Below are 119,468 nucleotides of genomic sequence, written 5' to 3'. Positions count from 1 at the left end.
AGATGTCAGCTGCTGTTTCAGATCTTCATGAGTACAAGATGATGGTATGCAAAATGAGAAGTAGATTTCGTTTCTGGATGCTTTAGATTTTTCATCTTTGTATGCCTAGAAATACAAAAGTATGAAAAAGTCATTAACGGTAGATGAGAAAAACAACTATTTAGAGATAGCAAAGTAAATTTTCATAAGAATAAAAATTAGTGACATAATAACTATCTGCATCTTTTTACTTACCAGCATTTTGCTCCACGCCGAAACATTGAAAAAGGTCTCATATTTTCCAAACTCGTAGTCTATTTTTTCGGATATTTTATATTTAGCATTTGGTGTGACGGTAATTTTGGCCATGCAGTATTGTCCAACGAAAGGATCGTCAGAATAAGGTACTTTTATGTCAACACATTGGTCGAAGTTGCCAAGAGCATATGGAGAACCGTAAAGGACACCGCTGGGAAATTTAGCCGAGGCGTCAAACACTAGAAAACATTTGTACAATTAGGTATAATGATTTTTGAAGAAATTAAACACATGCATTTGTAAGAAGAATAAAAAATAACAAAGTAAAAGGGGAAAATCCGAGTAGTTGGCTGTATGCCATAGTTTAAAAAAACTTACAGAGAAGTAAAAACTTCTAGTTCTTTTATTAAAAAATAATTAACATTTATCCAAGAGGATTAGAATTATTCCAAAACGTTTTCGATCCAGTTGGACCATCATCAGTGAAACATTTTAAAAAGTAGTTAGAACTAGCTACTGATATAGGTTTAAAAACCTTTAAATTCGATGACAATCATGGTTATATTTATTAAAGTGATGACACAAGGTCGATGTTATAAGATTTCACCTAAAGGGAACATACTTTTTCCCTGATCGAAAAAGGGGGCTACTTTGCCCACCAGATAAAACAAGTCAACCCGGTGGACAAACTAGCTCCCTTTTTCGAGTAGGGTCCACTATTCCCTACAGAATGGGAAACAAAGAAGTAAAAAATACTCTGTTACGCAGAAGATGAAATATTGGTGTCCCAAGCATTATGCTATTAAAACAATAACTAAACCAAAAAGAGTACTTGCTACTGTATACCATTATTAAATGAGTGGCTCAGAGGCAAAGGTGCCTAACCTTAAAAATTTCTTTTACTAGATTACTCTTAATAAGTGCCTATAATTTCATAATTTTGTGGGTAGGGCCTCTCATCTATCTATCATAGGAAACTTGCAGCAAAACTGACTAACCAACAATTACATGGCGGATATAAACATGAGCAGTGACGCATCGGAGCATTTTGGATCCGATTTCAGCGATTTAGATAGCGATTATAATCCAGGTTGTTCAAATGTCGAGTCTTTAGGTAAGACAGTTACAATATTATTAATATTTAAATATGAAACAAGCAAGATATTCCTTAATATACCCATTTATAAACAAATGAGCTTTAGGCTGTTTCCCGCAAACTTATTTGTAATATATTTTTTTATTGTTCTAACCGAAAATAATGGTGATTCTAGCGAAAAAAAAAACTCAAAAAATGAGTTGCCGAACACTAAGAATAAAGACAATCATGAACCAGAAGGCAAATCGCACCAAAATTCCAGAAAGAAAGTAAGAAATCTTGAGAATCATGCAAGATATAAAAGGAAGATGGCCAGGAAGAAAGGAGAAGAATATGTCACGAAAGAAAGAAAGCATAAAAATGCTAAAGAACTAGTAGTTGGACCCTGTTCGTGCAAAATAAAGTGTCATATGAAAATTTCTAATGAACGAAAGCAAAGTATCTTTAAAAATTATTATTCACTTAACTGGTCAATGAAAAATGCTTTTATTCAAGGACAATTAAAAGTAGAAAACAAAAAGAAAACTTATACCAAAATCAAAATTCACGTAGGTCTAAAATGGTTGTGACCAAGTGGTATATAAGACACAGTTTCCATTACAGATGGAAACACAAAATTTTTAACGCCAAGTTTAATTTGCATTTTCATGCACCACATAAAGATACAGAGGCTACTACAGAGGCATCAGTGTGATAGCATGTATGGCAAGTTATATGGAAAAATACTGAAAGAAAAACTGGAAAAATCTATCTCAAATAAAATCGGAGAAGATCAGGCGGGGTTCACGGCAGGAAGATCTTGCATAGACCACATATATACACTCCAACAATTAATTGAAAAAAAAATGGCAAAAAATAGACCAGTACACATAGCATTCGTAGATTTAAAAAAGGCACATGACACGGTCCCCAGAAAACAACCATGGAACACGATGAAGGAAATTGGAATAACTCAGAGGTTAATAGAAGCCGTGAAAAACCTTTACAACAACAACAAGGTAAGAGTTAAAACCGGCAATAAATACTCCAACGAATTTAAGACACCAAAGGCTTATTGCAGGGATGCTCTACATCTCCGACACTGCTCAAGATATTCCTCGAACAAATATTAAAACCATGGAAAAGGAAATGTGAAGGGATAGGAATACCAATCCGGGACAACTTCTTGTACACATTAAGCTTTGCAGATGACCAAGTGGTAACGACTCAGGATGAAGAAGATCTGTGCTATATGCTCCGAAAATTAGAAAAGAAATACACAAAAAATGGACTGGAAATAAATCTAGAAAAGGCCGAATTTTTAACAACAGAGCAAGAACCAGTGAGAAACTTGGAAATGGACGATAATAGGGAAATTAATGGCACTGACAAATTCAAATATTTAGGATTCATACTCTCAAAAAATGGAACCACCGAGCACAAGATAACTAGCAGATTAGCACAGACAAGAACATGTATTAAACAAATGAACGGGGTACTGTGGGATAGACAGATTTCCAGAAAAGAAGAGAATTTATAACACCTTGGTACGCAGTATAATGACCTATGAAGCAGAGAATATGGTAATAAATAAACGAAACAGGTCCAAAATCACAGCAACTGAAATAGAGTTCATGAGAAGAAGCTGCAGAGTGACAAAAATGGATTGCATCAGAAATGAGGAGATAAAACGAAGAATGGCAGTAGAACAAGACATACTCAGCTACATCGAAGAAAACCGTTTAATTTGGTATGGAAATGTGAGAAGAACAGATCATACAAGGTGGATAGCAAAGATTCCGGATTGGAGCCCAATAGGAAGGAGGAAAAGAGGTAGACCACGAAGATCATGGAGGGATGAAGTGGACGAGGTCATGGAAAGACGAGACCTTAGAGATGGAGAATGGCAGAACGGAAAGGACTGGAGACGTTGGCTGAAAGAAGGAAGGCGGCGACAGCTGTAAAAATCCTTATATAGATAGATAGATAGACATAAAGATACTTGTCAAAAGTGAGACAGTCTTAATACTGAAATATAATCACCTGATACTTCAGAAGAGCGTAAACATGATGCAAAAGTTGCAATTGGAATTACACCAAAGAAAAGCAGAAGCAGTTAAAGAAAACAAAAAGCAAAATACATTTAAAGCCAAAGAATCACAGTAAAAAATATAAGTTTTCTTTGTTAATCTTCAGAAATCGCTTCCTGCTCCTGAGTTAAGTACAGGTGTAGTTTATTATAAGAGACAATTTTGGACGTATAATTTGGGCATCTATCTATGAGATCCTAATTAAACACATTATTAATATAAAATTAAAATTGTGAAATTTTATTGTGAAAGTTAAAATATGAAAATAAAAAAAAACAAAAAAGAAATAAAAAAAATAAATAATTAAAAAAAAGGATAAATAAAAAAAATAAAATTAAATTAAAAAAAAAAATAAAAAAAAAATAAAAAAAAAATTAAAAAAAAATTAAAAAAAACACACACAAAGAGGGCCTAAACCTCCGAGGTGTTGAACCGGGTTTATGCCCTAGCGCTGTGTTAAAAAAAAATTATATAATTTAATAGTTAATAGTAGGTAGTATTAATATTTAGTATAGCATGTAGTATTTTTTGTCTAATTCTTCAACAAAAACAAAACAACGCTCACTTAAATATATATGTAGCTACCTGTATAATATATGTGCGAATTACTATTGTAAATCATTATTATCAAATAGGTTATAAATATTCATAAATATAATGAGTATAAGAGATATATTATAAGAGTAATTTTAGTTCGGCTAATGGATTAAGTCCACAGTCAAAAGAAACCAACAGCACACATATGATGAAGTCACAGAAACAGGCCACATGTAGGTCTGTGTCCTGAAAATGTGGCATCCCGAGGAGTTCAAGAGAGCTTCATGTTTAATAAACCATCTTGAGACGCACTTACATGACCCAATCTAATATCTGATTTTGTATAGCGATGAATGCAGGGGCCAGAATCGAAATATAAAGGTGCCTTTAATGTTAAGCAATTACCTTCAAAAGTGTAAATCGTCACACAAAGTTATAGAACAAAATTTTTTTGTATCTGGACATAGTTTTAATACATGCGATCAAGATTTTGGGTTGATTGAAAAGGAGAGAAAACACCATGATCGAATTTTTGATCCCGATGATTGGGTTTCCATAATTCAATCGCCCAAAAAAAGAAATCCAATATTCCAGGTCAAAAGAATGAACTCACTAAAGTTTTTTAGTAGCAAGTCCCTTTAAAATAAGATGACAAATAGAAACGTTATATACTGTAACTGGCGAAAAAGTTTAATGGCTTAAAATCCTGATAAGGTATCTTAAAAATGAACCAAAAAAAATTATGTAAAATATACAGCACAGGATATGGGTTTGTTTCATAAGGTTGATTTAAGCAAGAAAACCAAAGGTTGTATATCATCATCTACTATAATTCACAACTTAGATATTCTGTATCCAAATGGGAGAGCAATAACAAAAGAAAAGAAAAAAGATTTAATGGACTTACTTAAGTTTATTCCGCCTGAGTTCCACAGCTTTTATTCTGGATTGAAAGATAGTTCCCAAGCATTAGATAAATACGTAGAAGAAGCAATTATACATGAAAATTAAAAATACGCACTAAAATATGTTTTTAGCTAATAAACTGGAGATTTGTTTTCTGTTTATCTATAATTTTTTTTGGGCAATTTACTTGTTTTAGTTTTTTGTATGGCAAATGTGCCTAACAATAGCTTAACACACGTTACTCTAGAAATATATTTTTTTGTAACGGCAAATATGTCTATACTTTTTTAACACAGAAATTAGAATATTAAAACTTAGGTGATATTTTTCCTTAAATTTTGTTTTAAGACATTAGCTTTTCCTTAAAAAAAAATAAAATGTATTTTTATCATAAAAATTGTATTTTATATTTAAAGTTAACTTTGATATGATTTATCACAAAAACTCCACTTTGTGACTTAGTCACCTTTGCTTCAAAGCTTCAAAGCCATTCAAATATACTTACTTTCAGCAGCCCATAGCTTCATCTCTTGCAGATCATTCCAATAAAACTGACTATGATTATAACACAAACTGTTTTTTTCACCCATTCTAGGAACCAACCACCGATAAATAACATCAGGATTCAACAAATTATTCGTACTAACACAAAAAATGTTAATAGGAAATATGCAAATTAAGATCAGAATCGAATAATACACCATTTTCCGTTTTTCTTCATAAAAATAATTAAAAACACTTTTTGTACTTCAGGTACGCTTTTTCGTTTAGTTGTTTATGAGCGAAATCAACAATTTTATTTGTTAATATATATAGAATGAAGGAACTCTTCTTTAATTGGTCTATCTAAATAGAAACAGTGGTGGCGTATTGAAATATTATTTAATCCTAGAAGTTTATGAGAAATTTAAACTAATTATTTGTTGATGTATTTTGTCTTTTTGTTATGTTATATGCTTTTTTTCTTTCCTTTAACAGTCTTATTTGCTTCTAAAAGGGAAACTCTCTTGTTACGTGGTGCTGCTTATTTGTATTGGTATTCGATTTGAATTGAATACATACTTTTGCCAATCTTATTCATATTCAACGCCTACAGCGAAGTGTTATTTCGAGAAGTTCTATCGAAAGCTGTAAAGATGTGTTGGATACGCTTTATGTCGTCCTACTATCTTGTTGGAGGATGTCCTTGATTACGATAAGCACCGTGTCTAGGTCTCCATTCTAAAATCTACTTGATCCATCTTCCCTCTCTGACTCTGGCAACATGGCTTGCTCGGTTCCATTTAAGCTTTGTAATTCTTTTAACTGCGTCCGTAACTCCAGTTTTTCTCCCAACTATTTGTTTTTAACCCTTCACTGCATAATTTTTTATTTTTCGTTACAAAAAATTTGCAGACTGGGTTTTTGGTTATTTTTATGGGAAAAAAATAACAAAAAATTCTGAGCAACTATTTTTTTTTTTATTAAATATAAGTGTTGTTTATGAACAATATTATACAAATAAGAATGCATTTAAAACGATGTTTAGGAACAATGAAAATTTTTGAAACAGTTCTTTGTTTTAGTGAAGCAAAGTGCTACACCACACTTTTTCAGAACACATGTGTATGGTAATTGCATTGTGGAAATCCTTTACTAGCATGCCCTGTGCTGAGCCCTTTCTCTTCTTTAGTTGTAGCGCCTCCTCAGTTTCACTTGCTGAATGTCTCCCCTCTTTTCAATCATGAATCAATCTCCTGTCCTGCATCAATGCTTCTGCCAGTTGTGCTCTAAACTGAGACTGTGTAACTTTAGGCTTCGCACCAGTTCTATGTTCAGCTGATTTCTTATAAAGAATCCAACTGTTAGCAACGGTTAGATCTAGTAGATGATAAAATATTCTAAAATAGCATTTTTTACTCCTTATAATAATTCTATTCCGTCTCATATTACTGTCCAACAAATCCATATGACAGTTGTATTCTTGTACAAGATATGGACAATTTACTTCTTTTATTCTCTTTTCTTTCTTGTCAAATCGCTTAGCAGTGGTTTTACGAACTTCCAGCGAAAGTCATTACACACATGACTAATTTGTCATCTTCACAGACAAAGCTAATTATTTCCACAACATCGCAAGTACCAACAAACTCTACACTAGTTTCTCTTTATTCATTTTTCATAGCCTTTTTATCCGGAAGCTTACAATTTGGAATCCTATTCCTTCTTACGGTTCCTTAACTTGGTGAATACCTTGTTTGTAAAGATATACAAGGATAGCTACAGAAGAGTAATAATTATCAAAATAAAGCCTGTGATTCATATTCCTGGAAATAATTCTAGCTAATCTCACCACAACATTTGCAGTTACTCCAAGATCAGGTTCAAAAGCAGGTCTCCTTTTTTTGATCATTCTCTTGTCCTGTATAATTCTATACGGTACGCATATCCACAGCTACTGCATAAGATAAAAAACTTAAAATCAAATTTATGTGGCTTTTTTGGTATGTACTGCTTAATGTAGTGTCTAGCTGTGGTAGAACAAATTTGCTCATCGACCAACAGATATTGTTCCAAAGGAATTCCGTCCGAAAATGCTTCATTGAAGTGGTCAATTATTGGTTTAATTTTATAAACTCTATCGTAGTTTGGATTGTCACGGGATTGGCATTCTCATTATTATTGAAATATAAAAATTGTCTGATTTTTTCGTACCTGTTGACCGAATAAGCATTTTTTATTTTCTCAAAGCCAATTTCTTCTGACCAATATACCCTTGTATTGGGCAAACGAACAAGGAACATATATATATTGTAATTTCAATAAACTGCTTTATATCACTTCGTGTGATATTAAATGGTTTGTTAGGATTCTGTTTCCTCCATAATTTTAACTAAAAGGCTATCTGTGAAAGATAAATTAAAATATTCATTGGAATTTTGGGATTTTCTAGTTGTAGGATATGATTTGGAAGACTCTGATTTCCTCTAAACTCCAGTTGCTGTTCGGATAAATTCAAAAAAATTTTCTCCATATAATATCTAAAAGTAGAAAAACATCTAGTATTATTGATTGATTGTAAAATAATATACCTTTGCTCTTGGAGTAAACTAGAGTTTTTGGAGGCTCCTCCTCCACAGTGCTATTAACTGTTAGTCTCTATAGCATTCTCATCGATTTCGTTCACTGGTTTAGAATCCTCATTTTCAGACTCATCATATGTACCAACTTGTTCGTCAGGTAACAAATCTAAGTCGACAATATCATCATCATCATCAATCGCATCGTCGTTATCCCAAAGCCTATCTATTATATCGGCAAGTTCCTTGTCATTCAGTGGCCTTTTATATTTCCAACTTATAACGTTTTATCTAAAAGATAAAATTTACTAGATATGAATAAATTTTGACATTGACTTCTGCATTCCTCTCTGTTTCACTTGTATATTATTTATTACTTTTCTCGTAGGGGTCAATGTTTCTGGTTAAAACCAAAAGCACATACTGATCAAAGACCTTCCCTTTCAAGCACATGGGAATATCTGATCTAAAGACCTAGATACTTATAGGTATACGCTTGTTCAATTTGCGTGCCATTCTTTGAAATGTTTCTGTACGGTACAAGGTTGGTCATGCATTGTTTTTTAAAAGTTAATTTTAAGACCAACTCGTACACGAGAGCTCTGAAGGTCTTAAAGAAATTAGCAGGCATGATTTACCCAGTCTGCAATAAGGACTAAGTCGTCTGCAAACCTCAAGTTGTTCAGAAATTCTGTATTTATATTTAATCTAAAATATTTTCCCAATTATTGTTTCTTATGGCACTCTGTAATAAAGCGGTGAATAGTTTAGGAGACATGGTGTCTCCTTGTCTAATACCCTTTTTAAGGGAAATGTGTTTGTGTCACCATAGTACATTTTGACTGCATATAGATAGACCATGTTTTTACCTTATTTAGGCTTTTACCTCTTCAAGGAAGGGTGCTCCATTTTTTTCGTGGAGCCAGAGGGTGTGGTAAATGTCAGGGTGATATGCATCTGGTGATTTTGATGGTAAAGTGCTAGAATATTGGGGTTCAGAAGGGGGCGTTTGTGTTGAGGAGCGCACAAGAGTAATTGTTGGTAAGCCAGACAAGCCAAAGGGAGGTACGTCAAGGTGTTACCAGTCATACTAGGAACGGCTTTTAATCAGCGTTTTTGGCTTGCAGTTATTATTGCTGCGATATTTTAGGGGTAATGATCCTAATACGTAATAATTCTTAATGCAGCTGTTCCACTATTATATATATTCAGAGGAAGAGTAGTATTACTATGATCAAAATTACACCCTGTAAGCATGAAGCTATGCTAGGTTGAGTCAAATGCTTTCTTAAAGTCTACAGATATTAATATCAATAAGTTTATTTTAGAACTTTCTCTATCAAGGATTTTATTACTTTGAGATGGTCATTCGTTCTAAATGCACTCCCAAATCTGCCTTGCTCTAGTTGGTGAAAATCTAGTTTAGGTTCCAGTCTGTTCGTAATTATTCTCATAAATAGCTAATATAAATCAGATAACAAGCTGATAGATCTGTAGCTTTCAATTTATGTTACGTTTCCTTTTTTATGTAATATCATACTATTTTTCTGGCATAATTCCTTCAAAGAGGCAGGCAATAAAAAAGAGTTTTTAAGGCTTTTATGACGCATTTGCCTCCTAGTTTTACCATTTCACTTACAATGCCATCTTCTTCGAGTGTTCTGTTATCCTTCATATCTTTTAAGGCCGATTCAATTTTCTCTTCGGTTATATCCAAAAGAGTTCTGATCCTTGATTTTATATTGCTGAGATGTCTACCACTGGAATGTAATCATCTCGACTTCTATACGATGAGTTTTAGGATCTCTTGTAGGTCATGCATGACATGTCATTATTTACTTTTTAACTTATAAATATTCTTCGTTCCTGTCTTCAACTTTCGGTTTAGAACTTTTAGGCTTTTGTTTCGTTCTATGGTATTAGTTATTTATTTATTGTTAAAGCTCCTTATGTCTGTCCTACAGGCTTTTGAAATGGTTTTATTTAAATCCCTTAGCTCCGCTCCCACTTTTTCTTCATCTGCCTCAGAGATTGCTACCATAGCGTGGTTTCAAAGGACTGCCGGAGACTGAGGGCCTTGTATTTGCTTTGTTTCTCATTTTACGGGGATACCTAGCTGTTTTCCCTACCACGCTATCCTGTGCTGGTTGGTAGAAGGTTGTTAGGATGGATTAGGAAATTTGGTGTCTTCAGCAAGGATGATAGATTGGGTCGATATTGGTATTCTCTTGGTTAAAGAGAGTAAGAGTAAACCACGGCTCGCATTGGCATGGTCGCGACCCTGAAGTAGACTTGGATTTACCGGGATCGTAAAGTGTATCTACTGAGCAGCTTTTATTAGATAATCTAAGGTTTTTTAGATTATGTAATCATTATACTCCCCTTTACTACATTTAGAAATGCATGTTCAATTTAGATATACATAACTAAAGAAAAAATGTTTGGGAAATTAGAAATGAAAACTATACAAAGTGAATAATAAAAAGCTGGAAGTTAAAATAAAATGTAAATCATATTTAAGTAAAGATAAAAAGAAGCTATCCAAATTAGCTAATAAAACTAGCAATACAACGATAAGATAAGACTAAAATCGAGAAAAAGCTGTTGAAAAAGTTTTGATCTGATATTTTGACGAAATTGTACAATATAACTCTTTATATATTGTACATTGTATTGTTGTAATATTTTATAACATCAATTATTCTGTTTCAATTCTGCGTCATACCTATTTTACTTAGATTTACAAAATACAACCTTAAAAATGCTATAAGGGAGTAAAAACCACATTTAAACTAAAAAGCGCTAGTGAACCTCATTTTTGCATTCGAATTTTCTAGATTATTGATGCCTCTGAATTATTTTATAGCCATTCATTCGGATTTTGGATTTTTAGATTTGCTTATGATAGGTTGTGTGAGGTTATGTTGGATAATGTAAGATTTGTAGGTTATGTAAGCTTATAATCCCTTCGTTAAGTTGTTATGCCTCGTTTCAAACAAATTTTCAATTGTATTTTTTTTTTGTTTGATTTCATTTTAATTTTTGAACTGTGAAAACACCAAAAAAATTTAAATGATATTAAATAACTAACAAAATGTTTCACAATAATAAACTTTGGAATTTTCCTTGAATTGTTTTTTTTTTAACTAAGTTTTCTATTTGTAAAATCTCTGGAATAAAAAAATATTATTTTTGTTTAACAAATATACTGTTTTTGGTTAATGTTTTAATTTCTTCACCATCGAAAAAAAACCTAAATAGTTCGCTAATGACAATAATGGAATCTCTAAATTTAAGGCAGCAAAAACTTTCCATTAAAAAAAAATTCCTCGATGGAACCACAGAAGTGTTTCTTAGAAGTTAGACTTAATTAATATAAGCTAAAACTTGTTTTGTGATAAGGTTTAATTTAATTTTAACCATAGGCGTACCAACAAATTAAAGGCTGATACGTATTGTATTGCACTTCCATTAAATCAATAAACCATAACAAATATGAGTAATAGTCATACGACAAAGATAAGAAGAAAGAAGAAATCAGAATTAGAAAATCATTTAATTGATAAATAAACAAACTATAGCCTAAATGTAATCACACTTTAAATCCTTCCAGGTGTTTTATTTCTGCAATTTTTTAGGATTTTCGCAGAGGTGTATTAAAAATATACTAGTAAGAGTACAAATAACGTTTAAGTTAACTTTTTTACTTGTTTGGTCAACTTCCTTTTATTTCTGCCCTCGATTTGATTTAGTTCTCTGCATCATACTGTGTCTGTTATTTTCTTTTATATCTCATTTAAGTTTGGACTTTCGTCTTGATCTTTTGATGCCTCGTGGATTCTGCTTTTTTTAGTATCGTATCCATTTAATGAAGGTTGGTAACAATTATTATCTTCATGATTGCCAAACATTCAAAATGACACAAAGAAATAACTTTAATTATGAATATATATCTCGTAGTTTTGGATATTTTTGTTATTTTTTGTTAGTGGTTTGTTACTTTGTTATTTTTCGTTATTTTTTAAAATTCTTGTTATTTTTTGTTAGATTTTGTTAGCCTTTAGTAGTTTTGTTAGTTTTTGTTAGTCAATTGTTTGTTTGTTTTCCTCACCACAGTTCTTACGCAGCTAATTCCAAGAGATTCCATAATTGCTTTGGACAATGCTCTTGGCATTCAAGTAGAATTTTAAAAAATCCTACAATTGCTTGGAAACATTGTTTAAAGAAGATATAATGAAAAAAAGACAGTTGGCAATTGCAATTAAACGAAAACATTGATTTCTAAATTACTTTTTAAAGGAAATATCAAAAGAAAATACAATATTCTAATACTTCAACTTCATCAACTAGCCTCTAACGTCCACTGCTGAACATAGGCCTCTCGCATGCTTTTCCACTTAGTCTGATACTTCAACTTGTAGCACTGTAAATTAAACCATATTAAACTTGCATGTGTTCAAGTCAAAGGTTATGTGACAGGAAAATATATCACATAAAATGGGAGATTTTTGAAAATGTTTTGAACAAGAATTTAGAGAAATTAATGCAGAAAGTGGTTAAAATATATAAAGCTTACTTATGTTATTCATACTTCAGAGAAAAATCAGTAGTCAATCATTTGATTCGAAGACACGCCTTTTTTAACAATAGCAATAGATGCAGAAACATTGCCAATTACCAACCTTTAAACATCAAAAGAAATAAATACAACGGTGTTTTTGATTTTTTGATTTTTTTATTTTTTGTTATTTTTTGAGATTTTTTTGTTATTTTTTTGTTGTTTTTTGATGTTTTTGTTAATTTTTGTTATTTCTTTGTCATTTTTTGTTGTTTTTTGTTATTTTTTGTTATTTTTTGTTATTTTTTGTTATTTTTTGTTATTTTTGTTATTTTTTGTTATTTTTGTTATTGTTTGTTATTTTTTGATATTTTTTCTTATTTTTTGATATTTTTTGCATTTTTCGTATATTTTGTTCTTTTTCTTCTTCTTCAGACTTAAGTAATCCAACTTTGGACATAGGCCTCCCCCAAATCAATCCAGTGTCTTCTATTTTGCGCCACTTGCTTCCAGTTGTGTCCTCCGATCTTCTTAATGTCATCAGCTCATCTCATTTGTGGTCTTCCTCTGCTTCTCTTTCCTAACCATGGCCTTCACTGTTGTATTTCGTGGTTCCATCTCTTATCTGTCACTCGGAAATTGTGTCCTGCGAAGCTCCATTTTAATTTGGCAGCATGTTCTCCTGCGTGTTTTACTTTGGTTTTGCTTCTAATCCATTTGTTTGTTTTTTTGTCTATAAGTCTCACCCCGAGCATTGATCTTTCCATCGCTGTTTGTGCTTTTACTATTTTATCCATATTGGACTTGGTGAGTGTCCACGTCTGTGAACCATACGTGAGTATAGGGAGGATACATTGATCGTAAATTCTGGTTTGGATTTTCTTTGTTAATTTTCATTATCTGTCCCAGGTAGATGTATTCGCTTACTGTTTCTAAATTTATGTCGTTCAATGTTATTTCTGGAATGTTTGGTGTATTTGTCATTATTTTTGTTTTTTCCAAGTTCATCTTAAGACCTACTTTTCCGAAGCTTGAAATAGTTGCGTCATCATGGTCTGTAGTTCTTCGAAACTTGTAGCGAATATTACAATGTCATCAGCGTATCTTAAATGACTCAGTTTTCTTCCATTAACATTTACTCCCTTATCTGCCCAGTTAATGTCTTTGAACACGTCTTTCAGTCCAAGTGTGAATAGCTTTGGTGAGATAACATCTCCCTGGCGAACTCCTCTGTTGATTGGTATAGCTTTGGTTTTCGTTATGCTTTTCGTATATTTTGTTATTTATTGTTAATTTCGGTTAGGTTTTGTTAGTTTGTCTTTTATTTTTGTTAGTTTTCCGTAGAAAATATAAAAGAAGAAATGATAAGGTAAAAATAATAAAACTCTTCATTTAGTTTTATTAAGATATGCTCCGAATACCAATGCATCTTATGTATAATAATATCTTATACGACCTGTATTGTGTGAATAAAAGTGTGTTGACATATGGTGTAATGAGAAAATGTGGTACTTTTACTGCAAGCCGAACAAACTAGTTTTATAAATTGTTTAAAATTGATTAAACGATGTTTCTATAATTAAAATAGTGTTCAAGTATATAAGTTTGCGTAATCGTTGAAAAAAATCAACTATGTCAAGTACGACCTCCTAAAAGTTACCGCTATTAATAAAGAAACGAATGAAATCCTCGATATGCATAATGAAATGGAAAAAATGTTTTCCGCTGTAGAAAATTGACCGATCCAAGATCACATCGAGTGTGATGTGGATTCAAATATTTTTCACCCTTAACCTTGGTAATTATTAGTTGCAAGATTTCATTTGAGCATCCTTTTTGCGTTCTTCCTGTTTATTTTCAGTTTATTATTCATTTTAGATTTCGGTTTTCTTCTTCTTCTTTTATGGATTTAGGCAAGGATTAGTTATTTCGCCCTTAAAGTTCGCTCCAAATCTTCAAGTGGTGTCCTAAAACTGGCACAAATAAAGAAAACATCTTTCAAAATGTGTTTCAATACAGAAATTGTCGAAGAAAGTGACAGTTACAAAATTATGAGGTTATGTTTACCATTACTTATTTAAATAAATTATTATGAGCGAAATCTTAATTAGTAATTAATTGAAAACCGATTAAATGCGAAAACGCAGATAGATTTAATTGATATTTTATAATTGGAGAAGCAGATTAAAAAATTAAAATTATGAAAGATTGAAATATTTAAATTTTGAAAAAATCCTAGTCGACATTGAATAACGTTTGTAACATAAACTGTGACTCAAATAAAATAAATTATTACTTAACCCCAACCAATATACAAGTTTTCGTTCTCGTCTTATGTTGGAGGAAAGAACATCCCCAACAGTTGGTTTGACTAGGATGAAATAAGACAAAGTTTTAAATAATCAATATCATAAAGTCTACATTTCTTTTTCTTTTCAGATATGTTAAGTTCTCTGTTAATATATTATATTTTAAATTAAATATGTGGTGTGTACGAAAGATGCGGCTTGCAGAACTGTTAGTAAAACAATTACATAAACTGTTAGAAGAATGAGATGAAGACTGCAGCGGGTCCAAGAAGATCCTTCAAGAACGATTGAAGGATGTTCTTAACAAAAATTCAGATGACTCAAATACATTCCATTTTTAATCAGCAGAAGAAGCAGTTTTAACGAAGATCGAAGAAACTTCTAGAAAAAATGATGATAAATTCGAGAATTTTCCAAAAGATTCGATGAAACGTCTCAAATTATTAAAGAAGTAACTAGACAAAACGACGAGAAATTCGAAAATGTTTCTAGAAGATTCGTCGAGACTTCTCAAATAATTAAAGAAGTATGGAGTTAGAACAATGAAAAATTTTAAGAAGTTTCTAAAACACTCGACGAGGTAGAAGAGAAGATCAAACCGTTAGAGATTATGATAACCAATACGAAAGTGCTACCACCAGTCAATGCAGTAGTTTTAGATCCTGTAGTTAAAGAAGAATCACCGAGAGACGAAACGACACATCATATGAGATTCAAATTGTCACCATTTGATGGAAAGTCTTCTTGGTCCATCTACTTTAGACAATTTGGTGGTATTGTGACAGCCAATCATTGGACAGAACAAGAAGATGCTGTTTCCTTGACTTGACTTCTCGACTAAGATCGATTTCTAAGAGTCAAGAAAATGTTACCAGATCTTGTTCACTCGACTAGACAAATGTTACGGAGATGCCATCTACAACAAGTCTACAAAGCATAACTAGGAAGTAGAATTCAACGAGCAAGTGAAAATTTGCAAGAGTTTGAAGCAAATGTTGCTCGTATAGTGCGGTTGGCTTATCCCGAGGTACCAGCAAGATTTTGGAAGACGCGCTGGTTTTAGATGAAGCGCTCGACATTGCCTTTGAACACGAAACAGCTAGTCAAGCTTCACGAAGCTATTGAGTTTGAACGTCTTAAGAAGGCAACTAACAAAACGATAAACTTTTAGAGGAAATGGTACGGAAAATAGTTCGACACGATGCTGAAGAGATATGTTGGAATAGTGGCGACGTAGGTCTCATTCGCCGTAAATTGTGAGAACATAATACAACACTCAGAAAGCTAGAACAGATCGAACACTAGGCTGGAAAAAGTCATTCAAATGCTAATGCTTTGTTAAGACGGCGATGCAGTAAAAATTGTAATCACTGTCTTATATTAAAGGAACTTTGCCCCATGAAACGAACCACCGTCATTAATAATCAATGGCAGCCTCAACAGCTACAAGTAGCCCAAACATATGATCCATATATAAACGATGATGGTACAGAATCAGTTCAGTTGATTGTACCTAAAAGTAAAGTGTCAGAAGTTCTTATTAAAGAATTGTTCAGCCGATTTGGTGTTCCCTTGAAAATCCACTTCGACCAAGGGCGAAACTTTGAGTCAACCCTCTTCCAAAACGTTTGTAAATTGATTGGAGTCAATAAGACCAGAACGACACCCCTGCATCCTCAATTAGATGGAACGGTCAAGAGGATGAATTAAACGATGGGTAAATACCTGTCCAAAGTTGTATCAGAACATCAAAGAGATTGGGACCAGCGCATTCATTTATTCCTAATCGTCCAGCGCTCGGCCGTGAATGAAACTACAGGTCAGAGTTCAATCTGCCAGATGTTAGATTTGCGTGACCACAGAAATTCAACAGGATCTTTTTTGTGTTCCGAAAAATGTCTCACTAGCCCACTGTGTTGCCCAAGACCTCGAGATGACTAAAGGAATCTCGTCCGTATTCTATAAGAAGTTCGGTGGTTTGGACGAGTTAAAAAATCAGCAGCCTAAAGTTAAAAGACTACTGAGATTAGAAAATGGTCCTCGATCTTTACTGTATATGGTTACCAGGAAATCGTATACAGATAAGGCAAGCTACGAGGATATATGGCGTGCTCTAACTAATTTGAATAAAATCGTGTGCAATTATGTTATAAATAAATATATTTACATAAATTAGAACCGCTTGTTTTATTAAATGATATTAATGTATGTTTATATAAATTTGGAATATGCTGGAATAAAGTCGAAAAAAAAAAGAACTTCGGTATAAAATCTAATATTTTCTTTTGTAATTATTTAGAAATTTACCAAAACCCATTACAATGTTATTGAATTTATTCATAAGAGTATATCAAATGAACGACTAATTAGATTATTCTAATTATGTTTAATTAATAAGGAATTAGGAACTTTTATGGTAGGAATGTTTTATTTCCTTTGAACGATAAACAGGAAAAATGGGAAAGGAAAATTTTGAAATTTATACAATAAATACTCTAAAGTCAGACAAATGATTATTTTTAATAATGTAGAAACAATGCTTGCATTTATAATTAGAAAAACAGATAAAAACCACTACTACTACTACTATCGGTTCACAGCGTTCTCCGACGCCTTCCGACTCCTAACCGCCATTCTGCTCTATTTAACCATAGGCCTGGAGGGATTTCTCTTTCTCTCTCCAGCTTCTTCTCGGTCTTCCTCTTTTTCTTCTTCCTTGTGGTGTCCACGTCTGGCATTCTCTGTACATGGCTGTACCATATTAACTGTTTTGTTTTTATGTCATCAACGATTGTATGCTTGACTCCCATCATTTCTCGTATTCTCTCATTTGGTATCCGATCTCTCCTTGATTTGTCTGCCGCTCTTCTCCAGAAGTCCATTTCTGTTGCTAGTAGTAGATAAAAACCAGAATTAACAAAAACATAGTTCACTTTTTGCCTATTCCTGGTCTGTGATGATAGGATACAGTTTCACTACACAGCGTGTGTCGCGACAAGTTTTGATTAAAAATAATGGCGAGTTATGTTAAAAATCTAAAATTACGAAGCTGTAGGTTTTGGATAACGCTGAGTTGAAATATAATGTTATCCTAAATGTGGCACTTCCTGTTATATTGAAAGTAGACGATGAAAATCTTCTAGCAATCTTTCACTAGCTGAGTCTATTTTCAATTAAAATAACAATTTGCCATTTTCCTCGCTATGTATGCATTTCATACAATGAATATACGATATACAAGTGAAGAGGGAGTTCGAAAGACTTCAAAGAGGTGCAAAACCTCTAAACAAAACCAGGCAGGTTGTATAAACTCTGGAATTAATAAAAAGAAAAAAAATATTTCAGTAGTTCTCTTAAAAAGTCCTTAGTCTGCTACTATTATAGAATATAGGGTCAGTCGGAGGAACTAGAAACGATTTTTGCAGACATTACTTTAAAATTATCCACGAATTATCGCTGTATTTGGACCAACCCAATGCAGCGATAGTTCGTGGAGAATTAAAATGAACCACGAGCTGGATGAACTAATGCAGAGCGCAGATATTATCAGATTTGTAAAATCACAAAGACTAAACTGGCTTGGTCACCTAGAAAGAATGCCAGATAATCGAGCTGTAAAAGTAGTCCAGAGATGGAAGCCCCAAGGAAACAGAACAAGAGGAAGGCCCCGTAAAAGATGGATAGACGACGTAGAAGGAAAGTATCCGACAGGGCAGAATGGAAGAACATTGTTAAGCAGGCCAAGACTCACAAAGGGTTGTAGCACCATTAGAAGAAGAAGAAGACTTTAAAATTATCTAGAAAAAGTATACATGAAAATTTTAAGTTCTCCTGTATATAGCTCTTATTTCTGAGTTGAGCAGACTTGGGATTTTTTTAGAGTGTTTCCATTTACCCGTAATATTGAGGTTTACGAAAACAATCTGTTATTTACAACGAATATCATCTAAACTCACTGAGAGGTAACTGGAAATATTCTTAATACATTCGTGAGTAATGATGATACAAAAATTTCCAATCATAACAATTTATTTATGGAAAATTAAAACAATAACAGAGAAGAGAGTTATTAAATTTAAGAAATAAATGTGAATAAAACCTAAGTAGCCAACGACTTTTAGTGATAAACATATGAAAATAAGTCCCAGCAAGGGGCAAGGATTCGGGCACGCATGTTATCCAAGACACTTATTTAAAATACAGGTTTTGGATGATGACAAATGTGAGCATTGTGTAGAGGAAAGTGATTTAGATCATATATTTTTTGGTTGTTCTAAAAATACAGTCTACTCATCCAAACTTAGAAATGATTTCTTCTTCTTAGAGTGCCATATCCCTACGGAACGTCGGCGACTACCATGCTTATAATATTTTTATACTGATCTCGGTCTTGCGCTACGTGTAGCAATTGGTCCGCTGTCAAACCTGTCCACTGCCGCAAATTCCTCAACCAAGAGAGTTTCTTCCGTCCTATCCATTTCTTTCCTTCGATTTTACCGTTGAGAATTAGCCGAAGGAACTCATATCTTGGTCCTCTAATTATATGTCCAAGATATTCTAGTTTACGAAAAATGTTTACGAGAAATGATTTATTAAAATATAAAATAGAAGCTCATTGGAAAATACTATATTTATTATCACTTGGCTCTGTAAATCAATCAATATTCTTTATTTCATCTGACTTTTACAAGTATTGAAATGCGTCAAATAATCAGTAAAAACTATAAAAAATATAATAAAATAAGTATAAAAACAGTTAACATAAAAACATATAAAATATACACAAAAACATATAAATTGTTTGAACATCCTCAACTGTTCTCTCAAATACATAAATATTTGACTCTTTAACATAATTAGGTAATTTATTATACAAACGAACGCATGTTGGGTAAGGGCCCTTGCCTACAACGGTCAAGTGACGAACAGGGGTCACCAAATCATTTCTGTAACGAAAATTGTAACCACTCATTAAGGAAACATCATTTCTGTAAATAAAATTGCATCTATGCGACTTTACATAAACAACACAACTGAAAATATACAGCGAAATTACAGTTAAAATATTTAATTGTTTAAAAACTGGTCTACAGGAATCCAAGCGCCTTCTAAAGGTCATGGTACGAATAATTTTTTTCTTTTGAAGAGCAAACACCTCATTTTCCCAACCATTTCCCCAACAAACTAAGCAATATTGCAAAATTGACTGTACATGAGCAAAATAGTAAAGTTTTAAGATATCTAGTGAGACAAAATTCCTAAGTTGCCATAGAACATAACAGTGCACAGACAATCTTCCCACTACATAATCAACGTGAGAGCTCCAAGACAAATTAGAATCCAGGTAAACACCTAACAACTTAGTGGAGTGGCTATTTACCACTGACCCGTTGTCAAGTTTTACTAATGGACTCATCTGCATAGTAGAAGGTGAAAAGGTTACCATATTGGTCTTTGATCCATTTAAGATTAGGGCATTATTTAAACAGTAATGAGTCATACTTTTTACAAGACAATTTGCTTTTTGTACTACATAAAAAATTATTGGAATTTAGTGCAACTGTGGTATCGTCAGCAAAGTGACATAACAGCCTGATTGCTATTCCACGTTTTCTACTGGAACACTTGCATCAGAAAAATTATCTAATGGATTCCGAACCAAACATGTTGAGCTATCGTTTATCAGTTGATTTAAATCATTGATGAAACGTGATTACTTCCCTGTGGAACTCCGGAGAGGATACTTTCTTCTGAAGAAAATATTATATTCCCATTTACAGTGACCTTAATTTTTTGAAACCTTTTCGATAAAAAAGTGTGGATCCACTTTAACTCAGTTTCTCTAACACCACTATGATAAAGTTTTTTCAGCAGTATTGAATGATTTACAGTTTCAAAAGCTCGTGCTAAGTCAAAAAACAAACAGATAACTTTATTACCCTTATCAAAGTTCGATAAAATATGATTGCACAGCGCTAGTAGTGCATCTTGCACACTTATACCTTTACGGAAACCAAATTGAGACTTTTCTATGTTGTTCTTGTTAATATACGAGAGGAGACGTGTATGAAATGCCTTCTCATATATTTTTGAAAACACAGATAAAAGTGATAGGCCTCGATAGTTATCAAATTTTGATTTGTCGTCTTTTTTATGTATTGGCACAACTAAAGCAGTATTTAGAATTTGAGGAAAAATCCCTTCCTGAAATGAAAGGTTTACTAGAAATGTTAATTGTTTATATATTATGTTATGAGATACATGTGTTAACAAAGAATATGGGATCTCGTCCAGTCCAGCCGAGGATTTTTTTGAGATATCTTTAATTATACTTTTTATTTCTTCATCACTAACAGGATAAAGGACAAGGAAGTGTATAGGCGAAGAAAGATTCTTAGGATTATAGTCAGGTGAAGTTTGACTAATCAAATTTTTTACGGAATTCTAAAAATGTTGACTGAAAGATTCTGCTATGTCATGAGGGTCATCCACAGAAATTCCCAAATTATTTTTAAATTTACTTGGGTATTTAGAAGAGTTTCGATTTTTACCTCCGACAGTGTGTCGATTTATAATGCGCCAAGCCTCAGCCGTACCATTCTGCTAAATGTTTACAACTCTTTAATTAAATTTTTAAAAGACAGCAAATTATCATTATAATCCTCTAAAAATTATTTAGTTAATCTTGTTACCTTTTTTTTAAACCATTTGTATAACTTCCTCCTCTCCGTGACCTAGTGTTGTTGTGTCTTATATAAATCAATGCCTTGATAGGTTCCTAGGCGAGAAGAGTGTGTCCCTGTTCTCCTAATATCGATGTAATCTTTTATTTTGATTATAATAAATTTAAAGAATATTTGGTCAAAATTAATCAATTGATTATCTTCTACCCACGGAAATATATGTAGGTATCAGTAATTTTACTGGATTTTCTAAAAAACTTTGCCGATATGTTAATATCCAAGTCCACTACTTCGGCAACAAAATTTTTCTGGATTTGTTTTTCAGTGTCGAGATTGTAAATAGAGTTCACAATTATAAGGTCTCCAACTTTGACTTGTATTTTTTCACGCAGTTTTGCAAGTGTCATGTTCATCTCTGTTTCGTCCGACAAACTTATTATCATCGGATTCATCATGAAGAGACATTGTGTCACTGGAATTATCATCGGAAGAACTTCTAAATTTTTTCTTTAACTTATTTTCTGCAGTGTTAGTTTTTGATTTCTGAACTGTTTTGGGTCATTTTATTTTTCTATTCTCAGCTTCCTGAACCTAGCAGCCACCTCTTCCGTCGTTACTACCTCTCCGTACCGCAGCTGCTTTAAACGGGGATTGGTTTTTTACAACTTGGATTTTACTTGTCAAAGATCTTTTTTTAGGAATTGCTTCATCAAAGATTTGAACAATTGCAGAGGGTGAACATGGAATAAAAGAATCAATTACAGTAGCTAGTAATGATAGGAACTCAGAAGGTCCAGCCTTTTCCAATTCTGACGCTGATAAACCTGAAGGGCCAGGTTCTTCCGTTTCCGGAACAAAACCAACAGATGAATTTTAATTTCCAGCTTCTTGCATTTCTGGAGCAGGTTCGATTACAGAGCTGACATCAATTCTCCGTTTTATTTTCTGGTAAGCTAGAAGCGCTATTGGATCAAACTAACTTTCTGGAAAACGCAATCGATTTACTGGGAAAATTCCTGTAGCGATGAATGTGGTGAACTTTCGGTCCCATGCTTTTTCAAATACACATTTTTCACTGGACCAAATACACATTTGTCAAGGGGTTGAATTTTGTCTGCGGAATCGTTAGTAAATTTGATAATTTGAATATTAACCTCCATAGCAAGTTCTATTATACGTAGACTCATGTGGCTGCTATGATCATCATATAAAAGTAGAGCGGTTGCATCCAGTAGTCCCAGTTCAGAACGTTTTTTGCGGACATGGGGTATAAAACAAGTTTGCAACCAATAAAATAACTGTAGTTCTTCCATCCATCCATTTCGCGATGTTGCCTACACTGTACCAGGTTAAGCAGGGGGTGATTTCCAACAAACCTAGAGCGCAGATGCTTTGAATATAATCAGAGGTAGAAATATTGTGCCATCTGCTGCCATATATTCCAACACTGTGGTGCTTTCTCGACCTGAACCCCCGCTAACGCGACTTAGGAGATTTCCTTTGATGCCTATGCCACGGACTTTAAAGGATCTGAACTAAATCCAGATTCATCAGCATTAAATGTAAATGATGGTAGGATATTGTAAGTTGAAACTACTTCCTCCAGTTTATCAAAGAAGTCATAAACTAACTCTGGGTTTCTTGCTAACATTCTTGACTTTTGGAGATGTTCAGCTTTCTTTAAGGTTAGCCTAGGATTGCGGGGTATAAACCCAATATACCAATCGTGTCCAGGTTTTCCATCCTTAAAGCTCGTTTTTATTTGATTTTGTAACACGTAGCTCTGCACTAATTGAAGCAATTCATATTTTGAACAAGGATAGTTCATTTTCGATCGTTCCATGAGACATTGAGCAATATCATGTTCCACTTCAGGTGCCAGAATCGGATTTCTTTTACCACCGTAAAGTAGTTTTGCTTCGGCAATTTTACCTTTTATTCTATTGAAGATGTTAGAAATTGGTATTCCGTAAAGATCAGAAGCTTGCCAGTATGTTAAATTATTGGTTGAAACGTCAGCCACTGCTTTTTGTAAGTCTTCTGCTAAATATGGCCGCGCCGGTCTCTTCGTAACATAGGTTCGTGGCATCTGAAATTTTTATATATACAACAAATTGTTTGGGGTAAAAGGAACTATGTTTTCTTTTACCCCAACCATGTGTTTCCATTTACTCTGAACGTATTATTTGGATGGAGTAAATGCAAACACTTCCTCGTTCCCACCTGAACAATATTATTTACCTAAAAATATTTAATAATGAAAAAGAAGTTCTTTGGTTCGTTTGCTTTGTTTGCTCGTCAAATTATATTGTAGTAAATAATAACCGCCATGAAAAATTATAGAATGTTAGGAGCAGTGTTGCCGCTACAACTAACAGACATACTGTATATTAATAAGCGGACTGTTTGAATAGAGAGTTTGAGCTGTTTTCATTTACCCCTAGTTTCCATTTCCCCTAATTAACCCTACTTCAATATGGCAAAAATGATGTAATACGGTTATTAACTTATGTTCACTATACTCATTGTTACCGTCGGTTGTTATGGAAATATCGACCTCTTTTCACTCATAACAAATGATTTCTTCTTCGAAAAATAAATATAATTTGTAAATTCTTTATCTTTATTATAAATATGAATAATATTGTATCTGGTTTAGAACTGACGAGAGTGGACTACACAATAATAGGAATAACAAATCCGAACTGCTTGCAACTAATACCTGCACAACCGAAAGAACCCCAAAGGGTAAGTTACGTTATTTACGATATTTTATAGTCCAATATTTTTTATATGTACTAGCCAATATTGTATTAGTGGCTAGTAGTATGGTTTGCATGTCTATATAAATCCATTTAGTAAATCGTTATCACATACGAAAAAAAAAACTGTTGCAAAATGACATTCATTTTTTTTTATTTCTTCAGCATCTTTTGTTTTCTTTTTACTGTCTCTTTACTGTCTTTAAACAACATCATTGCTTTTGACTGTCATTGTTTATCTTCCTCTTCTTCACTTCAAGGATTAGGCTTTCAGCCTGTTCTTGTCTTGCCATCTTCTTCGGGGCCGTTCCACGTCTGTTTTTCTGTGGTTCATAAGACTAATTCTTCAGTGTTCTTCACATTTTGTTTCTGGGAGTGAAACAAATTCTTTTCGTATTTTTAAATGTATAATATATATATATATATATATATATATATATATATATATATATATATATATATATATATATATATATATATATATATATATATATTGAATTGTCAATATGAATAAGTAAGATAAAATTAAATTATTAGGAAAATTTTTCACCAAGTAACAAAAATCAAAATTTGTTTCATATATTAATGTTAATTATTTTGAGAACGATTTCCGAAGTGGAAATTGAAACGTCAATAAACTTATTGTTTGCTTAAGTTGTGGTTTATTCCCATTTAAAATAGTAATTGCTTTATTTCATTTTCTTCTAAGGTAAGGACCCCAATTAAGGCCACGTTAAGGTTTAAATATCTGTAATATTTTATTCAGCAAAAATATGGGCGGAAAAGTCTTGTATACGTATTGCCTAATATTTTAGCTATCGAATTTCACGATAAAATACTTAATAAATAAATAAGGAAATATAAAATTTTAACATTGAATAAATCTCGAATATTTGGCCTTGTTTGGAAAACAGGTAACTTTTTTTTTTTTTTTTTTTTTTTTTTTTGGCTTAGACTTATCGTCATACAGCCAGACACAAAAGGACTAAGACAGTCATCATTATAATTATTTACCTAAATGCCCTATCAAAATAAAAGATTATTACATCGATATTAGGAGAACAGGGACACACTCTTCTCGCCTAGGGACCTATCAAGGCATTTATTTATATAAGACACAACAACACTAGGTCACGGAGAGGAGGAAGTTATACAAATGGTTTAAAACAAAGGTAACAAGATTAACTAAATAATTTTTAGAGAATTATAATGATAATTTGCTGTCTTTTAAAAATTGAATTAAGGAGTTGTAAATATCTACAGAGCCAAGTGATAATAAATATAGTATATTCCAAGGAGCTGCTATTTTATATTTTAATAAATCATTTATAAGTTTGGATGAGTACACTCTGTTTTTAGAACAACCAAAAAATATATGATCTAAATCACTTTCCTCTCCACAATGCTCACATTTGTCATCATCCAAAACCTTTATTTTAAATAAGTGCTTTGGATAACATGCGTGTCCGAAACGTATTCTAATAATGGAGGTTATGTGCCTCCTGGAAGCTCTAAAAGACTTGTACCAAGGAAATTTGGGAATATCTGGCTGAATTATCGAGTATCTATTTTGGTTCACAAATGAGTATTCCTTCCACTGGTAGCTCCACTCTCGAAGCAATGTTAACTTGCAAGAAACAATACTGTCAGAAAGCGTTACTTTATGTAGAATACCAGTATCGGATAAAATGCTTTCTTTGGCTAATAGGTCGACATATTCATTATGTTCAAATCCTGCATGTGCTTTAATCCAGAGAAAATGTACATTGATTCCTTTAGTTAAAAGAGTTTGAATAATATGTTTAATTCTATAAATGTATGGGCAGTCTTGTAAGTTAGGTGGTCCACATTTACCAATGGATTTTAACACTGCTAAGGAGTCCGACAGAATTAGAATATGGGCAAACTCAACTTCAGCTACATATAATAAAGCTTCATATATTGCAATAGCCTCTGCTGTATAAATCGAAGTTTCCGGGTTCAGTTTGAATTTCTTTTCTATATGTTCCGATGGTATAAAAAAAGCGCATCCGGTTCCATCTGGAGATTTAGACGCATCTGTATATAGAGCTATTGCCTCTTTATATTTGCTTGTTATAGATAGAACAATATTTTTATTTAAATATATATTTTCACTATAATTTGGTACAATAATATCTGTATGTAAAAAGAAAGAAGAGTAATTTTTGTATATGTAGTTCGTTCTATCTATATTTTTTAAAAGTGCTATATTTTGATTATACGCTTCGCAAAGTAAGGGTGATTTCTTTTTTTGCCAATATTTATTTGTCAGGTCATGGCAATTCAAAGTGACTATCTTTTCGTATAGAGATGAGTTCAGTACGTATACTTTCATTAAATATTTTTTGGACAAAAACCTTCGTCTTATATTTAAAGGAGGTTCTAAGGCTTCCAAATATAAAGCTTGTACTGGAGTGGATCTCATGGCTCCTAAACATATTCGTAAGGCTGAGTTCTGTAAAACGTTGATTTTATTTAGTAGTACATTACTTGCTGATCCATACAAAACACTTCCGTAATCCAAAATAGATCGTATGTAAGCTTTGTAAAATAATAAACTTACTTCAACATCCGATCCCCACCAAGTTTTATTAATTGATTTAAGAAAGTTTAATCCCTTATTGCATCTGTTCAACATGTCATCAATATGTAACTTCCAGGTCAATTTCTGGTCGAGTATCATTCCCAGATATTTAATTGTGTTTTTAAGGGAAAATTGGTGCCCACCTAAATTGATTGTACTAGCATTAGGAAAGTTATGTCTGGTAAATAAACAAACTTGTGATTTACTGCAGGATAATTCGAAACCATTTTCTATAAACCATTTTTTATGGAATCCGTACACTTCATTCAGGTTTTCAATAGATTGCTGATATTTTTTGTGTTCTGTATACAAACAGAAATCGTCAGCATATTGTACAATATTAAATGCAATATTAGTAATAGTGATGTTGTGTAGATCTGCTGTGTAAATGTTAAACAAAATAGGACTCAAAACGGAGCCCTGAGGTAATCCTTTGTTATTAAGTCTAGGTCCTATAAGAGTATGATTGTCTTTTAAATAAATTATCCTATTTGTGTACAAGTTCACAACGTTAGAAGCAAACTGCGCTGGAATATGAAAAAATTTAATCATTTTTTCTTGGAGAATTGTAAGAGATACCGAGTCGTAAGCACCTTCGATGTCTAAAAATAAAGCAGGTACATAACTGTTCCTGGAAAAACTATTCTGAATGTCTACAACAAGTGTTGTTAAGGAATCTAAGGTTCCATAACCTTTCTTAAAGCCATGTTGGTTAGCGGGTAAGAGACTTTGATCCCTTAGCCACCAATCTAACCTAATTTTAATCATCCGTTCAAGAGTCTTCAATATACATGATAATAATGATATAGGTCGGTAAGCTTCAGCTAATTTAGGGTTTTTTCCCGGTTTGGGAATAGGGACAACTATAATACGCTTAAAATCGATTATGCCTTTACCCTCAAAAATTATCTGGTTAAATATATTTAAAAGTAATTCTTTTGCGTTATCTGGCAAATTTTGTATCATAGGATATTTGACTGCATCATAACCTGGTGAGGTACTAACGCGATTATCAAGGGCAAACTCTAATTCAGCTCTTGAAAAAGGTGTTAAGAGAAAATGATTCTGATCAGATGAGAGAGTTTCAGATGGTATTACATCTATCTGATTATTTACGTAAGGTGGAGCTATTTTATCAAAAAAGTCGTCTACCCATGTGTTACTTAGAGGCAGTGGAAAGTTAACTTTTTTCCTGTTCATTTTCCTTGCTTGGTTCCAAATAAGACTAGATGGAGTTTGTTTATTTAATTTTGAACACCATTCAACCCAACTTTGTTTGGCCTTTAATTTCAGGAATTTTTTGACACGAGCATTCACTTCTTTGCATTTACAAAAATTTTCAAGAGAAGGATTTTTTTTGTAGTTTACTAATGCTTTCTTTCTTTCCGCAACGGATTCATCACATTCCGAATCCCACCACGGAGCGGGAGTACGTTTACATTTAAATGATTTATATTGACAAATTGATTGTTTAGAAGCTTCATTAATACAGTCAATAAGGAAATTATATTTTTCTTGCGTGTCTGAGTAAGCGTGAGGGTTGTTAGTTAATAAGGTTTCAATAAACTGAGAGTATAATGACCAATTGGCTTTTTTAATGTTCCACTTACTGCTGGGATAAATGATATTCGCATCAGTTCCCAAGATATCGATTACAATCCTTATAACGAAGTGATTTGATCCCAAGGTATCAGTATCTACAGACCACGAAATTTTATCAAAGAGAGAAGGTGAGCTAAATGTGACATCAATCATGGAATCTGTGTTTCCTGGTCTCGTTTGGCAAGTTGGTTGTCCATTATTCATTACCACATAATCTAGATTCTGAATTGTCTCCACAATTTGATGGCCTGTTTTATCATTTTTAGATGAGCCCCACAGAGAATTATGTGCGTTCATATCTCCTCCAATGATACAAGGGTGTTTTAATTGAGAAAATAACTTATCCCAATCTTCGGTGTTAGTTTTAGCTTTCGGACACCTATATACAGAGAGTAAAGTTAAATGACTTTTGTTATAGTTGATTTTAATACCACAAGCAAGCAATTCTTTATTATAATTTTTTTTAATTTTTATGTTTTCAAAGGGAATACCAGTTTTAATTAAAATAGCAACTCCGGAATAGCCGTCATCCCGATCTTCGCGTATTACATTATAACCTCTATAACTATAAACAACATCCCGTTTAAACCAAGTTTCACTTATTAAAGCTATATCAATATCTTCGGTTATTAAAAAGTTGAGAAGGCTGTTTTTGTTAGCAACAGCTGATCGAGCATTCCATTGTATTATTTTGAGTTTAGCTTTGAAAGTAATTAGATTAGTTATTTTTTAAAAATATTATCTAAAACATTATTAATACCTTTGGCTAAAATATTGATATCAAGTGATTTTGCCTGTTCTAAACAATTAATATTTTGAATAAAATCTGAGAAAAGAATTACTAAAGAATCTACTAATTTGTTTTTATCATTGTCTACAGTTGAAAAACTTTCCTTGTTTAAGGGTGGTAAAGGTTGAGATGGTCCAAATCTAAAAGGGATGTGAGGAGGTGTAGGATATTCGGAAGTTGGAGATAATACTTTTCTTTTTTTATTTTCTCTATAATCAGTGCTTGATTTACTACAACTTGGTTGACTAATATTTTTGGTTTTCTGTAAATTAGGCCTCAATAGGTTGGAATAAGCAGGTTTATTAACTTCAGATGTGTTAGTTAATTTTGGAAACTCTCTATCTGAATTTGACAATATTTCAAATCTGTTATTACAAATAAGACCAGAAAAAGAAGAATCGTTTAAATTTTTGGCCTCCAAATATGAAATTTTATGTTCAATCATGATATTTTTTATTTTTTTTTGATGTTCGAAAAAAGGACAGTTTTTAGAGATCGATATATGCTTATCACTTTTACAATGTATGCAATACATTTTTTTTTCATCGCATGTATGTGTATCAGTTTTTATTTCTCCACATCGTATGCAGTATTCCTGTGTACCTTTACATTGTCTAGAAATGTGTCCAAATTTGAGGCATTTATAACATTGTGTAACTTTACCTAACAATTTTTCAACTTGAAAATATACATAATTAATTACAACATAGTTTGGTAAACAATTGCCTTCAAATGTAATTATAACATTACGTCTAGGTACATATTCTGTATTTCCATCTTTTTCTATTTTCCTGTGCATTCTTTTAATATCAATAATTTGTGAACTAGAGGTCATATATTTTTTCAAATATTCAATGTTGTATTTGGTATCGACATCACGTATCAGCCCTTTGATTTCTAAGAGGTGATTGGGAATGTACGCCTTTAAATTATCGTCTTTTAAATGACTATTACTTACTAATTTATTTGCATCCAAAATAGATTTGAGGATTATTTTAACACGGTTTCTTCCTATACTTTTAATTTCCTTAATATTGTTGATTTTTAATTTTTGATGTAAAATATCACCCACAACCATAGGGTGCAATCGGCCTATATTCTGATCATTGGTCTTTTCAACATATACACAACAATTTTGAAAGTCGTAATTATTAGAATTAATATTAAAAAGTTTTACTTCCCTCGTAGCAGGAGAAACGGTGGTATTAATTCCTGTATCCATATCTTGGTCACTAAAGGTGGGTACACATATGCGAGCCAAACGGTATACGTACTGTACGCGTACAGATCCTTGAAAAATATTCTACATCGTACTGATCGCATACTTATCTCGATCCATGGAAAGCGACAAACCAACAACGAACACACATGTGCGAAATGATTCATTTTATTTATAATTTGGGTACTGATTTATGTTCCTGTTTTTGCTTGTTTAACAAAAATAAAATTATGTACAGTAATCATCGACGTATAAATAAAGATTTTATCTTTATTTATACGTCCATGACAATAATCAGTTTACTGTTTTCTCACGTCTCTCTAGGAAGGAACACGTCATTCACACAATGTCGATTTGATGACACAATAAAAATGTTCGCTGCGTCTAGTAAGCGCCGTCCAAACTGAAAGCCGAGCTTCCTTTGAAGTCGTGAAATAAACCGCAACAATTTGGTTCGCGACGAGTCACGATGAAACAGTATGCAAGCGGTTTTTTCTGCCGTACACATTAACGAATATAGCGTTCACAAACGGTTCGCGAACAGTTCTGCTCGCAAATGTGTACCCGCCTTAACACTAACAACTTCAGCAGTATTTAGTTCGCGCATTGGCGTCTTATTGGTATTCTCCCCCATCAGGGGAGAATATTTTCACTTTTTATCACTATTTTACAATAATATGTAAATATTTTTAAACACCACAAAATTTAAATATTCTAATTGTCACAAAAACTGGGAGCTTAATGACTTTATCGATAAACACGTCTACCCGATATCAATGTATCGCTTTGACTGAACAGGTAACTTAATAAGGCCAGTTTCATCTTTTAAAGAAATTTACGTGGATAATAAATTTTAAACCTAAGAATCAAAGAATAAATACAAAGTTTAGTAAAAGAAACTTTTATTCATATTAAAAACAAACTTTTGTCAATACATTAAGTACATATATCGCACATTTACGCACATCGAGGACATACAAATATATCCTTGTCGTCTTTTTTGTTAATAATATACATTCCTCGTGGATATATTTATTACAACAAATACACTTGCGCATATCAGCCACCCTATCCTCATCACACAAGAAACAGTACCATGAATCTTTTTTTAAATTTGGTTTTGATGTTGCTGAGCTATGAGATTGTGCACTAAATAAATCTCTGGTAACTTCTTGTGCTTTCGCATTAATGGCCTGTCGACGTTTTTTTGTTGATACTTTTAACTCCGGTGTAATCAGCAAACCACTGGAATTAAAACTTGCATTTAGTTCTTCACATGGCTCTCTCACTTATTTTTGCAACCTTATTTTTATCATATTTATTTCACGTGTAAACTGCATCACTATAATCCTCGCTGGAAGCTGTACAACTTGTGTAAGACCCAGATGAGTCACTGTCTTCATCTGAGATGTAAGTTTGAAAAACTTTGGTCAGTCCTTTTTTTTTGGTAATTTTTCTTTTCTCACTACTCGAGAATGCTTTGCTTTTATTATTTTTATTTACACCGCTGCAGGATAGCTGTTCTTCGAAATATGTATTCTTTTTGTCAGTTGTTTCAATTTCTGGTTCGGTTGTAGAATTTTCTTGCAAATCTTCGGCGATTGTTTGAATCTCTTGTTGTGTCAGGCATCTAGGTGAAAAGGCAGCATCCGGAATAGCTTTTAGATTGAATGGCCATATTCCAGTTGCTTCAAATCCAGAACAAATATTTTTTTGTGTCATTGCGTTTTTCCAAACCGGCGTAAATATTTGCCCAAGTCTTACTCGGTTGATGGTACGTTCGTTATTATGGTTCACTCAAAAATTTAACACCTCCTCATCCCAGTAAGATTCAAAACTCCTGAAGACTGCTTTATCGAGTGGTTGAAGCTCGTGGGGGGTGTTGGACGGTAGACAAAATAGAGTTACTCCTTTTTTTGTAGCTTTTACAATTGTCTACAAATGTCTAAATGAGATGAAGCTCCATCAAAAATTAATAGGGCTGGTCCAGGATTTTTGAATCGGCAGAAGTGATCTAACCACTCTATAAATGCATCTGCTGTCATGCTTCCTTTCTTGGTCATTATAATTTTTGTGTCTGCTGGAAGATTACAATACCATTCTGGTTTAACTCGTTGCCCTTTCATAATGATAAGTGGCGGAATGCTGTTGCCTGATGCAGTGTAAGCCGGCATTATTTTTCGTCCATGTTGTAAATTTGAGCAGGTTTCCCTGTGAAGCCTTTCTCATATAAAATCTGTCAAAGTTTCTCAAAAGTTTTTGAACCCGACGCTTTGCAATGTCAGGATGCCTAGAAAAAAACAGTTTCATCCATTTTTTTCCAGCTGTTTCCTTTTTAACCGAGAATGGATGCCTTATTCCTGTCTCTTTGACAAAAGCATACACGTTTTTTCGTAATATTTTGGGGGTTATAGGCATACACACGTCACATAATCTTCCTATACGCCTAACTACCTATCTTCCTGAGGTTTTATAAGCACTGGAGGCCGCCCAAGTCGTTTTTGTAGATTACCACTAGCTAGATGGTTATGTAATGTACGCCGAGGAATATTAAATGTAAGTGCTGCCTTATGAACGGCCATGCAATTTCGTACGGCATTCATTGCAGCTTCAATGGCCTCTTCGATCCACTGTGCCCTTTTCATGGTATACATATCTGCAAAAAAAATATTTTAAACGATTATGTAAACAAATTGTTTTATGTCAACCAGCTCAACAATAAGGCCAGTCGACTCTTAACCTTTGTATTGTCTTTGGGTACGCCTGGACCCATTAGTAAAATTCAAATGTTTATATATTTATTGTATCGTAAATTTGAGACGTGATGTTTCATATCCTTAAGATAAGGTTTATATACAATTTAACGTATTTGCATTTTCCAGGTGTATCCAGAGACAATACAAAGGTTAGTACCGCTGAGTTCTTGGTTAGTAGACCTCATAAGACTGGAGTTTCCTTGCACTCTCTTCTTTTTTATGGAAAAAAATCTGATTTGTGAATCAATATACCTATTTAGTTTCTAGAATTCTAAAACGATCAGAAATAAATGTTTAATACGCTCGGAGAGAATTTTTTAAGTAAGAAAAAAAAGAAAAACAATTTTTTTACCTTTGCTATGGGACTCCGATATTAGCTTTGAACCTATTATGTTATTATCTTTCTTTTGTAAATTAATATGTTGCGAATCAAAAATATGACCATAATGATGTTTTTGCCATTCTACAAGAATTGTGTTATTTTCAATAACTTTAATTGTACTAGTACATGAATTGCTCATCTTACGTAATCCTTATCTGTTTTTTTCAAAGTAAATCACATAACTTCACATTTCACACTGCCTTGCGGTTGTGACTGACAGAAGACCAACACATCTCCATTTGGCAACGTCGGCATCACTTGGTATTAGCCTCTCGTGTTTTTTCCGCACAACTTTTTAAAAATTATCTTTTACACAACCTTTCTCTCGTTAATAGCAAATACAACAAAAAAAGAATTATCTATTTTGGTAAAGCCTTAAAATTAAATAATGTATGAAAGTTCAACAAACTCCTCTTTCGAGTTTGCCAAGTTACAGAACTGTCTGGGTAATGAAATGAATCCGGTCGAGGTATCAATAGCGACTTTACCATTTCCAATATCTAACAACTGCTTCGAAAACACAATTGCAAAAATACTCGCATGTTATTTTTTAATTAGAGCGTCTTTACATGCCGCCACAAATTGGATGCTGTTAGGCATGCATTTAGTTTGTCTGCAACAGGTAATTGGGAAATAATTATTAAAGAAGGAACAGTCTGCCAATAAAATCCAGTTTTGTCCAGTCTATGTAATGACTTCTTGTGGGCCAATGTTCATTCATACAAAACGATTAATTTGCATACTGGAAAAATCTTCGGCATTGCTCTATTTTTGGCGATATTGCAATCTGGTGTTTCATTATTTTGTATGTTTAATGGTAATTTAAAAAAAATCAAAGTGTAATTCGACCGCCTTCTAATAATGTTGTAAATATTCCAGACGAAGCCAAAACTAGGGCTACTGCGATCTGATCCTTGCAAATAACAATAAAATTAGTAATGTTTTTTTCTGTTTATCCCGGGGCATCAATGATCAAATACAAGATTTAATTTTAATATATTTTATTTCATTTTATTTTGTTTTATTGTATTCTATTTTATTCTGTCTTAATTCATTTTATTCCGTTGTAATCTATTTTATTGTATTTTATTTTATTTTAATTTATTTAATTCTATTTTATTTTATTTTATTTTATTTTACTTTATTTTATTCTGTTTGATTCGAGACGAGAACTCTATAACATTATTTTTGTAGGTAGCTGTTGCAGACGTCGATGGAATTTTGCAGGTATTTTCTGTAAAGAAGGAGGACATACAGATTCACTTTAAGACTCTACCAGGCCAACCTATAGTGTCAGTTAAAGTTGCTGGGGCGACAGGTTAGTATAGTCGAACACACGGTGATAGGTAAAAGGTGACAAGGTCAATAAATAATTACAGTAAAGAAGTTTTTCAGTTATATATTGTATCAAAATTCGAGGAGAGATTTATTAGAGTCCCAATCCTTAGGCAAGCCTCTTATATTATTATTATCTAAGTGTAAAAAACATCTCAAACTTATTTTTTACCTTTTCCTAATTCTGAATTCACCTAGCTATGATAGTGTACTTATTCGTAAATAGGTGTTTTCTTTATTAGACTGTGGCAATGCTAGAAATGGGAATATCAAGAAAATTAGTGGAGCTAACTCAAACGTGCGTGACGGACACATATCATCATCATCATCATCCAGCCCCGTTTTCACATCCATTGTTGGATATAGGCCTCCTCCAAACGTCTCCAGTTCTCTCTATCTCTAGCTGCTGCAATCCAGTTTGTTTCTATTCTCCTTAGGTCGTCGGTCCATCGGGTGGGTGGTCTGCCTCGACTTCGCTTGTCGGCTCTTGGTCTCCACTCCAATAATCTCTTCGTCCATCTTCCGTCTTCCATTCTAGCAACATGTCCAGCCCACCTCCACTTTTGTTTATTGATTCGCAGTATAATATCGTCAACGCCAGTTCGTCGGCGTATCTCCTCATTTCTCACGCGATCTTTCAAGGTCAGACCCAGCATTGATCTCTCCATTCGCCTTTGTGTTACCCTCAGTTTTTCGGCAGTAGCTTTCGTTAAAGTTAGGGTCTCTGCTCCGTAGGTCAAGACTGGTAGGATGCATTGGTTAAATGCCTTCCTTTTCAGGTGAATTGGAGTATTTGTTTTAAAAATGTCTCTCATCCTTCCATATGCCGCCCATCCCAACGTGATTCGTCTATTTAGCTCGCAGGTTTGGTTGTCTCTGGTTATTCTGATTTCATGACCCAAGTATGTGTATTTATCGATTAATTCTACCTTGTTGTTATTGATCTGTATCTCTTCGCTGGGAACCATATTGGTCATCATTTTGGTTTTCTCGAAATTTATCTCCAGCCCAGTTTCTTGTAGTATGTAATTCAGTTCTTGGAGCATGTCTTTGATCTCTCCCAGATTATCTGACAGAAGCACGATATCGTCCGCAAAACGTAGATGGTTTAATCTTTCTCCATCGATGGATATTCCTTTCTGTTGCCATGTTAGTCTTTTAAATGCATACTCAAGAACGGTAATGAACAGCTTTGGTGACATGGTATCACCTTGCCTGACTCCCCTTTTTATCTTTATCTTATTAGTTGCTGAATGTAGACTTATGGTTGTTGTGGCATTTTCATATATATTTTTAACTATATTACAATATCTGTGGTCGACCCTGCAATCTTGTAGTGCTCTTAAGATGGACGGTAATTCCACTGTATCAAACGCCTTTTTAAAGTCTACAAATATCAATGCCAAGGGACGGTTATATTCGTTAGTTTTTTCTATCAGGGTTTTTAGGCACTGCAGGTGATCATTTGTGCCGTAATTAGGGCGAAAACTGGCTTGTTCCCGAGGTTGGTAAAAATCCAGCTTTGTCTCTAATCTGTTCGTTATTATTCGGGTGTATAATTTATAAAGATGGTTAAGGAGACTGATTGGTCTGTATCTTTCCAGGTCTGCTATATCTCCCTGCTTGTGTAAGAGTACAGTTATTGAATTATTCCACTTTGTTGGGATATTTTGATTCCATAGACATAGATTAAAGAGCTTTTGAATTTTGGTTATCAGTACTGAGCCTCCTATCTTTATCAATTCCGTGACGACACCGTCCTCCCCCGGAGCTTTGTTATTCTCCATCTTTTTTAGAGCCTTGTAAATTTCGTCCAAGGAGATTTCTGGGATATCTTCGGAACCCTGATTTTGAACCTTCCTCTGCTGATATTCAACTATATTTAGAGTCGATTGGTTGCTATATAATGTCTCATAGAATGATTCCACAATTTGTAACAAATGTTCTCTGTTTGATGTGATGTTGCCATTTCTATCCTTGAGTTTGACTATTTGTTTATTTCCATTTGTGAGTTTGCGTCTCATTATTTTCATACTCTTATTTTCCTCAATAGTTTTGATGATTTTCTCATCTTTGTATTTTCTTAGGTCTTTTCTTATTTCTCTTGATACTTCCTTGTTTATTTTATTTATATCGTCGTTACTAGAGTTTTCGTCGCTTCTCAGTATTCTTCTTTGTTCCATTTTTTTCTGTGTGTCCAGACTAATTTTTTCTTCCTTCACGCTTTTTGGGCAGCATTTCTTTTGAGCTTCTGTTATTGCTTCTACTATTATGTCATTTAGGATGTTAATATCATTTGTTGATGATTTTTCTTGAAGGAATTTACCGATATGATCTTCAAAATTTTGTTCGTTGTTTGGATGTGTCCATATGTTTATTTGCTTCTTTTTTATCATATTGTGTCGTTCATAGTTGGTATTTAACACAATGGTGGCTCTCACCATACGATGGTCGCTTGATTTCGCAAATTTATTTAGCACTGTCACATCTGTAAATATGTATCTTTTATCAGTGATAAAGTAATCAATCTCGTTTGTCGTCTTCCCATCTGGGCTTTTCCACGTCCATCTGCGGTGAGGTTTCTTGTAGTAGTAACTGTTCATTAGGAATAGGTTTTTCTCTAGTAAGAAGTTTAAAAGAGTGTCGCCACGGTCGTTCCGTCCCTGACTTCCAAAATTTCCAAGAGCAGTTTCTGCTGGATCCAGTTTTGTTCCTATTTTGGCGTTAAAGTCTCCACATATAACTGTGTACGGTCGTTTGTGATGGCTGTGCTTAAATCATCATAAAAGACTTCGATCTCCTCGTCTGTATATTCTGTGGTTGGAGCATAGGCTTGGATAACTTTTAGATAATACCTAGTATTTATTTTAAACGTGGCATATGTAACTCTAGTGGATACTAATTGGACAGTTTTTAGATTTCCTGCTAGCTGTTTGTTTATAAAGAATCCGACGCCTCCTACTGACTTATGTTGTTCTCCGTGATAGTAAAACAAGTGACCGGATTTTAGGGTCTCGAGGCCTTCACCTCGCCTTCTCACTTCACTAACTCCGACGATATCCCATTTGATCTTTTCTAATTCTTTTTCCATTTCTTTAAAGCTTTCATCAGAAAGTAGAGTTCTAGTATTCATGGTTGCAATTTTGAAAACTGTTTGTTTTTTAAAGCATACTCTTGTCAAATTTGTGTCCCCCCCCAGAATCCTTGGGACAGACTGATAAATCAGTGTGAGAGTGTCTACTCACCTGGGGTAGTTTCCGTTTTGTTTTAAAATCTGACATTTGTAAGGGTTTTTGGCTAAGTTCAATGCCACGCGAGCCACTGCGTGTTGGCAAGGTTTCAGTTTCAGCCGCCCACTCTGGGAACAGACGCTGAACAGACGGACACATATGCACAGGTAAATATAGGAAACAGAGCATCGATACCATAGACAAGGAGAGCCTCTTATCGCCGTTGCTATTCAATTTAGCCTTAGATTATGCAATAAGTAGAATATCGTCTGAGCTGACAAGGGGATTTGCGAATCGAGGATCAAAAATATTGTTGGTCTTTGCTGATGATCTAGATGTAGTCGCTAATTCTACAAGAGACGTGAGAAAGATGTTGTTACAACTCGAGGAAGAAACAGGTAGTGTGAATCTTCAAATAAATGAAGAAAAGCCGAAATACATGCTAGTAACCAAAAATCCAAGACCAAGAGTTAGGCAGAACACATAATACTGTAACAAACAAGATAAGTCAACGCGCATGTTCTTGCATCTTTTTCGAACACCTGCGACGTAAACCAGAGACAACCTTAATGGCGTTAAGTTAAATGCTCTATATCTGTTTATTCAAGCTGTGTTTATAAATCGTTTTTCCGACTTTGGTTTTTTATTAAATGGCCTAATAATTAATTCGAATCCAGTTTTAGAATTAGTAATACTGGAAAACTAGATTTAAATATTGCTCAAAAAATAAATAAAGACTTTTTGACTGTCAAAGGTGCTCAACGCCGAAAGGTTAAATTTGCTACTAAATTATTTTCAAACACAATATCTCGAACCATTTCTAGATTATGAGTTTTAGGTTTGTATAAAAATCATAACAACTGGTTTGAGTGTTCTCAAAGGGTTTTTAAATAAAAATTTTTTTAAAACATAAAACATAATGACGGTATTAGATTTTTGTTACGATACAGGGCAGCGGCAAGCCGCTTATACGTATTTCGACCTCTTTAGGTCTCCTCAGAGCGGTATAGCCACTGCTCTGAATCAAAACAAAATCTATCCCGTCCTAAACCAATAGTTATCAAAATAACTATTTACGAACGTAACTACGCCATCTAAAAACAAAAAGAGAAATCAAACGATTGCTACCTGGCGAAACCGAATTCAAATTTTTTTTCAAAAAATTTTTTGTTAATGATTGGTTTGATGTTCTTAATTCCAGAGTGCCCCACAGTGACTCTAGAAATCATAAAAAAGCATATGAGTGGTCTTTGAAGGAACAAAATGAAATTTTAAATATCATGGAGAAGACAATATTAGATGTAAGAAAAATCGGACCTAACTCTTTACTTCCATTTCAGTGAGGTATAATTATATTGACACGATCTTTAAAACAAATTTTTGTTGACTTAAAAAAAACGACTTTGATGCAAAATATATATTATAGGTAATATATTTTGACAAGAACTATGACCTTGTAAATAACAGATAAACTTGTGTACTGCATCGGCAAGACTTATAGCTCTTGTCAAAATCCATTACATCTAGCTTATAATCTTAATCAGGATTCTTAGAAGGACTATTTTCAATTTTAAGAGCAATTGGTGGTCTACATGATCATCTAACTGCTATGGAGTTTAAGTATATATTGAGAAACGAATATAATGGGTAGAAATGATGAAATTATTTCAACATTTGCAAACGTAGATGATGTATCAGTCAGTGAATATTACTATTAACAATGTAATTAATTGTGAAATTGTCACTGAAGAGATGTTTTCCTCACTAAACCTGCCTAGTGGTGATACTGAATTACAGAAATTGACCACGAAGATTTAGTTGACAGTCATCAAGATTTGATTATTCCTAATATAAAAGACCTAGAATAAGATGAATTGGAAAATTTAGCCGAATTTATTGCATTTAAGTTACAAAAAAAATATTTTGATATATTCCGAACGCTAATGATAAATCGTTTATATGGTTTACTCAGACCAACCCTGGAATTTCTAAATGTAGTGAACTGAAAAATATTTTTGGTAATTATAATTGCAACATATTAAAAATAACTTAAAATTATTTCGAAAAACTAATAGAAGCCGCAAGACTTGTGGCTGGTAAAACAAAAATGTACGTGTAGACGTAAAATTACTTTTTTTTAGATGTAAAATGTATTTGGATACTAAATAAAAATATTAAAATTAAATTATTAAATTACAATATCCGCAAGACAAAATTCACAAAAATTGTTAAATAAATATCTAAATGATATTCATAAAATTTGAAGTATGGCATGCTTTTCATTTATATTTCAAATTCTTTACGTTTTACCGGTCTTGTAAGTATATTTAATTTATAACTTGTATACTTGTATACTACAATAACTTTATAACTAAGATTCATATATTTCTTTAATTAATTTTACAAATTACTTATCCATTTTCAAGCCACGTTTTTACAGAAAGTAACTAGTTATGACTTTTTAGTGCAAGATATTGCTTCAAAGTATACTTACTTGTTAACTGTTCAAGTTTCAAAGGTATTGATTATATAATGAAACAGCTTTGCCATAATATGATCCATCGTCAAAATAAGATACACATAAGTTTCCTGGTTTTGTCTCGCTATTACGTCATGCGTAGAGTCGATTAAAATTAGAATGGCAAGTGAGCATATTATCTTGTTTGTTATAGTATCATGAGCAGAACATTATTGACCACAACTGCGAAGTAGTATAAGAGTTTAAATATCTGGAGACGGTAATAGAAATAGAGCATCATACTCCCTATCATTATTATTAAGATCTAAGCTGCTAAAAAGAAAATCTAAATTAAGACTGTATAAGTCAACTATTTGCCCAGTTGGTACATATGAAAGTGAAACATGGACTCTACATCAGCGGGAAATAAATAAGCTGCTGATATTTGAAAGGAAGGTTCTTAGAATGATATTTGGACCTCAAAGAGATGAATTGACAGGAGAGTGGAGAAGGTGCTGCAATGCTGAATTGGTGACTCTCTATGGTACTGAAAACATTGTCAGACATATAAAAGCTAACCAGATAAGATGGGGAGGTCATATGGAAGATAAAGCGTTATAGTGAATACGGCGAAGACTCACTCTGAGTTGTGAAGCCAGTCAAGATGAGGAAGGTTTTCTTTCTATCTATTGGTATCACTCATGAATTATGGTTATAGATTCTACCATACTCCATAGTTGTAAACCCAAATATTTTCCAACTTACTGGCATTAGCAACAGAGCAATAAAGATTCTGTGCTACGCAGATGACGCAGTAATAATATCAAATAATGAAGATTAGCTACAACGAATAGCCCACGCTTTGGAAGCTAACGCAGAAAAGTTCAACCTGAAAACATCAGCACTAAAAACAAAGTGCCTCGTTATTGCTAGGGAGCCAGTGGGATGCAAAATTGTAATAAACGAAGAAATAATAGAACATGTATCGAAATTCAACTATCCGGGAACGCAAATATCATATTATGGAAACATCTCCGAAGGAACCCGCATACAAGCTAATAAAGCAGCGTACGTGTCAGGATGCCTACGAGACGTGATATGGAAAAATAAGAACATGAGGATAGAAGGAAAAACACGCATATGTAGGACTTGTGTACGACCGATATTAACCTATGCTATAGAAACAAGAGAAGCAACAAGAAAAGCAGAGAAAATCTTAAGAACAACAGAGATGAAACCACAGAGCGATAGCAGGTATAACTTTATGTGTAAAGTACATGATATCAATAGTAAGAGATAGAAAATCAGAAGGTAAAAGACCACGAGGCAGACCGTCTAAAAGATGGAGAAATAGTTGGCAGTCAACTTCGCAAATATTGCTAATTCAAACCGGAAACAACAGGCGTTAAGGTCTAACATATGAAGAAGAAGAAGTGATGGATTGCTGTTATCTGATCAAGGAAAAGTGTGACACCCTTGATTGATAGACTTACCAGAAAAAAACTTACCTTTTTTTAGTCATCAGTATAGCTACTGCTTGTATGGCTACACCTTCGTTAGAGTCTTCCCTGGCTTGTATATTGCATCATTACGATGCGCTGTTGCATCGATGGGTTGCCTCATTACGAGATCTGCTTTTAGCTACTCGATTAGCTTTCAGTTGTCAGCACTACGCTCCTGGCTTATGTGTTGCTGACTGTATTAATCTGTGCATCACAGACCTAGCTTCGCTCTGTAATAAGATATGAAGTGGTGGAAGATTCAGGAAGGTTTAGAACGCCGCTGTAGGAGTTGTTTTTATGGCCCCCGTAATACACAGACATGCTAGCCTTTGTATATTACTAATAGCCATATTGCTCCCACTTGCTGCGTCTTTGTCCACCAAGTCACCATAGGTTATCATTGGTCTAATAACCCTTGTGTATAACCAAAGGCCATTTTGTGATTGAGTTGCCAATTTTTACCACACATTCTTTTACATCTGTCCAAGGAAAACTATAGGTACTCTATTTCTGTGTAGTTTTTAGTATGTGAGCATTTCATGTAAGCCTATGAATAAAATATACCCCCAGGTACTTTGTTTCTTTGGCAAATGGAAGTTCTGTTCCTCCCAGCACTGATGGTTTTAGGCCTTGTACTGCTGTCTTTTTTGTAAAGTTAATGATTTGTGTTTTTTGTCAGTCTCTCTTGTTGACACCAGTTATCAACTACATTTAGGAGAATACTTGTATTCTCCCAGATACAACCTGGGTGAATGTGCCCTTGATGACGATTGCAACATCGTCATCGTATCCTACACAGTTAAAGTCTTTTGTGGACAGATTTTTCAGAAGATCATTTACCAAGCTTGCCCACAGTAGAGGTCACAGAACTCCTTCTTGTGGACAGCCTCCACCTGCTCTTGCTTTGATGGTTGCTTTAACCAGAATGGATATTACTATCCTATTTTCCAGGATACCCCTATCCTTATCCATCTTCATATTATCGCAGGTTTGCCTCGTCTACTCATTGCTTTAACAAAATAATTGGCGGTAACATTATTAAATGCCCCCTCAATATCTAAACTAAACTACTAGGTACTACGGTACTATATCATTTTTAGGAACTCCTACAGACAAAATATTTATAGCGTCTGGAAATGAAATCAGAGGTTATACTAAAAAAGGAAAACTTTTTCTCACTTTTGATTCAGGACTAACGGAATCCATAAGTACCATGTAAGTATAATAAGCAAATTTAAAAAAGTAAGAATTATCGATTTTAAAATAGAAGTAAAGACATTATAATCCTTTTTCTATGTATTTTTTAAGAAAAATTGTAATGGTAAAAAACATACATGAAAAAAATATCCCAAAAATGACATTTGACATATTAATATCAGAAATAATAATATCGGTTAAAACGTCAAAGGCACTTAAGGTCTCAGGTTCAAACGAAATATGTACTCAAATAATAAATTTTTATTGAAAAAACCAACATACTCAACTGAATAGAAGCTTAAGTTAATCGGTCGTATGAGTAAAGACCTTAAAATGTTACTCAGAATCAATCATGATCAGAGAATGGGAGAAGCAATCGAAAGACAAAAGACGCTGAGGTCATTTTTGTTAATTTTGTAATATATAGAAGGGAGTAATTTGTCAGTAATATACTAAAATTCATTCACGCTTCCACACACTTATTTATCGATATTGTATTTTCATCTAAATCTAAGCAACAGTATGTGTATGCCAGAATGAAATAAATAATTAATGGTATAAAATGTAACAAAATCTGCGACATAAAGAATTTTGAATTACTTCAAAACGCTCATTTTTCACAAGCGCAAGATATATCCTAGAGATCATTTAAGTGTGCGCCCCTACTACAGGACATGAAGACGAAGAAGTCCAAATATTCTACAATCAAGTCATCATCATCATCTTTGGCTCGACAATCCTCTGTGAATCTTGGCCTACTCTAAGATTCGTCGCCATTCTGTTCGGTTTCTGGCAACATGTTGCCATCTTCTGATTTTTAATATCCGTAAGTCGGTTTCAACTCCATCTAACCACCTAATTCGCGGTCGGCCTTTGCTTCTTCTTCCTACAGGTGTTCCTGTGGTTAGCTTTTTAGCAATCGTATTTTCTGGCATTCGTATTATGTGTCCAGCCCATCTGTCGCTGTGTTTTAATGAACGTTATGACATCTGGCTCATCAAAGAGCTGATACAATTTAAAATTATATCTTCTGCGCCACTGTCCTTGGTCGTTTATAGCTCCAAATATTTTGCGGAGTATTTTACGCTCAAATATTCCCAAAAGTCTTTCATCTTTCTGCGTTAGAGTCCATGTTTCTGCTCCATATGTGAGGACCGGCCTCAGCAATGTTTTGTATATAATAATTTTAGTTCTTCTTTGAATGTTTCTTGAGTGGAAATGCTTTTGGAGTCCATAGTATGCCCTATTTGTAAGATTTATTCGTCTTTTGATTTCTTCGCTTGTTTTATTGGTAGCAGTCAATAGCGACCCAAGGTATGTGAAGTTGTCAACACGTCCAAAGGTATGACTTCCAAAGACTGTTTCTCGTTCCTCATTTGCTATCGGATCCTTTGAAACCAACATGTGCTTGGTTTTGTCTTCATTGATGATTAGACCGACCTGTTTCGCCGCTGTTTCCAATTCTAGGAGATATTGCTCAACATCTCGCTTGCTACGCCCTATTATGTCAATGTCATCAGCATATGCTAAGACTTGTATCGATCTATTGTAAATAGTACCGCGGTCCCTAATTCGTGTATCTCGGACTGCCTTTTCTAAGGCAATATTAAATAGGAGGCAAGCCAGAGCATCCCCTTGTCTGAGTCCATCCTTTATCTCAAAGGATCTAGAATTCTCTCCCTGTATTCTAACAGTGGCTTCTAAGTTAGACATTGTCATTCTCGTTAGTCGGATAAGTTTCTCTGGTATACCAAACTCATGCATTAATTGGTATAGCACTGTTCTCTTGACACTGTCGTATGCGGCCTTGAAGTCGACGAATAGGTGATGGGTTTCAATATTGAATTCTAATGTTTTCTCTAGAATCTGTCTTATTGAATGAATCTGGTCAATTGTTGATTTTTCTGGAGTGAATCCAGCTTGATATTTACCAACTATGCCCACTGTGTAAACTTGCAGCCTTTCGTAGAGAATATTTGCTAGTATTTTGTAAGCAGTTGTTAACAGGGTTATACCTCTATAGTTGTCACACTGGAGCTGGTCACCTTTTTTATGTAACGGGCATATCACGCCTTGAGACCATTCACAAGGCATGGTCTCATTATGCCAAACAAGAAGTAAAAGCTTATGCAGTGTCTGTAGTAGGGCATCGCCACCATTCTTGTAGAGCTCACTGCAAATTTGATCAATTCCTGGTGATTTATTATTTTTAAGCTTTTTAATGGCTTGGGCAACGTTTTCGATGGTAGGTGGTCTTTCGTTTGGGTTGAAAGGATTCCAATTATTTCGATTTGCTCGGATGTTATCTGCTTCTTCGATATGATGGCCATTAAATTTTGCATCGAAATATTCAACCCATCTGTTTAGGATTGAGGCCGTATCACAATCAAGAATCCTGTGTAATTAAGGAAAATCGTGCCCACTTCTTAATAATATGTGGCGATTTCAACGCCAAAATAGACACTAAGGAAGACCCCTCTAAAATAATATTGGGAAATTTTTGAAAGCAAAGGCAGAATAGAGGCAAAACACTTTTCTTTTGGAAAACAATCTCTTTCAAATGAACAGCTTAATACGTTATTAAGACCGAAAATAACATCATGGACCGAAAAAGAAATACTGAAAATGCTAAATAAGAAACGACCAAAGAAATGGTCAAAACCAACTAATATTCATGAGTTCGAAAAATATATTGATAATTCATTGAAAGACACAACAACAGACATCAATATATTGAACAAACAAATAATCAATATAATGCAACAGGCTCAGACTAAACTACATATTGTCGAAAAAACAAAAAGGATGTACCACGAAAACCCTTATAGAACTAAGACGACAGATAAAAGGAGATAAGCAAAGAAGCTCTAAATAAATGAGACGATCATAATGGCAATAAGAAAAGACATAAGAAACTACAAAGTGAAAAAATTAAACAAACTAAACAAAAGGGAAAAATAGAAATTAACAAACTAAAAAACAGCTGTAGAAGAAACTACGATCAGAGTTAAAATATTAACAATAGTCGAAGAGTTCTACACAGAGCTATATAGATCAAGAGAAAAAGATAACAATAAGCAATCTCCAATTACAATAAAACTGGGGTACTAAACCAAGGACCAAAAGAAGTAAATGAACCAAGAAAATGAAAAATAATCGAACCCCAGATGGAATATTGTCAAGAGGCACTAAAAGTTTGAGAAAATCTATTACTTAAAAAATTAAACCACTTTTCAATATCTGCCTTCAAAACGCCAATACTCCAACAAACTGGAACAACGCTACTATGATTATATTACATAAAGCAGGAGACAAAGCAAATTAAGAGAATTACAGACCTATGAGCCTCCTCATATGGCTCCAAAACTCAAAAAATCACATGTTGTTTACGAGATACCATGTATTAACTGTGAAGGTGTCTATATCAGACAAACCAGTAAACTGCTTCAATCCAGAATTCGCTCTCACAAATATTACAAGAACAACGTCACTGCGCTCGCAAAACATGAAAATGAGAAGCATAAATTTGACTTCGAAAACATTAAAATTTTAAAAACCGAACGAAACAAAAAGAACAGGGAGATATACGAATCAATAGAAATAAAAAGAAATACCAACGCAATCAATGACAAAAAAGATACACAGAACCTAAATAAAGTTTATTTCAATCTGATTTAAACAATAATAAATATAACAACATAAAAAACTCTTAAAGTCATAACATATCTCCACTTTAACTTTTTCGAAAACACTAACGATACGCCCATATAAAAATAATTATATACTAATGACAGTAAACCATGAGATATCAGATATCAATTTTACTTCAGTCAATTCATTAATGTCAGTGTCCCGTTTTACGTTTTGGTAAGTTTTTTATATATTTTACAATAACTTTGTGTTTCTAATCTTTTACATTTTAAAATCTTGACAAAGACAAGGGTTTCCTGCCGAAACGTTGATTTTAATGGACAATAGAATAGTGCTAATATTTATCGATTTTCACAAAGCCTTTGACACAGTTGTGCTAAGCAAAATACTATAGGCGCTTAAAGAATGCAAGCTAGATTATAGTATAAAAAATTGTTATACAATAATATATACCTATAAGCAGCAACCACTGTTAAATTAGATACTAATAGTAATCGCACAAAAATAGAGCAGGGGTTAGACAAGGAGACATAATGTCACCTAAACTTTTTAATACGGTGCTGTAACATGCTTTTAAGAATTTGGATTAGCTGACAAAGGGAATAAAAATAGATGGAGAATATCTAAACAACTTAAGTTTCGTCAATGATATAGTCATAATAGCTGAGGATCTAGGAATGACAAGAGAAATGCCACAGGAACTTGTTGTGACTACAGAAAATGTAGTTTTAAATATAAACATCTCGATAACAATTAAATGACAACATGTGTGCTCAACCAGAAGAATAAAATCGGTCTTGGGTGGGCAGCACATGGAAAACTGAGAGAAAGTTTTAAAAGTGAGCTGACCACATGCCTGAAGGGAAAAGTATTTGATCAATGCGTCCTCCCAGTTTTGACATCCTGAGCAGAACCACTTACCTTAACAAAAACCTCGATTACCAAAATACGTCACACAGAGAAGAATGGAGCGATCCATGTTAGGAATAACTCTTCGAAACAAAATAAAAAACGAAGAGGTAAGGAGAAGAACCAAGGTGACTGGAGTCATCGAAAGGATGGTCAGACTAAAATGAAGATGGGCAGGACATATAGCTAGAATGACAGATGGACGATGGACAAAGAGGTTATTGGAATGGAGACTAAGTGAAGACAAGATGGGTTGATTTAAAAAGACTAAATGAAAACTGGATGAGAGCGGCGCAAGATAGACGGGGTTGGAAACACGAGGCAGAGGCCTATGTTCAGCAGTAAACTTTTGAGGCTGGATGATTATGATCATTTTTTATCTTTGTATAATTCAATCTATTTTTAGGTTTGTACTAGCAAATGACCTCTTTCTTTGTGGTAAACATATCTATACCCACTTCAAAGACTGCAAAGACAGCGGATCCTACCTTTGTGGTGACAGAATAGTTGATGTTATAGCTTTCCAAAGCAAAAATGTAAGTTACTCTCTGGACAAATTTCATTCATTTAAATTAAAAAGCTTCAAAAAGCTCAGAACATTATTATTGATAAAGAAATTATGTTTCCGTGGTAGTTTGAAAGTCTCTATGGGACGACCCATACATTAGAGCATAGATGATGGTTAATCGAGGGATAAATCAAACTATTCTGCTTTATTTTCAAACATATATGACCATCATTTTAACGTTTAAATTATTTTTCTTTTATTTATTTTCAGAGTCGAAGATTAACATCTCTAATAGCATGTGAAGGAAGAATGATCAGAGTTTTGGAACACGCTAGAGTGACTGTAAGCATGGAAGTTGAGAGTTCTCCCACCATTCTTCATATTTATCAATACGAAGAGTCTGAAGCAGTTCTTTTTGGGACTGCTGATGGTCGTGTTGGCATCTTAGATGTAGAAAAGTAAAATGTTTCTTATACCTAGTTTTGTTTTGGAAGATTGCTAGTGTTCAAAACCTTATTAAGAATATGCTCATTGCAAAAGTTTTTCGTAAATTATTTTTCTTTGAAAAGAGTATGTTTTTGTTGTACAAAAACTATTTTCTTGTAATTCTTTTACTATTTACTTTACTCAGCATTCAATTGTTTAATTTTGTTCACATTTTTATTCAATTTTGTCACAACAACTGCGACAACAATTGAAAATATTGTATTTTGTGTAGTTTGCAGGGTTTCCAACGTTGGCTTGTGACAAATATCGAGAATAATAGTTCTGTATGTGCCTTAGACAGTTATGATCTAAACGGAAGTGAAGCCAATCAGCTCGTTGTTGGTAGACAAGATGGGTCTATAGAAGTATATCAAGTGAATATCCAAGAACCGCTGGTAGAGTCTAAATTGATATATAAATATGTAAGTAGGAAAGTATTTTGTAATCGAAACTATAGTACATAGGGTTTTTATCAGCTATTGCAGCTATAGCATTGTATTTATATTATATGCTTGTAATAGATTAATACGGATGTAGTTTTTCCAACATCTGGTGTGCGGCTTACTACTATAGACCAAATTTCCATCGAATCTTCTTCCATATACGTAATTAAATCCTCTGCGCATTCCACTACTTATTAAAGGTAACAGACTGACACAAATACAGACTGATACTTTACCAAAGATATGGAATACGACCTCTATGGATCCCAGAAAAAGGTGTGGAAGATGATAAGGAGACAAAAAACAGAAATGAATGAATTTGTACGCATAGATAACATTACGGAGGAACAATGGACTAGGCATTTCACGAAATTATATAAAGAATTAGAAGAAGATAACAGAGAAATAATCATTAACGAAACTCACGATAGAGTACTAATATCAGAAGAAGAGCTACAAGAACGAATAAAAAAATTAAAAAACAGAAAAGCACCTGGTCCTGATAAGGTAAACAATGAACTGCTAAAATATGGAGGAACAACACTACGCAAATGGCTCTTAAAATTATTCGTCGATATAATAAATACCGGAGTAGTACCAGCGGAATGGAAGGAAAGTCTCCTGCTACCGATACTTAAAAAGGGAGGCTCGAGAAATCCTGAAAATTACAGAGGCATTAGTCTGATGAATAGTACATTAAAATTGTTAACGGCAGTCATAAAAGATAAAATCGAGGAAAAAGCGAACATGGCAGATGAACAACAAGGCTTCCGGAAGAACCGCAGTACAATGGACGAAATTTTTATTATCAGACAAATAATAGAGAAGTCTATTGAATATGGAAAACCAGCATACATGTGCTTTGTAGATTTAAAAAGTGCTTTTGACAGGGTGAAGCGAAATGAAATCTTAAATTTATTACAAGGTGAACATATAGACCATCAGATAATAAGGACAATTAATGAAATTAACAAGAACAACAAGACCAGAGTTATATTGCCAACAGGGGAAACAGAATGCATAGACCAAAAAGGAGAAATCCACCAAGGAGACTCGCTCAGCCCATTGTAAGAAAACGACACGGATACCACATGGGAGCGCATAAAATCACGATACTATGCTATGCCGATGATGCAGTACTAATTGCTGATAACGAAGATAACCTACAAAGGCAACTCCACACTTTCAATATCACAGCAAACAAACTTGATATGAGAATATCACTAGAAAAAACTAAGCTATGTATAGTGATCAGTAAAGAGCCGCGTAGGTGCAAACTAGAAATAGACGGCAAAATTGTAGAACAAGTAATGAAATTCAATTACCTAGGAGTAGAGATCACTAGTGACAGGGGTATAAGAACAGAGACCACAAGGCAAGCATTAAAAGCGGCAAGAGTAAGTGGTTGCCTCCGAGAAACCATATGGAGAAACAAATATCTGACCACGAAAAGCAAAATGAAAGTATACAAGACAACAGTAAGACCAATCCTAACATATGCAGCGAAGACAAGGACCGATACAAGAAAGACGAAACAACAAATCAACAATATCGAAATGAAAGTATTAAGATCAATAGCGGGCATATCATTAAGAGACAGACAAACCAACAGAAGTATACGCGAACAATGCAAAATTCAAAATATTAACAGGCAGATAAAAACAAGAAAAAAAAAGCTGGAACGAACATGTAAACCGAATGGGACCAGATAGATTAGCGAACATCTGTAAAAACAACAAGCCGTATAGCAGAAGACCCGTTAGAAGGCCGGGAAAAAGGTGGAAAGAAACATTCAACCACGACTGAAACAGAATAAAAGGCAGACAAACAGGACTAATCCTAGTCGCGCGAAGAAGAAGAATAAGAAGAAGAAGAAGAAGACTGACACAAAGAATTATTCTTCATGGAACATTTAACCTTGGGATTAAAATTGGGAAAGTTAATTATGGGATTATTAACAACTTTATGTCGAAAATGCTTCATTTTTATGATGTATTATAAAATGAAGGCTCTGAGATAACATCCTCACCTTCAGATTGGTAATCTTGTAACATAGGCAAACTGTTTACCTACATAAACATTCTAGGCCGCCTTGCTCGTGTCGGGCAGAGATTTAGTGTGGTTCTTTCAAAATCCATACACAATCTGTTTGTATTATCTTCAAAATTAAAATGAATTGGACGCCATCCGTTATTTATCCTAGTAAGGAAACGGGCTCAGATAGACAAATAAAATGAAAAATTTAAAACAAAGCTAACCTTTGTTTATATTTTTAGCAAACCTAGGTATTCAGGCTGGGATTTCAGAACGTGTAATCTATCGGCAGCAGAAACATAATATCCACCATAAAAATCTATAGGATGGGGGTGGCAAAGCAAACGGGATATTCCACAAAAAGCACTTATACCAAATAACCGTAATCCTGCAAATTGTTGAGGGTGTCATTTAATGGCGGCCAACTATACATTCTGGTTTCACGTACCATAAATCCATAGCTATTAAGGTAACATCGGGCCAATAAACATAGCTCTGGCAACTATTAGTGCTCCCGGTAAGGGTCTAAAATAAATATTTATTTGAAATATAAAATAAAAAAGGAATTTTTCGGCCTACTTCGCCAGGAGACCACTCAAAAAAATTTCGTCCTGTATGTTGAATGTTCAAAGAAAGAAAAGAGAGATGAATTGCGGGAAAGCGCTCGGATTTTTGAGGCCAAATTCGGAACTAATATGAACTGCAATTGGATTCTTGAGAGGTAATTTATATGTTTCCGTACTTAGCGGATAGTGGCGGGAGTAACATTGATTTAAATATTTATTAGAAATTATAATAATAATTTTTGAAACTTTAAAAAACAATTTAAAACGGTTACAACCTGTACTGGAGAATTACTCAGAAGCATGAAACTAAAAGGCCGGATGATAAAATTAGGACGGAACCAGACAGGAAAGGGATAATCCTCAATTTCTTCGCACTTTCCTTTATAAAAATGTTTTTTGTTACTCTGATTTTACGGTTGCGTTGTTTTTTTATTTGAATTTATCTTTAAGATATTCTTTAGTTCATGAGATGGAGGATTCCTGTATTGCCTTATGTATTATTACAGTGTGTAGCTAAGCAAGGCGTCTTCCTGGTCCTCTTTTTCCTTCTCCCTTTCCTTGTATAACCAATCGCATCAACACATTTTTTTCTTATCTTAGTATGTTACTAAAGTAACTCATTTTTCTTTCCTTCATAGTGTTGAGTATTTCTTTTTCTTTTTTCATCTTACTTAAGGTTTCTATGTTTGTTATATGTTGTGTCCATAATATTTTCCACATTCTTCAGTAACACCACATCTCAAAGCTAGCAAATCTTTTTTCAGTTGCGTCCGTGATTGTCCAGGCTTCAACTCCATATAACAGCATCTCAAATCTCTAGTTTTAATTTCTATTTTCAGTTTGCGTAGTATTGCTTTCATCTTGTTGAAAGCACTTCTAACCATCCGAATGGGTCGTTTTATTTCAAGGTTACGGTCCCATGTTCATTAACTCACATCCCAGGTATTAGGTAGTGTACTTTCTCCAAAGCTTTTCCTTTAAAGTAGATTCTTTCGTCCTTAATCTTGTTCTTACTGGTAATTATGATTTTTATTTTTTAATAACAAATACTTAATTTTAGTCAAAAAGAAAAAGAAGTGTAGGACGCTTCCCCTTCAAAATATGAAGCGAAATTTGGAAAAAAAGAAAGCAACTAATGACTAAACTATGAAATTTAAAAGAAGATAAAATGAAAAGAATAATAAAATGTACTAGATACAATATTTGATAAAATATCTTCAAGTTTCTTTAGTACTCTAGTAGTACTAAAGAACTCTTTAGTACTCTAGTAGTACTTCAAGTACTCTAATTGATTATAATCATTCTCGCCCAGACTGACTTGAAGATCTTACACACACATCAATTCACACAGAAGTTCTACTAATTCCACTCCTATTTGTTACTTATTGCTATATATTCTTCACATACAATTTATATTCTACATCTAGTTCGTTCATCTTTTTATTCCTGTCTAATTCTTCCCTTGAATGCAAACATTTTGTACTCCCCTTCTTTGAAGAGCATCTACCATTGGAAGCATTGGAATCAGTGTATATCATCCTAAAAGTACACAAGATATTTGGGAGATTGTATCTCAACTGCGTAAGTACCGTACCTAAACCAAATATGGATCCCAGGATAAGCATGTTTTAGATCCAGTAAAAAGTGTACAGCACCAATTGTTAATCTGATTTAGTTCATTGAAGATGTTTTCTATAGAGGGCAAATCACTGGAATAGCCTTGGTTGACTTAATTCTTTTGATATTTGATATTCTTCAACATAAAATGTCAAGTTGTCAGATTACAATGGAAACCATATTTACATAGATGGTTGGGACCTTTGTGTAGAACCAGAGGTACTGTATAGAATTCCAAGGAGAAGAAGTAACTGGATACCTTAAAATAATAATCTTCCTCAAGGAAGCGTGCTGTCTTCCTTGAGGAAACCACAACTGCAAAATTTAAGAAGGCTCTTATACGCTGGTGATCTGGCATTGAAGGTACAGGCGAAGGATCTGTAGAACAATAGCTCAGAGTCATACAATAGACTCATAAGTGGAGTGGACAATACCAAAGGTAATTTGACTAAATGGAACTACCTGGGTGCTCACATTGTCCAGCGACCTGTACATTGGAAGATCTCCTACTGGCGAAGGAAAATGCCATTCAAGTCGTCTAGTTTTGGTCAGATAACAATTTGATCATAATATATTTAAATTCTTAGGTTTTTGATATATACATCATGTTAGAATGTTTGTATTTTGCTTATTTATATATGAATGTAAATTAATTTCTAATTGATGTTAAGACGCTTTTGATATGAAATAAATAAAAACCCCAAAATCAAATTTGAAAAATATTTAAAATAAAATTATGTTTGTTTTATAGAACTGTAATGAAAGTGTAAGTTCACTACAATGTGGCGTGGTAGCAACGACCGGATACGATGAAATATTGGTCGTTACCTACACAGGCAGAGTCTTCGGACTTACTACTCAAACCATAGAAACAAATATTGATAATTCCACAGCTGGATATATATCTTCTGCTGACACTTCTCAGAAAATATTTAAACTAAAGTAAGTAGAAGATTGTAAAGTGTCCATATGTTATGTTTAAATTGTGTTTATTCCAGTGTTTTAACACCTTACGTCTTTAGAGAACGAATCAATGATCTTGAGTCATCGAGCCATGAGATCTATCTATTGGGTAGCTTTCGACAATTTTGAAGAACAAAGATGAACTAATATGTCTAAAGCATAGAGTGTATGACAAGTGTATCTTACCAATGACTAGTGATAGTCATCTTACCAATGACAGTACAACTCAAAGAACGATGGAGTGAGCCATGAAAAAATTACTGATATGGTGAAATATAGTAAATGGAACATATAGTGAGGCTCAAATGGCAATGAGTCGGTCTTGTTGCTCGGGAAATCCGTGAAAAATCAACGTAGAGAAGAAAAAACTGGAGACCAAGAGAGAACAGGAGAGGACTGGGCAGACCGCAGAAGGGGTAAACAGATGATACTAAACATACCGTGGGTAAGCATTGAATGAGAATTGCTAAGAGTAGACGTCGATGGAAACAAATGGATGAAGTCTATGTCCAGCGGTGGGCAAAGATAAGCTGAAGAAGAAAAATACTTATTTTTAGAATCATTTAAAACAATTATTTTTTGCTTGTTCTAGTGTAAACTGTGCTTCGATATTTTCAAGGGGCGTTATAAATTTCTTCTTTTCACTTCTTAAGTTAATATTTGGTTGTTAGTAAATTTTCATCCATTTCCATTATATATTTATATGTTTCCATTTTATTCTTCTATTATTTTATTTTCTCATTAATCGTGTAGATATATATGTTAATTAAATCAGTTTAATTTATCTTAAAGCTTACGTCCCAAACGTTATATAAAACTATAAAAACTTTTATATTTCATATTATATTTCATTTATCATTTTTAGGGCAGATATCGAAGAACTAAAAGGAAAAATTCAAAAGGAAAGAGAAAAATACCAGCTATCTTCAACACACATCTACTTTAATGAAGTGTCAGCCATTCCTTTACTGATGGTAAAAGATTCTGTAAGCATATAATATTGTTACGTTCTTCTGTGAGTTCAGGGATAAAGTGAAGTAAACATAGTTTATCTAATCTTTAATTAAATTCACTCAACTACAAAAACTCATTAATAATAATTAAATAACAAATATCTCATTAATAATTATCGTATAGCGCTTTACAAAATAAACACTTTGCTAATCGCATAAAAACTAAACTTCAAACGCTGGATGATAGCCTTAAATAATCAGGTCGTGATTTCTAGATTTTGCGTGTCCATTATACTGAAAGCAGAGAACTCCTGACTAAAATTTTCTCGAAAGAGTTTCGCTGTGTGAAGTACAGGACCGTAATGAGGCGCACATAACATTGGCCCCTTCTTTTAGGCTGTTCGCCCCAAACAGCACCTAAATGAACCAGGTTGATGGATTATGTTCTTTATAAGGACATTCTCTTCTGGTTGACGACCTTTGGCTTACTCTGTGGCATCAGTTGCACCCTATGCACAGGGTATCTTGTTAGTGACCCCCTTTATCTTCTTAGTGAACAGGTATGGTCCCTCCCAGGGCCGCTGCACCTTGTGACTGAGACCTTTCCTTCTTGTTGGTTGGTAGATCCCATGACACATCACCTTCCTTAAAGCTAACGGTAGTGGATTTCTGATCGAACCTAACCTTCATCCGCTCACTGGTGAGTTGTAGCTTATTTCTGGCGAAATCGTGGACCTTAACCAGTCGATCTTTTAGGCCACTGACATAGTCGGGGAGTGTCACTGTGGCCTAGCTCCGCTGTGCAGCCGCACACAGACTATGTTTAGATCTGGATCTTTTTTCTGGTCACGGTCTAGCTTTAGATCTGGATCTTTCTTCTGCTCACGAAATAGATTTAGACCTGGATCTTTCTTCTGCTCAGCTTGGAGGTTTTCCTTGATTCAAATATTGGTCTCAATATTGGTGTTGATCTTCAAGGTCTCATAATTTTTTTGTGCGTCCTCTGGGATGTTTTAAAGAATTTTAACAGCCGTACTTTGAAATGCTAATATGACAACTGCTGCCTTCTGTGCATATGTCTATTGATTATTTTGTGCAGCGATTTAGAATTGTGTTCTACACAATGGCCAGGAGGTCTCGCCATCAAATATAGACTTATATTTAAACTTATAAATATAGAACTATGTTTAATTCAAAAACTCAGTTAAATTACAAATATTACAATTACAAATCACATTAATAATTCTCGCTTATGAAATAATTCGCACTAATAAGTATAATCGCTAATACTAATCCAATCTGAGAATGCCTCGGCGGGCAATCGTGAGATGAGAACGTACTGTTCTCTAAATAGCTACCAGGCGACGTGGCGGTCAAATCTACGAGAAAATTCGAAATTCTAGAGGGTCGGCTTTTTATAGTAGTTCGCGACGGGGAGGCTTCTCGAGTTTTTCTAACGCACAGGGGAGCAATCAAGGCTCTTTGACGTACAACAGTATTTACAAGCAAATATAAAAATAAAGTTGCAGCTATTAAATCTGTTTTTAGTTTGTTTTAGACAAAAATACTTCGACTTACAATTTATCAATTGAAGTACCAACTGCTATAGATAATATCCTTCTACAATGCAACACAGAAATCGATTTGTTGGATGTAGAAAAAAATTCAGCTGTCGTCAGTTACTGCAACTCAGAAATGCAGGTAATAGTATAATAAATAATAGTATAATAAAATGTATATTGTTTCTTAGGCTACCATTTTTTTATCTATCTCACTCTATATTTCAATGTCCAATGATATTAATTTTAGGACGACAACTTTCTATTGGCAACATATCGATGTCAGATCAACACAAACCGCCTAGATTTGAAAATACGCACTGTGGAAGGTAAGAAAGGCTTGCTACAAGCTTACGTGACTCCGCTCGTGCAACCAAAATGTAGCAGGGTGATCAAATACGAGATCAAAGCCTTATCTTTGCACTACAGACTTCATCAATTCGATATCAATAGGTAATATGATTTTCTCATTTTTGTTTCATTGATTTAATCATTTACCGTTATCCTTTTTGTGTCCTGTACTGTATTTATTTACCCCAAGAGGACGTGACAGCTGTCTTAGATCTTAATGTTGTTTAAAATACCTAGTGTTCCTAAGTTTTTTAGCGACTAAATGTAGCGGGTTGGTAAACTTTATCCGTTTTGCCATTCAGGTTTATATAGATTCTCTTTAGTTCACGTACAGCAACTACTTTTCCTGTTCCCGAATATTTTTCTTCTGAACTCCGCATATATCTTTTCTTCTGAGACTAAATTCCTTAAAACTGTTTGTTATAACCGGCTCAGAGTTTGTATGTTTTGGAACTTCGTATGGCTCAGTATTTGAGACAAAGGCGGAGTTGTGTTTTTGATTGTTAACTTTATGTGTTTAGTTCTAGACAACGACCTGTTATTACTCAATGCGCTCTTATCATTCTAAGGCTATAATTCCCCAGAACTCTCTAGAGAATCGCTTAAAGCAAACACTTTTCACCGTATACCATGCATCCCACGCGCACAATGCTCAGAATTGAGGAACGCAGTAGTCGTAGCAGAAATCTAACCATATGATGAACCATTTGTGTATTTGTATCATATTCAATCAATAAACTTACACTAATGACATATCTGCAGTTTTTATGTCATGTTTTCAGTTGATCCGCAAGTTTAGATTTGGTTATACCTTATACACACCTGTAGTATTGTTCTATATATCCATACTAGTGATTTTAACCCTCGTAATGCCACGGGGATCCAACCAATTACCATCTACAGTCACTCCACTAAATTTTTTCTGGCTTCCTCCTATTTAAGGCTAGGACGTAAATAAAACGATATTTTAGTCTGTTGTACAACTTTCATCACAAATAAGTCAATTTTGAAGAATTCGCAAAAATACGAATTTTGCATAAAATCGTCATATGAAATCGATCTAAAACCGGCGTAATTCTTTTTTGTTGGGAAAGCTTGAGTTTTGTATTATATTTTTTATCAAATTCGCAGCCAATATTTTACGATCATTAAACTTTCAAAAGAGTTAAAAACTAAATTCTTAAAATAATAAAATTCTTTCATGAAAGAGTCAGTCTTATTACCTCTAGATAAATATTGTCCTATCTGACAGACAGTTATCTGGAGGATAGACATTTACTTATAGAATAAAATGTACCCGTCTTTTCGTAAGATAACGTAAAATTTATTTCGGAATACATTAATATTTAATAGGAAAATTTTCAAAGAAATGACACTAATGTTTTAATATCTCATTTGATTATACAATTTGTGGTGACAGGAATAAATTAAATTATGTAAGAAAATTTTAATAACGAATAAAAAATAATACGTGTATGTATATTAATAATTCTTCAGATCACTAAAATATTATATGTCATTATGTCATATAATGATATATGCCTCAGAAACAAGACCCGACACAGCCACAACGCAAAGGCTACTGGAAACTGCAGAGATGAGAATATTGAGAAGAATTACAGGAAATACGCTGAGAGATCGAAAGCGAAGTGAAGACATTAGAAGAAAATGTAACGTACAGTAAATGAATAGACACAAAATAGAAAAAAAGAATGGAATAATTACATAAGCAGAACGGAGGAGACCCGTGTCGTCTAAATAGCAAGAGAAAAGTCACCAATCAGTAGAAGACGTATCGGACGACCACGCAAAAGATGGAGTGACAACCTTCCATAGATGTATTAATCCGCCAATGAACAAGCAGAATTGCTTATAAAAAGAAAGAAGAAGAAGACTAAAATATTATATAAGCTTAGCTCAAACATCTTTAACTTCAGAAAGTTTAATAATGTCTTCATTTAGAATTTCATCTTCAAAGTTGTTTTCATTTTCTTTCCATCTTCAACTTTCTCTTCCATACATAAAAAGTTCTTTTACATATCTGGTTTTAACCCCTTCATGCCGGACCGTCATTCGGCAAGTGGACTCGTATATCCGTACCTCAGAACAAAAGTGTATTAAGTCACAAAATATAAATTTTACAGAAGAGCAAAAATAAAAATTATTTTTACTCTTCTAACTTCTACTTTACTAATTATAAAATGTTTTGTAACATTTTCCATTTAATACATTAAATTTTATTTAGCAAATTCTTTTAAATATGAATAATAATCATTGTTCTTTTTACCACTAAAAAAATTTTTTTTGAATACTACTGTTTTTGAAAAAAATGGACTTTACATATTTTTGCTCTGAAAAATAAATTTTTGACTGTGACTTAACATTAATTTTTCCACCTATCTTGTGGCAAAATCTCCATTATGGAAAACATCATACCTATTTTACAAAATTAAGGAAATATTTGGATATACAGAATTAAAAATACTATACGGAAGTGTTTGTAACAAAACCATTAATACGAGCAAGTAAAAAAAACTAGAAAAAAGTTTAATTAAAAAACAGAAATGGTCGTAAAATAACTGTATTTTTATTAAGTAAAAAATTTAACAATAACTTTTGAAGTACGTAACAAAATAATAATTAAAAACTAAACAAATGCAGGGCTACTTCCGCTAATTATCAGTAATCTGAATTGTGTCTTTATGTACTAGAGTCTGAAAAAAATAGTGAAACCTCGCTGGAACCCACTTTAGCAGCTTTTGAAGATCATTGAATTTTTTAGTACTTATCGGATTTAAGGTATCTCTCAAGGAAACCAGAGAATCTTCTAAAGATTGATGATTTCTTCTACCAACTCTTCGGTTAAAGTCTACACTCTGAAATTCCAAATCGAAGTCTGTTTTAAAGTACAGAATCCCAGGATTTTCTTGTCTGAATTGCATACATACTGCTTGTGAAATTAAAAATTTTTCGTTGTTCTCAAATTTCTTTTTATTTTGAAATGGTGAATCGCAAGAATTGTACAGTTTATTAAAGTCTTTAAAATTAGACGTTGTCATTTCATACACTTTGAAATCTTTGTTTTTTCCGAAAATTCTAGCCAACTGTAACCAATCCCATGGAGTAATAATTTGAAAATTAGGACATTTTTTAGCTTCTCGTTCTATAACTGAATGTATACTGTCCACCTCCATGTGCGTATGCCCTCGCAAAAGGAATTTGTGAGTTATTTCTTTTATATGTGGATATCTCGAAAGTAGATAAAAATGGCACATAATCATTTGTATGTTCCGATTTTGGGATGGGCAGTTATCGGTCCAAATAACAACCGAAGTTGTGCTTTGAAGTAATGAATGAATGTATTGGACCAAGCATGAGGCCGTTTCGTTTCCACCTCGGCCAGCAATTGATTCATCCCACATTAGACAGTTCGCCTGTTTTTCCGTTGAATCATAAATTGTATAATTAAAACACCAGAGTTTTAGCTGTAAAAACTTTGAGAGTTAGTTAGCTTTGGGCAAGGAAGACATTTTTGTAAATCTATCATTAAAACTTTTTGTCCAGGGTTATTGATGGACATCTCCTTGTCTATCTGTTTCAATTTGTACCGTTTATCGGCCTCTAACAAATGAGCGTTATACTGCACTTGTAATGTTTCTCGCTCAGCTTCAGAGTTTGACTGCCTTAGATTGATTAGAAATTCATCACATTTATCACAAGTATCTTTCGAAGGAACAGCGAACGATAAATTAAATTCTGTATTAAAAATGTGAGTGTAAAGCCATTCTTTGCCTACTTCGTCCGAAGGAATGTTTTTCAAATCACACTCTTCCTTAAACATCCTAAACATTGTAGAAATATTTAAGTGACCTCCTAAATATTTTTTCGCCGTCCTTCTTCGACTATAATGTGATTCTTCACATGGGTAGGCCGTTATATGCTCACGAATCCTGTCGTTTACCTCATTCTTTACCTTATTTATAGATGGCTGCTTTCCTCTTTTGTCACATTCTACAACTACACTTGTTTTCATTTTTTCAAGTGCACATCTAACAAAAGATTGAGAAATATCTAGAGTACGCAAAAAGAACTTACTACAAACTTGAAACCTCTTTCCTTCAATGGTAAAAAAATATTTCCAGTTACAATGGCGTTTTCCAGCTCGAGCACCTGTTCGTTCTCTTTTTCTTTTGATACACATTTTTTCAAGACAAGAACATAAAAACTGTCTTTTTTGATCTATGGTTGTCTCGTGATTAAAAAATTGTCGGTGAATTTGTGCTCTCTGAGGACCTAAGATGTTTTCATTGCATTTTAAACGGCAGTTTCTACAAGGCTCTCGAACCTTCCTTTTCTTTATAGTCTTTTTAGTTTTGGAAGATTTATATTGTTGGCCTGCCATCCTCTTCTTTTTTCGTTCGTTTCGTTGCCACGTACTTTCATTTCTTAAACGTTTCTTACCTTTGCTTTGATGATCGGCTACCATGACATCTTTTTCATTTTCATCTTCACCCTCATTTGTGATTTCAAAATCATTGTCAGTACTCGAATTAATGCTAGGAACAAATGAACTTCCCGAATATTCAAATGGATCTTCCTCGTCTTGGTGTATGGTACTTGTAGATGAATTGAGCTCCAGTGGTGGTTGCTTAATTTCGTTAATAAGCAAGCTGCTACTTGAAGAAGGTATGTCTTTAGGTACATCTGAAACAACAGCAGCTGCATTTAGCTGCATTTCAATTGTATCTTCCTGCAGGTTAACAAAGTTGTAAGATATATCTAACAAAGACGGTGATGTGATCCGTACAGCCATAGCCTCATCCGAATTCTGACTCTCAAGGTAGTCTAAAACAATAAAAAAAAAAGATGTACAAGCAAAAAAGAGAAATACATTGACAGGAGCTTTGAGATTTATTTCTTTTACTTTTCTAAAACAATAATATCAGCTATTATAAGTGACTCCGTATCTTATATAACAAGAACAAAATAATTCATCCTTTTTTTATTTTAAATTCATTAGGTATAACTTTTCTATTAAATGGCGTACGAATGTTAAAGATCGTCACCGTAAATTCAAAACATTTGTCTTTATAATGTAGTTAAACTTATTATTTATCATTAGAAATACTTACGTTTACTAGAAATATTTTCCACTGATGAGGATTCATTATTCACGTTTTGTTTACCGCTAAGCGCAAGCTGAAGAATTCTGTGGGCTCTATCTTCCATTTTTGGCTATCTCGTTTAATTTAACATGCACGACTTAAACAAAAAATATAACACCGGGTTTAAAAGCAAAGAGAACATGCGCTTCAAAACACTGCAAATAGCGAACTGAACAAACGCACGTATTGTACTATGTAATTCACACCTCAACAAGCACAGACTTGTCAAATTTTAAAAGATTGTGGACTTAATGCTTTGCCTGAATTACATTATGTGGGACATAATACTTTTTGTTGGACATAATATGGTTTTGCCCTGGGAAATGTACACACCACTTTGGATCTAATATATTTGAAATGCAGAAGATACTGTTTTGCTCTAAGCGCAATGTGGACTTAATACTGTTCATAAAAGGTTATTTTGGCCAATTTCAGTCGAAACAGCGAATAAGAAGCACCTTTGAATAGAGTGGAAAATTTTAATCCCAGTGAGCCAAAAAAGTAGAAAACTGAAATTTTGGACTTAATACAGTTTTGCTCTGAGGTACGGATATATGGATTCGGGCGCTTACCGAGCGGCTTCGCGCTGTCGGTTAAAATACAGTATCACCCTACAACTAATTAAAGATAATGTAATAATAACACTAATTTTAGAAATAAAATATTTTTAATAAAGTTATTATTCTACATAGTATGTGAGCTAAATTAAATTTGATCTATAAAATACCATTTTAAACGAAAATTATTAAAAAATATAGGAACTTGGGAAAACAAAATAAACGAAAAATTCTATTGAAATAATACCATGCCACAAAAACAATTTTATTTATCGTGGTACCTACTGGTCAAAATGCTCTTTAGAACACAATGCTACATCACAGCCGGAACAAAAAATAAACGTATATTAATTTTTATTTTTAGCAATGTTATAGCAAACAACACACCTTCGCCTTTTTTGTTTATTTTTACCAGGTCTAATTAAGTTATGTTCTACTTTCAATTTCTTCTTGGGTTTTGAAATCTTCTTTCTCTGCGTATTATTGAAAGATTAACGATGTTCAGAATATTGCGGATTGTAATGAGACAGTAATTTGTCACACAATTTTTATGTAAACAGAGAATTTGTTTGTTGGAGGTGTTTTGGTAGATTACTCTAGCGTTCAACACCATTGTTTGAAGCATTTGTACTCCTAATTTTTTTAACCAGGTGTAGTTCTTTCTGGCAGCATTATATGGTTTGATTTCTTGATCAATCATATCTACTGCACTTATGTTCATGTTATAATGCTTTATATGTGCAGGCTTTTTGTAAGAAACTCTACACTTTGTTGAAGTTTCATATCTTTGTTTTTCTTCTAAACTAGCAGTAAGTTTTGTAGTCAAAACGTAGATATCCCGTTTGACAACTAGCATATCCTTATTTCTAAAAAAACACGACTGATACTTATCTAGGGGAAGTCCTGAAATTTCTTGCGGCAGTCCTCGTCTTATATTTATAGTGCCTGTTACAAAAGTATTTTTTGATATTAAAAATTGAGCCAAGCGGACAGACAAATACTATCTATCCAGGATTACTTCACGAACTTCTTCCAATAGATTTCGCATCAGGAAAACAACTATTCGCTCAGTCATTGATAATGATGCTGTGCCTGGTATATAAGATACATCGTATATATCTTTCCCAATATACAGTCCGAAGTTGAATGTATAACCCCTAAGGCATAAGCAAAATAATTTTATTCCAAATCTGGACCTTTATGTTTTAATATATTGCTTGAAATGCAAGCGGCCTTTGTATAGCATAAAACATTGATCAATTGCGCATGTTTCACCTATGTCAATTAGAAGTGTGGTATTTTCACGTAACAGCGCAAAAAAAGCAGCTAAACGCGTCAGCTGTCTTGATTTTTGTACAGCTCCTGGAGGACCGAATCTCATAGACTTTACAATTCCCAAAAACCTACAAGAAACAAAAATAAACATCTATGGCACAAAAATAAAATCTGCATTACTCACCTGTCCCTACTCATAATTTTTCCAGAAAACACCGGAGGTCCTCCGAATAGGAAGGATTTTCGCCAATAGTCATGCATTTTAGGTAAGTGAGTTACCCCCATCAATAATAAAAGACAAATAGAAACATACATTTCTTCTACAGAAACATCCTTTCATATTAGACCATAAATTTTGCGAAACAAATTTTCACTTTCCTCAAAATATAGTTTAGCACGCTCGTTGGTCAAGTTACAAAGGCTTCTAACTATTTTAACTGAAACAAATGCTTCAAAGCGTTCTCTGGCGGATTTCTGAGAATCAATATCTATAGCATGGTGAAAATCATCAGGAAGTTCAACAGGATTCATTGGAGAATATCTTTGATCCCCAAATGGATTTGAAATAACTTTCCAATCCCAGAATTGTACTGGTTCATCATCTTCCTCCTCGTCTGTAGTTGAATAATCACTTTCTGAACTTATATCATCGGCAGAACCTTCGTAATCGAAACCTAGGTCGGATTCAGAATCGCTGCTCTGAGACATTATAAACACCTACTTCCCCTGACAAAAAAAAAACTCAACTGGTAAGGTAAGTAGTAAACAGCAACACAGTAACCTCACTTCCCACACAATCCCATCAGTCAAACATCCAAACAACCTTCAACCACCAATCAAATTAACTAAATCTAATCTCCTTCTAGACATCACCTACTTTTTGGCGTGGTTTCCCTACTTTTAGATTTGAATAAGGTAATTCGGACGGAACAAAAATACCTTAAATATGATGCAGACGGTGGCATCGTCGTATATGGCGAACGAAAACTCATGATGCATCCGTGTAAATAACCGTACTGAGCGGACTGTCAAGCCTGTTGCACACGGGTGCATCACCGTACCGAAGGGGTTAATATGAAATTCATTATAGAATTTTTCTTCATGGATTGTTTAGTGGACTCCTTAAAAATGGCTTCACTGTGTAATCAGAATCTTTAAGTAACAACCTATTTCTATCATCTCTATTTATACTTTTTTTTTAATTATCAAGATTATGGAAACATTGAATGCCTAAATTAAGTAACGAAAAAGAGGTAGAGTACCTACTTTTATAATATTTTAATAACAACTATTTACAATATTTTCTCAGAATATCGTTTTACTTAATCTAAACCTCTTAAAAAAGTACCTATATCCTTACAAAAATTAAAATGGTCGATTCTGCCTCAAATATTATATTCTCATACTAAGTTTATAAACATTAAACATCATACTCTTTGATTTCATTAAATCTTCTAATACCGGATGCATGTCTCTCGCGCACAATAAACAACAATATTTAGGTTATATTTTGAATTTCGTTATTAATATTATCGTTATTATATATTATTATGTTATCGTTGTTATTACAACATAATAACAAACTACAATAAACACAATTTATCTTCCAGATAATTTTATTCATGTCAGTTGGTAGTTCAGATTTCTTTCCTATAATAGGCGGCATAGTTACCCTACTGGACAATGTGACTTGTTTTATCATTTTATAGATAATGGCTCCTATTAGTCATTGGGACGTGCTGTGTAAGAGACAAAAACATATATTCATGATAATGTTAACGCTTTTTTTTTCTGTATTGTAGGCCGTTTAATGCTCTCACGATTAAAGGATCTTTTAGTTTGGGCGAAATACATTCTTGGTTGAGCCAGTGTCTGCCAGAAGTCCCGGAGAAGCCGCAAGTAGCTGAGAAGACTGTACTGTGGTTCAGGTCAAGTTTGTTGGACAGTGTATTGGAATGCACTTACCAGTAAGTCTTTAATTTGATTACTTTGATTACATAATACTTAATTTTACATTATTTCATTTCATTAATCTCAGTATTGGCTAAATAATGCTCTAACTTTCGAACGGATTTCGAGTACGAGAGTGTAGACAGGTACTTTATGCGACTTCGCTTCGCCTCGTTGTACTTCCGATCTGTGTCGGTTTTTCGGGTCCGTGTCAAAGAGAGCGAAGTTCGAAGATTCACACTACGTTACTCGACTTCACGAGTATGTGGAGAGTCACCTCGCCTCGATTAACTTCACTTCAACACTCGACCGAAGAACTTCGATCGAAAGTGTAGACGGCGTTTTAGAAAGAGAATTAAATTATTTTTATTACTTTGATTACATAATACTTAATTTTACATTCATTAATCTCAGTATTGGCTAAATAATGCTGTAACTTTCGAACGGATTTTTTACCGAGTAAAAAATGTAAAATTTGCTACTCTTAGAGGGAGAATTAAATGCTTTTTAAAAATATAAATGCCATTTATCAGTAAAAACAAAACAGCTAATTTGTGATAGTATATTTTATTTTGTAATTGTAATTGTATTGTATTGTATTTTTTTACTTCTTCTTCTTCAGCCTTAAGTAATCCAACTTTGGACATAGGCCTCCCCCAAATCAATCCAGTGTCTTGGCCTCTACTGTTGTATTTCGTGGTTCCATCTCTTATCCTTCAGTCGGCATTGTGTCCTGCGAAGCTCCATTTTTTTGTCTATAAGTCTCACCCCGAGCATTGATCTTTCCATCGCTCTTTGTGCTTTTACTATTTTATCCATATGGACTTGGTGAGTGTCCACGTCTGTGAACCATAAGTGAGTATAGGGAGGATACACCGATCGTAAATTCTGGTTTTCAAATACTGTTCTATTTTAAAAAATTTTGAATAAAATCCTTTATAAAAAGGTATATAAAAAACCCAGTTGGGCTATGTTGAATTGACAAAACGTTTTCGGAATGAATATTCCATCATCAGTGTCTAGTTAATACATGGATGTAGCCACTAAATATGTGGGTAAAAACCCTCTAAAAATTATTAAATAAAATTTGGTTTACATTATGTCTAATTTACAGTTAAGATGTTAAAGTTACCGTTGTATTGGTGACATGGCGACATATGACTCTACATTAGTTGCGAGTCCTGAGACGGTATGTCTACGAGTTGCTTTGACAAAGTCCTCGTAGACATACCGTCTTAGGACTCGCAACTAATGTAGAGTCATATGTTGCCATGTTACCAATCCAACGGTAACTTTAACATCTTAACTGTAAATTAGACATAATGTAAACCAAATTTTATTTAATAATTTTTAAAGGGTTTTTACCCACATATTTAGTGGCTACATCCATGTATTAACTAGACACTGATGATGGAATATTCATTCCGAAAACGTTTTGTCAATTCAACATAGCCCAACTGGGTTTTTTATATACCTTTTTATAAAGGATTTTATTCAAAAATTTTTAATATATGGTATACAGCCAAATACAGGAACTTTGTTTCCTTGTGGGTTCTATTTTAGTGCTTTTCAAGATCCAACTCAGTTTTCCAAATCCTGCCCACGCTAACCTTATTCTTCTGGTAATTTCGGCAGTTTGATTTTCTTTGTTAATTTTCATTATCTGTCCCAGGTAGATGTATTCGCTGACTGTTTCTAAATTTATGTCGTTCGATGTTATTTCTGGAATGTTCGGTGTATTTGTCATTATTTTCTATTTTTCCAAGTTCATCTTAAGACCTACTTTTTCCGAAGCTTGAAATAGTTGCGTCATCACGGTCTGTAGTTCTTCGAAACTTGTAGCGAATATTACAATGTCACCAGCGTATCTTAAATGACTCAGTTTTCTTCCATTAACAATTACTCCCTTATCAGCCCAGTTAATGTCTTTCAACACGTCTTCAAGTCCAAGTGTGAATAGCTTTGGTGAGATAACATCTCCCTGGCGAACTCCTCTGTTGATTGGTATGGCTTTGGTTTTCGCATCAATTTGTATTTTCATTGTAGCTTTCTTGTAAATATTGTGTATGAGCATTCTGTATCAGGAGTCTATCCTGCAGTTGTTCATAGCTCTCTCTATTGCCCAGAGTTCTATGGAGTCGAATGCCTTTTCATAATCAACGAAGCCAATATATAAGTTCAAGTGATATTCATTGGCTTTCTCTATTAGAGTTCTGACTGTAAGAAGATGATCCGCTGTACTGTAACCTTTACGGAATCCTGCCTGCTCTACCTGTTGATAGCTATCGAGCTTTGACGTTAACCTGTTAGTTATTACTCTCATAAACAGTTTGTACATTTGGGACAGCAGGGAGATTGGCCTGTAGTTCTTGAGATCTCCCCTGTCTCCCTTTTTGAAGAGAAGTATTGTCAAACTTTCATTCCAATCATCTGGGACTTTTCCTCTGTGAAGACATTCGTTGAAAAGTTTTTTCAATTCTTCGAGAATAATTTCATTACCCTCCTTCAACATTTCTACAAGTATTCCATCTGGACCCGGGGCTTTATTGTTCTTTAGTTGTGCTATAGCTTGTTTTATTTCGAAGGATTCTATGTTAGGGAGTATTTCTGTGTTGACATTCGTTATCTTTCTCTTAAGGTCTTCCTTAATTTTTTACTTGAAACTTGCAATACAAAGTCCCGAGTTTTATTACTAAAACTAACGGTAAACAACTGTTAAAATTATTTTTTTTTTTTTCAAGTTTCAAATGGTTCTTATCACCACTCATTGATGCTGAATCATAGTATTCGGTTTTTCTAGTTGGCAAGGACGAATCAGATGATGTGTGACGTGTAGTCAGTCCTTGAGAATATGATAATAATAGTCGGTAAAAAGTACCACCTTCTTTAAAGGTAAAAAGTACTCCTTATTGACAGAAAGTCAGTTACAGTTCATCAAAAATAAAAAATAAACTGTTGCCAATTGGTATGCTAAATCTTGAGTTATATTTACATATTTATTTCAAATTAATTATTTAAAATTGGTAAAAATATAGAGCTGTCTTCTTTTTGTACCGGTATCTTCAATTGTTCAAAGAGTAACGTCTAAAAAATAAATTCAGATGTATGTATAATTGTTTACTTTTAACATACCAAGAATGAAATGAATTTTATAAATAGAAATTTTTATTTCAGGAAAGGAGAAGTTGAGTTCAGATCTGACAACGTCTCTACAATTTCCACATTGAAGGAAAACTTGACATATGAAGCCACTAAGAAGAAAATAAAAATCGACATCAGCACATGTAAATTTATAAATATTTGTTTATTCTATAAGAATAGTAGTTAACGAGGGTCCTCTATGAGTTGTTGATGCCCTGACGTTAACATTATTTATCTTCTTCTTGATACCAACGGTTTAGGCATTTACTGCATTTATAGTAGAACAAACAATTTACAGAGATATTACACTCAAACATTACGAAAAATGAAAAAAGTTTATAGTAATCAAAAGAGGTTAGTCTTTGTATGTGGGTATATTTTATTTTATAAAAACCCTTAAAAGGGCAACATTACAAGCACGAACGTTTTCGGAACAACTGTTCCATCATCAGGTTAAAATACCTAAAATAAGTATAAACCATTTAATTACAGCAAACGTGGTTTAAAATTTTGACTAAGGTTAAAAAAACAATAAAATGGTTATACTTACAGGTTAGCATGCCTGAGCCACCAAAATATTTGGGTAAAAACCCTTTAAAATGAAATGTGTTACCAAAGATTGTACATGATGTTGATAATATTATATGATGTTTAATATTTTAATTAGATTTTACTTCAGGTAACATACACCCATGCTTAAGTGAGTTCCAGTGTCCGGAGATTAAACCTCTTCAAACGGACTTCAGCTGGCAACTGATTGATAAGACACCTATGAACGGTGTCAAAAACAAAATGTCAATGAACCATGAAACAGTGTTAGTTAAACATTATATTACTACAGCCAAAAGATTAAAAAACTTTGATGATGTTAAAATGATAACAGCAATCCAGGTGTTGGGATTCAAAAATTTTTCTATAATTATTTAATATTGAATATAAAAGATGTAAATTACTGGTGTTGTTGAAGGTCATGTTTAAGAGGATGACGTATGCATTAGGCAGCTTATGTTACTCTTTATCGTATGGAGTGTGGTCTAAAAGGTGTAATTTGTGACGAATTAGCTGAAATATATGGAAATGTCCTTTTATGTTGCTTACATCTAGGACAAGGAAAAATAAATAGTATATATTTGTAGCTAATGTAAGACTTCGTATGTAGATGAAATTGTTTAATACTGCTTGTATCGTAAAAATTTTAATATAAGTGAGTCCAGTAGATTGAGAAAAGGAATTGAAAATCTTCCGGCTGAAGGAATTAAAGTTATAATATATGTGATTAAATTTAAAAATTTGGAAAGGCTGAGATTGTTGAGAAGGATTAAGGATCAACGTCAACACCTTAATCCTTCTCAACAATTGTTGCTTTTTAAAACAACCATTCTCTCTACACTACTGTCACAACCCTCCCTCCAATAGAATTTTTCAGCCCCCTATTGTTAACATCATACCTATTATACCTCACTATTTCATTATTTTACAATCTTCACGTTTACATCATATTCCTGTCCATTCTTTTTCTTTTACTAGTTCTCTGTTTTTTCATATATCTACCATCCACTCATTATTTCTAAACTCAGTAAACATTTAAACACAATCCAGCAATTCATCAGAATTCACATTCAGAAAATATATTTTGTTCAGGGTGCTAGATGCTTTAAGCATGAAGGACCTCTATCATCTCTAATTTTGTTGATTAACTCATTCATTCCCCTTTAACCCACTCTCCTTTATTCTTTAGTCTTTTCATTTACTTTTATTCCTGCCAGGTCTCTGAGGATCTCAGCCTTTCCAAATTTTTAAATTTAATCACATATATTATAACTTTAATTCCTTCAGCCGGAAGATTTTCAATTCCTTTTCTCAATCTACTGGACTCACTTATATTAAAATTTTTACGATACAAGCAGTATTAAACAATTTCATCTACATACGAAGTCTTACATTAGCTACAAATATATACTATTTATTTTTCCTTGTCCTAGATGTAAGCAACATAAAAGGACATTTCCATATATTTCAGCTAATTCGTCACAAATTACACCTTTTAGACCACACTCCATACGATAAAGAGTAACATAAGCTGCCTAATGCATACGTCATCCTTTTAAACATGACCTTCAACAACACCAGTAATTTACATCTTTTATATTCAATATTAAATAATTATAGAAAAATTTTTGTTGCTGTTATCATTTTAACATCATCAAAGTTTTTTAATCTTTTGGCTGTAGTAATATAATGTTTAACTAACACTGTTTCATGGTTCATTGACATTTTGTTTTTGACACCGTTCATAGGTGTCTTATCAATCAGTTGCCAGCTGAAGTCCGTTTGAAGAGGTTTAATCTCCGGACACTGGAACTCACTTAAGCATGGGTGTATGTTACCTGAAGTAAAATCTAATTAAAATATTAAACATCATATAATATTATCAACATCATGTACAATCTTTGGTAACACATTTCATTTTAAAGGGTTTTTACCCAAATATTTTGGTGGCTCAGGCATGGTAACCTGTAAGTATAACCATTTTATTGTTTCTTTAACCTTAGTCAAAATTTTAAACCACGTTTGCTGTAATTAAATGGTTTATACTTATTTTAGGTATTTTAACCTGATGATGGAACAGTTGTTCCGAAAACGTTCGTGCTTTTAATGTTGCCCTTTTAAGGGTTTTTATAAAATAAAATATACCCACATACAAAGACTAACCTCTTTTGTTATACGTGGTATACAGCCAGCTACAGGAATTATTTTCCTTGTGGATTTTTATAGTAATCGTCGCACAGTCTTTTAGGCTCTTCTTCTTTTTAACTAATACTATCGACAATACTCAAAATCTATTGAACAGTTATTAAATTACTCAGTGTGTCTTCTTTTCTAGCATGGTGGTAGTTTTTTCCTGTTTGAAGATCTTTCATAAAGAAACTTCCCAGAATCTTCATAACAAGCTTTTATTTAATAGTGTTCTTTTATTTTTCAATTACTACATCTGTAATGCAGTTGTAAAAAACCAAAAATGTCTAAATTTGCTTTTGAGTCTGAATTTTCCGAATAGATTGAATTTCTTCACCAAAAATAGTCCTGACCTAGGTAGCTCCTAATGGAGTAGATTCGCCTATGGTGGCGAATGATGTAGATTTGATTCTTACTTTTTCTTCTTCGTGTGTCATATGCTTGGCTGCACGTTGGCGATTGTCTGTACTCTTCAAGCCATTTGTAGAGTGCCGTTTTCGACTCATTGGAATATTGTGGCTACATTTCTGATGTGATGTTACACCAATCCGTTAGGTTTCTTAGCCACAATATTCCAGAGTCGAAGATGGCACTCTACAAATGGCTTGAAGAGTACAGACAATCACCAACGTGCAGTCATTATATATACAGTGCGTCCATAAAAGTAACGCATAAATTCATTAGTAGCTAAATAAACATTATTAGAAATTCCCGAAACAAGTCGAATTTAAATTGGTACTTTTATTAGTTTATACTTTTATTATTGGTAATTTTAAATGGTACCTTCATTTTTTTAAATTCATATATTTCCCTTGATGAACTAATTCCAAAAATGTATAACCGTTGCTTCAAATTGCACAGGATGGCAAAAATGCGAAGATTCCAAGTTACCTACAAAATAATAAATGTTATACAGCTACTTTACTATTATGCAATTATTGTGATACATTACCAAAAATAAACAAACGAAAATTTACAGTAAATGTTCAAATTCTTCTCCATTGATCAGGTGACTATAATTGAACCGTCCATTACTTTCGTTTTTAAAATTCTGTAGCATAGCGGGCGTTCTGTTCTGTATTTCTTGTCTAATTCGGTCTTGTAGTTGAGGGATATTATCAGGTCTATATGTGTCGACTTTGGATTTTAAATAACCCCATAAAAAGAAATCTAGTGGGTTCAAATCAGGTAGTCTAGGAGGACATTCCACTGGTCCCCTTCTTCCTATCCACCGTTGTGGAAAAGTTCTGTTTAAAGAACCGCGCACAGTTACTGCGAAATGTGGCGGTGCACCATTTTGTTGAACCCAGATTCTGCGGTCTAAAATAGTGGGTATTTGAATATCATAAAAAAGCTGGATCCGATCAGGAATTAATATATTTTGTAGGAAATCTAGATATAATGCTCCTGTTAAATTTTCATCAGAAAAATATGGACCAATAATTGTCTCTCAAAGTACCAGCCCATACTGGGGGTGGATTTTCATCAGACCAATAACGGGTGTTTTGCCGGTTAACATAAGGATGATATTTTATTTTACCTTTTTAAAAACGTTTGATACTGAAGACTTTCCATCATCAAAATTCCTAGATAATTCTCACTGTATAGTGTGGATTTTCTACTGCCGCCAAAATTATGTCTTGTCGAATATTTTCATTAATTTTTGGTCTACCTTACTTTGCTGCATCCCTCACATGGACTAAATCTTTCTATTTTCACTATATTATGCTTACCGTAGATTATGAAATAAGTTCACGATCTGGGTGCCTTTCATGAAAAAATCAGAATACTTCTTGTTGAGTCCGCATCTTAGCGCCAATACCAATCATCGTTAATATTTCAATCCTATCACTTTCGGTTAAAGGCATTTTGTAAAAAAATTTGCAAATGATAAATTGCTTGAACAGTTTTCACGTAAACGTATCTTCTGTAAAGCGTTAACAATACAGATTTGTACTTTAATACGAGGATAGATTGATATTAAACTAGCCTTTGATAGATGGCGCTACTTGATACCGAATTGGTTTCGGTGTTGACATTTGCCATTCATGACATGACGTCTGTAAAAATTTTAAGTTTGAAAAACAATTAGTTTGGTTTTTACAGCAGTCAAAAGCTAGCAAATTTTGTGTTTTCGGAGAAATGGAAAAAGTCGAGTATCGTTCGGTGATTAAGTTCCTCCACAAAAAGGGTAAAACGAATGTGCAAATCAAAGCCGACCTGGACGAAGTTTATGGTAAGGTTGCACCTTCGTTAGCAACAATTTTGGAAAGCTGAATTTGTTCGTGGTCGTACGAGTGTTTTTGATGATGAGCGTCCTGGGAGGCCAAATGAAGTCACCACGCCGAAAATAATCAACAAAGTCCATGACATGATCATGGCAGATCGTCGAATTAAGCTCCGCGAGTTAATATATGTCCTAAACATTTCCTACGAACGCGTACACATCATCCATCATCATTTGGACATGAAAAAGCTATCCGCGCGATATTTGCCGCGTTTGCTGACAATCGATAAAATGCAAAAACGTGTGACTACTTCGGAGACGCTTTTGGCGATGATACGGCGCGATCCGAAGGATTTTTTTCGTCGATTTATCACCGTTGATAAAATCTGGGTGCATTATTAAACACCGGAAACCAAAGAACAGTCGAAACAGTGGCGCAAACGCTGCGAAGGGACGCCGAAGAAAGCAAAGAATGCACATTCGGCCGGCAAAGTGATGGCGACTGTTTTCTGAGATGCGAAGGGCATCATCCACATCGAATACTTGGAAAAAAGAAAAACAATCAATGGTGAGTACTACGCAGCATTATTGGATCGATTCGATGCCGAATTGTGTCGAAAACGCCCCGGTTTGGAACGCAAAAAAGTGATCTTTCACCAAGACAATGTACCGGCTCACCGATCGGCCGTCGCCATGGCAAAATTACACGAATTGGGCTATGAATTGGTTGAACATCCACCGTACTCCCCAGATCTTGCCGCCAGCGATTTTTTCCTGTTTCCAAACCTAAAAAAATGGGTCGGAGGACGCCGTTTCGCCACAAATGATGAAGTCGTCGCTGAAACTTCGGCCTATTTTGAAGAGCTCGAACAAAAGTACTATTCGGATGGGATACAAAAATTCGAACATCGACTTACTAAATATATCGAGCTAAAAGGGTACTATGTTGGGAAATAAATCAATTTAATTCCAAAAAACTTGTTTTTTCTATCAAAGGCTAGTTTTATATCAATCCACCCTCGTATTTCTGACAGATTTTAACATCAAATAAAAAAAATTAAAAAATATTATATATTTACTACTACCATACTATATTTTTTGGTTAAGAGGCTTGGATCACTAATAAAAGCGGCTAAAAAATATTTTTTATCATTCAGTGACTTGTATCACTATAAATGCTGTTATATACTGTAAGTAAATTCGATTTTTTGCATTTTTGCCACCCTGTAATAATTTGAAGCAACGTGTTATGATGCTAATTGATTCTTAGTTTACCTTCTAAGATAATAATATAAATAATTAATCCGTTTTTAGCTATAAGTGATGAAACTATCAATTTCTTGATCAAATCAGCTGAAGAAGAGCTAATCAAACATCAAAAATTTGCACGCGACTTGGAATTGCTCGACGCAATAAATGAGTTGGAAGTGACAGAAGAAGAGACGATTAAATGCTTGTCGGAGAAGTACAAAGATCTATTAAAGTGTGAGAAGGATATACGAGCTACTGCTCAGAATGATACAGGCTATCTGGAAAGGTTGTATGGTAAGAAAACACTATATTAAAGTAAAGAAATACTCTTTAAAAAACTTTACACTTTTTAAAAAGTGTAAAGAGAAGTTTTCCCATTAGTATTTTTAAACATTTGATAATCGTAATACATATTTGTTCATGTCCAAGCGTGAAAAATTAAGTTATTTTAGATTTATAATAGATGGCGCCCACATTTTTAAAAAATAATTTCAGTTAGAATTTGATTTAGCAGCATAGATTCGAAACAGTCAATAACTCATTCTGAAAAGAGACGAATACGGCTGTATATGGTGATTTAACAACTCTAAACTCGTATTGACATTCAAATATTCTTTTGTGCTTATTTAAATAATACGATTAACAAATTAAAATTGTCTTGAAGGAATGTAACACATATTTTATTTAATAGAATTTTTTATTTGGTTTTCAGGTATGCTAATTGGTCTGTATACGGATTACTACAAATTTAAAGGTTTGAATATCAAGCAAAAAGCTGAACAATTAAAAGCTTTGCTGAAGGATTATGATTACGAAAAAGTTATAGAATTTTTTAGGCCTGGTGAGAAGAACACGTGAAGTTTTTGAAAAATGTTATGGAAATATATTTGTGCAAAGTTATGTGTTTTTTATTTATGAGAATTCTTCAGTTGTTCCAATAAAACAATAACAATATTTTAAGGGGTTTTTGGATATGCATAACTAATCTAAAATATTTAGAGTATTAACTAAAATTTATCCATTCTTTCTTCGCACAAACATAGTAGTTGTAGTATCTAGAAAGAAAGTTGACACTGAAAACGTCGTGGAAGGCACTATATCATTATCACTTAAGCATTAAAACAATCGCTTTTTGTTTGTTTTTTTTTTCACTTAAAATTGCGGCTAAATAAACATTTATACTTTATTACTTACTTACCAGAGTGACTCACACGAGCCTAGTACATGCAATAGGGAACGCAGTTCCACCGTTATTGATTTTTCTTCGAGTGCATTACAAGGACAGAATGATTTTTGAAGGGCCTACCGGGTGTATTGGTTCTGCATCTGTAACTGGATGGTCAAGAGGAAACTTTTTTTAATATTTCTTGATCACTTTCTGACCTATGCCAGTTGCTCTAAGGAAAAAATATTTACTCGTTATTAACATGAAACACACCTTGGACAAAGCCTCTGATGCAGGAGTGGTGATGGTTACGTTTCCTTCCCACAGCAGCCATAAGTTTAAGCCACTGGACCTTTCAGTCTATTCACCTCTTAAAACCTAATACAACCAAGCAGTTGAAGCAGTTGAAGCGTGTTTGATCAAAAACCAGTTACTGAAGCTCTTGGAACGACTTACTCTCGAGCATTTACATCCAGCAATATTACTTCTGGATTTCATAAATCTGGAATCTACACCTTTAATGAAGGGGTGTTTTCAGATGACGATTTCTTAGCTTCCTGTCACTGATCGCTCAACAACCTCTCCCCTTCCAGCTTCCGTAGACACCACATCAGAAGTAGGAACTTCAAGTGAAACAGCCAATTATGTTGCTTCTCCTGCAGTAAGTTTAGGTAATACAAAATTGCCGTCTGTCACTGTTGCAGGACCTTCAGGTGAAGAGCCTAACCACTCCACAGGTCTTTTTGTTTCAGTTGCGGGAACTTCAAGTGACACAAGTCATTCAGTTCCTGTTAGTACATCAGGTGCAATATGCAATACAACTAATTCTACTCACGAAAATAAAGAACCTGAATTTCTATCGACTCCCACAGGAAAAAATGTGTTGAAATATTTATAACCCCGGAACAACCCTAGGGTATAAATAAGGAAAAGGAAAGCTGGTGGAAGAAAACCAGGTAAAACTATGATAGCTACACGCACTCCAGAGAAAAATTCTATAAAAGAAGAAAGAGAAAAAGCACAAACAAGAAAGACAGCGAGAAAGGAAAGGGTGAAAATGGAGGAAAAATAGCAAAGAATTTAACAGGCTCCAACAGTTTTATATAATAAAATTGTAAACAATCTCAAAATCTGCAGTTGTCCTTTGTGTAGTGGTGTACCTACGTGGAAAAATCATCATCATCATCATTGGTGCTACAGCCCTATAAAAGAGCCTCGACCTTCCCAAGTCTATTACGCCAGTCAGTTCTATCCATTGCCAACTGTTGCCAGTTTGCTGCGCCTATTTGTCTACCATCGTCATCTACACCATCCCTCTATCTGAGTTTTGGTCTACCCCTTTTTCTACTTCCCACAGGTTGTGACATAAGGATTCTTCTAGGAGGGTTGTTCTGCTGTGATCTTGCCAGATGTCCTGCCCATCTTAGTCTTCCTATTTTTATAAAGGATACTACGTCTTTACCACCAAATATATGTTTATATCTGTGATATATCTCGTAGTTGTACCTCCTTCTCCAAACACCATTTTCACAGATGCCACCAAATATTCTTCTCAGGATCCTTCGTTCAAATATAAGCAGGAGATTTTCATCTGCCTTGGAAATGGTCTATGCCTCCGACCCATATGTCAACACTGGTTGTATAAGGGTTTTGTATATGGTTATTTTTGTTTTTTGGCTTAAGTTTCTGCTTCTCATATGTCTACTCAGTCCAAAATAGCATTTGTTTGCTAGGATTATTCTTCGCTTGATTTCTTCCGTCATGACGTTCTCCTTGGTGATCAGGGAGCCCAAGTATGTGAATTTGTCCACCACTTCAAAGGTAGAATTATCAACCGTGAATTGGTGGCCGATGTTTCTGGCTCTATTGTTGGGTGTTGATGCCATTATCTTAGTTTTATTTTCATTTACTTGCAGGCCCATATTTTTTGAGGCGTGTGACAAGGTGGTATACATTTCTTCTAGCTTGCGTGTTGTGCGGGCCACTAGATCAACATCATCTGCATATGCCAAAATTTGGGATGATTTATTAAAAATGTTTCCTCTGCTGTCTATTTGGGCATCCCTGACCGCCTTTTCCAAAGCTATGTTGAAAAGGAGACACGCCAGCGCATCTCCCTGTCGCAGCCCAACATGCGTTTCAAATGCCTGTGATTGTTCGCCCTGTATTTGGACTTTGCAAACAACTTTACGCATTGTAGCCTTAACCAATCTTATCAGTTTATCGGGGATGTGAAATTCATCCATGGCTTCATACAATTTATTTCTTAGGACACTATCATAGGCCGATTTAAAATCTACGAAAAGATGGTATGTGTCGATATTAAATTCATTGGTTTTTTCCAGTATTTGCCTTAGCACAATGATCTGGTCTGTTGTTGATCGACCAGGCCTAAAACCACTTTGATATTCTCCAAGAAGCTCCTCTGAATATTCACTCAGGCGACCACATAAAATACTCGAAAATGTTTTGTATGCTGTATTAAGGAGGGTTATTCCCCTATAGTTTCTACATTCTAATTCATCGCCCTTTTTGTGTAGTGGGCAAACGATCCCAATACACCACTCTTCTGGGATTTGTTCCTCATTCCAGGCTCTCAGTATAATTTTATATATATGATTAGTCAGAGTAGCACCTCCACATTCAATAAGTTCCGCGGGTATACCATCACTTCCTGGATATTTATTATTTTTTAGGTGTTTTATTGCATCCCGTACTTCCTGAATTGATGGAGGCTCCAATGGTGTATTGTTGTTTGCTCCTGAGAGTGGTTGATTTGGATCTTCTACTTCGATAGTAAGCAGTTCTTTATAGTGTTCCACCCACCTTTTCAATACTTCTTCTTTTGTATTGAGTATATGCCCCTCCTTATCCTTACATAGTCCGATCCTTGGTTTAAATTCTTTTCTTGCTTTATTTAGATTTTTATAGAATTTTCTTGTTTGATTTTCCTTTTTTAATGCCTCAAGTTCTTCCAATATTCTATTCTCATAAGTTCGCTTTTTTCTCCGATGGATGTACTTCTCTTCTCTTCTGAGATCTTTATATTTTTGTTCTTTTTCTCGGGTTCTTCTTTGCTGCATCAGTTTATATGCATTGTTCTTTCTTCTTGTAATGTCCTCGCACTCAGCATCGAACCACTCATTACGTGGTTGTGGTCTTTGCGACCCTAGAATGTTATTTGCTGCGTCTTTAATGTAATTTTTACACATTTCCCATTGTTCACTAATTGTTAGATTCTCTTTAGTTATGTATTTAGTTTCGATATAGTTTTGAAACCTTTCTACCGTTTGCGGGTTTTTGAGGAGTTCAATATTAAGGCGCCTTGTTTTGGTACTTCTCTCCTTCTTCGCATTTGAGATTCTAGCCCGAATTCTTGTGCCAACTAGAAAATGATCTGAATCAATATTGGCGCCTCGATAGGTGCGGACATCCATAAGGTTGGAGAAGTGTCTAGCATCTATGATCACATGATCAATTTGGTTGTTCGTTAATCCATCAGGCGAGGTCCAAGTCCCCATATGTATTTTTTTGTGTAGAAAACATGTGCTTCCTACGATCATGTTCTTTGAGGCTGCGAAGGTGACTGCTCGGTGTCCATTCGAATTAGTATTATTATGGAGACTATATTTACCAATGTGCGGTAGATATATTTCTTCCCTTCCGATTTTTGCGTTCAGATCACCGATTATTATTTTATTGTCATTTCTGGGACAATTGTCATTTGTTCTTTCTAATTCATCATAGAAATTGTCTTTTTCTTCGTCTTGCTTGTCCTCTGTTGGGGCATGTACATTAATAAGGCTAATATTAAAAAACTTGCCCCTGATCCTTAAGCAGCTCATTCGCGGATTTATCGGCTTAAAATCTATAACCAAGTGCTTGACTTTATTATTGACTATAAAGGCTGTCCCAAATTCATGTCTGGTTCTATGGCAACTATAGTATATATTGTAGTTTGCTTTTTGGATTATGCCATGGCCTGTCCATCGTACTTCTTGTATTGCAGTAATATCAGCATTATATTGTGCTAATATGTCACACAATTTGCGGATGTTTCCAGGTTCGTTAAGTGTGCGAACGTTCCAGGTAAATACATTAAGATCATTATTTCCATTATTCAGGTCCTTATTTCGTTGCATAGGTCGTCGTCGAGATTTCCGTCCGGCATTTTTTACGTGGAAAAATACCAGGGGGAAAAAGGAAATGTTATAAACAAATGAGTAAAACATTTGAGTGATTTAAAAAAAATCTTTATTATATAATTAAAGTACAAAAATAATATCACTTATGTAACAAATATACAAGGGTATACGTTCAAACTCACGCACCATCGAGCCGAGGTCTTTAAAAAATTATACTTTAAAGAATAACAATGTTTTACTAAATAATTTAAGTTTGTACTGAATAGCAATAATGCTAGGGTATAGAAATTAATAAAAGTCTTAAATAGAGAAACTTAGTAAATAATAGGCACTGAGGAAATTATTAAGAAAATAATAATAAGTTTTCTTACACTTAATTTTCGTAGTGCTTGTAAGTGCACTCTGTATCGCGGCATTTACCGCAGATGTCGTACGGGCAAATTATCACGAACGGGTCGATCGGACATTCCCTGAAACAGATAAAATATATTTCACATCGAGAAACATTTCAACCTCCACAAGGAAACAAAGTTCCTGTATTTGGCTGTATACCATATATTAAAAAAATTTTGAATAAAATCCTTTATAAAAAGGTATATAAAAAACCCAGTTGGGCTATGTTGAATTGACAAAACGTTTTCGGAATAAGTATTCCATCATCAGTGTCCTAAAATAGTATTTAACCACTTAATTAAAAAGAACATGAAATAATTTAAGTTTTGACTAAGGTTAATGTAAAATGTGGTTAATACTTACTAGTTAATACATGGATGTAGCCACTAAATATGTGGGTAAAAACCCTTTAAAAATTATTAAATGAAATTTAGTTTACATTATGTCTAATTTACAGTTAAGATGTTAAAGTTACCGTTGGATTGGTAACATGGCGACATATGACTCTACATTAAGTTGCAAGTCCTGAGACGGTATGTCTACGAGGACTTCGTCAAAGCAACTGATTGAAATGACAATCTTGGCAGGTTATGACGGAAGTTATGACAGAGCAGTCAGTGTAACTGTATATGTCTATTTAAGACAGAAGCCAACGTTGTTTAAAATTGTGAAAGTTGAAATAAAATAAAATTATAACAGTATCAACCATCAATGTTATTGTTATAAATTATGTATGTGAAATGAAATTGTGGTGAGAAAATTATGTGATTATATTTCATTTCACATACATAATTTATAACAATAACATTGATGGTTGATACTGTTATAATTTTATTTTATTTCAACTTTCACAATTTTAAACAACGTTGGCTTCTGTCTTAAATAGACATATACAGTTACACTGACTGCTCTGTCATAACTTCCGTCATAACCTGCTAAGATTGTCATTTCAATCAGTTGCTTTGACGAAGTCCTCGTAGACATACCGTCTCAGGACTTGCAACTTAATGTAGAGTCATATGTCGCCATGTTACCAATCCAACGGTAACTTTAACATCTTAACTGTAAATTAGACATAATGTAAACTAAATTTCATTTAATAATTTTTAAAGGGTTTTTACCCACATATTTAGTGGCTACATCCATGTATTAACTAGTAAGTATTAACCACATTTTACATTAACCTTAGTCAAAACTTAAATTATTTCATGTTCTTTTTAATTAAGTGGTTAAATACTATTTTAGGACACTGATGATGGAATACTTATTCCGAAAACGTTTTGTCAATTCAACATAGCCCAACTGGGTTTTTTATATACCTTTTTATAAAGGATTTTATTCAAAAATTTTTTATTTCAAACTGTTATCAATTATATCGTGCATTACCAATTATTGGAACCACAATTTTTATTCAATAGGTATTTATTTCTATACTCCAGAGGCCCGTGAAATATTCCAAGGGAACCTTGAAACAGTCCAGACATTTCCGAAATACTCAAAAAAACTGAATTGATGCAGATCAATTGAATTGCTCCAGGTTGCCCTGAACTCCTCTAAAAATATTTGAATCATTTCAGGAGAGTGAAAAATACTCCAAGATAGCTTTAAGTCCTCCGAATGAAGCATTTCCAAAACATAGATCGGTGAAAAAACAAGTACAAGAAATCGTAAAGCATAACAACAGACGCGAAAGCAGAAAATTCTATAAATGCATAAAAAAAAGCACAGTCATTTAGACCAAAACTAACGATATGCAAAGACAAGGACGGAGAACTACTAACAGAGAAGCAAAAAATTATAATGAGATGGAAACAATATTTCGAAGAAAATCTAAATGCAGACAACGAAAATGATCAGAACGAGACAATATATTATACGGCGGAGCTGCACATCGAAAATCCAAGTTATGAAGAAGTAGTTCAGATAATAAATAAACTAAAAAATAATAAAGCACCAGGAACGGACGGAATTTCGGCAGAATTATTAAAGCATGGAGGATCCGAACTCTGGGAAAGAATCCATTACCTAATAACATTAATATGGACGAAGGAGCAAATGCCAGAGGAATGGACAGTTGGCCTCATACAGCCAATATATAAAAAAGGAGATAAGAGGGAATGCCAGAATTATAGGCCAATTACATTGCTAAATGTAATATACAAAATTCTTTCTGGTATAATCTACAATAGATTATTAGAATGCTCCGAAAATATAATTGGTGATTATCAAAATGGATTCAGACCAAATAGAGCCACTACAGATAACATATTCATACTAAGAACGATACAAGAAAAAGCTTATGAACACGACATAGACCTATATAATATGTATATAGACTTTAAACAAGCTTTTGATAGTGTGAAAAGAGACAAAATGCTGGAAGACCTTTGTAATCTAGGTATACCTAAGAAATACATCAGCCTCATAAAAATGACATTGCAGGGTTCAAAAGCCGCAGTCAGAGTATATGGAGAACTGACTCCCTTGTTTAACATCAACATGGGAGTAAGACAGGGAGATGCCCTATCAACCATGCTATTCAACCTAGTTCTTGAGGCAGTCATCAGAAAAACCAATATAACCGGCCATATAAACACCAAATCAGTACAAATTACTGCATATGCAGACGATGTAGCCATCATTAGTAGGAATAAGCCACGACTAATGGAAGTGTTCAAACAAATTGATCCTGAAGCAAGAAAAAGAGGTCTCAAAATAAACGAAGCAAAAACGAAGTATATGACAGTCAAAAGAATAACTGACAATGAAAATAATATCACAATAGACAACTATACTATCGAACGAGTGGATGCCTTTACATATCTCGGCACAGAAATCAATCAGAATAACTCCGTAAGTAGCGAAATTAATGCACGTATTTCCAGCGGGAATCGTACATACTATGCTAATAAAAGATTGATGACATCGAAATTATTAGACAAAAGAACCAAAATGACTATATACAGAACACTGATTAGACCCGTAGTAACCCATGGATGTGAAACTTGGGTAATGACGAAAAAAGATGAAGCCCAACTCAGGACATTCGAGAGAAAAATACTGAGGAAAGTATATGGCCCGGTACAAGAGGAAGATGGCACATGGAGAATCAGGAGAAACGACGAGGTTAATGAGTTAAATGAAGGTTATGACATTGTAAGATTTGTGAAAAGTCAAAGACTGTCATGGCTGGGACATGTGCAGAGACAAAACGATGCAAAAACAACAAAGAAAATGTTACAATGGAAGCCCATAGGAAGGCGAAAAAAAGGAAGGCCCAGAACGAGATGGTTGGATGACGTGGAAGACGACCTGAAAACAATGAACATAAGACAATGGAGAAGAAGGGCACAAAAGAGATCTGAATGGAAGGACATAGCCAGACAGGCAAAGACCCATCCAGGGTTATGATGCCAAAAGAAGAAGAAGAAGAAGATCGGTAATTAAATACACCAGGCCGTCATCAAAGTCGGTTTCGCTTGGAACGTCAAAGAAAAATCGTAAAATACTTAAGTTTTTTTCTGAAATTCCCACAAACCCTTGAAGCTATTTAGAACAGTTAAGAAAAGTCCAGCCTAGACTCAAGTCCCAAAGACACTACTTCAGATTCCCCTCCAGAGTCCTTCTTGAAGACTCTGGAGGCACTTGAAACATTTAAGGACAGATTTGAATTACTCCAGGTTGCAGTAGCTGCCATGGATTCATACACAGTTCTTGAAATATTCCAGGATAAAACTTACAACACTCTAAATTACCTTGAAGTTTACCAAAAATCCATGACACGTGCTATTCCAGTAATCAAACAGTCTAAGCTGTCTTGAAATCCTCCAGATGTGCCTGCAATACTACAGGACACTCTCAATCTTTTACTGGTATATTTGAAGAACCCAGAAGCACTTGAAACTATCCAGAATATCGTAAAAACAGTCGAAATTGTCGTGTACAGTTCAAAAGTACTCCCAATAACTCAGAAACATTCCAGAGCAGTTATAAAACATTTCCGGACAGTTACGAAACACTCCAGTTTGCTCTAAATTACTCCAAAAGTCATTGAAGTAATAAAGGATAGCCCGAAGTCCTCCAGAAGTTTTTGACTATATCACTACAAAGCAGTCCTGGCATCAGTGTTCCCAAACCTACCGATAAATCGGTAGATCTACCGATTTCGACGTTTTTCTACCGATCTAAATTCTACCGACTTTTATATTCAGATAGAAATTTTTACTTATTCTTAAATTTGAGAAGAAATATGTAAGAGACAAAACAATTTTTCTTGCGATACCTGTAATTTGCATTGAGCATTTTTGTGTATTCACGAAACCGTGTGAAAACATTCCAAAATTTATTCTTAAATGATACCTAAGCGGTACTTTACAAATTACATGATGTCATAAAAGCTAATAATACAATAAATGAATCCAAATCCATTGTGATCCCGACCGCTTGGTTCTGGGAATTTGTCAAGTTAGGAGACTTAAAACCGGAACAACGCATAGTTAATCTAAGCTTCCGAGTGCACCTCACGAAAAAAATCGGTAGTCTGTTTGTTGTATAATATTTCCTTGTAAAAGGGTTTTATACTCGAGTTTTCGGTTCTCGGATAAGTATTCGATTCCTAGTCACAATGTTCTCGTTTTATGTTCAGTATCTCGGTTCTCATTTTTTTATTTTATTAGATTTAAATGAATAAACATATTTTATTTTTTCTTAAATAAACGAATTGCAAAACATTATGAAATTTAAACAAAATATTATATTTTGAAGGATCTACCGATTTTACTCCACAATCTACCGATTTTTTAAAAAAATTCTACAAATTTTATTTTTTTACGTTTGGGAACACTGCCTGGCATATTTTAGATACTCCTGAAGCCCCCATAAATAATTAAAGCTTTCCAGCATATCTCAGAAATACTAGAAACGGTCCTGAACTATTCCAGAGAACTCAGACCAGATTTTAAGACACAGTCCACAATGATTGCAAAAGCCATTGACACAATCCGGGAGACTACTTAGACACTTCAAGTTGCCTTGAATTCTACAAAGTTTTTTAAAACTTTCGAGTACAGATATAAAATACTCCAGGATACACATAAATTCTCCATGTATGTATGTAACAATAGAAGACCATTCTGAAACATTCCAGGATTTCCTGCAGCTCACAGAGCCCTTTAAGATACTCTAGGTCAGTGCTGAAATACTTGTCTAGTTCTTTGAAAACACCTGAAACATTCCAGAATAGTCCAGGATGATCTCACAATGTTCAGAGACATCTGAAAGATTCCTGATTACCTTTAAGTCCTCGATCATTCGTTTTCACATCCAAGTAGATGACAGCTTCACACAATTCGATCATTGTTGTATATATTTTTAATTTCTACATTTCTGAATACATTCGATTCAGTGACAGACAAAAATGATTTTGATTCTTTATTGTCTATAATTTATACATCAAAGACGCCTGAAAAGACTATAAACATTATTTATTATACTATACCTTTTCACACGATCCAAAGGAGATACATATTCTGGAATACCCTTGGAAGGTGACTCTTTTTCCGGAACAACAATGGAAAACGTCAAATCATTAGGATCGCCAGAACTCAAATCATCTGCGCTTTCAGCCTTCCCATCAATACAATTTACAACGATCTCCCCTTGGTGTTGCTCTTCGATATCCATATTGCACTCACCACCGCTTCTGTCAAGCATCGTTTCAGATATTAAGACAGTGCTAAGTGCGGGACTGGATGGTTGACTATTAGGTGCTATTATAGTGGTGCTAATATCAGGAATGGGACAGGTAGTGTTAAAAGTAACTGAAACTTTGCTCACATCTAGTGGCGCTACGGAGATTTGAGATTTGTTCGGTGTTGACGTTAACGGCGGCGTGGATACTCCGTTCTTCTTAATCGGTGTTTTAGGTCTAAAAAATATTTAAAAACCATATCTAGTGATTATAACGGTGATATGAACGACGATATATGCAGGGATAAAAGTAAGTCGGTTTTGAATTAAGAATATTATGCTGATGATACCTTAAAAATATTGAATCTATTAGGTGCAATGAGCAGAAATATAGATAATTGGGAACACTAAAATGACAGATAATAACGACTATATGCTGAAATAAAAGTCAAAATTGAAAAAGAATGTGCCAACTTCATAAAAATGGAAAAGGTTTTTTTTTTTATTAAGATAAAAGTGATGAGAAGACAATTCTTTTGAGATGTGGACATTGAGAAAGGTTCTGAAGATCTCTTGAGTTATTATCTTCTTATTATAGCCATGAAAAAAGAGTATGTTGTACAAGAAGATGTACAGATGTACTACTTTACTCATTGAATGGCCACAATGTACTCTACACATAATTTTAATTATTTTTTGTCACTGCTGTGACTGTTACCATCTTGACTACAACACTGTACAACTACCTTAACCTAAATATTTATAAAAACAATACTGTACCTTGAAGATACTAAACTAACCTCTTATCGATCTCTTCCTTCCTCTTGGTTAACTCTTTAACATACATGGAAAATGTCTGGTGAGAGTTATGCAACTTCCTTTTTGCGTCTGCCAATGCTGCCAACAACCGCTTCACTTCTTGGTCGTATTTCCTCCTCTCCGTCGTTGCTTCGTTTATTTTCTTGATGATGGGAGTGAGAACTACATATTTTTCCTCAATCTGCAATCTTTGGGCCAGGTGTGTATTTACAGGGTGTCCAAAAACAACACAAGTGTTGTTTAGGATATTATTTTTGGGATGAGTGAAGGGTGGATAGTATTATATTGTGGAGGTTATCATTAAATTTCATCATTAACAAATTCAAGAGCAAAATAGTCTAACATAATTTTACAAATCATTCATTATCTAAAAAAATTGATCTGGAAATTCGTTTTGAGGAATGCATTTGACTATTGTGATTTGTGGTTTTTAACACTCTTTTAACTGGAGAATATGCAATGCTGATAGGTCTTGATCTTGATAAAAGAAGCAATCCTCACTTACTGACCAATGGTTTCAGGTGGATGAGTTGATAAGTGATATAGCACTATTTTGCCTTGGAGTTGAGGAATCAGCCCCAAATGTGGATAAATCAAATGAATGGCAATGAATGGCAAATGAATAGGAAACCACTATACTCTGTCCACTCCACAATCAGAGTCCAAGATAGAATCTAGTGTCAATAGAACTATTCAAAGGCTCTGTAAACAAATGTGAACAAAATGAAGGTAATAAAAACAATTTGATTGCATAAAATGTGATAAAAAGAATCTCAAAACTATGACAAATAAAGAATGTTCAGCACCTGCAAAAAACATTAAAAAACAAACATTGTGTTTCATATTATTTCAGGCATTATAGCAAATAAACTGGAGATACACATGCCTCTTACTAGCACAACAGCATACCAGTACCTAGCAAGCCCCAGCTACTGTCCCCAAACTGGCAAGTGTGTATGTTAATTAGCATGCTAGCTAATCGCAAAGAATTTGATTTTTCTTGCTAGTAGCATGCTGTGAGACACAAGGCGCATGTGTGGGGAGTGTCACTGGCATGTCTGAATTATTTTATTTTTAAACTTAATGATTTAAAAAATGTTTTGTTGGGGTGATGTAAAAACCATCAAAATATAGCTATAAATAGAGAATTGGATTGTTTTGAAATTTCAAATCATCTCTGTATAAAAATAAAATAGCCCATGACAATGCTTACACAAAAATTCAAGAGTTATTTCCAATTTAGTACTTGCTGGGATCGCATCTCGCATATGGGTATTTTTTTGAATATTGCTCTTCATTTTTCCAAACAGTTCATCAAATTTATCAGGAAGCATTCTTAAATGGTTTCTGTAACCTTCTACATCTTCCAGTCTCATCTCTCTAAGTAAACAAGCACTTGCTCCAAGATTTTCTCGCCAACTAATCCAATTTCTCACCCAAATGTTTCTTTTTTTTTGAGTTCAGCTTGGGATTCATTTCTAACAATATCCATGGTCATCAGCAATATTTGCTCGTTTAATTCATTCTGAATGCCTTCCATGGATCACCATTTTTTTTGAAACTCAAAAAACTTAATTACAAAACAAGTACTTTAGTTTCAGATGAAAACCATTTGATTGATTACTAGCACTGGCATGTGTAAAAATCTACCCTGCTTTTTTACCTTGCCAGTACAGGCAAGCAAACTACTGACATGCCAATTACTAGCAAATGTGTATTGTGCTAAGCCAGCAACTGGCATGCCAGCTACTTTCCCAATTTACTGGCATGTGTGTACCTGGCTATATATAAAAAATTTAATACCTAGGTATATTAAAAAAAGTATAAAGAGCATCAATAAACAATAATTTTACGTCCTACATCTAAATAAACTTTAGTTACATTTGTTATTTCATATTGTATATATTTAGTAAATACTTTATTGAATTTCCAAATCAATTCAATTGAAAAAAAAACACCAGAAAAATAAAATAAAACAAACAAATACCTTCCATTATGTTCCTTCTGCATTTGCTTCAAAATGAGATGTAAATTCCCAGCATCCTGCTGCACACTAAAAGGTTTATTCACTACTGGTGGTTTTGGAGAATTGATTACTTTAGTCTTTACATTTTTCCTTGGACTGTTGCCCTCTTCAGTCCCTTTAACCGAAACCCGTCTCATTTTTGGCTTCTTTTGAGCCATTTTTAACCTTTGCAGAAGTTTCTGATATTCTAATTGTTTTTCTTTGGTAAGTAATTTGACAGAAGACTTTTCTAGTATCACAGATTCATTCATTTTGGGTTGAGTCTTGGATTTTGGTGTAGTTATCTCAACAGTTTGATTTTTAGGGGGAGCCACTTGTTTAGTAACAGCCTGAACCTCCTCAATCTTTGCTCTTTGTTCTTTTAAGAAATTTTCCACTGTACTTTCTATTTCTTTGCCTACTTGATATCCATTTACAGGAAGCTCTGTAGTTTTTGCATTAATAATGGTCCTAGTATTTTGTTCATCTTCTGATTCTGTATCGCTACCAATATTTATAATAATCGGTTTGATTTGGTGTTGTCTTAATGGCACAGGTTTTTTTGCTTGTATAATAAACGGTTTTATAACAGGTTGATTCAACTTTACCTTTTCTACTTCAGGTTCTTCATTACTTTTGGACTCAGCAAATTTAGGCATTTTCTTTGACATAGATGCTAGCAATATTGCCCTTAAAACATCTTCGTCTTCTTCATCAGGAGATGTGGGTTGTAAATTTGGTTTATCTGTACATGGCTGATTAATATTCCCATTTTCTTGTATGCTATTCTCCTTGTTGGTTTCCAAGTTGTCAGTATTTGGTGATTCCTGATTTTTCTGCAATTCCTCATATTTCTTCTTTTTCCTATGCTCAAACTTATTTAATACAGCGGTTCTTAATGCTTCTAAACGTAACTGAGTCAATTCAATATCAGTTTGTTCTAAAGCATTCTCAGAATCTACAATCGGATCATCTGCTTTGTTCTCAATGTCAGACTTAATAATATCACATTGTTGTTCGACGACACCATCGTCATTTAGTTTTGTCATGGCCAATAATCTATTTTTCAAACAATTCACTTGATTTCCTTCAGTCCTAACTGTGGAATCAACTGATGGTGACTCAACCCTGATAGCAGCTTTAAGTTGTTTCCTGACAAGACGACAATTTATAGACTCATCATCAGAGCTGGATTCTATACGTTTAAGTACTTTTTTCAACTTTCTGCTCTTGTGAACTTTTTCAATGTACTTTTTCTTTCTCCTATGGTGACCATGATGCTTCATTTTCCGACCCCTTTTCATTATTTTCCCAACTCTCCTTTGATACTCATCTTCCTCGAACTCGCTGAGACTGCTCAAACATATCACAGACATTTGTTCTTTAGAAGGATGAGACTTACCAGATTCATTTAATGGAAACGAGATCGAGTTGTCTGAAATCTCCTCATAATCATCATCAACGATTTCCCCTTCTTCCTTATCTTTTTCTATAGGCGATGACATTTTATCGGAAGTTGCGACTAACAAACACAAAATTCTCTGAAGCAATAAATATAAATTAAGGTATTTAACAATTTAAAAATACAATCTCACCCACTTCCATGTAAAAACAAGATGATAAAGGGATAAGAATGAAGTGTGATGTGAATGTCAATTGTCAATATAAATGTCACTTTACTAGTTACTAAACGGTGACTGGAGTTCAACAGGAACAAAGATTTAGGCTATGTTCAAATTTGTGAAGTTATATAAATTTTATATTATTATTATATACTTTTTATTTTTATCTTTTAGAAAATTTTTCCTTGTGGATTGTTATTTATTTAAATTGTGCAATATTCTTTATTTAATTTATCAAAATCTTTAATAAGAAAAACCACATTTAATTAAAAATTATTTTATTTAACGTTTATTTTCCACTAAAATTGTGGTTAATTGACATTAAAGATAGTAAATAATATTAAAATGTCACAAGAAAATAAGTTCCGAGCAACAGACTTTATTTGTTTTATGTTTTTTTTCCACATTTATAAAATGGAACATCCCCTTTTCCTTGTTGGTGTACTGTCACTTGTCAGTCATCGAAGTGTCAAGAAAATAAACGAAAATTAAATAATTTGATTTTTGATTTCAAACAAAAATGGATAGACTGGAAATTAACAAAAAGAAATTCTGTCGCCTGTGTTTGTCGGAAACTGTTATATCGCATTCATTACTTAATGACGATAATACAGTATTTTTAGAAGCTCTGACAGCAATAAAGGTAATGCCAAAAATAGGTTGAGAGCAGGATTTTTTAAAAAATCGCGATTTTTATGCATGTCAGCTACTAATTTGCATAAATATTTTATTGTATTTGCCTACAGATACTAGATATCGTTTTTAAATAGTTTAAAAAACCCTTAAAACCTACATTTATACCAGATTTAATTGTGATAAAATTGGAAACTATTAATTTATAGATCGACGAAGACGAGCCATTTCCAACAATTGCGTGTGTCAAATGCTGTTTCAATTTAAAATTTGCTTTCCAAATTCAGCAAAACATTCTAGAAGCTGACAGAAAGTTACACATGTTAGAGGAAATTAATATGGATGAACTGGACATAAAAACTAGAATAGTTGATAATGCAGTAGAAGTAGAAGAAAAAATTCAGTCAGTGGAGGAATGTATCCTGGATCATGATTATGAAGGACGCTCTAGTACTGAACCATCCACACCTTTGAGCAGTAGGTATATTTGATTCCTGTAAGTCCTTTTCCTAGTCAATATAAGTTGGATTGTTGAGTAGTTTTATATTACATTATAATTATTATGTTATATATAGTATTATTTTATAAAAACATCATAAGATATTAGAGAATATACTAATTTATACACTTTTAAGGAAATTCTCCAAAATCAACTGTATCTGAACTTGAAACAGAAGATTTGAAGATTGCTGTCCAATATGAAACAGTAAAAACTGAACTGAAATCCGACGAAGATAATTCAGTAGAGAATGTATTTGTAACAGAGACTGAGACCGAAGAACCAGTTCTTTTTTCTAATTTCTTAGCAGAAGCCAACACTAATGACAGTGAAAAAGTTCCTTGCAAAATCTGTGGTCAAGAGTTTCTAGATAAGGATATGCTGGACCATGTGCAATTCCATTATTTTTCTACCATTAAGTGTGATGAATGTAACATGAATTGTGCCAATATACATACATATAGGGAGCATTTAGCACAGGCACATAAAGATTATCCAGCTAATAAGAGTTGGACATGCAAAATTTGCAACGGATCATTCTTTTATAAGCCTTTGTATATTATACATTTTAAGAGGTAAGTCCTGTTGAATATTATATCATGTTTATTTGTTATATTATGTGTTATCTTTGTTTAAAATGTAGTTTTTGTTTTATAAAGGTAGTGAAAACAGTATTATGTAGGGGATAGAAATACTAAACTGAATTTAATATTTCTGTTCTCTAGAGACAGGACAAATACAGTTGTTAACTGATAGGGGTTGAAAAGAAGGTTTGTTTGAAAGATCATTTTAAGCATGCTTCTGACAATCTTCCAATCTAGATTTTCTAGCACATGGCATATCTTGGGTAAGGCCAAATTCTTGATGTCATAATTGCACATGATTTTCTTCAAACTAGTTAGAGCATGCCATATATTCTCGTAGCTTGCCTTGTCTGTCTGTATACGTCTTCCTGGTCACCATGTACAGCAAAAGAACGAGGACCATCTTCTAATCTCAGTACTCTTCCAACTTTAACCCCTTAACGTACACATTAATTTTGAAGTTATGGTCAAAAAATGATCGAATTTTTTTTTTAGTAAAAATGTTTTGTTTTGGTTATAATTGAATAAAAAAAATATTTTCAGTGGCGTAAAACCTTTACTTTTCTCGTGGGGGGGGGTATGCAAATCCGTTGAAATTTAAAAATTTTGTTCAGACGAAATACTTTGAATAGGTAAATAGTAGTATGATTTATATGAACAATACAAATATATTTTATTGACACACACACACACACACACACACACACACACACACACACACACACACACACAATATTGTATTTTAGATGAATTATAATGAAATTTAGTAAAACAAAAAATATACACATTACTCTAACCTACCGAATATTATATGCAAAATTTACTTACCAAACAATATAATAATATGTTGAAAATAAGGCACAAATTAGTTCAAATGCAAAAAACAATAAATATCGACTTCAGACGACTTTACACCGGCAAGACAGAAGGCTTGTATCAAAACAAAAGTTCGACAATAATATCGGTTATAAATGATGATGATTGCAAATTGCAAGTTATGAGATAATAAATATATTTTAAAGTAACTCAATACTGACTGAGTCATCTATTTTATAATAGAAAAATAATTTAGATATATGCTTACATATGTCTCTTTATACAAATATCCGCTTTGCAAGGCTTGAAAAATTTTATGGATAAAATTTAACCGGCGCCCGTGTCCCAGACGAGCGCGTACAAAATTACCAGTAAGGCGCGCCCGTGTCTGAGACGGGCACGTACGTTAAGGGGTTAAGCTGCTGATTTTTTAACTCGTCAAAACGACCGAACTTCTTATAAAATACGGACGAGATTCTTTTAGTCGTCTCAAGATCTTAGGCAACACAGTGGGCTAGAGAGATGTTATGCGAAACACTAAAAAGATCCTGCTGAACTTCTGTAGTCACGCCGAATCTAGCACTCTTTCTCTCTGCGTAATTTGACATAAATGCATTAAAGCTTGGTCGCCGGTTATCTTTGATCTCATGTTGAAGGGTTCGTACTTCTTCTGTTTCATTTGAGCCAGCATAAGGTGCAAGACGATTTATGTGAACTACTTTTGGTTTACCTTTCGGCAACTTCTTAATTCAGTATATTACGTCATTTATTCTCTTTTTAATTTCATACTGACCTTCCCATTGTCTTTGCAATTTAGGAGACAAGCCTCGACGACATTGAGGATTATAAAGCCAAACAAGATCACCTACTTTATAGCATTCATTCTTGAATCGAGAATCATATTTATCTTTCATTCTGTCACTGGCTAACTGTATGTATTGTCAGGCAAGTTCATGAATGTTGTTCATTCTTAACTTCAGGCGGTCGACATAATCTTCACCTGCAACATGTTCTTCGGAAGGTCTGCAGCCAAACTCTAGGTCGCAGTTCAAACGAACTTCAGGACCCAACATCAGGCAGGTTGGAGTCTGGCGTGTAGTTTCATTCACAGCCGAGCTGTACGCCATTAGGAATAAATGAATGTGCTGTTCCCAATCTCTTTGATGTTCTGATACAACTTTGGACAGATGTTTACCCAATGTTCGGTTCATCCCCTCGACCATTCCTGATTGAGGATGCAGGGGCGTCGTTCTGGTCTTATTGACACCAATCAATTTACAAACGTTTTGGAAAAGGGTTGACTTGAAGTTTTGCCCTTGGTCGGAGTGGATCTCCAAGGAAACAATAAATCGGCTAAAGAATTCTTTAACCACTACCTCTGCAACAGTAGCAGCTTCTTGATTTGGTATCGCATAGGCCTCAGTCCATTTCGTAAAATAATCCATCAGTACCAGGATATATTTATTTCCATCATTCGTCTCTTCAAGTGGACCTGCAATGTCGATTGCTACTCTTTCCGTAGGACTAACAACATTGTACTGTTTCATGGGTGCCCTCTTTCACATTTCCGGCACCATCTTACATCATATTTACAGTTCACCCAATAGAACTGTTCTTGAACCTTTTGCAGAGTCTTCGTAATACCAAAGTGTCCACCTGATGCACTGTCATGCATTTGACGCAATACTTCTGACACTTTACTTTTTGGTACAATCAACTGAAGCTTAGATTATATACTCGTTCTCAAAGGTTCTATACAGAAGATCATCTTTTAGCACTAGGCAATTCCATTGGCTCCAGTAAGACTTGACTTCTGAACTATATGCACTAATGTCTTGCCAAGTAGGTCTCTCACTTCGATGTATCTAATCCAATACTCTTTTTATACATGCATAATCTGCTTGAGCGTCTTGTAGCTGTTGAGGCTGCCATTGATCATTAATGACGGTGGTTCGTCTCACGGGGCAAAGTCATCGTGTTACAAACTACTTTCCGTACGATTTCCTCCAGATGTTTTTCGTTCTGTTCGTCAATCTCTTCAGAGGTTCGTACTCGATAGCTCCGTGAAGCTAGACTAGCTGTTTCGTGTTCCAAGCAATGGCGAGCGCTTCATCTAAAACTTTCGGTCTTGCTAGTCGTAAAGCTTTCTGTAGTTCATTGTCTCTCAACCCATTGACGAAGGTATCTACAGCAATTTCTTCCAATATGTTGTCTGGTGCCTCTGGATAAGCCACCAGCGCTATACAAACAACATCTGCTTCAAATTCTTGCAAACTCTCACTTGCTCGTTGAATTCTACTTCTTATTTGTACTTTGTAGACTTGTTGTAGATGAGCATCTCATCGTTTACTAGCGTTTAAACATCTAACGTTTATCTAGTCGAGTGAACAAGGTCTGGTAACATTTTTCTTGACCCTTAGGAATCGATCTTAGGATATCCGCAGCATCACCTCGTAAAGCAGCAGTTAAGGAAACAGCCTTTTCTTGTTCTGTCCAATGATTGGCTGTCGTAATAGCTTCAAATTGTCTAAGGTATATGGACACAGAAGACTTTCCATCAAATAGTGGCAATTTGAATCTCATATGATATGTCGTTTCGTCCCTAGGTGATTCTCCTTTCACTACGTGATCTAAAACGACTGAATTAACTGGTGGAAGCACTTTCGTATTAGTTATCATGCTCTCTAGCTGTTTTATCTTCTCTTTTGCCTTATCGAATGTTCTAGAAACTTCTTCAAATTTCTCATTATTCTGACTACATACTTCGTCAAATCTTCTAGAAACATTTTCGAGTTTCTCGTCGTCGTTTTGTCTAGCTACTTATTTAATAATTCGAGGCGTTTCATCTTATCTTTTGGAAACATTCTCGAATTTATCATCATTTTTTCTAGAAGTTTTCGACGAAAAATACTTTTCAAAAGTTCAAAAGTTTTTTTTTTAGCAATCACTGCTGAATTTATTTTTAAATCTCACACCGGACACCACTGTACCGTTTTTAAATAAAACGAGCGGTTCTAATTTATATAAATGTATTTATTTATAAGTGTTCAGCACGAAAATATCTTATCAACTCAAAACCTCAATCATCGTTACTTATATATATATATATATATATATATATATATATATATATATATATATATATATTATATAAATTATTATGTACTAGAATACCTCTATCCTTCACGTCAAATCACATTTAACAAACAAGTTTATATCATTTAAATACAATATGAACAAAAGGGATCCTAACACACTACCTTCAGGTACCCCAATATTAACACTAATTTCAGAAAATGTAATATCATCAATCTGCACTTCTATTCCAATAAGTAATCTTTAAACCATTCAAGAACATTTCCTCCAACGCCATAGCTTTCTGATTTTGTGAGAAGTATATTATGATCAATAGTTTCAAAAGCTCTTTTTAAATCAAGGAATGCCACCACTCCATAATTATCATTGTCCAATTCAGACCTGAATTTACAAAGTAAAAGTTGCAGTGCAGTCTCGCAGGAATACTTTTTACAAACACCTGACTCATTATTCATTAAGATTTCATTGTTATTAATGTGATCCATGACTTGATCATGTACTACCAACTCTAATAATTTTTTAATGAGTGGAAGTATATTAATAGGTCTAAATTCATCCGCCTTAATAGTATTATTAACTTTTGGTATTTGGAACAATTGTACTGATTTTCAATAAATCTGGAATTTTGGATGATCTAAGAGAAGTATTTATAAAATTTAAGATAATGTGACCACAAGTTACAACAAACTCTTTTTAACATTTTGGAGTTTAGTATTTCATTAATGTTACTCTTATGATCTAACAACTTAACCATGACTGCCAAGTCACTCAGTGATAGTAACCTGATTACATATACAAATATTACGGATACAAATTCTGATTATCATGAGTCCATAATTCTTCAGAGTTGATAGTTTCAACAATTTGCTTAATACTAGAGACAAAATACTCAACAAACTGACGCACCATTTCAACTTTGTCACTCAGAATGCATAACTGATTCTGAACCATAAATTAAATGCGATGAGGGAATTTTTGACAATTATTGTTAATTAGTGTTTTTAGAGTTTTCCGCGTAAGTCTAGAGTTATTTTGGAATCTATGGATTTTATCAAAATAAAATTGTTCCTTTTTTTGCTTTTAACATATTACCTACCACATTTCTTGCCCTTTTAACCCGGCACTACATATGTGGGGTTTCACAAACCCCAGCTCCCAAATATCGCTCTTAAAATAAATCAAACGCAGACTTATGCGCACGTCCACCCCAATAGCTTCCCAAAAATGTCCCCACCATCGAATTCAGGCGTTACCTCAGTACATTGTAGGCACTGAGTGAAGTTACAAGCGCCTGAAACGCTCTGGGGTGTGTCAAACCCCACTTATGTATTCGCGTTTGTAATTTTGACATTATAAGTAAGTTTTTATTTTTGACTTATTTGAATCTGCATATTCATTTGTTTAATTTGATTTGCTTGAAGCTCTAGGGCTGAAATTGATGACCATGCCATTGAATCGGAAAGCGATGACGATATTGACCATATCTCTGAAAGCGACAACAACACCGACTCGGAGCAGGATATCGCAATAGAAGATGTAGTTTCTGACGGAGATTCAGACATGGAGACATCAAAAACAGAACTTCAGAATGAGACGGAAAATAAAAGCACTGACGGACCTCCAAGAAACGAAGAAATGTATCTCGGAAAAGACGGAACACAATGGAACAAACTTGCTTCAAATAATAAACGGGTTCGAACAAGATCAGAGAACATTATTACTCATTTGCCGGGTGTGAAGCATTATGCAAAAAATGCTAAACGTGCTTTAGATTGTTGGCAATTGTTTTTTGACCGACAAATGATCGAAGACATAGTGCGCTGGACCAATCTCAAAATTCAACAAAAATCAATTGCATATCAAAATAAATGCATGGTGAAACCAACCAATGAATGTGAAATTAAATCATTTATCGGACTTCTTTATTTAGCACGTATGTTTCATTCTAATCGTCAGAATTTGAGAGACTTATGGCAAACAGATGGGACTGGTGTCGATATATTCCGCAATACGATGTCTATAAATCGTTTTCAATTCCTGATGGTCTGTCTTCGGTTCGATAACATCGAGAATCGTAAAGACAGATTGGCGATTGACAAATTAGCTCCAGTTCGTGGAATTCTGGACAAATTTATTGAAAATTGTAAGCAGGCCTATACTCCTTCTCAATATGTGACGATAGATGAGAAGTTGGAGTCTTTTCGTGGAAGATGTGCTTTCAAACAGTACATGCCCAACAAGCCTGCAAAGTATGGGATCCAAGTGCAAGCCCTAGTTGATGCCCGTTCGTACTACGTTTTAAATTTGGAAGTGTATGCAGGAAAACAGCCAGAAGGTACCTACAGTGTTAGTAATTCCCCAATAGATATAGTAGAGAGGCTAATACAACCTATTTCTGGTTCCAACCGAAATGTAACCTTTGACAACTGGTACACTAGTTATGAATTAATGATAAAATTGCTGAACGAGCATAAACTTACGTCAGTAGGCACGCTGAGAAAGAACAAACGATGCATCCCAGCACAATTTTTGACAGTCCAGAACAGAGAACAAATGACATCTTTATTTGGCTTTCAGAAAGATATTACACTTTTATCGTATGTGCCGAAAAAAAATAAAAACGTCCTACTGTTGTCCACCATGCACCATGATGGAGCTATTGATGAAGCAACTGGCGATAAAAATTTACCAGAAATAATAAGCTTCTACAACTTTACTAAAAGTGGAGTAGATGTAGTGGATGAACGTCTGCATCATATAACGTATCTAGAAACTCACGGAGATGGCCTCTTACGATCGTGTTTTCTCTCTTGAATACAGCCGCCATAAATGCTTTGGTGATATACAGAGAAAACAATCAAGATTTCAAACTTGCCAGAAGATTGTTTATCAAAATGTTGGGCTTTGAATTGATCCAGGACCACATATCTGAAAGAAAAAATAATCCAAGAATACCAAGGAGTATTCGTCTTAACATTGCACATTTTGGCCAAGATGCCCCTGCAGTGCCACCTGCCGAGATTCCAAAACTCATGGGAAGATGTTCAGTATGTCCAAGAAGCCGAGATCGGAAAACTAAATATTTCTGTTCAAACTGTGAATCATTCCTGTGCCTGGAGCATGCTGTCATAAGTTGTCAAAATTGCATGAATTCAAATAGCGATTAATTTTTTTTCTTTCACTGTACAACCGGGCAGAGTTTTTCCTTGTATTATCTTACTATTAGATTTTCATTTACTATTGTATTTTTGATCATATGGTGTTTATATTTTTTGGTAAGATTGTTCATTTAAGTTGTGGTTTTTGCTTATGGAGAATTGCCTATTATTAGTTTATTTTTAATTTCTTTTGAATAAAGGTGTTAGATGATCACTTCAGACCATGAAATTAGAAAACATAAAAAAACTGCCAGAAAAAATTGATTTTCTTAGAAATTGGGGTTTGTCACACCCCACATATGTACTAATGACAGAAAAATCCACGTATGTGACGCCGGGTTAAAAACCACCCATTTGGCATTTTTATCACTTGTGTTAGCAGTTTTAAACTATTTGTATAATTTGGCCATAATTTTAATTTTACTATTAACTTCATTATCAAACCATGGTGTTACTTTTGATCTGACATGTTTGAATAGCTGCTATTTTTTTTATGACAGACTGACTGATAAAATCTCATTGTAAATAAATTGACATCAGTATAATCTAAATCTCAATGACAGGAAAGTAAATTCATTTGGATTTGATATATTTTTTCTTCGTTAAGATGTCTATTACATTTACTAGATATATTAAAATTTTTAAAACTATTACTAAAACTGACCAATATTATTGAATGATTACTCAACTTGGGAGTTGAATGAACAAAGAACTAACTAGATCATTATTAACAAGAACATAATCAATTAAGGTTTCACTAACATTCGTAATTCTAGTAGGTTCAGTTACTAATTGCTTAATGCCACAAAAACATTGCTTTAATTTTCTGGGTGTAGAAACTAATACTACTAAAAATCCAAATTAAAATTACCAAGTAAAACCCAACTGACATTACTTTTAAATAAATCGTCAAAAATATGCTCTAAGTTCTCTAAAAATACTGCATCAGAACTAGAAGGTGAATGATACACGCTGCCCAAAACAATCTTGTAAGAACCAATATCTACTTTAACAAATTTACACCAAAAATTATCTTCTTTCTTCTAAATGTGCCTATCTTCTAGAGATGTTGGCGACCACATTGACCCATCTTATTCTATTCACAGCCTAAGATTGGCCAGCCAGGATATACGTCCAGGGCCTATCTTACCCTCAAGCTTGCCTTGTAGAATCAATTGTAGAAGTCGGTATTTATCATTACGCATGATGTGGCCGAAGTAAGCCAATTTTCTGTTTTTTATGGTGTTAATAATTTCTTTGTCTTTTCTTTGCCTCTGGAAAATAGTTATGTTACTTGTGTGGTGTATATATGAGACCCTCAACATACGTAGCACCACATTTCAAATGCCTCTAATCGTTTTATAGCATCTTCTATAAGGCTCCTGCTTTCTACTTTATAGAGAAGGACACTAAAGACGTAACATCTAATTCTTATGCGTATATTGATACTTAAAGATAAGTTACAGAGAATCTTCCTAAGGCTGTTAAAAGAGCTTCTGGCTTTTTCAATACGAATTTTTATTTCGTAGCTGTGATCCCAAGTATCCTTAATATTGCAGCCCAAATAGCATATTGTTTCCACTCTTTCTAACGATGTATCGCCTATTGTAATTTGGGCGTTTATGTTGGTGTTTTTACTAATGATCATTATTTTTGTCTTCTTGCAATTTAGTTTTAAGCCGTATTTGTTACATACTTCTACAACGTTATCAATCATCCTTTGGAGCCCCTGCGCACTATCTGCCAGCAACACTGTATCGTCTGCATATCTAATATTGTTTATAAGTTGGCCATTTACAGCAATCCCATCTACTGATTCGTCCAAGACCTCTCTAAAGATGTTTTCAGAGTATATGTTAAATAATGCAGGTGACAATATGTAACCCTGTCAAACTCCTTTTTCGACTGTGAAGATCTCAGATAGTTCATCTCAGATATCTTCTTTAACAAAAGTTTTAGCGGCAGTACACTTAAGATTTTCCTGAATATATAGTACAACACCTCTTGTAGATTGTTTAGATGAATTGCAGCATATTTCCACTGGTAGTGATAATATCCCTGCCTCTATATATTTAAAGGATGTTCTGATATATTTCAAAAGCCATTATCACATCTATTTAGTCTATCTCTTAAAACTAACACCTTTCCAGACAAACTCAAAGAGGCTACCATTACTCCAGTTTTTAAATCAGGTAATAGAAACAATATAGAAGACTATCGTCCTATAAGTATCCTTAATTCCCTGGCTAAAATATTTGAATCTATTCTCTATATAAATATACTGAACAATTTTGAAAATGAATTTGCTCCAGAACAACATGGTTTCTTGCCTGGGTTATCCACAACTAGTAATCTGTGCATTCTGTCTAATTTTGCTAGTGAGGCAATAAATAATAAACTCCAATTAGATTTAATAATGACTGACTGCTCAAAGGCCTTTGATATGGTTGACCATGGCATTCTTTTATCGAGATTGAATGAGTTTGGTTTTTTGCATGATGCTTGTACATTTATAAAATCGTATGTGGATTCAAGGTTTCAACGAGTCAAAATTGGTAGGTGTTTATCAGATAAATTTCAGGCTACATCTGGTGTCCCCCAAGGGAGCAACTTAGGGCCTTTGTTTTTCTTAATTTTTGTCAACTCACTACCACAATCTCTTAAATTTTCTTCTAGTTTGATCTATGCTGATGATTTTAAGCTTTTTAAGACTATACATACTTCAAATGATTGTCAGTTACTACAGGAGGACCTGACCTCAGTTGTGGAATGGTTTAGGGACAACAATATGATCTTGAATATTAAGAAGTGTAGAGTCATATCTTTTACTCGCAAAATCGACTACATTCAAAATAATTATAGAATTGACAATTGTGTAGTATCTAGGAAAACCAAATGTAAAGATCTGGGAATATACTTACAGGCTAACATGAAATTTAATGAACACTATATAAATATTGTTAATAAGGCCTACAAAATATTGGGATTTGTAATAAGAAATTCCAAACACTTTAGTATAAACACAACCATTAACTATATAACGCTTTAGTCAGACCAAACTTGGAATATGCATCAGTAGTATGGACTCCTGAAGCCAAAGTTCATATTAATCATATAGAAAAGGTACAAAAAAGATTTCTAAGGTATTTATACCTTAAGAAATACAATGTGTATACTCACCTTACGCCATCAAAAGAGTTGCTTCAAATATTTGGCTTGCAGTCATTAGAGCAAAGAAGAAACATGCATTGTGTTGTATTTATTCATAGTATCATTAACAATGTTAAATATAAGACATGTGGTTTGATCAACTTTATTAGGTTTCATGTGCCAAAGGTCAACCTAAGGGTAAACAGTAATGACCTGTTTTCTTGTAGTCCATATAATTCTTGTGCAATAATAAACTATATGCAATATCAGTGTAATGAGTTAATAAAGATCTGTGATATAGACCTCTTTACCTGTAGTGTAAGGGATATTAAAAAATGTTATGAATAGATAAGTAATGGACTGAATCTTAAAATTTTATTAACTTGTGTCTTTTTTTTTTAATGTGTTTTACTTTCTGTGTTTTTATTTTGTACTTGTGTGTATATTGTAGTTTTTGTGTGTATATTTTTATACCAAGTAATCAGCACTCTTACATGTAATTACTACCTAGGTGGTGTTTGTAAGTTTTAATAAATAAATAAATAAATATCTACACAAAGCAATTTCAAAATCTTCTATTTCACTTGTAACTCGAGCTTCGCTAACCACTATTATTTTAGGACAATAACACAGCAGGCTTAACTTGATTTGGTCCATGGTGTTTAACAAGCTCTGTGCATTTAAATATAAAATATCAATATTAAATAATATACTAGGGCTACTTATTTTTTTTTTAGATAAATTTATGTCTTTTTGGATTGTAGACTTATTATTAATTAATTTGATTGTTTTGGAGTTATCACCTTCCTTATCCATATGGTCTAACTGTAATTTGAATTTCTTGAAATACTCTTGCTGGGCTTTTGTTTGATCCAGGGAAATTCTGACATCCGGCACTTAATTAATCTTTTAACAGTTTTAGCGGCTTCAACTGTATTTAATACTACTTTAATGGGTCTGGTTATGTTGGCAAATTTTCCTAATCTAGATAGTTTTATATTAATTTTGTTAATATTAAAATTAGTCAAAATATTAAGTACCATCTGTTTTTCCCCTGCATTACGTTCCGATTGATTATTTTTAACAGATTCATTATCATTAAATATAATTATTTTGGAAGCTCTATTTTGCCTCTCCAGCATTTCGGAAATAATATCCTCCATATCTGGTGCAACAGATGAGACATTTTCCTTGGGTAGAATTTTATTTATACTTTCTTTAAGCTCACTTACTTTTTTTTAACAGAGCTGGTACCTTCTAAAACCCACTTCACACTGTTCACAGAAAAACTTCAGTTTGAAAACGAAAGAAGTCTGCAACAGTAAGTTTATTTGAGCTATTAATACTGAGAGGTAGGATTTTTATTGTTGTTCTTGACAATCAAAATATTCCTGAGCTGAGCGAATGGACCATAAAATTTGGTTGTGAAACTGTTTTAGAGTAGTATGTATCATATATTTACAACCTCAGATTGGTTTTCTTTTCAAAATTGCACTGTAAGCTTAAAAATAATTTACTTCTATACACTTAGCGCTCTCATCTTTCAGTGCCCATCATACCAAAATCGACAAGGAAGAAAAACCCGGCATATATCACTGTTATCACTGTAAGAAGACGTTTTCCAATGAAAGCAGGCGTACCGCCCATACAGCCACCCACAATAAAAAGCAATGTGACATTTGTGGCGTCTACATCACTCCTTCAAATTTTCCTGCCCATCGGAAGAGCCATTTGGAAAACGAAGTAGAATGTCCAATATGTTTAGGAAAATACAAGAATACGATCTCTTTGAAGGGACATATTCACTACACCCATTCAACTAGGAACTATATCTGCGAGTTCTGTGATAAATCTTTCAAGAAGTCATATGCTCTATTGTTGCATGTCAAAAGAGAACACACTGGTAAGTGTATTCCTCGTATTTTTGTATATAACTTAGTATTTTCTGGTTTTTCCCATGTAGGTGAAAGACCACACATATGCGACATCTGCGGCAAAAGCTTCCTCACCTTCTACAACCTGAACAAGCACAAAAAGATGACCCACCAAAAACTTCGTCCCTTCGAATGCGAACAATGCCAAAGGAAGTTTTCTTCGAAGTTTGCACTGCGCACGCACGAGCGACAGCACACGCAAGACATGCCGTTTACGTGTAACATTTGCGGTCAAAGTTTTCGCCAGAAGGTGTCGCTGAAGGGCCACCGCAAGACCGTGCACAACATCGAGGAGCCTTTGACGTGTGCCTGTGAAGTTTGCGGCAAGTGGTTCAGTAGTAAGTTCGCCGTCATGAGTCACATGCGGCTGCATTAGTGTTTGTTAGTCTAGTTGAGATGTATTTGCATTTATTTTGTAATAAAGTATTTATTTAATGTGTTTTTCTACAAATAACAATGTTTTCAGTGTTCTTTAAAGCATCTACAAAATCTACTAACGATCTATGAAAGTTAAGTTGAGATAAATTGAGTTTTCAACAAAATTTTATTAAAACTCAATTAGACCAGAGAAGTTGCCAAAAAAAAGTCTTTTTCGTGACTCTATTTGATCTAACAACTGCTTTTGATAAATTTGGTGGTAATAATATGTAGTAAACAAAATATACAAAAGATTAAATGTCATTTTTTATTCATAAACAATAACTTTTCTAAAAATGCACAAATAACTTTAATTTCGGGTGAGAATCGGGACAATATCATAAGTATTTAGATATAAAAATTTCAAGAACTTTCACTTAATAGGTATTGCAAAATTGAAATTGTTTATCCCAGAAAGATTTTATCTACAACGTTATTAAGCGTAAACTATTTGGGTCTACATGAGTTCTGGTTTTGAAAGCATCCAAATAAACAGAAAGGCTTATATTATCAAATTAAATTAGTTAACGATTAAAAAGTGTATGTTCAATATTGTAAAATAGGTTTACAAAAAAGCACTGTGATTTTAAGCTTATAAACATAAAAAAGATCAATAATGAGAAGACGAAAGTAATGGTATGTGGAAAAAATAGAAAACAAACGAAGATAACACTTAATGGAAATACACTTGAACAAGTCGATACTTACAAATACTTGGGAGTACAAATAGAGAACAGAGGAACTGAAGAAACTGAAATAAGTTCCAGAATAGAAAGTGCTGCTCGGATGTATCACGCAATTAAAAGTACGTTTTTTTCGAAAAAAAGAAGTATCCTAAAAAGCCAAAGTGACCATATACAAGACGGTGTTTGTGCAGATTTTTACTTTTGGTAGTGAAAGTTGGACGCTCACTTAAAGTGAGATAAAATTAAAATCGAAAATACAGAGCATAGAAATGAAGTTTCTTAGAAGAATAATGGGTATAACCAGGTTAGACAGGATTAGAAACGAGGCAGTCAGAGAACATCTTAGGGTCCAACCAATTATTTAGAAAATTGGAGAAGCCCAACTGAGATGGTATGGACACATGGTTGGAATGAATCAAGAAAGACCAGTTAAAAAAGAAAGTCAATTAATATCGATATAAATAATGTCGAGCTGAAACCGTTATATAAAATGTTCTTCCATTGACTAAGAAAAAACATGAGCATCTACAATTTTTATGTACCAACAAGAAATTGATACCCGCCCAGTACCATGATTTTTATGCTGATTTACCTTATTCAGTTTTACGTATAGATGATTCCGAGTAATAATTCCCTTATATCTTAGGAATACATACCTATTTCTTTTTTAATACTTACCTGGTATATAAGATTATGTTTAGAAAAAAATTACTTTTGCAACCAACAGGTAATATGTCTAGCTTAGCTACCTAATATTCGATTCGACTTTTTGTTCGTTTGTATCAATAATACATTTGTTCATTTTATTTCTGGTTTTTAATTTCCTTTCTTAAGCTCACTATATATACAAATCAGAAGTAGTCTAAGTGTATTATGTTCCTGCTCGATTTAAACCTATATGGACATAGTATTTTACCTATAACGAGCAAGATATTAAAGTCCACAAATTTGTGATTAACTGATTTTATCGGAAAAAACATAAGCGTAATCGAAAAAAGGCTTAAGTTACATTATAGTCATTTTGTTTTTTAAAATTTTTGTTTACTTTTACAGTAAATCAGAAAAATGCTCTCCTGTAAAATTTGCATTTTGTGACTTAGGATAGTTCTGCATAAGCGATATTTCTTTGAAAGGTTTCCTTCTACAAAAGATACAGTTAAAATAATAAAACTTCGTAACAAAGAGGTAAGTAATATCATTAAGAATAGTCAAACCAACCAACATTAATGTTCTAATGTATGTAGAGAATACTAATCAGCACATATTTTTAGGGGAGAGCTGTTACACCAGTCCAACAGATATTTTTAACATTAATATTTTGACGTGACAACGTCTTAAATTAGGTTGTGGCTCGGAGTCCCGCTCACGTCTGTTACAGTGAGTCACCGAACGAGAGAGAGGCCCGCCGGACCGGCGAATGCCTTGCGTCTCTCTCCCACTCAAACATGATCGGTCCGCTGCGCGCGGCACTAGAGAATTAGGCGCGTTGAATCGCTAAAGTTGAAAATCGTTGAAAGTATCGTCAGCTGTGCCTGTAGTGAAAATGTGGAGTGCTTACAGTGTCCTATTTTAGGGGGAACCACCAGTATCAGATATAATTGAAGGGGTGGCTGCAATAACCAGGTAGCTCCGTATTTTAAAATTTGTGGGAAATCGAAAAAAACCTCCCAAAAATTCAAAATTAGTTTATTTTTTATTATTTTTTTTCCTGTGGTGAAAGCATGTAAAGAAAAAGTTTTTACGTAGTTTTTGTAAATATTGTAAATATCATATTTTAATAAAATAAAAAAAAATTGGAGCTGCTTTGCCAAAAATATACAAAAAAAATAGTTTTAGGTTTATTTATATGTTATTTGGATACAAAAAGTAAAGAAACTAAATAAAATGTTTTTATTACATTAATATCAAAATACAAACTAATCAGTGGAATATGAAAACATAAAAAACAGGTAATATTCTTCTTAGGTTACTAGTGTTCATCTTCAGTTTCGGAAGTTTGGCATTCTTCTGGCTCTACAGGAACAAGTTGTTGGTAGTACCACATTTCAGCCTCGCCAACATACTGTCTGGCCAATTCCATGACATTTAATAGCTTATCCCTTTTCAAAGGCAACGGTGCATTATAAACCTTATTGTGTACTTGTGGAAAAATCGGTACACAAGATTTCTTTAAAAGAACGAAATCCTCAGTCACAAAACCATTCGCTGACTCTGAGCACGTAACAGTCTCTCTATGTGTATCACTAAATTCGATAACTTTATATTTCGATATGGTAAATTTTGCACCAAAACTATTTTTAATATTGCTTTTCTTAAAAAATGGCTCAAGAACTTCTTTATAGTTTAGAATCATATCTTGTTTAACAGTTTTCACAATAAACTTCTTACTGGTATTTGCTATCATGCGACTCCATTCCTCTGGCAGATAAACTCTTTCTTTCTTTCTTTTTTCTTTTTCCACCAGAGCAAACGACCTGTCGCAGGGCAAAAAACTATGCCCAGGTTCGGGATAACGATGTCTTATTCTCTTGAATCTTCCATGCAATAGAAGAGATTGCCAAAAGTGAACAAGAACGGAGTTCTTGTTCTGCGCAGCGCAGTTGTCACTATAAACGTAAAGGGTTGTTACCTGAGGATCAATGTAGTTATTAATAAAATCGTGTAAGCAACTTATCACTTCATTTGGAGATTTCCGACCCGTTATTTCATCGAAAACATAAAAGTAACTCTTCGAAACGCTGCCCTTATGGATACAAAATGGATAAAACCACAACTGGCGCTTGTAGAACACGTCACCAGAAGGAACATGTGGCAGGGGCATGTTTTGTTCAAAATCAAATGACATGACTTCAACTCTGGGATCTTCCTTAGCCAAAGCAGTTTTCTCTGTTAAATCTTTATAGAAAGTATCAGCTTTAGTCAGGTGCACTTTTTTTTCCACCTTCAATGTGTTTTGAGTTTCATCATCTTTGGCACATTTTATTTTATTGTCAAGGATGTCGCAAGTTTTGCAAGTATCTGTTCTAGGGTGGCCAAAGGTTAAATTAAAATTTTCCACAAATACACGCCGATAATATGTGTATGAAACTTTTGGCTTAAACTCTGGTGTGTCTAATAGATTATGCTGTTCTGGTTCATATTTTTTTAAATACAATCTGTGCATAAGCCTTAAATTCAGTTCGGATGAAAGATATCTTCTGTTTAGGTTATCATTTCTGCTATAATGGCTTTTTCTTCTTGGAAAGCTATTTATATGATCCTCAATGGACTTGATAATTTGATCTGGGATTTTATTTGGTCTAGTTTCATGGCGCCCTCGCATGTCTTTCGGACCTACTATCTGTGAAGCCATATGAGTCGCTATTCTCTCCACCCTGCTTTTCGTTATTGCGTGAATGTTCATAAATGCCGTTTTACACACTTTTTTCTCAAATATGCCTCTCTTTATTTTATATAAAAACGTTTGGCCTCTTGGAACTCCACCACCTCCTTTCGGTCGCCTTCTGTCAACGTTTCTCGTCTGTATTAAACCACCTGAAAAAAAGAACAGAAAATCAATATTTCGTAAAAATCATTATTTGCCGTCCGTACCAACAGGTATGGAAGGCTATTGGAATCGTCATTTATTTGTTTAAATATCAAATAAACCTCGGAACCGAAATCTGCATACCCAAGAACCTATGAAACGATATATAACTAATACGTGCTTTCAGGCGCCAATAATTTTATCCTTACCTAAATAGATATCTTGTTGCTCTTTATCACCTATTTCATAAAAAGACGTGAAAATTTTATCAAGAGTTTCTTCGCTTATGCCTTCAAAACATTTGAACCGGCACTGGCATGGACCTCCTCTACTTCGTCTTTCCACTATGTTTCCTTTAACATTAATGTACTCTTCACCTTTAGATCTTCTTAATTTTCTCTGGTTTCGCTTCCACATATTCGGCTCCCTGCTCCTCTTTTTCGATTTTTTATTTTCAACCAGTCCAGACGTAGTGGCAACATTGCTTGCAGCAACTTCGTTTACAGCATTCTTCTCACTTGATTCGGAATCAGGAATGAAATCCGATGACGAATCTTGAAACGGTTCACTTTCACTTGAACTGAGTTCACTTGCCATTTCAAATATAAATAATACTAAATTTTATTCACTACGAATCGTAAGAAAAGTGTGTATCTATGTATAACAACACGTCGATCTGAACTAAACTAAAACACAACGAGCACCTGCGCTTGCCCGACTAAACGAGTAAGTAACTAGTTCACGGCGGCGCATGGGAAAATGAACAGGACCGTATTACAAACTGTTTAGAAATAGAATAATATTAAAATTATTGTATTATTACATAAAATTCAATAGAAACTAAACAAATACATGAAGGAATCAAACTTATTTTTTATATTCCATGCATATTTTTATATCTTTTCTATTATATTATTTTGTCAACAGTTAAGTGCAAGAACCAGGCAGCTCCAGGAGCTGCCCGGTTCTTGCTACAAACCGAAAGCAAGGTAGCTCCAAATATCGTTGCCAGTTATGTGCCGTTATTAAGAGATACCCGTTTGTTGCAGGGAACGATCGGCCGATTTTTGTTAAGAGTAAGTCACTGAAAATCTCATTTTCGTAAAAAAGTGGAGCTGCCTGGTTATTGCAGCCACCCCTTCAATTTTAGGAAATTACCTAGGGACCTATATTCTTTTATAATATTGCTATGGATTTATCCATTTAATATTGAGCAATGATTGTAAACATTCTTTATAGTTTAAACTTCAATGAAAATTATTAACTGTGTCTAAAGACATATATGATATGAGGTATTTTACCCAAGAGTATTAAGTATAATGAATATACATAAAAACTTAATTGTGTTTTCTTAGGATTTAACATTTTGTCAGCACATTATCTCAAATTCACACTTAAATCAATATGTTTTTACTATTAGGTCTGTTGAATGTTTGTTCTTTACACAAAATTTAGTCTATACTTCATATTTATTAAAGGCGGTAAAATATACATTACAATTCAGTTGTTTATAAACCACTTTCAAAGCATAAAGAACCTTTTAAGCTTTGTTTATATTATTTTGTGTATATTAATTGAGTTAACTGGAGTAGCCCACTTTGATACAAAAATACAGTCAATTTATGGATATTTCAAGGTGACAATCTAAAAAAAGCTGATATCCTCCCATGCATTTTATTAGAAACACTTGAAATTTAAAAATCGTAAGATGTAAGACCTTAATCGTGAGATTTGTCTTCAATTCGTGAGTAGATTCGTCATTTAGAACAACTACAACAATAAAGGTAAATAATTGTACACTAATATTTCATTATCGTAAACTATGATTGATTGATTAATTGTTAGATTGACACAAAAGTTGAGAAACTGAGTTTATAGCGGCAATTCCTTGTTCCTATTGTGCAATTTAATAATATTCATATCAATAAATATTCTACCGAGAAAAAGACGTTGTCACGTAAAATCTTCGCCCGTAAAACCGACTTTACAGGCAACCGATTTTTTTTTTGTTCCTGGAAAAATGCAAATATCAGTAGCTGACTATATGGGAATATCGAGGGCAACAGCTTCAAGAATTGAAAATATATCAAACAAATGATGATATGGTCCAAGTTGAAGAGGAGTTTTATGCAATTCTATGATTTCCAAGATGCATAGCTGCAGTTATTTGAACGTTAATACGAATTGATTCTTATAGAGGTTCAAATGCAGAAATATATCGTTCAGAAAAACAATTTTTGCATTAAATGTACAAAAATCAGTAAAATAGTTTAAAAATTAGAAATATCGTTGCAAAATGGCAGGGTTCTGTAGATGATCAAACAACATTTATTAATAGTGGCATACAAATATTTGAAGCTGGAGACTTTGCTAGGTTTGTACTATTTGTTATAGTTGTTCAGTATGGTTACAGTTTGAAATCATATTTGATGATACGGCTAGAACAGAAGCAGATAATCTTTATAATGAATCTCCTATACCAATTAGGAATGCTCTGGTAAGGCAGTACAGGGCATGGAAACGATTATTCCCAATTTTTAATAATCGAATGAGATTAAATTTGAAAATAACTATGAATATAATAGTAGCAGCAGCAGTATTTCAAAACATCACCATAGAAAATGGAGTATTGTTTTCTGTAGATCATAACCTAGACCAACAAGAAAACCGTTTAATTAAGGCCATAAAAGGGAAAAAAGAAGACAATTTCAGGTAAAATTGGCAACATTTTGCAGAACTACATTCACAATTTCTAAAAAAAATATTTTCTATTAAACCAATTGCTTTGTTTGTGAGAGAATTTACAATGTATACGTTTTACACTTAGCCCCGTATTTATAGTCGGTACTCAAGCTCGTGCTTGAGCACGTGCTCCGCCAAGTCGAACTTACGTCAAAGTCATGCTCAAGTATTTGTTGTGTTCTATAAACGATACTTCGGGTATTCTCGTACAAGATTGATCTCAAGCACGAAAATTAGGGATTTTAAGTAAATTTGATTGGTAACATCCAACAAAAAGAAGATTCTGTCAATTATTATCATTGTCACTAAACGATTTTTAGCGCCAAATTTAACTTTATTGAAGAAGAGGCATGTTGTGTATTAAAAAAAATTAATTTTTAATAAATTATTTTAAGATATGTAATATATTATAAAAAATATGCATTCGAGGGAATAAATTTCAGATATGTGCATTTTTAGATGAGCGGAAATTGTACTAAATATGCAGTTTATTCAACAAAAGGAAAGGTGTTTATAATCCAGCTGGTAAAGAAAATAATACTGTAGGGAATAAAAGGATAGACGGTGCTTCCTTAATGAAAAAATAAGGGTTGTGAGTACAAATACAGCCTATTATATAACTGCCAGCCTGAGGCAGATATATTAAGGACTTCAGAACAGCTACGAAAAATGTAAAACAAATTGAAACAGAGGTAAAATACTTTTATTTATTTAAGCAAAGTTTTTGTCGTAGAAAATGCAGAGAAACAACAGCATGCTGGCTACAGGTGATGACCCTTTGAAAAAACCAAAGCCTGATGTAGTGCTGGAGTTTGTGAAAGTTGCTGTTCCCGACATATAGATATGTAAGCATCGACTGTCCCTGGGACAGCACAATATTTGGAAGAGGTAAATTTACTATATACTCACACTTAGTATAATTGCAGGACAAAAGGATGCCCACCAGCTAGGAGGACATGTTAGTGTAATTACAATAACATCAGATGTATCTGACTTCCACCATTGCTTTTCCAGTTCAAAATAAAGAGTTGTTATGTATGATAATTTTGATAAATCTTACCTGTACATTTAATAATAATTTCAAGTAATACTTGTAATATGACACCTGTTGTTCCTAGAGAATGTCAATGTTCTTCAAATGGTAAGTAATCTTAAATGTACTTATGGCAATATGTAATAATAATAAACACTACTAGGTACCAATGAAGTAATGGCTATTATAATTGCAAATAAAAAACATTTGCCAAAAAAAGGTTTGAATTATTCCAAAGGTTAATAGTAATCCATAGTTATGGATTTTTAAAACAATCATTTATATATAACTATTCTTATTTTGTACTTAATGTATGTATTATATTGAAAACTGTTAAAAATTCTAAATGTAAATACTAGTTGTGTGTATATTTTTTGGTCATTTTATTTAATGTATACTATGGTGGTTGTAAAGCGATTATTATATTATTTTATATTTAACAAGCATGATATTCCATTTTTTAGTTTTATAAATTGTTACTTTCAAATTTACTTATCGTGAAGGTTTATAAATATATTTTTAAATAAAGAATATTAATATTTTAAATGTGTAATTAATTTTAAATTTGATAAGGAAAGGTTTTATGAAAGGAATAAACACTTATTTAAAAGGAGGGAGACAACTTGAAATCAATAAAGATATACTTGCTTAAAAGATATACTTGAGTATAGTATAACTCTCATTTATTTTAAATTACATATAAAAAATACATTTTGACAAATAAAATAAAAAAGAATTACATTTAACATAATATAAGTATTCAATAATATATTCACATTCTCATGCATAACATTGTTGAATAAAAGTCTCCTAAAATTTAAACCTTGTTCCACATCATTAACATTTCTATTTACTGGCACATCAGTATTTTCTAGAAAATCATCATCACTATCAATATTTTCCTGTAAAGATATATTGCAGAGTACTACTGTAGCACTTATTATTGCAAGATATGTATTTAATTTCATTTGTAGGCCTCATTGCAGACAGGGAAACCATATTTTCCAGGTTCTAAATAGCCTTTTGGTAACATTTCTTACATGTGTGCACTATTATATCTATTTTGTTGATCATTAGCTAAAAATATATCTCTATCAAATAACCTATTTTTTTGTTTAGCCTATTATCAATAAATACCTTGCTTTAATACTGGAGTAAGTGGATAGTGCCTGTGCTGCATGCATATTCACTATTCATAATAATTCACCTATTAATAATACTGGAATTTGTCCTGTTTCCATTTTAACTCTTATCAACTTTGATCAAATATTAAGCTGCCATGACTTTATCCTGGATGTTGAACAACAATATCCATAAATCATCGCAAAAAACAAAAAAAAATATTGTATTGGAAACGAATTGAAAAAAATATAAAAATAAACAAACAAGTTAGGTTAGGATCCCGTGCTCAAGGCAGGTCGATCCGATGCTTGAGCACGAGCTGTCATTTTTGTGTACTCAAGCCCGATTTCGTACTTGAGATTCGTTTATAAAACACAAAAACGACTCAAGGTCGACCTCAAGCATCGACAATCGACCGATACTTGAGTACCGACTATAAATATGGGCCTTACTTTCACCTTTGTCAAGAAAAATTTTATATTAATTTATTAGGTATGCTTATATTTCAGTAATTTGCATTTCTATAATTGTATTAGTTCAGCAATTTCTGTACTGTTTTCTTAAAATTTGTATATGTGACATTAAAAGGCAACAGTTTTTGTGTAGTACCTATATTTATAATAAATTTTCTTGAGCAAATTTTGTTTAAATTATAATTCAATTTTTAATATTTTGATTTTTAATTATTGTTCCTTAATATCTTTCATGATTGACCTTTCTCTCTCTTCTTTGTCCTCTTATCGATCATTCTCTTCATTTAAAACTTCCATATTTCGTTAATATTTTTTCTTGGATTCTATGCTTAATTGATTTATAATTGGATACTTCCTCAATAAGTAGAAGCTCCTCTTTTTGTGGGATTTAAAGAACTACTCTTTTATATATAAAGAACTCCTTTGTCACTGCACTCCACTGGTTAATGCTGATGTAAAAATGGGAAAATACGTTTACACATTGTATGTTCATGTTGGTTTACAAAAATCCATAACAAGAAAAAACAGCTACATAAGATAAATAAAACACTATATTTAACATTATTTACATATCACACAGACATACAAGCTTACAAGAAAACAATTGTTATGGAATACTATGCGTTTATTTCTTCTCCGGACTAACTCTTTGTTTTGGAATTAAACAGAATATATTGACATGTATAAATTTATTATATTAGAGGATGAAAATTACACTCTGCTTGTTATTTCTTAAAACTATGAATATATATAAGTTCTGTTATCTACAATTATTTAACGATGTTTCTGGATGGATTTGAGTACAAGAGATTGGACTCAAATATTAATATTAAAATAGCAAATACGGATAGCTTATCGAACAAAGAAATAAGAGAAATAAATTATTATTATTCCATAGATACGAAGTATTAGGTGAATAAACTAGCGAAACTTATTTATTCTAAATAGGAAAATATTTATGAAGAGTATTGATTCTGATTTCTAACAGCAAATAATTATTAGTGATTATACATGAGAACTTTTCATAATTGTAAATAACATATACCAGGTGACTAAAAACTATATAGAAATACATAGATACTTTAATTATCTTACATGTGAGTAGGTAGGTACATTACACCTCCTTTTGTAAGAATGAAAATAATTGTAAAATGAATTTTCATTTAAATGGTATAAAACATTTGTATACATTATTATTTTATTTTAACACATTTAAATAGTTTCTTTTAGTCTCGATAGTCTTTCACTTCGTCTTATCGGTGTAGTCTCTGTGAAACTAGTCTCTTCACACTTTTTGGATTCACTATAATTATTGTCTTTATTATGTTTACAATCTATACTTAAATCTGTCTCATGTACATGTTTTCGTTTACTTTGACATATATTTAGTGTTAAACAATTTGTAATTTGTTGACAACTATGTGACGGATTTCTACGAAATCGTCGGTAAAAATATTTAATTATCCTGTATAAAATATAAAGTAACATACATTTTATCAAAAATAAGATTGCATAAGTGAAATAAGAACTATTTTTTATTGTGTCTGAAAAATTAATATTTGTTTCTGAGGTCATTTTCTCTAAATTATCTAGTTTATGGCTTGCTAAATTTAATGCATCTCGATCGAGATTATTTAATTGTAAGGGAACAAGGTGTAATTTGGATTCATTATTTATCTTAATATCATCACAACAGACTTCTGGAAGGGATAAATCTGGAATGATAGACTGAAAATTACTTTCTTTTGGATTTGAGACAGATATCAAAATAGTTGATCCGGTGTAAGTTTTGCAATTATTCGAAGTAGAAAAAATACCTGTGTTTGAAAGAACAATAGATATTGGCGTACTAGTCTGACAGCTTAAAGTTAAATCTGTTGGTTTGGGTAAAACATATATCCAAGAATTTGGTTTGTTTAATTTATGCCAAATTTCATATTCTGTTTGAATTATACGAGTATCGCAACTAGATGGTATGTTTGTTATTGAAGTTAACAATTCAGTTTCACAAATTGGATTAGTGTGTGTAAATCGGAAAGTATCAGGATTTTTGCAAATAAGTTTTTCTTCATCTAATGAATAACAGTCTTCTAATGTATCAATAGTAACATAAATGTTTCTATTTTCTGAAAGAACAAGATATTTGACAGATGGAAGAATAAAGGTAAGTCTCTTTAATGTTGGATGAATTATAGGAAGAGATATTAGTTTAAAAAGAGAATAAGGAGTATTACTAACCAAAGGTATACTAACCGTAATTAAAATCTTGTTATCAAAATATATATATTTAAGTAAAATGATATCGAAATATTTATGAGCATAATCGATAGTCAATGGAAATGGATAAGTCGATGTACTAGGTAAATGCGTTACCGTTTTAGATAATTCTTGAATTAGTTGCTCAGGTGTTATAACAGAAGGATGAAGGTTATTATTTCTTGCAAATAGAATAACGTTTATTAAAGTAGAATATTCTTGTTGTAATTCTGTTATAAAGAAAGTTAGTAAGGTAAAATGTTCTTCAATTTTTTGTTTTAAATCTAAATTAAAATATTTATTATTCATTTTATCTGTGTAATTGGTAATTGATTCAAAATTTTTATCAAAAATCACTTTGTTTCGGTCTAGATTTGTAATAGAGTTATTAAAATTTGCAATCGTGGCTTTTACTACATGAATTTGTTGTTTTAGTAAATCAAGAAGATGATTTTCGTTACTTTCAGCTTTGTTAATAGCATTATTGAAATTTTCAGCATCATCACTGTCTAAGGTACCGAATAAGGTCCTGAAAACAGATCCAATTGCATTAAATAGAGCGCGTTTTGGTCTAAAATGTTCATGCAGAATTATGTTTTTTAAAGTTTGTTCATCTTGAAAGAGTCTAGGTATGATTTGTCCTAAGAGTTTTAGTGAAGTATCGCATAATCGTAATTCAATAAGAACTGGTTTGTTTTGACACAGTCTTAATGTTTTTTGATAGGTGAGATCTACAAAATTTAATTTGTCTGTAAAAGGTTGTAAAGGAATATGACTTAATATGTTCCAATGAGTTTCAATAAATTGAACATTTTTTATGTGTTCGTAATAGATTCCAGGTGATTTGTTGATAGGAGTATTGGTATATTTCTTGTGAATTTGTTCACTATTTGTCAGCCATATTATTGCATACCTGAAACAAAAGCATGTTTCAATCTATTCATGTGAACTTTTATTGGTTTTTTATTTACTAAAATTGTGCAATTGACAGGAGAATTTATCTCTAGAATTTTATAAGGTCCATTATAATTTTGTGTAAGTTTTTTGGTTTGACCCTTCTTTGTTTGCTCATTTTGGAGATATACTAATTGTCCTTCTAAGAAAACGGTGTCATTAATCTTTTGGTCATAATATTTTTTACTGACTACTTTAGATTCTAATAGATTCGTTTTTGCTAACTCATGAGATTTTCTAAGCTTAAGTGTTAAATTATCTAAATAATCTTCATATGTATATTTGAGTTCTACTGGTCGTATTATACTGCTAGGTAGATTAGGTGTATATCCAAATATTAGTTCATATGGTGTGAATTTGGTTGAAGTATGATTAGTTGTATTATATGAAAACATAGCAAAATCTAGCCATTCGTCCCAATCGGATTGATCAGCTTTAATATAATGTTTAAGGTAGTCTGCTAAAGTAGCGTGACTCCTTTCTAATGCAGCATTTGATTCTGGATGATAAGCAGTACAATTTATATGTCTGATTTTAAAAAGCTTGGCGATTTGAGAAAATAATTTGGAAGTAAAATCTCGGCCTTGATCAGTAACTATTATATCGGGTTTTCCAAACTTGCAAATAAATCCACGAACCAGATTTTCAGCGATAGTCTTGGTTTCATGATTCGGAATTGCATAAGCTTGAGAAAATTTTGTTAAGTCATCTTGTAATGTTAATATGAACTTATTACCTGACTCGGTTAAAGGTAAAGGACCTACTATATCTAAAAATATTTTTTCTAATGGATTTGAGCTTGTTGTTGTTATCTCCATGGGCTTTACGAATTTTTTTCTAACGAGTTTATTTTTCTGACAAGATTCACAGGTTTTTATAAAGTTTTTAATATCATTTTTCATATTATTCCATTTGAAA

At 33.6% G+C, this 119,468-nt stretch overlaps 6 protein-coding genes and 2 long non-coding RNA genes across 9 annotated transcripts in view; 3 read left to right on the top strand and 5 right to left on the bottom strand.

Annotated features, from left to right (window-relative positions):
- The window catches only part of LOC140448381 (nose resistant to fluoxetine protein 6-like), a 23,729-nt gene extending 18,064 nt beyond the window's left edge, over positions 1–5,665 (bottom strand). The window contains exons 1-3 of the mRNA XM_072541469.1: positions 5,351–5,665; positions 235–476; positions 18–105 (exon numbers count right to left, since the gene is read on the bottom strand). Coding sequence (XP_072397570.1) covers positions 18–105; positions 235–476; positions 5,351–5,549 — 529 coding nt within the window. The 5' untranslated portion in view covers positions 5,550–5,665. The remainder of the gene's footprint in view (positions 1–17; positions 106–234; positions 477–5,350) is intronic.
- Positions 5,666–22,961: 17,296 nt separating this feature from the next.
- LOC140448775 (uncharacterized) lies at positions 22,962–23,543 on the bottom strand. Its single transcript, XM_072541890.1, has one exon. It carries the CDS (start codon positions 23,541–23,543, stop codon positions 22,962–22,964), a length of 582 nt encoding a protein of 193 aa, XP_072397991.1.
- Positions 23,544–24,019: 476 nt separating this feature from the next.
- On the top strand, positions 24,020–76,525 carry LOC140448380 (BBSome complex member BBS7-like). The gene is made up of 14 exons (XM_072541467.1): positions 24,020–24,202; positions 34,765–34,888; positions 43,196–43,310; positions 48,259–48,388; positions 48,631–48,818; positions 49,079–49,268; positions 54,258–54,448; positions 55,335–55,455; positions 56,971–57,123; positions 57,232–57,434; positions 66,132–66,296; positions 69,454–69,563; positions 75,698–75,928; positions 76,347–76,525. The coding sequence occupies exons 1-14, from the start codon at positions 24,089–24,091 to the stop codon at positions 76,490–76,492; spliced, it is 2,181 nt and encodes a 726-aa protein (XP_072397568.1). The 5' UTR covers positions 24,020–24,088; the 3' UTR covers positions 76,493–76,525.
- Positions 76,526–81,036: 4,511 nt separating this feature from the next.
- Positions 81,037–91,498, bottom strand: LOC140447473 (uncharacterized). The gene is made up of 4 exons (XM_072540138.1): positions 89,832–91,498; positions 87,826–88,032; positions 86,835–87,263; positions 81,037–81,414 (listed from the first exon to the last, which is right to left on the bottom strand). The coding sequence occupies exons 1-4, from the start codon at positions 91,352–91,354 to the stop codon at positions 81,318–81,320; spliced, it is 2,256 nt and encodes a 751-aa protein (XP_072396239.1). The 5' UTR covers positions 91,355–91,498; the 3' UTR covers positions 81,037–81,317.
- A 414-nt stretch (positions 91,499–91,912) lies between these two features.
- Positions 91,913–105,776, top strand: LOC140447470 (uncharacterized). The gene is made up of 5 exons (XM_072540137.1): positions 91,913–92,114; positions 92,314–92,581; positions 92,740–93,178; positions 104,955–105,310; positions 105,371–105,776. Exons 1-5 carry the CDS (start codon positions 91,992–91,994, stop codon positions 105,715–105,717), a joined length of 1,533 nt encoding a protein of 510 aa, XP_072396238.1. The 5' UTR covers positions 91,913–91,991; the 3' UTR covers positions 105,718–105,776.
- A 2,566-nt stretch (positions 105,777–108,342) lies between these two features.
- On the bottom strand, positions 108,343–111,113 carry LOC140448379 (uncharacterized). The gene is made up of 2 exons (XM_072541466.1): positions 110,180–111,113; positions 108,343–109,978 (listed from the first exon to the last, which is right to left on the bottom strand). Exons 1-2 carry the CDS (start codon positions 110,565–110,567, stop codon positions 108,414–108,416), a joined length of 1,953 nt encoding a protein of 650 aa, XP_072397567.1. The 5' UTR covers positions 110,568–111,113; the 3' UTR covers positions 108,343–108,413.
- A 1,659-nt stretch (positions 111,114–112,772) lies between these two features.
- LOC140447471 (uncharacterized) lies at positions 112,773–114,282 on the top strand. 2 transcript variants are annotated; one of them, XR_011951599.1, is made up of 4 exons: positions 112,773–113,111; positions 113,172–113,383; positions 113,446–113,557; positions 113,639–114,282. It is a non-coding gene; the product is annotated as an uncharacterized lncRNA (long non-coding RNA). The 2 variants fall into 2 exon arrangements; XR_011951598.1 differs by having other exon boundaries at positions 112,782–113,383.
- Positions 114,283–114,388: 106 nt separating this feature from the next.
- On the bottom strand, positions 114,389–115,286 carry LOC140448378 (uncharacterized). Its single transcript, XR_011951700.1, has 2 exons — positions 114,883–115,286; positions 114,389–114,822 (listed from the first exon to the last, which is right to left on the bottom strand). It is a non-coding gene; the product is annotated as an uncharacterized lncRNA (long non-coding RNA).
- Positions 115,287–119,468: the final 4,182 nt, after the last annotated feature.

This window comes from Diabrotica undecimpunctata, chromosome 8, assembly GCF_040954645.1.
Source record: "Diabrotica undecimpunctata isolate CICGRU chromosome 8, icDiaUnde3, whole genome shotgun sequence".
In the NCBI taxonomy this organism is placed as follows: domain Eukaryota; kingdom Metazoa; phylum Arthropoda; class Insecta; order Coleoptera; family Chrysomelidae; genus Diabrotica; species Diabrotica undecimpunctata.
This window is presented reverse-complemented; position numbering and strand designations above follow the sequence as displayed.

What these genes read in the sequence shown, in the direction of transcription:
- LOC140447470 (XM_072540137.1), top strand. Translation starts at nt 91,992, where the DNA reads ATGGATAGACTGGAAATTAACAAAAAGAAATTCTGTCGCCTGTGTTTG. An exon ending in ACCATCCACACCTTTGAGCA is followed by an intron (nt 92,582 to 92,739) that starts GTAGGTATATTT and finishes TACACTTTTAAG; the next exon opens with GAAATTCTCCAAAATCAACT. An exon ending in TATATTATACATTTTAAGAG is followed by an intron (nt 93,179 to 104,954) that starts GTAAGTCCTGTT and finishes CTCATCTTTCAG; the next exon opens with TGCCCATCATACCAAAATCG.
- LOC140448380 (XM_072541467.1), top strand. Translation starts at nt 24,089, where the DNA reads ATGAATAATATTGTATCTGGTTTAGAACTGACGAGAGTGGACTACACA. An exon ending in TAGCTTTCCAAAGCAAAAAT is followed by an intron (nt 48,389 to 48,630) that starts GTAAGTTACTCT and finishes ATTTATTTTCAG; the next exon opens with AGTCGAAGATTAACATCTCT. An exon ending in AAAAATCGACATCAGCACAT is followed by an intron (nt 69,564 to 75,697) that starts GTAAATTTATAA and finishes ATCCGTTTTTAG; the next exon opens with CTATAAGTGATGAAACTATC.
- LOC140448379 (XM_072541466.1), bottom strand. Translation starts at nt 110,567, where the DNA reads ATGGCAAGTGAACTCAGTTCAAGTGAAAGTGAACCGTTTCAAGATTCG. An exon ending in GCAACAAGATATCTATTTAG is followed by an intron (nt 109,979 to 110,179) that starts GTAAGGATAAAA and finishes TCTTTTTTTCAG; the next exon opens with GTGGTTTAATACAGACGAGA.
- LOC140447473 (XM_072540138.1), bottom strand. Translation starts at nt 91,354, where the DNA reads ATGTCATCGCCTATAGAAAAAGATAAGGAAGAAGGGGAAATCGTTGAT. An exon ending in AAGGAAGAGATCGATAAGAG is followed by an intron (nt 87,264 to 87,825) that starts GTTAGTTTAGTA and finishes AATATTTTTTAG; the next exon opens with ACCTAAAACACCGATTAAGA. An exon ending in CCTTTGGATCGTGTGAAAAG is followed by an intron (nt 81,415 to 86,834) that starts GTATAGTATAAT and finishes TATCTGTTTCAG; the next exon opens with GGAATGTCCGATCGACCCGT.
- LOC140448775 (XM_072541890.1), bottom strand. Translation starts at nt 23,543, where the DNA reads ATGCCACGAACCTATGTTACGAAGAGACCGGCGCGGCCATATTTAGCA.